The 120,323-nt window shown below is 46.3% G+C and overlaps 4 protein-coding genes and 1 non-coding gene across 6 annotated transcripts; 1 reads left to right on the top strand and 4 right to left on the bottom strand.

Moving 5' to 3' along the window:
• Window positions 1-777: 777 nt before the first annotated feature.
• Window positions 778-15,144, bottom strand: LOC132418140 (apoptotic chromatin condensation inducer in the nucleus-like). The gene is made up of 6 exons (XM_069540329.1): window positions 14,972-15,144; window positions 13,518-13,583; window positions 11,447-11,558; window positions 10,901-11,024; window positions 1,602-1,830; window positions 778-798 (listed from the first exon to the last, which is right to left on the bottom strand). The coding sequence occupies exons 1-6, from the start codon at window positions 15,107-15,109 to the stop codon at window positions 778-780; spliced, it is 690 nt and encodes a 229-aa protein (XP_069396430.1). The 5' UTR covers window positions 15,110-15,144.
• Window positions 15,145-18,366: 3,222 nt separating this feature from the next.
• On the bottom strand, window positions 18,367-23,697 carry CIROP (ciliated left-right organizer metallopeptidase). The gene is given in 18 exon segments (XM_060002015.1): window positions 18,367-18,577; window positions 19,205-19,403; window positions 19,579-19,670; window positions 19,672-19,775; window positions 20,169-20,272; window positions 20,275-20,440; window positions 20,546-20,642; window positions 20,711-20,780; window positions 20,957-21,262; window positions 21,265-21,333; window positions 21,476-21,560; window positions 21,768-21,890; window positions 22,566-22,733; window positions 22,936-22,987; window positions 23,079-23,172; window positions 23,297-23,449; window positions 23,452-23,526; window positions 23,529-23,697. Coding segments are annotated over 18 exon segments (2,337 nt in total).
• A 9,197-nt stretch (window positions 23,698-32,894) lies between these two features.
• On the bottom strand, window positions 32,895-34,329 carry CEBPE (CCAAT enhancer binding protein epsilon). Its single transcript, XM_060004845.1, has 2 exons — window positions 33,820-34,329; window positions 32,895-33,230 (listed from the first exon to the last, which is right to left on the bottom strand). Exons 1-2 carry the CDS (start codon window positions 34,327-34,329, stop codon window positions 32,895-32,897), a joined length of 846 nt encoding a protein of 281 aa, XP_059860828.1.
• Window positions 34,330-39,451: 5,122 nt separating this feature from the next.
• Window positions 39,452-95,106, bottom strand: SLC7A8 (solute carrier family 7 member 8). 2 transcript variants are annotated; one of them, XM_060003489.1, is made up of 13 exons: window positions 94,679-95,106; window positions 94,234-94,423; window positions 75,494-75,698; window positions 74,288-74,439; window positions 54,209-54,334; window positions 52,556-52,709; window positions 51,812-51,935; window positions 49,364-49,467; window positions 45,700-45,796; window positions 43,845-43,994; window positions 42,146-42,323; window positions 41,031-41,640; window positions 39,452-40,197 (listed from the first exon to the last, which is right to left on the bottom strand). In XM_060003489.1, the coding sequence occupies exons 2-12, from the start codon at window positions 94,379-94,381 to the stop codon at window positions 41,495-41,497; spliced, it is 1,584 nt and encodes a 527-aa protein (XP_059859472.1). In that variant the 5' UTR covers window positions 94,382-94,423; window positions 94,679-95,106; the 3' UTR covers window positions 39,452-40,197; window positions 41,031-41,494. The 2 variants fall into 2 exon arrangements, with proteins under 2 accessions (XP_059859472.1, XP_059859473.1); XM_060003490.1 differs by lacking the exon at window positions 94,679-95,106 and having other exon boundaries at window positions 94,234-94,505.
• LOC132421503 (U6 spliceosomal RNA) lies at window positions 59,096-59,202 on the top strand. Its single transcript, XR_009518747.1, has one exon. It is a non-coding gene; the product is annotated as a U6 spliceosomal RNA (small nuclear RNA).
• Window positions 95,107-120,323: the final 25,217 nt, after the last annotated feature.

The raw sequence follows: 120,323 nt of genomic DNA, 5'->3' as shown, positions 1-120,323 counted from the left end.
AAGCTGTGGCAATGGTGGAGTTGCAACCTCCTGACCAGAAGAGGGATCTTTGGTTTCAGTGTAGCTGGTGCTGCTGTCCCTGGAGACTCCAGGGCTCAGAGACTAAAGAAATGAAACACATTAGGCAAATTATTTTATATGCCATATATTCAGTAGATCACTGAGTTTTCCAACTTAATACTTTAGATCTTTTTATTCAAAGATTTTATTTACATCTTTCCCTAGGTTTATTCCTGTTTCATTTAGTGACCTCCCTGACTTCCTAGATTACTCAACAAATTGTTTATCAACTCCCAACTAGGTGCTGGGTACTGGGATACACACATAAAAAGGCATGTCCATATCCTCAAGAAGTTTATAGTCTAGCAGAGGAAATGGGTATGGATTCAGCTTTCTTTGCAATCAAAGGGAATCAAATTGAAAAAAGGACCCAACTTAGGAATCAATGAGTTGAAAGTGAGACTCCGAAATGAGAAGAAAGTAATCACTGTACTGGGGACTTAAAGGAAGCTTTTCTGCTGGAAATGATGATAGATTCTCCAGGGGTTGAAAAACACTGCAGTACAGACAGAACATCAACGCACCCAGGATTCTCCCACACTTACTTTTCTGCTGTTGCTTGACGCTGAACGTGAACGTGAACGGGAACGGGACCTGGATTCTGATGTTGACCTGGAGCCCATCTTGGGTCTACCACGAGGGTTGGAATGAGTACCTGCCTGAGATACATCTCTCTGCTTGGATCTTGGAGGTGAATGAGACTGAGAGCCTGAGCTGTCAGGAGAGCGAGATCTTGATCTAGAACTGGAGGATGACGATGAGGAGGATCGGCTAGAGGATGAGTCAGCTGACCGTTTCAATCTGTGGCTTGGGACAAGAGTATGAGAAGCCCTTCTGTCTTCCTTCTGTTCCAAAGATTCCTCCGTGATCCCTTTGGCCAGTGTGAATTCCTCGATTTTTAGAGGGAGTGGTTGAGCTGATTTTTCTGATTCAGTTTCAAGACCCTTCTGGGTTGAGGATTCAGCTTGTGTGCTTTTCTGAACTAGAGGCAGGACACTCTCCTCTGGCACTTTCTCTACTGGAGATTCTACTTTGGTGTCTGCAGGGCTTGACAAAGGAGACAGACCTCCCACCAACTGCACAGTATGCTGAGACAGTAAGAGCTCCCTGGCCTCAGCATCTGTATTAGGAGGAGACAACTGAATAAGGACAGGAGGGGCTGGGCCTTCCATGGGTTCTATTTCTTCTTCACTCTGGAGTTGTGTATTAGGTGGTGGAGAAGATGCTTCCTTGGTAAGTAAAGGTGGGGGAGTCTCCTCCTCACTAGCAGTTTGCTCTGGTTGTAGCACAACAGGGGCCTTCTCCAGATCTTCAGTCAATCGAGGAGGGGAAGGGGACTTGGATTTTTCCTCCAAGCTTTTTGAAGGTTTTATTTCTCTTTCTTCTTCCTCAAGGGGAGAAGCTGTTTTCATCTCTTTCTCCTGCTGATGTCTGGCCAGATGACTTCTTCTGGCCTCTTCCTGGGACCTTGTAACTCTCCCTCCTCTCTCTAACCCCTCCTGTTCCTGGGATCTTATAGTTTGGGATCTCTCATCCATTACCTCCTCAACTTTTACACTGGGCTTCTCTTCCCCCTCTTCTTCCTTAAACTGCTTCAGGACTGGTGCATCCCTAGATTTTTGTCCCTCATCATCGTCTTCCTCCTCTTCCTCCTCTTCTTCCTCTTCCTCGTCCTCTTCTTCTTCCTCTTCAGTTTTCAAATTTCGATCTGCTCTGAGCCTCAGATTTCTGGAAGGTGTTTCTTGATCCTCTTCCTCCTCAGCAGCCTGGCTACACTCAGAGAGTTTAGCTGCTCTTGCCTGAAAGAAAAAATATTCAATGGTTCCAAGTATATTTGCTCACTATCAACAGAGGAGAAAAAGTATCTCACAAGACACACACATGACGAAGAAACTCAATGATATATGCTTTCAGCAACACAGAAAACAAATGCGACAAGAGACACACGTGACTAGTATGGGCTCTTACAGGAATCAAAATAGAGTGACCAAAAAGAATAAAATAATGAAACTGCTAGTACTTCATTTGTTAGCGTCAAGCTTTAAAAATAAATATAGGGCTTCCCTGATGGCGCAGTGGTTGAAAGTCCGCCTGCTGATGCAGGGGACACGAGTTCGTGCCCCGGTCCGGGAAGATCCCACATGCCGCGGAGCAGCTGGGCCCATGAGCCATGGCCGCTGAGCCTGCGCGTCCGGAGCCTGTGCTCCGCAACAGGAGAGGCCACAGAGGTGAGAGGCCCGCATACCAAAAGAAAGAAAAAAAATATATATATATATATATATAAACTGAACATCTAGAAAGGGGGTGGGGGCGGGACTGACCTATTATCAATAAATGCGATTATTTTGATCATCTTTGGGGTATATTTAATTTTTTCCCATTGTTTCTTTTCCACAGTTGTAATTACACTATACATATGCTTTTGTATACTGTTTACTTAACACTGTATCATACAGCTTTAAGGTTTTAATTGAATAATGAATTATATCTTTTCTAATAATATGCTACCTTAGGAATACAGACCAGCCTACTAACTTTCACAGTTATTTTTTTATTTGTTTTGTTTTTTTTGAGGTACACGGGCCTCTCACTGTTGTGGCCTCTCCTGTTGCGGAGCACAGGCTCCGGACGTGCAGGCCCAGCGGCCATGGCTCATGGGCCCAGCTGCTCCGCGGCATGTGGGATCTTCCCGGACCGGGGCACGAATCCGTGTCCCCTGCATCGGCAGGCGGACTCTCAACCACTGCGCCACCAGGGAAGTCCCACAGTTACTTTTTTATATATTCTTTTAGAAATTCGAAGGCCAGGGACTTCCCTGGCAGTCCAGGGGTTAAGACACCACGCTTCCAAATGCAGGGGATGTGGGTGCGATCCCTTGTCAGGGAACTAAGATCCCACATGCTCACAGCATGGCTAAAAAAGAAATCCAAAGGCCAGAGCAGATATAAATTAGAAAACAAAAAACAAGAAAAATGATTATGAAGAGAAAGGAGATGACTATACAGAAAGCTAGAGAGATACCAACTCTGAAATAGTTTGAGGAAAAAGAGGAGGAGGAGGAGATATCCAAGGCATTACCCAAAGAGGTGAAGGATGCTTTCAGAGGTAACTGAGTTACCTGTCTGACTCTGGATGATCGTCTTTCTCCTTTCCTTGGTTTCTCATCATCAGATTCACCTTTCTCTTCGGAAATAGAGGCGCTTTTTCCTATCAAATGAAAAAAAACCAAGTCAGACTCATAACATGAACATTCATTCAAGACTGCTTTCTAAAATTCAATCGATCAAAGCATATGAGCGGCTCAATACATATCTGTATTAATCTCTCTGACTTCTATGTGGAAGAAAAGACTATATAAAGCCCTAAGGGTCAGGGTCATGTTGATAATTCCTGCTATGCACATCTGGAATGTTTTTAATGTCACAAAGCCAATTCACATATTATAAATAATTCAAATAAATGTAAAATAACTACCAAGGGCTTCAAATTGTCTAGCACAAAGTACATTTATTTCTGTAAAATGTTTTGTCACTGAATCAAAGCCCAAGACTTCACTGTGTTCAGTGTCCATTTTTTTGGACTGCCTATTGCCACCACTAGTTTTGACCAAAACATCATGATTAATATACCAGTTTGTAAAACAATTATCTCATGATACAAGTACTTAAGAGAAATGATTTTCAGGGCTCAGGGCTTCAGAAATGGCCCCTCTCAATTATGTTTTATATATGGAGCTCAAGGTGAGATTATCTTAAAGAAAAATAAGCTCTACTATTAAAAGAAAGCTTGTGGACTTCCCTGGCAGTTCAGTGGTTAAGACTCCATGCTTACACTGCAGGGGGCACAGGTTGGTCGTTCCAAATAACAACTCCATGTAAAACTGGAAAAAAATTTCACTTACGTTCCATGAAGGAAGGTAACTGTGGGTAAATCACTTAAATAATTTGGGTCTCAGTGTCTTGACTGAGAAAATGGAGGGGATGGACCGGAAGACCTCTACGTTTCCTACCAGTGTTAAAATATTACAGAGTAGCAATGCAAATATTGATGTGAACCAGTTTAGAAAACAGCCTAAATATAATTATATTTCAGATACGTACGATACAGTACAAAAGGTTTAAATGATCCATAAAAACCTGTGCTACCCGAACAGTATTTAAACTAGTGCAAATAAAGCAGATGGTGTGAGCTCTCATCCAAGGTCTTCTCTCTTATTTTATTCCAGCAATCTAAACTAAACTAGTCTCTGCTTCTGTAACTAAAAGAAGAAAAGAAACTTACAGAATGAACTAGAAGACTGCACATATTTCATAAAACTTTACTCCATGATCACTTGATTAACAGGATCTTTGAATATATACCATTTCATATCTGGGTTAGAGAATAAAGACTTGCATTACAGGTGTGTGTACAGGAACTAGGGTTAGGATATTCAGTGACAGGTCAGATTCTTCAGCAAAGATTTAAAGAGTAATCTGTAAGATATTAATAAATAATGTGGTGCCTATAATAATCAATAATTTCATAATTAAATGACCTGGAATAGGTTAAATTACAAAATGAGGAAAAGCAAAAGAAAACCTTTTCCATGAATTTCAGGAAAAGCTCCTTGGCATGTATCAAAATAAGGGAAAGAAGCTGACTTATTGTAGTTTAACAAAAAAGAAAAAAAAAGACAGAGGGTGGAGAGAGGGATGAACAGGCAGAGCAAAGAGGAGTTTTAGGGCAGTGAAAATACCCTGGTATGATACTCTAATGATGGATACATGTCATTATACATTTGTCCAAACCCACAGAATGTACAACATCAAGAATGAACCCTAAGGTAAACTATAGACTTTGGGTGATTATGATGTGTCAGTGTATGTTCACCCATTGTAAAAAATGTACCACTCTGGTGCGGGATGTTGATATTAAGAGAGGCTATGCATACGTGGGGGCAGAGGGTGTATGAGAAATCTCTGTACCTTTACGATTTTGCTGTGAACCTAAAACTGCTCTAAAAAAAATAATGTCTTAAAAAAAAAATCACTATCCAGATGCTCAAGAATTAAAAAAAAAAAAAAAAAAAAAGAAGAGGCTTCCCTGGTGGTGCAGTGGTTAAGAATCCATCTGCCAGGGCTTCCCTGGTGGTGCAGTGGTTGAGTCCGCCTGTCGATGCAGGGGACATGGGTTTGTGCCCCGGTCCGGGAAGATCCCATGTGCCGCGGAGCAGCTGGGCCTGTGAGCCATGGCCGCTGAGCCTGCGTGTCTGGAGCCTGTGCTCCGCAATGGGAGAGGCCACAACAGTGAGAGGCCTGCGTACTGCAAAAAAAAAAAAAAAAGAAAAAAAGAAAAAGAATCCACCTGCCAATGCAGGGAACACGGATTCATGCCCTGGTTGGGGAAGATCCCACATGCCGCGGAGCAACTAAGCCCGTGCGCCAAAACTACTGAGCCTGCACTCTAGAGCCTGCAAGCTACAACTACTGAGCCCGTTTGCCTGGAGCCCGTGCTCCGCAACAAGAGAAGCCACCGCAATGAGGAGCACGCGCACCACAACGATGAGTAGCCCCCGCTCGCCGCAACTAGAGAAAGCTCGTGCGCCACAACTAGAGAAAGCCCGCATGCAGCAACAAAGACCCAACGCAGCCAAAAATAAATAAAATAAATTAAAAGATAAAAATAAAAAGAAGAAGAAAAAGTTACCCAGGTTGGAGGGAAGGTAAAGATTTGAAAATTGCAGATATCTTAAGCTTATAAATAGGCAAAGAAAAGACTGGAAAATTATATAGCAAACTATCAACTGTGGTTATTTTTGTTTGTGGGACTTCTGATGACTTAAAAACCTGTTTAAAGGGCCTATATGGGAAAAGAATCTAAAAAAGAGTGGATATATATGTATAAGTGATTCACTTTACAGTATACCTGAAACTAACGCAACATTGTAAATCAACTATATGCCAATAAAATTTTTTAAAAATTAGGGAATTCCTTTGTGGTCTATTGGTAAGGACTCGGTGCTTTCACTGCCGGGGCCCAGGTTCGATCCCTGGTAGGGGAACTAAGATCCCACGAGCTGCACAGCGCAGCCAAATAAAACAAACGAAAACCTGTTTTTTCCTGTTTTTCCAAAAATTTTCTAATGAATACACACTACTTTTTGTAATAAGAAAACAAACATTTTTAAAACAATAAAATCCTATACCCTGGAGGGAAAACCTACAGGAGAGATTCTCTGATACGCCTCAAATACTACGAACAGTTAAAATTCACAGGCCTAGCCAACCCAAGTACTTGCTTTTACCACTGCAAGTTCTATATAAGAAACATTCTCTTTGTTGTTTATTTTCAACTTAAAAGCAAGTGTTACAAGCACATATACCAAAGATGCTTTGCAGTGAATAACAAAGCACATATATGCTCTGAATAAATAAATGTGATTTTAAGGGGGGAAAAAAGGCATGTACAAAGTTTACCAGAGATAAATGTGCTAAACAGATCAAATAAGAGTTCTGGAGCTGTGATTTTAAAATTAGGTATGCACAAGCAAATAGCCTTTATCTCCATCAATTATAAACTGTATGCTATTCTATTAGATCATAATGTTATTTTGATACTATAAAACTGCAATGACAGGATTCTAGATGATCCCTCCTCTAGAAGCACTTGCCTAATAAGTCATCAAAGAGATGTGGGAAAAATGGGAAGGGCTGGTCAGAAAGTTCTGGACATCACTGTTTTGCAAAGAAAATGACAGCTGGAGGGGAACCTCAGACATGAAAACAAGAGCCTAGTAAGCAATACAAAATATAAGAAAGAGATGAGGAATTTCTTCCAGCTCCTTGTAAGGAGCTGATGTGATGCAGACAAGGTTCTGGGAAAGGTGCCATCTTCTATTATGTGAACATGGCCACATGAGTGTCTTCAGCCAGATGTTAATAATGTGTGCAGAAACTGAGCACCTTTAGCAAAGAGTGGTACGAATACTGGTAACAGGTTAATAAATGTATTTCAGGAGTTAAAAAGCAAGCCAGGGTGAATGTAAGATTTCTAAGATTCCAAAGCCAGAAGCCTTCAGGAGAGCAAAGGCAGTGTAGAATGTATTAAAGTGAAGAATGGGGCCTTCCCTGGTGGTCCAGTGGTTAAGACTCTGTGCTCCCCCAACGTAGGGAGCACAGGTTCGATCCCTGATCAGAGGATCCCGGATGCCGCACAGCTTGGCAAAAAACCCCACAAAAAACCAAACAAAAAAAACAGACTGAAGAATGTTTAAGGGTCATATAGGAAGGTAGTTTCTTCATCTTGGAAAACAAATCCCTGGGCAGGATTTGCAGGATCCAGGTTAGGTAGCTACAGAGATCAGAGCAAAGCCTGTGGCCAGAGGGTATCCTTGGGTATGAAAAAGCAGCAGAAATTAAGAGAATGGAGACCTGGCAATGATGCCAACCCTAAATATGACTCATGTTAGCTGTATAAGTAACTTACCTAACATTTCTTTATAATCTCAGCATCCAGATTTAACACAAGAACAGGAATGAGGGCTAAATGCTCTGTAAGCCAAAGGCTGGCTAAGATCCCCTGGGGCTATACCTTTGTTAATCAATCTGTATTCTGAATATCCATTTTTAAATGTTTTTGTATTTTTCCTCCTAATTTTCCTAGAGTGGGCTCTTTTTGGAAAAATTAACTGAAGATAATAAGGACTGTTGTATACCCAGTCACGATCTAGGAGGCAACTTCTGACTATGGAGGGTGAATACTGACTCCCAACATCTTAGAAAAATCTGAAGAAAGTGATGGAAAGATATGAAGTCAAGAAGGAGAGCCAGGCAGGATTTTATAAACCAATTTTTCCTTCCTATTTGGGATTGTGACTACAGCACATTAATGCGAGATTGCTGGCATATAATAAGCCAAGGATCTTGATTAACTATAATGCTGAAAAACTATTCTTTCATTTAGTCATTCATAAACTGAGCTGATCAACAGAACTACCAGGGGACTTTTTAAAAATATAAGGTCTCAGGACTTACATTCTTTGAGATTCTTGGGGCAGGGCCCAGGAATTCATATTCTTAAAAAAAATAATATCCAGGGGCTTCCCTGGTGGCGCAGTGGGTAAGAATCCACCTGCCAATGCAGGGGACACGGGTTCGAGCCCTGGTCTGGGAAGATCCCACATGCCGCAGAGCAACTAAGCCCACGCGCCACAACTACTGAGCCTGTGCTCTAGAGCCCGCAAGACACAACTATTGAAGCCCACGCGCCTAGAGCCCGTGCTCCACAAGAGAAGTCACCGCAACGAGAAGCCTGCGCACTGCAACGGAGAGTAGCCCCCGCTCGCTGCAATTAGAGAAAGCCTGCGCACTGCAACGGAGAGTAGCCCCTGCTCGCTGCAACTAGAGAAAGCCTGCGCGCAGCGAGGACCCAATGCAGCCAAAATAAATAAATAAATTTATTTAAAAAAAAAAATCCTCAGGTACCACTACTGATTACCAAAATATGTTACTAGGAACCTTAATCAAAATCTTACTAAATAAGGAACCCCAAACATCCAAAGCTAACAAATAAGCTGGAAGCCTAATAGTTTACGAGCCTACGGCAGACTGACGCTGTACACCTGAAAAAAATCTAATTTCTGGGCTTCCCTGGTGGCGCAGTGGTTGAGAGTCCGCCTGCCGATGCAAGGGACATGGGTTCGTGCCCCGGTCCGGGAAGATCTCACGTGCCGCGGAGCGGCTGGGCCCGTGAGCCATGGCCGCTGAGCCTGCGCGTCCGGAGCCTGTGCTCCGCAACAGGAGAGGCCACAACAGTGAGAGGCCCGCGTACAACTAAAAAAAAAAAAAAAAAAAAAAAAAAAAAAATCTAATTTCTGGGTAAACTCCAGGCATTACTACCGATCCAACCAAGCACTGCTGGAACTCCAAACTACCACTCCATTTAGGACCTTGACCAAATTTTACGCCACATCTGTTATGAAATTCACATTCTAACCAAGATCAGAGGTAGGAAAGTTTATGGATAGAGTATACCGAAGAGGACACACAGCAATTGTTTGTTGTATTCTACAATTTACTACATTCATTTCTTACTTTTTTTTCACCTCTTTCCTTTCACCTGTTTTTTTTCCCCTCCTCCAACAATTACAGCCATAGGCATAGTCCTGCTGAAGACACAAAGCACTTAAGAGACTACTGGCCACCTTCCTCACTCTAAATCTTTACTTGCTTTTGAAACCTTATATCTATTTCAGGACATTCCTCATTTTCACTTCAAGTTACATTTAGAACAGAAAGAGGCTCTCTCTTTTTCAAGAGTTCCTTATCAAATCATATTGCTATCAAGAATTTTCAATGGTTCCCCCATTACCTTTAAAATTAAATATCACCTTCCTTCCTACCTCTGTGCCTTTGTTCCTTCCTAAAAATACCCTCTTGTCTTCTCTGTGCCAACTCAAATCCTACATATTTCTAAGGCTCACTCAAATCCTACACCTCCTTCATGAGGCTCTCTCTAATCTCTCTAATCCTCAGAGAATTTTTTACTCTTTGGAATTCCAGTGGTACGTGTGTCCGTACTACTTGTATGTCACCTAAAACATACCATCTTCCATTGTTAGTTTTATGTGCAGTTGTCTTCTCTCTCCCTAATAGATTTTACAATGTGCTGACTCCCCACACACTCTAGCATAGAGACACGTACACAGCAGGAATTCTATACGTAATTTTTTGGCTTATTTTTATTTAAGAAGCAATGCTGACAACTAATTTATAAAAAGAGTTTTCCCCTTCCACATGGCTTTACAATCAGGGAAAAAAAGAGTGCTAAGAGCAAAATGAATCAATTGGTGGTTTGCTGTTTTTATTTTGAAGAGAAAAGAGATCTCTAAAAGAAATTATTTCTCTCCCATCATTAAGTATCTCCTAAAAATCTGCTTTCCGGAAAGAGTTCCATATTAACCAGAAGAGCTAGCAACTTCTATACATTCTAGAAGTATTAAATATGGAATGATCACCTTCTCCATGACCACTAACATTAACAATCATTCAAAATACTTGTTAATTTACACACTGGTTTACTTTATCTACCTACTGTTCACATGTCTTATACGCATGTTCCCCTAAAGGCACACTGTTTTGACAGGTAGTTCCTAGAAGACAAAGGCTGCATTTACAGACTTTTGCTTGAGATACTATACAAAAGTGGGTGCTTAACATTTTTTTAAATGTGAAAAAATTAATCTTACCTGAACCAATTCCACACACTGGGTTTGAGCTCCCCGTAATATGCTCAAATAATACTCTGCACTGCCTCTCATAGTACACAGCATAACTCCAGTTAATTATGTAATAATTTGTTTAATGTCCATCTTCTCACTAGACTGTATGTTTCATTATGACAGAGACTTGTCTTTTTCTCTACTATATTCCTGGTGCCTAGCACAAGCCTGGCATACAACAGGCAAGTTTTTACTTGTAAAAACTTGTTGAATGAATTAATAAACTGCAGATGCCCATTTGGGGGGATGACTGGATGTGTAACACACAATATATACAATTGGTGAAGAGATGAAAAAGAGTTTTGACTGTTGCTAAATTCAGAGGCAGAGGAAGTTAGAGAGGTATACAGATGAGAAGAAAAATCAGACTGCCTCATAAAATACTGAGAGGTCAACACAACATAGAGGTGAACGCAGACTTCAAAAAGGACATAATTTCCATGAAAAACAGATGTCAAATAACACTGTCACAGAATTGCCCTGGGACTTTAATGGAGGCTTAGCATGAAAGGAGGTGTAACTACCTCCCCCCACCAACTACGCAGGATTGACAAAACAGCGCAGTGGGGAGGGAGATACGTACTGGGTGAATGTCTGCTGAGCTCCAGCTCTGGTCTCTCCAGGCTGCTCTGAAAGTCAGGAGGCAGCAGGGAAGCCACTCCCTCGGGATGGATCATCTCGTCCTCCGACTCAGCTGAAGCTTCTGCAAAGTACAGATTGGGTCGGGGCAGGGAGGGAGTGAAGGGCTCAGCATGTGGGAATATGTAGAGGAGTGAAGGAGGTCAGGCAAAGTCACGGATACAGAGTATATACTAAAAAGAGCACTGTCCATAGAGAAAAACTCCCTAAGATAAGGCTCTTGTTCATCTAAAGGGTAGCTTAATTTACTTATAACTCTTCCTGTTGGCAGGAATGCTCTTCTAGTCAAGACAGTCAAATTAAGTGTCTTCTTCCCTGACAAAAGGTAAATAGTAACTCACTTGGCTCCATAAACTACCAAAGCAAATAACTGGCAGTCTCAGCCTGACTTATATTCCTGAAACTGCCTAGTGAAACAGGCCCATCTACTCAGTGAAAGGAATAAGCAGGAAGAACTCCTTGTAAGAAGTGACAGTCTGGGCTTACCTTCAAGTTCTGCAGCTTCTCGAGCTTCACGTTCCAGACGCTGCCTAAGCAGCTCCTGCTGCTTTTCCAGATACTGCTTTATGAAACTGTTCTGGCTCATTTCCTCGCCAATCTGTGTAGAAGACATGGAAAAAGATAGTCTAGGAAAACAAACCAGGAAAACGCAAGGTACAAAATTCCATGGAAAGATACGGAAAATGTTGGAGGGCCCTTTTCTAAGCTACTCCTAAGTTGAGGACCAAAATATATAGCCCTACGATTCACAGAAGATGGCAAAGAGGAACTGCACACATAATTTTTTATTTTAAATATTCAGTTCCCAGCCAAAGAATGATACACAAATAATTCAAAAAAATAAAAATTCCTATAAAATTATGCCTTTTAGTCTAAATTTTTAGATAATCTAAATTATATAAAGATAATCTAAATTTTCCTTTTAATAATATCAAAAACTGAAGGAAAAAAATACTAGTTCATACTAATTCATCTTTTGTTCACACAAAAGATCAACCTCCACCTATCCAGGAAACATTTTGTTAAACATCTCCAAAATTCAACTACTAGACTTAAAAGCCTGAAAGCAAGAGACTAAGAAAAGGGATTCAGCATTTAGACAGAGTTCTAACTCCATTTTCTTTGGGTGAGAAGAAATCTTTGGTAACAATTTTTAAAATCCAGGAGCTTAATCCCTTTTCCCATTTTTTTCTGCAACACAGACTCCCATGTCACTATTCTGCCCTTCAGCTTTCTCTTCACAAGTCCTCTTCCCGAGAAGCTTCTTGCTTAGCAAGTCCTATTAGAACTCCAGAAAAAGGAAAAAAATCTGAATAAATACTTTCTATGTCATTAGTCATCTTTCCTAAGCGTGGTAAATGTTTTTTTTCCCCCCTAAAATAGAGATGAGTCTCTTGGTAGTCAGTGGACACTGATGAAGCGTGGGTTGCAAGTATTAGAGAACGTATGTATTTGTTGCAAAAAACCTATGTTAATAAAAGCAAAACTTCAAAGTTGCAAATGTAATCGGCAAAAGGAATAGAATGGTAAAGTGATTAACTTATGCAGTTTCTTATGCTTGTTAAAATACTTAACCTCTGTAAGCTAGTTAGATTATACTTTCAGCTTCATGAGCTAATAACAAGGGAGTAGGAAAGCTCTCTTGTTTTTCCACTGTATCTTGGGACTTCATCTAGTATTGGAGCTGCACACCACTGCACTAACAAAGACCTGGATTTTTCCTTTAAGTGCATGACACAATATAATGAGGGGATGTTAAAAGCTGAAAAGAATCTTAGGAGACCACACAGCCTAAGACTTTTTTTTTTGAAACTGGGAATGATTTCTTCCAAAGAAATCTTATGCAGAAACTCAATATTCAAAGCAGACAGAAGTAGATCTAATCTAGTTTAAGAGAGGAATGTGAACCCCTGCTCATTTGGGAAGAAATTTTCTCTAGGAAGTCTCCAAAAGCAGCTCCACAAGATCCCAACAGAGTAGTTATAAAACTATGGATCTAGTCCAACTCTTTCTCATCTTACACACAGGGAAACTGAGGAAGCCAAGGCCTCCAAAGGTTAAGTTTCTTGCCCAAAGTAACAGCAATTAATGACGTTTAGGAGTAACTGCACGGTTAATATTAAAACTAGCAATGGTGGATGATTTCCAAAGGACTGAATTCTTGGAAAATCTATGTCAACACAAGAATTCTTCTTGATCAGCAAGTATTTTCCTATACTGCCCTGTTGATTGTCTACGCATATCTACATTCAAAGACATCAACTACTTTTTCCAAATTGATGTCAAACAAATGCCTTCAGATCCTTGTACTCCACTTAATCAACTAGAGCCACATCTTTCTGAACACACCGTTTCAAGAATCAGAAATTAACTAACAGCTCTTCTGATTCGTGAATTCTTTATTAGAATTCAACTGTCCTAGTATGAAAACATTTTCAACCCAGGGAACTGAGGAAAATACTGGTGAGAAATCAAGCATCAAATATACTACATCATGTCCTTCCATGTCTCCGTGCATCCAAAGAGCCCCCCCCTTCTAGTGAACCTTCTTTCTTACCTGGGAATTTGGCTGGAATGCAGCATGGGGTGTTGAGTGTTTCTGTAAATTTTCTAGCATTAGAGCCTGGTATAGAGAAGGGCAAAAGTCAGAAACCAGGAGGAAAAAAACCCTCCCCCAATCTCTTCATCAAAGGCAATGACTAACCGTACACACTTAAACTGTACTCCTCTTCCAGGGACCTAAAAGCCCTTTACTAATTCCGTCCTCATTCGTCTTCAGAAGACCCTTAAAGGTAGCCATGGTTACTGCTCCCAAATGTACAGATGTAAAATGCAGGCATATTGGGAAAATGTGGCTATGCAATAAAATCAGTGACAGTGACAGAACCAGTACTACAATCCCTATTATCTTCTGCACTTCTGAGTAGTGTCCCTTCTAAATCTGGCCCTTCACTTCAAATATTCAAACCAGGTTCAAATACATGAAACCAACATGGTTTTGGCCTGACTGAATTCCTTGGTCAGTTACCCAGGACTAGATCTACTTGAGTGAACTTGTATCGTTTCCAAAAGAGTGGCACCTAGATTTACCAAATTTATAAAAATTTCAGAGGAGGCTACAGAACAAAATGACCACAGACTCTATAAACTGTGTCCTGATCCAATCCCTCCACACACGGAACTGTCAGCTTCAATGTAAGCAACGGTTTGCCAACTTAACCCTTGAGCCAACCCAGCCCGAATCTGTTACTCTTCACGTATCCTAACTTACCCTAATTAAAACCAAGAAATCCACACCTTCCCTCCGCTTACACCAAACCTATACACACCAATCCATCCATCTACCTCTTGACAATCCCACCCTAATCTACTCAAACCGATTCAAAACCCCAACACATACCAGCCCGCCTCACCTCTCTCATCAATAATCACCAAACTCTTATCCACCCGAATTGCTTCTGGACGCCCTATAAATTATACAGCCCTCCCTAACCAAGTCCCTTCAGATCAAGGTTTCTCTTCATCTCACCTCCTAATCTAATCAAGCAGACATTTTTGCCCTACCCCAATTCTATTCTTTGCGATACCGATACCAACCCCTCATCCCCTCTGCCCAACTAAACACCTAACTCCGACCTAGCCCATCTCGCCCCCCTCAGGCCAGCAACGCCGGTGGTTGTAGTGGGATTTAACTCCTTCTGCAGCGCATGCGCCGAAACCACAGACACAAACAAGGAGGGGGTGGGGGAGGAGGAAGGAGCTTAAGACACTCCGGGAGAGTAGCGCGCACCCTCCCATTTTGGGATCGCGCCGCTACCGTTAAGGCGGGAACCAGCGCTATCTCCACTCCAGCGCGAGCCTCCCCAACCACCGTGCGCGCGGATCCGGAGGCTGGCGCTGGCGGCCTGAGCGAGCTCGCGCCGAGCTCGGACACTGCGCCTGCGCCGCGGCAGAGACTCGGCTCTACCGGGTCAGCTCCCCTCCGACACCCCGGCAACGCCGTCTACTCACCCCTTTGAGCCGCTTGACCAGGGCACTCTTCTGCCCGCTCTTGGCTAGGCCTCGCTGCTCCAGTGCGGCCTTCAGGTCGGTCACCCGCAGCGCCTGAAGAGGCTTCCCGTCCAGAGTCACCTCCTCCAGCTCCGCCATCTTGCGTGAGGTACTCGGGTCCGTCCCGACGGCTTCGGGCATCTTCGGTAATTTCCGCCAACGCCCTTCGAACGTACCGAGTTGGCCCCGCCCACTTCCATAGTCAACCCCTCGATTACCACTCAGAACTCCCCGGGCTCCTCCGGAAATTCTCGGGTGTTTCCGTCTCCACATCGGCACCAATTGGTTCTTTCCATCCTCCTAGTCGCTCCCCCTCCCTCATCCTGCTTTCAGAGCTCGGTTCTCTTCGTCTTACCGAGGCTTTGAATCGAATCTGTTCGGAAGCTCTCGACTCTGGCATAACCATAATCGGAATTATTCGGCTATCTCCGGACCTAAGGCTGAGACGCTGTGGCGCTTGGGTGTTTGGGGCTGGTCCGGGACCGGAAGTGCGTGGGCTTCCCGGCTGGCCCTCCTTAGGGTTTTTAGGAAACCTGGAAGCGGCGGCGATAGTTGAAGTCTAAACACTCTTGTGACGGTCTCCGGGTGCCCTGTGAGAGGAAAGGGGAGGTAAGCGGGGTAGAAGTACCTCCCTGGGCCGGGTCAGACTCGGTGTTTACGGGCTGCCCTTAGTAGGGCAAGCCTCCCGCTCCCCTACGGAAACAGCTGCCGCCTCCCATCCTCCGAATCCCCGCCACTCCCATCTAAGGCTACGTTGCTCTTTGGGACCACGGAATGCCAGGCTCCGTGGCCTCCAAAGTGGCAAGCGGCAGCACCGTGTCTTTCGACCCAGCCTGTGAACTAATTCGTGATAATTGAACTTGAGCTTGCCGTGGAAGCCATGTCGCAAGACTCGGGAAAAGTTAGCCCTTTCTTCGAGTAAGAGAATAAAATTCCTTTAGGAGGAATTGCTTCTTGTAGGGCCACTGTGAAAAGGCAACCTCGGCTGGACCGTTTTGGTACAGAACTGATGTTAATTGCTTCGGGGTTCCTTTGTCACTACAAACACTCCAACTTAGAGCAGAAGAAACACAAACAGTAAAATAGGTCGTAAACAAGTAGTTTGTTTTCCTTGTTAGAGATTCAAACTGTGGGATTTGAAAACTATTCAAGTTGGCTGACCTTCCAGTTGCATTAGTGATGCGAATCAATGGCAAGTCATCAATAGGTATTATATTAAACATGAAGGAAAATTGTTCAGACATGAATTGTCACACAGCTACAACAGTATAACAGTTGTTAGATCCCTAAGCCAACAAACCAATTAGACTGTTTTTTCAGTACTGAATAAACACTTGGCTTCTTCTGTTTTTCTTACTTTGTTATCTTATTTTGGACAAGGCGCCTTCACTAACTCTGCTCTTTAATTTTTCCTGGTGCTTTACAGGAAATATAAGAAAATAATGGAGTTATGAAGTTCTTGGCATATTTCAGAGGCTACATGCACATTGCGGAGAAGGCTCTTTCGTCATATATGATGTTTTCCCTTTCTTTTTTTTCCTTCTGTTGATAGCTCTGGAATGATTAGCATCTAGGCCCTGACCAGCTGCTTGGTAAATTAAAAAATGTGTACCTTTTTTTCATTTTAGGGAAGATGTGTTGGACCAATATTAATCGTTGGTTTTTTTTCTTTACTGAATCTGGAACATAGAATTAGGTGGTAAAGAATGAACAAGGAATACTTTGGTTATTTTTGGATTGTTTATAAGAATGATGGAGGGAGGCAGTGGTTGGGAAGGGTAATGGGTTTGAAAACGAGAGAGGAAGGTTGGCAAATAATGAAATTAGGTTATTCTTGAGTACCTTGTCTAAGTTGGATAATAACCTAAATAAAGGACCCTGTTGTTTTTCTGTAAACCAAATTGGTGAAAAGTAATTTTCTTTGTAGACGTTGATGGAGTGTGATAAGATTCTGTGTTGTTGGGAAGCTGTATTTTGGTTGCTCTATCCAGAGAGTATATAACAGTGCTCTTATGTTTCAGGATGCCACTGGGATCATCTTCCTCTTCGATGCCGCTACCCTTCCCTTCTCCCTTACCCTCGGTACCAGACAATATTTCTAACTCTTCCCCTCCCCCAATGTCTTACATCACTTCCCAGGAGATGAAGTGTATTCTTCACTGGTTTGCCAGCTGGTCAGGTCCTCAGCGTGAACGTTTCCTACAGGACCTGGTAGCTAAGGCAGTACCGGGAAAATTGCAGCCACTGCTGGAAAGTCTGGAGCAGCTTAGCGTGTCTGGAGCAAACCGACCACCTTGTATCTTTGAGTGCCAGCTACGTCTTTGGGATCAGTGGTTTCGAGGTTGGGCTGAGCAGGAGCGCAATGAATTTGTCAGGCAGCTGGAGATCAGTGAGCCAGACTTCGTGGCAAAGTTTTACCAAGCAGTGGCTGCTACCGCTGGTAAAGACTGATAGGCATTAAAATCAAAGAAGATAACCAGAGCTAATGGAGCCGAGGCCACAACTTTACCATGAGAACTTCAAATGTATCACTTAAAGGCCTGGGGATGGTGTCCCGATCAGCTGACTGAACTTGCTGACCAATACAAGCCTGGTGATTTCAACAGCCGATCAACTGGATTCCTAGTGTAAATGTTTTCCATCTAAGCAAATCCAGATCAGCAATCTGTCTCCTAGCTTACTTCCTTCCAAGAGATGTCAAACCCTCAAGAATTTAAAGGCTTCTTTTACAACTATAACCGAAAGGAATCTACACATTATAACTCAAGCCTACTGCCGGCCCATAGGGGTATAAAATAGAGCCCTTCTACTCCAGAAACAAGAGAGAAGGACAATAAAAGGTCATGTTCTTATAATTTAGCTGGATTCAGATGGCTGCTTTCACCACTGTTACCAAATTCTGGCATAATTATGTGATATCCCAACTACTAGCTTTCCTAGTGATGATTTAGTAAACTTATGGAAAAATCAGGAGGTGGAGATAATTAGCTACTCCTTCCTCCACACTGATGTTGGTATGAATCCAAGTAGCAATGATTTTTTTCTAAAGTATATATGACATCCTTGGAGCTGGTAGCAGATGTTCCTATTCTATAAGTTTGCTTTACAACAATATGAAAACAAGTGACATTCTTTACAGGTTGAAGGGTTTATTTTTTGTATCAAAATAAAGAACAGATTTTCAGAACCGTAAGTCTTTACCTTTTTTTCATTGCAAGGCTAGTGTAATGTTGATATACACAGAAGGAGGCATTCTGAGAAAAGTAGAACTTAAGTATAGACAATAGATCGACTTTCCATCCAGTTTCTCCTAAGAAATCATCTCTGCCCTAACCTGTGTCATGCTCTGGGTAACATCACACCTCACTCATTCCTCCAACTGGGCCCCCTGTTGCGCCTTGGGGCTCTAGTGAATGGTAAGGGGCAGAAGGTCCCACCTGAAGAGTAGCTCGTTTCTGATAGGCCATGGTTCCCAGTGCAACCACCAGGATAAGCGACATTAGGTAGAGTCCCATGGACAGACCGAGGTGGGTCATGGAAGGATTATGGTCTGAGGTAACTAGAAACCTAGGGATGTAGGGGTAATATTTGGCCTGGAATAATGCCTAGGCCTAGGAGGTGAAGTGCCCTACCTTTATTTTAACACCTAGAACTCATTCTTCATCCAAACAGTAAGCTGAACGGGAAATCAATAAGGGGATATAGAACCTGAAAGGAAGAAGACCAAGATCCAAGACTGCCAGCAACTTAAATTGTTGGAAGGAGGAAATGGCTTAGGGGAAGAGTTAAGACTATAGTGTTCAGGCAAGTTGCCTGGGTAGTGCTTAAGAAAAGAAAGGGGGAATTCCCTGGCCGTCCAATGGTTAGGATTCTGCGCTTCCACTACAGGGGGCCCAGGTTAGATCCACGGTCAGGGAACTAAGATCTCACAGGCTGCATGGTGTGGCCAAAAAAGAAAAAAAAATTCATTAAAAAGAAAAGAAGGGGACTAGGAGCCCTATGTCCTAGAGATAGGTGAACTCTATTACTGCTGGGGAGAGAGGTGTCCCATGGTGATAGGCACCATGTTAGGGATCCTTGTTTTCTGAAATATTAACTGTATAGGACAGTGTATGTATGAATGAGTGCTTAATATAGTTTCAAATATCTGGATTCCAGGAATTTGAAAGAAAACTCCTTGGAATGTTATCTTACTTGCTGTATTCTATGGTAAAGGTGGCTCCTCCATAATATACTTCTAGAGGTTTCTTCCAGAGAGTCAGGGTCAGGGCCCTGTGCAGCATACCAGCTGAAGGCCCTTGGCAGCCAGGGGATTTCCACATATGCACAGTGAAGACCAGACTGGTGGTAATCAAGAGACTGTGGAAATAGCGCCAAATGGACGTTTGGATCTCTTAATGGAAGTATAGTCCCTGGAAGAGTATATCTCATGAAACAGGTGCAGGCTTGGGACTGGGATGAACGGAAGGTCTTTAGAGGAGGGTTATCAAGTAAAGGACTTGAACATTCTCCTTGGCCCACTGTATAAACCCTTAGCCTGAACCATTGATTTACCCACCAGTGCTCACCAGAGCCTTGTAGGACTGCTTCAGTTAGCTCTTCGCCCTCTTCCTTCCCCAGGGAGTGGCCTGGGGGGGCCCAGCTAAATAATAGGTCAGGTTGAAAGACTTATAGCTGGGTAAGTAATATTGATAGCATCGGTACCTTCATTTGTGTAACAGAGCCAACCCCAGGGACAGAAGAGATGGCCATTGTTCCCAGGTATCTACAAATAAATATGTAGCAGGGTATAGTTATAGCCTCAGTCACCTGCTCAAGCCCTCCTTCTAAGGAAAATGTACATTCTAAATCAGATTCATGGACTCAGTAGGGTACTTAGTAAAAAATAAATGAACATCAATAAAGAAGCTACAGGGATATATCGTATAGCACAAGGTATAGAGCCCATATTTTATAATAACTTTAAATGGAGTATAATCTATAAAAATATTGAATCACTATGTTGTACATCTGAAACTAATATAATATTGTAAATCAACCATACTCCAATAATAATAAAAAATTTAATGAACATCAAAGCACATTGGATGGTACTACCATAAGAGCACTTCCAAACTTTTTGCCAGTGTGCTACAGCTATTCCACTTCTGATACCCACCTGAATAGCCTTTCCTGGAAGGCATGGGACCCAGGGTGATCCTTCCACCTGCACCTTGTACACTCCCCTCTCCGTGCACTGATGTAAGTAGCAGTGGCCAGGGGGTTTGCTTCCTTGAGGTGTGGGATCTGAGAGGGATGCCTGATCTTGTCCCCAGGAAGCATCTGTGAAGTGAGGTTGGCAAGGAAGCAACAACTATGGGGATGGTAGATCTCCCCATGGGGATTCTCCGCCGCAGGTGGGAATCCATTTTCCTTCCTCCAGCATTCACTCTGAAGGGCAGGGCAGAAGGTAGAATACTGTTTGTCCAGATGCCTTAGAAGGAGACTCCTCTCCAGCCCCACTCGGTTTCATTCCCCATTCTCTAGTCTACCCACCCCATTGGCCAAGAGCTGATACCTGCATCAGCCTTCCAGCATGAGGTCTGAGGAGCAGCTTCCCTTGTCCAGGTGCAGGTAGTGGCAGCCCAGTCTGCTGTGTGTAGGGGACGGTAGAGTGACACTAGAATCACTGACAGCTGTGCAGCCCCTCAGCACACGCACTTGCCAGTACAGAAGAAGTCTGAGGTGCCATTTCCACAGGTGGTCACCAGGCCAAATTCCAGGCCAGACCCTGCTTGAGAGATAGAAGAGCCCTCAGAAGAAATGAAGCCCCCAGACCCGTCAGGGCCAGCCATGCTCACAGCTTCAATTACACTTTAGCAGCAGATAATCCCTTCCAACCTCTCTCACTCCCCCCAAGCTGACTCGGGTCATGAGTGCCCTCTGCAATTCTCCCTTATTTCTGACCCCAGCCCCACAACAGCTCCTCTGCTGTGCTGTGGTTGACCTGGTACCAGCCTGAGTCTTTGAAGGCAGCGAGAGTGATTGGGTCAAGCCGAGTGTGCTGGGCGCCATCGTAGGTAGCAGTCATTATACAGTTCTGGAGTAGTCAGGCCTCCCAGTGTGAAGACAAAGGGCCCCTTGGGAGGAGATAGCTGGTGCCACCTGACCGTTCCCTCTTCCTTCCATCACCCCAAAGTGTTCTCATCCTCACCTCTTCTTCCAAGGGAGTGCCCAGTGAAACCCCTAGCAGTCCCAAGTGTTGGGCCAGGCTGTGCTGAGAAGCAGCTGTCCCCACTCATCTCGCCTTGTCACTTGTTGACTTGTAGAACAGTTCTCGCTGAGTATAGAAAGGGAAGAAGGCATCTGAGGAGAGGGAGACCTCAGAAGGGTCAGGAAGAGTTGAAAGGAAGGAGTTGGTGAGAGAACAGTGGTTCTCTCTGGTTGATGTTGTGAGGAGACATTGTCCTCATTCCTCTCATTTACCTCTGGGTCCTGAAGGGCAATCCCTCCATTTCTCGAAGAGCTGTCCAGAGAAACCCAGGGCATGGAGCAGTTCATGGAGTGTGGCCTGAGGACAAATGACTGCAGAGTGAAGGGGACCGCAGTAGGACGGACTGCACTCTCTCGCCCCTCTGCACAATCAGCTCTTCTTAGAGCTGGAGGTACCTTCTATTGCACCCTGAGGAGGTCCTTCCACTTCATGGGAAGCTGAGTGACCTGTGCTCGCTCCCTCCCCAACCTGTTTGCTTCTTCCTATTCATCATGCAGCAGTCACCATGACCATGTCACTGTGGCTGAGGCTGGGGCTGGTGAGATGGGCACAGAAGACAATCGTACCAGCAAGGGGCCTGTCTTCTGAGTCCAGCTGGCAGCAGGCAGCACAGGTTACGATAGAGGGCTGTGGATGGGCCAGGACAAGGTGAGGGCGGAAAGGAGGGGACTGGGGTAACGCAGAAGTCTTCCTGAAAATGGAGGCCCAGGAAACTTGGCAGGGGTGGTACCAAGGGATGGCTTGGAGGTTTTTCAGCCCCCAACCAAACTTCATCAGCATGCCCCAAGTTACCCCAAATAAGCACAATTTTTTTTGGGGGGGCTGTGCCACGCGACTTGTGGAATTTTATTTATTTTTAAATCTTCTATTTATTTAACTTTATTTTTGGCTGCGTTGGGTCTTCGTTGCTGTGCAAGCTTTCTCTAGTTGCAGTGAGCGGGGGCTACTCTTCGTCCCAGCGCGCGGGCTTCTCATTGCGGTGGCTTCTCTTGCTGCAGAGCACGGGCTCTAGGCACGCGGGCTTCAGTAGTTGTGGCTCATGGGCTCAGTAGTTGTGGCTCGTGGGCTCTAGAGAGCAGGTTCAGTAGTTGTGGCACACGGGCTGAGTTGCTCTGCGGCACGTGGGATCTTCCCGGACCAGGGATCAAACCTGTGTCCCCTGCGTTGGCAGGTGGTTTCTTAACCACTGCGCCACCAGGGAAGTCCAATTTAATAAAAACTGCTTGTATGCTCCCTACCCTTTCCCATGACATTTAAGATTGAGAAGCAGAGCCGGGCAAAGGAATTTGATTTGAACCTCACCTCTTGGTGGCACTTGGAAGTGTGGGCAACCCACACATACAGAAGAAAATCAGTGTTTTGGACCCCAGACCCACCTGGCTGGATTAGCTGTGAGGGTTCCTGCTCTGGCCACAAGGCATAACCACGGAGATGGGCATCAGGGATGTGACAGCGAGTGAAATGTCACATCTGGCTTAGTGGACGGTTAGAATAGGGAGTCTTCTCCCCTGCTCTCCTCCAGTCTCTGATTTAATAAATTGTCAGGGGGAGAGGGGGCTCAGGGATCTGCACTGTTAAGAAGCACCTTAAGTAATTCTGATGCTGGTGGTCTTGTAGAGATCTAGGCAAGCTAGAGATCTTCAGATCCCCAAATCTGCTAAGTCATTCTCACCTTGGCCCCCAAGCAACTCTGTCCTTGGTATCCTGGTTTCAGGAGGCTGCACCTGGCAAGAATGAATACCTGTAGGTGAGCTGGAGACATTTCTGGGTATCCCTGAAGAGGTGTTGTATACACTCTCAATGACATGAACTCACCTGTGGTAGTTTGGGGTGTCTGGGTCTCCTCAGACAGCATGGCAGTACTGTGCAGGGTCTCGACGCAGAAGCAGGGGTCCTTGCCTTGGAGGGGCTTAACAAGACGATAGATCAGTTTCACCTCAACATCCTAGACGTCAGTTTCTTTTCTGTGTGGCCTTGCTGCACTAGCCCTCTCTGCCCCTCAGTCCTCCGGAGCCCTCTGCTCTCCCACTCACCTGCTAGGACACCCTGGAGCCGCTGAGCAGCCTCTCGCCCTGCCGCCAGGGCTTGGGATCCCCCTCTCACCCTGCCTCCCTCAGGACCCCAAGCTCCCTCTGATATAGGATCTCCCATATGGCAGGTTTGGATTCGGAGAGGTTGAGGATCCTGGAGCCAGGGAGGGTGAGGGAGGGAGAACGGAAATTTGGGGGAAGTCGGGAGAAACAGGGCCTGAGAAAGCTCAAACGTGTGTCTTGTCATGTAGACACCTCCCCAGGGGGAGCAGCTGCAGCAGCAACGTCTTGCAAACATGTTTCCATAGGCTGCCCTGGATCCAGCCTTCTACTCCCTTTTTCCCCGCCTTACTTATTTCTGGCTTTCCTCTTTTGACCATCTCTTTCCAAAGCTCCTCCACCATGCTTGCATTATTTTGTCAATATTTGAGTGTTGTTGAGTAAATCTATAGCTCCTGCCAAGAGGTCCGATGTGAACTACTACAAGGGCCAAAGCTGCAGCCCCCCACCTCTCCTCCCTGGGGTGCCAGAAGTAGAGAGCTGGAGGGGGGCAGTATTCATTCCTGAGGCCTCAACTGACCTTTCCAAAGAGAAGCCTGCCTCATCCATGAAGGAACTCTCCTATCCCTCTTCCGTCTCAGCCTGATTCTTCTGCCATTCTGAGTGGACAACCTTGGAACCTTCTTAGAACTAAAAACCTGGGGTTAACATAATGGTGTGTGTGTGTGTGTGGGGGCATTCTTTGCTTCACAGATGCCTGCCTATCTCATTGGAGGTGGACAAACAAGGCTTTTGCACTCCACTAGCCCGCATGTCATAACTGGGTGAACTCCAAACTGCAAGGCTTTTAGGCATCTCTTCCACCTGTGTAGGGCACTTAGGCGCTCACCATTTAAACACGTGTGGGTTGGCTACCACCTCCTGTGAGAGGCCCTTGTGTTAGCACATTCTGTGAGGCTTTGCAGAAGCTGCTTATTGGCACGTCAGGAGGAGAAGTAAACTCTGAAAATTGGCATTAATAGATGTTCAAAGATGTTCTGACCGAGCTCTTAGCACACCCTTTGCTTTCTCTGCTCATGCTGTGCTTTCGCATCCTCTTTCCCCTGCCTGGATACCCTCCTTCCCCGCCTGTCTGGCTAATTCCTACCTTCCCTGTAATTACTCTGGGAAGCCTTTCTTAACACCTCCTGCCCAAATTCCACACTGGCCAGAGGCGGGAGGGGCCTCTCCCCTGCCTCCTAGCTTGTCATCCTCTGCTGTAACTGTAGCTCCGAGGCTCCCCCTCCACATCCCACAGTCCCTCAAGCCTGTTTCCCACCCATCTTGGTATCCACGGCACTCAGCACAGCCCAGAGGGTCTACTCACCAGTTTGTGGGTGAAGGAACAGAGCTTAACCCCATGATTTAGCTTTTGAAGATGCCGGTCAGGGGTGAAGTGACATAAGGGAACAGAGCTCGTTAGTGATGGACAAGGACTAGAGTTTAGAGGACTGCTGACTTCCAGGGGGCGGGGGCGTTGGGAGGGCTGGGTTTTATGCTTTTACACACTAGGGCTGTGGCTGGAGCTACCCCTTGCAAGGGAGGCCCCCAAACTCTGGAGCCAAACCAACTCTGCTACTTTGTATCAGTGTAACTTGGGCCCAATGCCTCAGGGTTCCCACTTGCAAAAGGGGGGTGACTGTACTTCACTTGATAGGGCTGTTATGAGAAAGTGAAGATTTGTAAAGTGCCAAGAACAGTGTCTAGACCATGGTAAATACTAAGTCAAGAGGATGTATTCCAGAGACACTTTCAACTCAGTGAGGAATTATTCTGCTCTTACCAACATGTGTTAGAGGACATACTAAGAGGACTTTTATTCTTTTTCTAAGACAAACCCAGTCTTTTTCTCCAAGTGTCAGAGTCTTTTTTTTTTTTTTTTTTTTTCCTGGCTGGGCCGGCCCAGTCTGGGGAAAACCCTCCCAGTCAGGGCTTGCCCAAGGGATTGGAGGTCTGTGAGGCTCTCTTGAGGTTTTCTGGGCCCCATCCTCCACCTCTCTTAATGCTTCGCTGCCCTCTTGTGGCCTTACTGGGATAGGTCGTGCCCCTGCCGGGGTAGGGGTTCATCCTAACTTCACACCAGCTTGCAGAACTTCAGACCTTCTAGCAGAAGCAGCACTAGAAACACCTCGTGTTCCTTTGGCTGGAATACCTCTTTCCTGCCTTTGCCAGGCAAATCCTTCCTCATCTTTCGAGATACAGCTGAGAGGTTTATCTGCCTGTTGAGACTTTTCTTTACTCCCCCCAGGCAGAGTTTGCATATCCTCTGATCTCCGAGAGCATTTCTTTCACATCTTTGAAGTAGCACTTATTACATTCTCCTGACATTTTTTTAAAATAAATTGACTTATTTGATTTTTGGTTGTGTTGGGTCTTCGTTGCTGCGAGCGGGCTTTCTCTAGTTGAGGCGAGTGGGGGCTACTCTTCCTTGCGGTGCGTGGGCTTCTCATTGCTGTGGCTTCTCTTGTTGCAGAGCACAGGCTCTAGGCACGCAGACTGCAGTAGTTGCTGCACGTGGGCTCAGTAGTTGTGGCTCACAGGCTCTAGAGCGCAGGCTCAGTAGTTGTGGCGCATGGGCTTAGTTGCTCTGCGGCATGTGGGATCTTCCTGGACCAGGACTCGAACCCGTGTCCCCTGCATTGGGAGGTGGATTCTTAACCACTGCGCCACCAGGGAAGTCCCTGACATTTATTTTTGTGCTTGTTTCCCTACCAGACCATGGGCAGGGGCTGAGTCTGATTCATCTCTGCCTCTCAGAAGAAATATGAAGTAGGTACAGAGGGATAATGGAGGTGAGAAGATGGAGAAGGGTGCAATGAGGCAAGGAGAGGGGGAGGATAACAATGATGGTATCGAGCCCAGACATTGTTCCAAGCACTTTAGACTCAGGTAATTCTTTTGACAACCTTATGTGGTAGGTGTTATTATTACCCCATTTTTACAAGCGAGGCAACGTGGGCAGGCAGTATACGTGGGATTTGAGCCCACGTCGATAGGCTCCTGGGCACAGGCTTTAACCCACCATGCAATAGTGCTTTTCAAGTGCCCAGTGTGGAGGAGAAATAAAGTGCTGAGAGGAACAGGATGAGAAAGATGAGGATGAAGAGTGAGAATGGGGTAAGGAGAGGATGAAGGTGTTAAGAGACGCTGGGGTTTGAGAGGATGAGGATGGAGATGAGAAAGAGGATGTGGAGGTAGGAAACTAGGGATTAGGGAAGAGGATGTTAATGGGGGGTGGAGTGAATGAGAGGATGTGGGATGTGGGACGGGGGTTGTGGAAAGAGGATGGGGCTGAGCAAGGCAGTCGTCCAAGTGATGTCATCATCCTTATGGATACTCCATCCAGCGTGGCCACTTCTCAGTTCCTTCACCCTCTCATCTCTTACATGCTTCTCATCCACCTTAGCAGGCCACCCCCAGGGTCAGACCCAGGCCTTATCATCACCAGAAACTGCAGTAACTATGAAATAACTGAATCAAACATCCCACTCTCTGATATGATCTCCTTTCCTTATGGTTTGTTTGCTCAAGCCGGCTCACTGCTGCTGTTCTACAAGCTCATTGAAGAACCACTGGCCCTTCCTGTCTCTTCACCTCTCCTTATCCGCCCTAAGTTCCAGGTTCACCACGAAATCCCTCCCCTTCCCTGTCTGTCCTGTCCATCCTGCCTCCCTGGGTGAGCCCCACGCCCAGATGAACCCAACATCTGTCTTGTCCATACTAGCTCCCGAGAAGCTAAGGACCACTGAAGGAAGTCCCTCCAGAGGACAGACTGTTGTCGCCTAAAATTGTCATCTTAGACTTCGACTGGCCGCTTCGAAGCCAGAAATCTCAGCTCCCGATTCCACTCTCAGAAGCTGGGATTTTACACCTTTAAGCCTTTCTCAGAGCTTCCTGCTCAGTCACTTGCAGTCACCTCTTCTTTCATGGTAAAAATAGAAGCCATGAGACGGGAACAACCTCAGCGGGCTACAGACCTGTTTGTATCTGCGCCTGCTGCATCTCTTCTCTTTCACCTTAGGAGAGAGGAAATGTCTTCTTCCTTTGGAAGGTGTTTCCTCCCTTTGATGCTCTGCATCCCCTTGAGTGAGATCTGGCCTCAGCCCCTCTCTGACCTCACCTCTCCCCCTCAGTCTAGTCTGCCCTCAACCCCAGCCTCTGTCAATGGCCGGGAAGGACCTGCTTGGGGCCTAGGCAGAGCTGCTGTCTCTGTTGGGAAGCCCCACTTTCTGCCAGACTGACTCCTACTCACCTTTGAGACATCTGCTTACATGTTACTTCCTCAAAGAGCCTTTCCTGACCCTCACATTTAAATCAGGTTCCCTTATTAATATCTGTCACAGTCACTCTTTACTTCTGCCCCGTAGCACTGCCTGCAATTTAGAATGATCTATTTATTTGTGGTGGTATGTTTGTCTGTCCCCCTCATGAATTTATAAGCCCCGCAAGGGCAGGGACTGTCCTCCTTGCTTATCCTGTAGCTCCTATAACAAGCAAGGTGCCTGGAGCAGGGGTTATTAAGTATTTTTATAGCAAATGAATGAATAAATGAGTGTGATGAGAAGGCAGGATGGAGGTGAGGGAGGAGGGAGGGTGAGGACGGAAGATGGAATCGAGAAGCGTAGATGGAGAGTGAGGGGAAAGGATGGTGCTGAGGGCAGTGTGCAAAGGTGAGGCTGGGGATGAAGGGGAGGAGGTGAGAGAGGACCAGGAAGAAGGGGTCCTCACCCTGAGTCTGGCTAAGGCTTCCAGACCCTGAGTGGGCTGCCCTGGAGCTCTGTCTCTTGGCCATGCTGCTTGCAAGGTTTGAAGGCAGGGCTGGTGGGCGGGGCTAGACTTTATCTTGGGGCGCAGCCCTAACCTCAGATGGTGACAGAGCTGGCGCCAGCAGGGGTTTTGCAAACCGTCCCGATTGCAGCAGGGCCAGCAGTCTCACTCAGGACGGCGGATGGGGCCTGGGCTTATCTCCCGAGTGCAGTCCTAACCTCAGACGGTGACAAAGCGGGAGCTACAGGCGTTTTGCAAACCGTCCCGATTGCAGCAGGGTTGGATGGTCTGGGCAGGGGTGACAGTGCAAGGTGTGGGGAGCAATAGGGTTTTGGACAGTTTGGGGCTTTGGGGTGAAGCTTGGCTTGTGGGGTGGGGGGATCCATGCTACGTATGGCTTGCCTCTACCTAGCTCAGATCCATGTTTCTAAAAGAGAAGGGGAGGTTACAGCGCTGCAGGGGGGGTGTCTCCCTAGTCGGAAGCCTTCCTTCTCCCAAGTCCTAGGACGCTTCTGCTGCTCCCTGAAGTCAGAATTGATGGCCAGGGGCAGCCATTTTCCTCTGAAAACACCCATCATTTCCCCATGGGGTAGTCTCAGGGGACTTCTGATGGGCCTTCTCAATGAGCTGCTCATGGAAGCTTTTCTGGGGCCAAGCCAGATCTGCTTATAGCAGCAGCTGATAGAGGCAGCCTGGAGTCCCGTGCAGGTCCGACCCTTTCCACTGCGGTGCAGCCCCGCTGAGTCCTGAGAGGAAAGGTCTGCCTGCTGGGGGTGATAGGAAGCGACTGGCCTGGAGGAGGTGCACAGGCCCTTGGCCAGCCTTGGCTATTGTTGCCTCAGCATCTCCTGTACAGCCCCCTCCATCCCATAGTCCCCTCATGGCTTGGGGCAGGGTAGGGAGTGGAGGTGAAGAGGCCCCTTTCCACCCTCACAGCCCCAACCGGGATCTTGCAACACTGGGATGGGGGCCCTGGGGGCCCAGGCATGTGGCAACCCGTGGGGGTGGGGTGGGGAGGTGCGCACCGAGTAGGGGGAGCGACTTTCACAAGGCCAAGCTGCCAGCGTGGACTGACCTTGGCGGGCTCACCTTGGACAGCTTCCTCCCTCTTGGCGGTATCTCCAACATCCTACCTTCTCCTCTTCTGCTTTCCTGGGGCCTGAGATCCTGTCAGCTCAGGACTCTCATGCTAGTCCCCTGTTTTGCCCAGGAAGGAAAAGTGGGCCCGAGCTGTGGATCGTAAAGCCAAGGGAACGCACGTGTGTGCTGTTTGGACCTTGATTTGCTGGTTTTCCAAAGTTCTCGTGACCCCACCTTGGGCCTCGAACCTTCCCCAGGCAGGGGTGAGGCTGCCCGCCCTTCCTGTGGGTGCCTTCTTTCTGCAACCTCCGGACCCCGCGGACCCTGTGGACCCTGTGGCATCTCCGCCCGGCGTGGCATGGGGAGCCTGCTCCTTAGGGACGGTCCTCCTCCCGGCAGAGGGAATGAAGACGGTCCTGGCGGGAGGGAGGCGGTGTTCTTGCGTACCCTTCCTCCTGCTTTCCATTTCTCCAGCCTCACCCGGTTTCCTTTATTTTTTTGGACCAGGACACCTCGGGGCCTTGGCATTTGCTCACCCCTCTGCTCTCCTTTCCCCCAGTTTGGCACATCTGCCTCCTCCTGGACATTTTTAAGGTTTCGACTTCAATGTCATCTCCTCCGAGAAGCCTTCCTTGACCACCCCAGCTAAAACAACCTCTCTGGGCTTCCCTGGTGGCACAGTGGTTAAGAATCCACCTACCAGTGCAGGGGACATGGGTTTGAGCCCTGGTCCGGGAGGATCCCACATGCCACGGAACAAGTAAGCCTGTGCGCCACAGCTACTGAAGCCCGCGTACCACAACTACGAAGCCCGCGTGCCTAGAGCCCGTGCTCCGCAACAAGAAAGCCACCGCAATGAGAAGCCCGTGCACCGCAAGGAAGAGTAGCCCCCACTCGCCGCAACCAGAGAAAGCCCGTGTGTAGCAGTGAAGACACAACGCAGCCAAAAATAAACAAATATAACAAAACAAAGCAAACAAAAAGCCACCTCCCTTTCTGCTGGTTTAGTAGGTTTCCCCAAGAGGCATATTCAGAGGGGGTAATTCATGAATGTATAGAGGTGTGAATGGTCAGGCTTAAGGGAGAGCTGCAGAAGTGGTAAGCTCCAGCAGTAGCAGAGAGCCATCACCACCCCCAGGCCGTGAGGGCAGCTGCAGAGACTACCTGTCCTGTCCCTAGGAGTTGGGGGCTAAGCACCTGACTTCCTTCTCCTGCCACCCACAATCTCCTGCCCTGCCTGAACACGACAGGTGGAGGGGTCCTTCAGCCGAGAGTTTGGTCACCACAGTGTTCTCAGCACCTTGCAAGGGCTTGACACAGGAAAGATGCTCAGCAAATACTTGTTGAATAAGTTACCTTGGCCCAAACCAGTTGAGGTCAGGTTAAAACCTCAGGGTTAAAAGTGTGACTTCCGGCTACCTGTCATTTCCCTGGGATATGATCTGCCACAGAGGATCGAGGTGTGCCTGCCGCTCGGCGTCAGGCAGGGACCAGGTGTTCTCTTCTCTCAGCTGGGGCTGTGGATCTTCTCCAGACCTGGTGCCAGACACCTGCCCTGAGGAGCCCCTGGGTGCTGTGGGCTGGGAGGAGACACGATTCAGAACTGTGGGAGAGAAGCTTGGGGCTGATGCTGAAGCAACCCAGGTCCCATCACCCAGAACCTTGAAAATAAGTCCAGGGGCAGTGGTCTTGAGCTGCGAGGAGGAAATCCGGAGGTTGAGTCACTTACCGTGCTCTGTACAAACCCCCTTTATGCAACGCATTCCCCTGGGCTGAAAGGAAGGTGTGGGATTCTCCCAGGCATCCACAGAGACAGGTGCCTCTTTCTTCCCAACTCAGGTAGAATAAACCATCTAGTGAGGTTCAGATCTGTCTGCCCAGACCAGACCTGGGGCAGGGGTATCTAGAGCACAGATGTAGGGGAGATGGTGCCTGAGAGACACAGGGGCAAAGGCAGGAAAGAGACTGAGTCCTGGGTGAGGCAGGCGTGGTACCCCCGGATGTCCCCAATGTGGGAAGGCTCTGACACTGGGGAGGTGGAGGTGCGGGGAGAGAGAGCGGACCGGGAGGATCCAGACCCAGTCTCTCTCCCTCTCAGAAGGTTATTCCTTGGTGTCTAACACTCTTTCTCAGCAGTGGCCTATAAGTCATTGGTGGCCTAGGAGAGACTCTAACCAGCCCATCTTGTGTCTCGTGTCCCTGACTCTGGCCCCACACTGTTCCATATGCCTCCGAGGGGAGGGTGTGAGGGCGAAGTAGAGACAGGTGTGCGTGTGGAGACAGCAAAGCTCACCTGGGTGAGCTTCCGGAGAACGTCTCTTATTCCCTCGGCTCTCAACTGCTTTATCTATTAAATGTGGCCTATACTATCTTGTTGTCTGAGGGCAAAGCCTACCAGATGATCTCTTGAGGTCTCTTCCAGCCCCTCTTGAGATCTGCGATTTTACAGAGCTAATTTTGGTTCTGCCTCTAACCCATTGCAAGACTCTGGGTAAGTCCCTTCCCTGTCTGAGACCTCAGTTTCCTCACCTGCAAAATGAGAAGTTTAGATGAGATCTCTGAGGTCCTTTCAGTTCTAGCAAAAGGGAGTGATAACAAGTATTTGTGCTCACCGTAGGCCAGGCCTTGTTTATCTATGAACGTACAGCATTACTACTGCTCCCATTTTGCAGATGAGGAAACTGAGGCACAGAGAGAAGTAACTGGCACGAGGTCACACAGCTAGAAAGTAACAGAGGGAAATTCAAACTGAGGCTGTCAAGCACTGCCCTCTTATGGCTCCCAGGCTAGAGTTCTATGAAAAAAACTGTTTTCCACATGGGGTTTCACTGCACAGGTGCGTTGTCATCCTCCTCATTACCGATTTTCTCGTATACGAACAGGTCTCAAGGCCTTTCCCAACGAATTTGTCCCCCAAGCACTCAGATTCTTTAGGGAACCGAAGGCCCAGGGAACGAGGGACAAGGGTGGGAGCGAGTGGGTTGGAGGCATGGGGGTCTGTCAGTCTGGCAGACTGAAGTTTGGGAACTGTGGAGAAGGGATTGAGTCCCGGATCAAGAGCTAAGGGACCATAAATACATCAGAGCCATCTGGAATTTTCCCTTGATCTCCTGGGGCAGGAACTCCCAGACCTATACCTCAAGGTGAGATAGAACAGGGCTGGGGTCAGCAGGCCCAGGCAGGAGGGACTGGAGGTGCTGTGATCTCCCTGTGAGCCACAGAGCTCTGCTAGGGGAGTGTCCAGAGGCTGCTCCAGGTCCTGTGGGGTGGGCTGGGTGGAGGGAGAGAAGAGCAGAGGGAGAGATACGGGGCCTGGCTGTGCGGTGCACTGTGGGAGAGCTGCGGGTAGCTTGTCTGCTGAATTTCCCGAATGTTTATTTGGGCCTGGAATCAAGAGGTATGCAGGCCTAGCCTCGTGCATTCCCTACCTTTGGAGTCCCCCATCTCTCTCTCACTCACACACACACACACACACACACACACACACACACACACACACACACGCCCACTGTACAGCCCCAGCACTGTGCCATAGTGCAGTTTTATTCAGCCACAGAATCATTATGCTGGGGCCCGCCCTCCTCCTTGTCTTGCCCCCCCGCTGCCATTTGTCCATGGTCTTTGTCTCTGACTCGGCCTGTGGGGCCTCTAGGGTGAGGGTCCCCAGGGTCAGGCTGAGCCCCGGGGGCTGGTGCCCACAGTCTGCCAGGCGGGCTCAGCTGCAGCCCCCGACACCCTTGATGAGGTTGGCGGCCTCAGGGATCTGGCGGAAGAGGTTGCGAAGGGTGTCCAGCTCCTGGGTCAGCTGCTCCACGCGGCTGCGCAGACGCTCATTCTCGGCCATGTACTCTAGCACCTTCTGCTGCGTCTCCAGAATGCGCCTCTTGGCCTTGTCGCGGCTCTTGCGCACCGCGATGTTGTTCCGTTCCCGCCGCAGCCGGTACTCCAGGCTGTCTTTGTTCACGGCCTTCTTGCCCTTGTGCGAGGCGCCGGCCGGTGAGGGTGCCTTGAGGAGGGGGCTGCAGGGGGGCGCGGCAGCCGCCAAAGGGGCCTGGAGGGGAAGGTACAGAGGGACAAGAGTGAGGGCTGTGGGGAAGTAGAGCAAAGGTGGGGCAGGAATCCCAGTGGTCAGAGCACACTTGGAGCGTCAGAGGGATGTGGGATTCAGAGCCAGCTCCTGGCCCCCGGTAGAACAGCCCTGCCCTGCCAGACGTACAGTGTCCTCTGCTCTGACCCAAACTCCCTTTCATGTCCCCACACTCTCTGAGGACAATTTCCTTCCATCTATCTTGAGTCTCCAGTTCTATCATCAGCAGGCATTTCCTCTTCTAGAAGCAGGAGGTGACACAGAAACGAGAGGAGGGAGCTGGTGGGCAGTGGAGAAGCTGGGAAGGGGGCGTGCTGAGATCAGAGCAGGTCAGCTGGTCACAGGGACTGCAGGACACATTGGTTCCGGTCACACAGTGGGGATCGGCGGGGGAGTGAATTCGCAGAGAAGCCAAGAGGGGTTACGACTGGGTGGCGAACACAGAGGGCTTGTGGTGGGTCGATTTCACAGAGCAGCACCACACACAGACCCCATCCACACGGGCCTCCCTCCAGACCCTGGGTGGCGGGGAGGAGAATTGAGCCACTCTTACCTTGAGGACGCGCAAGGGCTGGCTGGGTGCTGCCAGGGCCGGGGGCAGGTGCATGGCCGTCTGCCCACAGTGCGCCACTTGGTACTGCAGAGGGTTGTAGCCGCTGCGGCTGGCCCCCCGGCTGCCCTCGGGCCCCCGAGGCTCTTCCTTCACAGCCACAGCCCTGGGGTCGTAGCTCCCTGGGGTGCTGTAGATGCCAGGCCCCAAGGCCTTCCTGTCGGGGCCGAAGGTATGTGGAGGGTAGGCAAAGGGCCGCGGGTCAGGCGGCAGGTAGTGGGGGAAGGCAGGGGTTCCAGGGCCCTTAAGGCCTCGGGCCTCAGGTGCCGGCTTCACAGCAAAGAGGTCAGAGAGGAGCTGTTCCTCCCCAGACTCGATGTAGGCAGACAGATCGATGGACGCCTCATGCTCACACATGTCCCCCAGCTCCCCAGGCCCCACTCGGGCCCCTGAGAACTCAAGTGGCTGCTGGCCAGCCCGGGGCTCGCACTCGTAGTAGGTCCCGTGGGACATGGCCGGCCCGCCCCCTCGGCTCCCCGCCCCTGGCTGCCTTGCTCTTGGGGCACCCTTTGGGATGCTCGGCTTGCTGTCTCCCCCTGCCCTAGATCTGCCCTCTCCGATCTCCGCTGTCACCCACTCCTGTGTGGCTTCTCTCCTCCCTCCTCTGCTGTTTCCTTTTCCTTCCTCTGTAGTCAATGCCTCTTTTCTCTTCCCTTTTTTCCCCCAGCTCTCCCTGGGGTGACTCAGGGAGGGGCAGGGCGCACCGCAGAGGGAGGGATGCAGGCTTTAAAGAAATGGGGCCCCTGGCCTATTTAAGCAGTTGGGGGTACTCTGGTTAGGCTCCAAGCCAGGGTTCTGAGGTGCCCAGGAGCTGATTCTTCTGGGAATGCCTCCCCCTCCCTGTCAAATCCAGGGGATTCCAGAATCCTCCTTGAGGGCAACACCTTACTCTGAGTATCCTCCTCCCTCCAACTTCCAAAAAGTCCTGTGCAGAATGAATGCCCAGTCAGAAGGAACAGAGAAAACCCTCTTCCAGTGCTGACCCCCAGCCTGATCTGAGCTCCTCCCTGGACACGCCTCCCTCCCTCACAGTCCCCCCCTACAGTGCTGGTCTCCACCTACCCCCAGGGCCACTCAGTTCTTTTTGTAGCCCCACCTCTCCGAGCCACTCTCCTGGGTGCAAGCCACGGGGTGTTGTTTGAGGGGTTTAGGAAGTAGTGATGTCTGGGACCAAGTCATACACTAGGGCTTGTCTCATGGTGCAGAGCAGCCTCTTTTTGCTAGGTTTTTGCACAGGGTCTGTGTAACAGCCCAAGCCCTCACGAGTTTCCAGCCCGGGCTAGCTCTAGCAGCCTGGCACCATCCCTGACTGCCCAGGCTCAGCTGAGGCACCTGGTCAGGGCTTGGGCCCTGTGCCCCAGACCCTGGCAGCCCCAGGAACTGACAGCTGCACTCCTCCGGTGGCTCCGGCCCCTGGCCTGCACTGCCAGAGCCTCGGGCTGGCGCTCTGCCCCAGCCGGGTCCTGAGGGCTCTGCCCGTTTCCTGTGCCGCAGGGCTCAGGCGCTCGCAGCGGTTCAGTTTGCTCTCTTTCCTTCTGCGTGGCCGTTCTCTGACCTCTCTTGGGTCCACTTCCTCTTGTGAGGCTTGAGAAGCCTTCTCTTTTGTCATCACCTCTTCCTGGGGCTCTGTTTCAGGGTCTCCAGGCGAAACCCATGGCTTGCTCTCTGTGCTTTTAGTTTCAGATGGGGGCCCCCTCTCCCTTCCCTTTTCTCTTTCCTCTGGGAACTACCCACTCCCTCCTGTCAGAGGTACCGCTGTGGCCCTGCTTTTACCTGTTGCATTTCATCTGCAAAAGGGACTATAGGTACAGTGAGAAGGAAAGGACACATAGAAATGTGTCACTGGCTCTTTTGTCACCAGCAAAAGCTGTGAGCGCCCTGTGGAGGCCAGAAGTTTTGTAAGTCGGGCACAACAAGGGCCAGGCCTCAGTGGTGCAAATGCCGAGGGGCTGTGTACAGCATTGGATGCTAAAATAAAGTATGCAGACAGAGACAGGGCGGCCTGCAAATCAGGCAATTACACCTCTATTTAGCATTCCTCCCTCCTCCCTCCCCACCCCCCCCCACTCTCTGTGCATAGCTTGAGGTATTTTCTCTGAAAGCCCTGACCTGGCCTGAGGAAGTCCGCTTGCACCCGGGAGACAGATCTCAGGTCCCAGACAGGGAGATTTCTGCCTTCTCTCCATTTCAGAGGACGCTGTGGCAAACAGGTACCAAAGTTGAGCTGCACCAGTTTGGCAGCAGTGCCTCAGTTAAACACCAGGTGGTAATATTGGCCCAAAATTCAGGACTCGAGGGGCCACTGCGGTCAGGAATCAGGTGAACCGGCAGAGGGCAGCCTCCCACAGCCCTGGCAAGGGCAAGACGCCTGGAAGGAGGAAGAGGAAACATGGTCGAGATGGGGGTCTTGCAGTGCAGTTACAGGGAGAGTGGGCAGGCGGAGAGGACCAGGGTCAAGCCCTTGTCTCAGTGAGGAGGAATTCTGTTCACTCCCTGACGATGAACTAGTGATGATAGTTAAGGCCTTGCATTTTCCGGTGTTATGCTTTTTCAGTCATTGAAACGTACCCTTTTCCTTGCAGACCATTTCCCTGTGAATCAGATAGGAAAGTAAGCAAGGTAGACGGTGTACTTATCCTTGCTTTATAAAGGAGGAAAACGAGGCTGAGAGACGGCCACCCAAGGTCAGGCAAGGCTGTGGCGCTGACGTGGGGGGGGAAGGGCAGGGGTCTAGTTCTTAAAACCCCCCGGGGAAGAAGGGCTAGGGAAAGGGGGAGCTGTGTGACTCAGAGAGCTTTCTTTGCCCTCAGTCCGGCACCCTGTGGGAGGGGGAGACTGCGTCAGGAGCGGGCGAGCCGGGGCTGGAGGAAGCCGGGAGGTGTGCAGATAGGCCGGCAGGAAATGAGAACGCTCGGAGCTCCGCCGTGGAGGAGATAAGTGATCTCGGCCCCTCACCTCTCTGGCTGACGTTGCCGCGTTTCCCAGTAACCGGGGCGCTCTGGACGTCTGGTTAGGGAAGGAGGGGGCGCTGGAGGGGAAGGGGGTAGGGAGGGCAGTGCTAGTCAAGGGTTGGGGGATTCTTGGGTTGTGCGGGGTTGCTCCGGAGCGGATGGAAGCCCCCCCGCGGTCCCCTGGTCAGCAGGATCATTTTCTCCCTGCAGCCGCTGCTGCTACCTGTGTGCATTAACTGAAACAAAGCCTCTGTCGTATCTTTTTTTTTTTTTTTTTTTTTGCGGTACGCGGGCCTCTCACTGTTGTGGCCTCTCCCGTTGCGGAGCACAGGCTCAGCGGCCATGGATCACGGGCCCAGCCGCTCCGCGGCATGTGGGATCTTCCCGGACCGGGGTATGAACCCGTGTCCCCTGCACCGGCAGGCGGACTCTCAACCACTGTGCCACCAGGGAAGCCCAGCCCCTGTAGTATCTTAATGACTTTGTCACAGGCCTCAGTTCAAACACCACCTCCTTCACCAAGTCCTTCCAACAGGGAGGCAGCGAGCATGTCATATAGAACCTGGCTCAGATCTCCCTGTCACCTACCACTCGGTGACCTTGGGCCAGTTACTTAATCTCACTTGTAAAAGGGCAGTAGTAATGCCTACTTTGTCGGTTGTTTAATTAAACTTTGAATAAGATAATGTATGGAAAGCAAGTGGTCTCAGCCACGTCAGTCTCCTTCCGGCCCTCTGACCGCCCCCCTGCGGGTGTATCTGTGTCTCCTGAGTGACACGCTACCTGCAGCTTTGTCTGAAGCTTCAGTTGGACAGGCATTTTTGCACGTAGGTCCCAGGCACTGCGCAGGGCGGGTCCAGCCCTGCCTGCAGACGCGCGCAGCCCAGCAGAGTGGGCAGTGATCTGTGATGTGCACACGTACGTGCCATGTGCATTCTTATCTTCTTTCCCCCAAGACTATTTGCTCCTTAAAGGTAGGTCAGATACTTTTTCAGCTAGGGTGACCACATTGCCTGAACTAAAATTAAGGACAGGTGTGTTGACATATATGAGTGTTCTTACGGAGACAGTGACACAAGATATTTGAAGTCTGTGCTGACTTGGAAAATTCAAGAGTAAGTTTGCTATTCCCACAGCATATAGCAAAATCCTGGATACAATGGTTAGAGAAATATTTATTGTTCGACTACATTAATAAATGAATGCATAAGCAGCTGTGATTTCAGTGACCTCCAAAGGCTCCCAAATTCCCCCAGATCAGAGCGTCTGAAATTCCTCACATTAAAGTGACTGACAGGGTTAAGACAGCTTAAAGGCCCAGGTTAAAAATAAATGCATGTTGCCTAGGAAGAGACCCACATTTGCCCTTTTGAGCAGGTTGAAAAGATCAGCAAGTGTCACCTTACAAAAGAGAGGGCGCCCCCAGGGACAGGTGTCTCCAGGGACTGAGAAAGGTTGGGGAGGGCTGGACTTGCTGGAATGGGGTGACGTGAGGAAGCCTCTGGGAGCCTGGGGAAAGGAAAAGTGTGTGTTGGGGAACTGGGGGAATCCCCAAGGGGGATGTGAATCTTGGAGAAGGGCCTCTTGCACAAGACTGGCCTCGGCCCAGTTTGCTCTCACTCTTTTGGGACAGCCATGGGCTGGGAGATTCAGGAACCCTTTGAGATTAGATTCAGTCTTCTTTTTTCATCCCTCTAAAAGTGCTAAATAGGTTAACTGACTTGCCCAAGGACACACAGCTGTTTGGTGGCTGGGCTGGGTCTCAGAGCCAAGAGTCTGTGCCCCTGTGAATGGCAAGCCTCCAGCCTCAGTCTAGAACGCCAGCCACAAAACAGGCGTGTTGGGGCCAGGCTGGGACTGGGAGTGGAGGCATCTTGCCTGCCAGTGTCCTCACAGTGTTCCAGATGGTGAAGGGTGATGTCTTAACACACCCCTCACCCCCCCCCCCCGCCCCCCGGCCCTGCCTCCTCCGCATGTCTGTCAGCAGTGCTGGCTCTGGAATGATGCTGTCTCAGGACAGGCAGCCGGGAGGGCTGCCCACAAAGGAGGGACTCCAAGCAAGGACTAATCCTGTCAACTTCCTCCAGCGATTAACCCAGAGCGCCAGGAGGTACTTGTCCTTACCTCAACTGCTTCCTCCTCTTCCCTGATCCCTCAGCCCTCCTAGTCTTTCACTCAGACAGCTGAGTGGACCCCACCTCACCTCCCAGTCCCTCCCATCAAGCCCCTGGCATCCAGCTGGGTGCTCTCCTAACTGCCTAACCCCCCCCACCCTCACTGGGGTCTCTCCACAGGCTCAGCCTGTCCCTTCCTGATGCCTTCGCCTCTCTCCACTCAGCTTGGTGCTGTCTCTCTGTCGCCCATGTTCCCACCCTGGGTAGGGATGAGTTTCTTCTTCCCAGATAGTTTGCAGGCTCTCAGCACAATACATAGGCAGGATCTTAACACTCGTGACTTCACAGAAGCAATGAGAAAGTTTTCGGTTCAAAACGAGAGGGAGCTGTTAAAACGCGCTGGCACTGGGCCCTGGGACAGCTCGAAGCTATGGAGCGCAAGGACTTTCAGGAATGCCATCCTGGAAGGAACCTGGCAACCAAAGACCTCCCTCCTGACAGAGACAGGAAGTGCCTGGAGACTCTGTCTTGGAAGGTCATTGAATTATTAACACCACCAACTTCATTTCCATTTAAAATTTTATTACATCAACAGAAAAAAAAAAAAAACCCTCACAAAACAAAACACACAACTAAAACCTAAACCAACTCAAAGACAGAAGATTATTATCCAGCTATAACTAAAACCCTCCCCCCAAAAAAAAAGAACAAAACCTTAAAAATCCAAAAGAAATATAAATGCCAGCTTCAAAAATATTTATCCAAAAAGTAAGGCATCCACTTTACAAAAAAAACAATAATTGAAGGTTGGAGGAATGAGAAGAGGGAACAAGAGGATGGTCCCCTGACCCTCCAGGGGCCAGCCCCAGTCTGCCTGGAGTCCACTCTGAAGGGACCACAACTCAGACCAAACCCGCATCTTACCAATGCAGGCTCAAGCAGGCTGGGTGGGAAGCTGGGAGACCCAAGTAGGCCAGGAGGACTCCCCAGGTTTTCCAGTTTCAGCAGACAGGATAGGGAGTTGGGGGAAGGGGGGGACTCCTGCTTGGGATAGAAGAATCCCAGTCCTTAGCACAACAGGTGTGGCTAGGAGGCTGCAAGGGCCCAGGGCAAACACCAGCACCTTCTTTGGAGCACAGGGAATGGCAGCTTCAGGACAGGATGGCCACAAGTCTGCAAACCATAGAGAACGGGCTTTTCCGAGAGCCTCCAAAGTGGGTACCTTCTGCCACTGTCCTCTCATCCTGTCCTGGAGGCTGTCCAGACAGGAGAGTGGTGTGAGCAGAAAGGAGGGAGGGGTGATCTGAGTTGGGGGAGGAAATGGCCTTCAGAATACACTTTCTCCCCAAACAGTCTCCGAGGTGATGGGATGGATACCTCTGGGGAGATGGGAAATAGCCCTCCCTCCCTGGAAGGCTTTTCATGCCAGGTCTGACCAGAGGGCTGGAAATAAGGGGGTATTTTTAGGTCCAGTTCTTGGATGGGAGGTGACTTAAGGCTGATTTGGCTCGACTTTCAGGCATGAAGGGCTTGGGGAGCCTTCACACCCCAGGAGCAAAAGTCCAGAGAGGAGGAGAAGGGCAAGATGGGGCTGCCAGCAGAGCTGGCTGCCTGGGGCTGTGCTGGAGCATCACTGCGGGGGTAACAGGGTGGCGGGCTCCTTCCCATGGGGGTGGGAGGGAGGAGGAGAGGAGCTGCTTTGTCATTAGGAGAGAAATGTCTGCTACATTGGAAATAAGCAGCTTTCTGGCTTCAGGAAGCTTTGGCACTGAGTTGGGGGGAGGAGGCAGGGGCAAGGCTGGGTTTCTACAATCTGAGCCTTTCCCAATCTGTTCCACAGGCCCGGCCGGGGTTAGGGGAGGGGGCAGTCCTCCTGCACATTGGTCCTTAGGTCAGTGGGGAGATGCTGTCCTGACAGGAACCTCACTCTGCACAGAAGGCCCAGGCTGTGGTGGGGGAGGAGGGGAGGGGGGAGGGGGGAGGAGGGGTAGGGGGGAGGAGGGGGAGGGGGAGGAGGGGTAGGGGGGAGGAGGGGGAGGGGGAGGAGGGGGAGGGGGAGGAGGGGGAGGGGGGCAGAGGGAAGCATCACCTCTGATGTCTTCGGTCACTGGTGAAGGGAGGGGGATTTGGGTCTCTTCAGCTGACCTTTAATGATGACAGATTTGCTCGAGTCTGTCCCCAGGTGACTCACTGTTGCTGCCACTTCTGTTGGAGCTGAGGCCTCCCTCGGGCTCAGGAATGGGGAGGGAAGGCAGCCCTGAACTCAGGTTCCTGAGGAAGTGACTAAGGGTGTGGGCCCAGGAGGGAGGGCCATGTAGGGCACCCCGGAAGCTCCACTGCTTTAGACACAGGCCTTGGGGGTGAGAGGAGGCTGGATCTTTGGGTACAAATGTCAGTATCTTTGTTTATAGTTTCTCACCACCCACACCCAGGTCCTGACCCCGGAATGACAGAGGCAGAGGGGTGTGTGTGTGTTTGGGGGACCCAGGCAGGGCAGGAGGGCAGAGAGGGGGATGAAGGAGGAGGGAAGCAGCTGAGAGGGGAGGGTGGTCCTCAGGGCTCCTCTGCATCCTTGTCCTTGGGGGCAGTGGGCTGCTGCTGCTCCTGCATGTCTTCCTGTAGCTCCTCTGTCCCTGCGTCCTCCTCCACCTTGGGGTACACAACCATACACATCTTCTGGCTCCCCAGGGTCAGCAGCTCTGCAGGAGGAGGCCACACAGAAAGCAGATCAGCGCTGAGCGTCCAACCAACCTGGCCAGCCAGACCAGGGCCCTTCCCAGCTCTCCTGCCGCAGCATTTGGCCTCAGCTGAGCCGCCAGCGCCGTGAGGGAACTCCCTCTCCAGGAGACGGTCACCTCACCTACCTCCTCCGTCTCTGGTCAGCCTTTTTGCTGGCCGCTCCTACTCCTCAAGGCTCCATGCCCACCGCCCGCCAATTCTAGGGTGTCCCCTGGTCTCCACGCAGCCCAGGGCAGCTGCTATAGGATGGCCACTCTGGCAGGCCTAAGGTCTGTGCGGAAATATCCGCTGTTCTCCTCTCCTCAGAGGTCTCTGGGGAGGCACCTGCCCTCTCCCGTCCCGACCCTTTCTCCAGTGCTCTACGGCCCCGCCTCCCGATCCTGGTGGGGTTCCCCAGCCAGACTGCTGACCACTCTCTTCCAGACCAGGGGGCCCTCTAGCCACTCAGAATCTTCAACAACTTACCAATGAACTTATTGAAACACCTGGGCTTGTGTTGCCAGTAAACACCCAAGAAATAGACAGGCACCCCTGTCAGCATGATGGCCAGGCCGGTGCCACACACCACGGGCTCCGACCACAGGCTGAAGACCAGCAGGAAGGCCCAGAACAGCAGGTAGACGACGGGGAACAGCAGGCTGACCTGTGGATCAGAGGCACCGTTACCTGCATGGATGCTACGGCCCCCGGCATCCGGGCACCTTCCCCCTTCCTCACCCACAGGGAAGCGCTTGGAGGGCAAAGCTGGGTTTCACTCAGCTCTGTGGCTCCCACACCCCGAGCCCTGATGGGGCAAGTGCTGTGTCAGCAGACGCTGGCGAACGTCAGCAGACGCTGGCGAACGTCAGCAGTGGGACAGTTAGGGGGGTGGGGGGGCCTAGGGAGGGGACAATTCTCGTTGTCCTCCGAGGTGGGATCAAACAAGGCCTCATCATCCAGCTGTGCGCCTGTAACGGCCAGAGAAGCCCGTGTAGGTGGAGGAGCTTGCTGGTATATTGATATATGTTTGCCGAGGTCCTCGGGAGAAGGAGAGCAGGAGAAATGAGTGAGGGGCAAGAAGGAGAGGACCTGTCAGTCAGGCTCCCCTCCCCCGGCTGGCAGGATGTGGCAAATGTCCCTCCCTCTCACCAGGGACAGTCCCAATTTGTTTCAAGGAGTTTCTGCCAAGACGAGAGAAATCAGGAAACCTAGTGTGGCATAAGGCAGCCCGGGGCCTTATTTACTTCAGGAAGAAGCAAACTCTGTGGGCTCCACCCGCTCTTGTGACCACAGGTGGGAGGCCCCTGTGGAGTCTTCAAGACGCTACTCATCTGCCTTTCTCCTCTTGTCCTCTCCTCTTAGAGGGTATGCGTATGGTAGGGAGATGGGGTTATTCTACTTCCTCTTCTCTCTAGCAGGCTTTCTAAGAGTGGTAGGAAAGTGGCAGAGAGATTTCGAGAGCCCTCGACTCCTCAGCTGGCAGAATCTTCTAGAAGCATCTAGTCTGTGTTTCCAGAATAGGATTGTTCAAATAGCTCAGGGATATACCCTAGTCTTCTAATTTGCAGGAGAACCCATAGCACTCTGGCATATGTTGTTCTGAGCACTCCCATCTGTTCCTATCACAAATTTATTCCTGGTACAAACGAGAGTTTCACCAGGCACCCTACTACGTGCAGGGCCATAGTAGTTTAAAAAGGGAGGATCACGGAAGGCTGGAGTGGACTGGGAAGCTTCAAGGAAGAGAGGTCCTTGAGTGTGGAAAATGGTTAAAATTTGGAGAGGCAGATGGGAGAAGGAAACTCATTCCGGGATGAGACGGAGAGATTGCATGAGTGAACCCAGCTACCTGGAGGGACGAGTAGGAGACTGGTCAGGTTAGAAGGTCGAGGGAAAATCAGCTGACTTTTTAAAGACTTAGAGCCATAGGAAACAAAGGAATGACAGGATGGAAGTATCACTTCATCTAACCTATTCCTCCAGCTGCAGTTTGCTCTGGTCCTGTCCCCAGTGGAGAATGGAAATGGCTGCCCCATTCACACATGGCCTTTGCTTCCCAGAGGGTCTCCCACACTCATGGAGATGATGAGCTGCGGTCAGCAGCGAGAACAAGGTGATGTAAAAATCTGAGCTTAGTTAGAACCAGTGGAGGAGGGGGAGGGGCCCCAAAGGGAGGTTCTCGCACCTTGATGGGGCGGGGGATGTCTGGCTTCTTCCACCGAAGAACTATCTGTCCAGCAATTGTGACGCCGTAGAAGAAGTAGTTGATGAAGCCCACATAGTTGATGAGTGTGTACATGTCGCTGGTGACAAGCATCAGCAGGGTGGAGATGCACTGGGGGGAGTGGGAGAAGCTCATCGGTGATCAGAAAGGCATTAGGAGACTGGAGGAGCTGTTTACTGGTCGGGGCTGTTCCCCTGCCTCTAGGCAGACGATGCCATTTTATAGCGGATCTCTCAAAATGGAGACTTTGCAACCTCTCCTAGAAACCCAGGTCATTGCTAACACTTTCAACACCAGGAAGTTCTTTCTCACCACATGGGTGATAATCAAAACATTTAACCACAGATACAGCAGGTACAGCATGGGCACTAACCAATCAGAACAGATACTGGCTGTAAACAACTGGACTGGCCACACTGGTGGCAGCCGGCCCTGTGCCACCCTGGTCTCATTTATACTTCTTCCTTGGTTGAAGCTCAAGCTAATTTTGTTTTTTTTAATCCCTTAGGGAAGGTTGTTAACTGCAGATTAAGGCTTTATTCTTGCCCTCATCCTCTTTTCCTGGTTGAGTCATCTAATTTATTTTTCTTCCTTCCTTTTCTTTTTTTTAAAAAAAATCATAAACAGTTATATAGCACTTCTTAAGTGTCAGGTTCTTTCTTTAGCATTCTACAAATATTAACTCATGTAACCCTCATAACGTCCCTGTGACGTTTTCTTGATAGAATTCACTTTCTAACTTCAAAATCATCTCAGTGGCTCTCTCGGAACCATGTTCTTTCCCTCTGCTAATTTGTTTCAGGCCAACAGAAGGCTCGGTTCTCCTGTAAGATCTGATGGTGGAAATAATCGGGAAGATTTTAAGAGATGAAAAAGCCAGATTCTTACTGTACTTGCCTTGCAGTCATAGGCCTGCACCATTGGCTTAAACTGAAAAAGGTTTGTGGCTCACTGGGAGCATTGAGTCTTCTCCAGTTGCCTTTCACCACTAACCAACCAGGATGACCTTCTTCCTGTATCTGAACATTCTGAAATTCCCCCTCGTGTTGTACAGCGAATGCCCTTCACTCCTGAGAGCTCTACTACCCTGGTCTAACTGCTTCTCTGGTGAACCAAAGTCATTTTTGATATTTTAGTCAGGATCCAGAAAGAAAAAAAAATAACCCCAAAGACTCATCAGGAACAAGTCTTTGCTCCTTCTGTTTGCTCTCTCTAAATGCTTCTACTCCGGGGTAATTCCACCTCCATTTACCACCATTTCCCATTTACCCCTCCCATCCCTAGTTTCCTTTTCTCCATTTTCGGTTTACCAGTTTACCAGTCTTCCTTTATGATTTTTCTTATTTGGTGTACCCTGAGACCAAATTTGTTTCAGTGATGTTTCCCAAGAGCCTGGCAGAGCCTCCTTGAGCAGGAAGGTTGATGGGGAGGGCTGGGAGTGTGCAGTGATCAGCCAGGAGCAGAGGCCCAAAGCTACTACCCTGTGGGTAACAGGTGCAGGGGGAGCCAAGAAAGAAGTTTCTTTGTGAGGTTGTAAAATCTTGAAGCAGCCACTTCAGTCTGACCCAAAAGTACGGGAGAATGCAATGAGCCAGCCTGGGAACCTTAAGGTATTTCAGGACCCAGGGTCTCTCCTTGCTATATCTCTTGATGTTAATCAGGCCCATGTATATACCATTTGCCAGATTATTTAAGGCCCAGAGAAACCTAGGAGCACAAGGGTGACAGGGGCGTGTGTGGGAACTGTGAACTCCCAGCTCAAAGCAGCACAAAGAGGGAGGGTGTGTGTAGGGCTGGCAGAGGGAGGGAACCTTACTGTGAAAAGCAAGGCTGGGATTGGGGTGCAGCGCTTCACGTGGATCATGGCCAACACACTGGGAAGGTGGCCCTCCCTGGCTCCAGCAAAGAACAGCCTGGCAGAGAGAAAAGCAGGTCAGCCTGCGATGGCCCATGGACCATCCCAGGATGCTTCCTCCCTAGTCCGGCTCCCTCATCCATGCCCACCTCTGCTCACACAGGAGCATCCCCCCTCCAGCCAGGTACCTGCCTTCTCGTGCACACCTTCCAGCCCACTAGTCAAATGACCCACGTTCACAAGGCAGGTGCAGGCAAACCAGAGGCAGTCAGTGGATATAAGTGGATGGATTCTGGAGTGTGGAGACCCTGAGTGTGGTCTGGGTGGCTTGGGGTTACTGATGACTGTGTTGTCACTCTGCGGGTCTCTCACAAAACCTGGAGTGCTGTAGGAGTAGCCTCTCTCCTTTGCCTAAAGCTTTAATCCCTTTAAAAATGTGCCTCCTTCCTCCTCAAGGGATATAGGTTCTTTGAGACATGGGGACTAAACTGTACATGAAAAGCCTTAAAAACATGCCTATCCTACTCAGGAAGTAGCTGCCTTTGTGGGGTAGGGAATGGGTGGTAGACCAGGAAGGGACACGTGAGAACTTGGGGGATATGTGGAAATGTTCTATATCTTGTTTTGAGTGGTAGTTACGTGGTTGTCTACAATCGTCAAAACTCATCAACCTGAACACTTACGATCTGTGTATTGTATTGTATGTAAATTATACCTGAACATTTATATCCTTAAGCTACTTATTCTATTCTCCCCCAAAATCCTGAAGAAATGAATAGAGTTAGTGAAAGGTGTACATACAAAAATATTGTGATGATAAAAAAGATTGGAAATACCCTAAATGCCATAAAGTAGATGATTACATAAACTATGGTATATCTATAAAATGGAATATTATGCATACCTAATGCTTTTGAAAAAAAAACTGATTGTGTGAGAATATGCTCACAATATAACATTAAATGAAAAAAGCAAGATAGAAAACTGTACGATTCCATGCAGTATGATTCCTATTAACTAAGATATTATTTACAGGCATGTAAAAACATTAAAATATCAACCAATTACCTCTGGGTGGTAGAATTATGAGTAAATTAAATTTTCTTTCTTAGATTTTATAAATTAAAATTTTTTTTAAATAGACAGGAAACTTATAATTAGAATAAACTTTTTTTGTTTGTTTCTTTGTTTTTTGGCTGCACCGCGTGGCGGCTTGTAGGATCTTAGTTCCCCAACCAGGGATCGAACCCGGGCCCTCAGCAGTGAAAGCACGGAGTCCTAACCCCTGGACTGCCAGGGAATTCCCCAAAAATTATTTTTTAAGTTAAAAAAATTAAAATTTTATTTTGAGATAATCATAGATTCACATGCAGTGGTAAGAAATAATGCAGAGCGACCCTGTGTATCCTTCACCCAGTTCTCCCATTGGTAACATATTGCAAAACTATACTACTATATCACGACCAGGATATTGATGTTTACAAATTCTTTTTAAAAAGAGAAATTTTAACATAAAGAGCAGCCTTCTTCTTCTTTCCTCTCCTAAGAAAAAGAGAGAATACTGTAAGCTGTTATTAGGAAATTAGGCCACTTTTCATTGGAAATTAGGCCACTTTTCCTTTTTTCTAGGACTTTGTAGGGAAAGGAGCACCTAAGCATTGAGAGGAAGGGGATGGTGTGATGGGGACAGAAAGGAACAGAATCAGCACACTGGGGGGTCTGAAGAGAACTGTCACTTTGTGATTTGTGTATGGGGGAGAGTGGAGCGGCTCCTCAGAAGCATGGGAGTCGATTATGGTCCCAAGTACCCGTATGTACACCACCAGTTGCCATCATCAACTACCTCGTCCTGTGTCACTAGTTTCATGCAGCCACATGACATCGCCCCTCTGCAGTGCAGCCTCATGCACCCAGTGGAGCCCCAGGTGCTCTGTGGGCCTCACCATGCACATAACCAGGGTCCCAAGTTCACATCCCTCCTCCACATGCAGCCAGGACCAAGTGGAGCTGGCAGGTCCAACAGCATTGGCAAGTCAAGTTCACAAGAGACAATCCTTGCCCAGCTAGCCGACCACAGAGGAGACATGACATTAAGCGTGACACACACGCACACACGCTCCTACTCCTCAGGAAGGATCATCCTCTCCATATCCCAAACAGAAGAGTAAGAGAGAGAAGGAGGGAAGGAGGCAGGAAGGCAGGAAGGGAGGAAGGGAGGAAGAGAGGAGGGGAAGAGGGAGGGATGGAGCAAGGAAGAAAAGGAGGGAGGGAGGGAGGGAGGGAGGGAGGAAGAAAGAAGGATGGAAGGAACTGGAAAGATGAGTTGAGGAGGCCTGCCGGGTGAGCTGTGCCTCTGAATCCGAGGCCGAGCGCACCGGGCCGCCGCCTCCCGCATGCACACATAGCTGGACCACATGCACGCAGACCGCTGCTCGGCCTACCCGAGGGACAAACCCCACTCTAAAGCGACTGGAGCCAGTCACTCTCCTTCAATAGATCCCAGAGAGCCTCATGGGTCACTGCTCTTCCACCGCTTGCCCTCGGCTGGGGCCTCCAGGTGGTCACTGCTCCTGTGTAACACGCACACGAGGTTGCCGTGGGTGAGTGTCGGAGGGTCCTGGGGTACGGGGGATGCCCACACTCCCTCTTTCTTGCCCTGGGTCCTGAAAACATGACACTCCCTTGTCATTTCACAGGAACTCCTCCCCAATGTGACGTTGGCTTTGGAAGCAGCTGAATTCGGGGGCTCACTGCTTTTGCTGTATCTTTTGAGTAGGACTGTGCCCTTGGAGGAGGGGGCTTTCTAAGAACCCCGGGAGGACCCTTTGGACCACATCAATGGAAATCATCCAGCATCTGCCAGCCTCAACCGCCCATCTGGAGACAGCAAAAAGGGACATTAAGAAGGGGGCAGACGTCCGGATGTGTGCAGGCGGGGGCTGGGGACTCCTGGGCCCATTCATGCTTCGGGCTTTCCAGAGTGTTTGGGGTAGGGCACGTGGCTTTGGACAAATGCTTTCCTTCCGTTCTTCCCCACCCATCTCATTTCACACCCCTACCCGGTCTCATGGGTGGCCACACAAGGGCCTCCTACAGCCACCTGTCAGTTTAACAGGGAGGAGCCTGCACCCGCAGGGAACTCAGAGATGAGCCCATTCGATCTGTAATCTGGGCCCAGAACTTTCATGAGGCCAGCCAGAGGCCCCAGGCATGGGTCCCTCCCTGGTCCCTTTCAGAGTGGGGTTCCTTTCCAGCCAGCACAGCCTGCTTCCAGGCGAGTGGGAAAGGGGCTCTGAGGCTGCAGGCAAGGCACTGTTCTGTTGCCAAGCACACAGCCTGGGGACTCCTCAGCCCTCTGCTCCTCTGGACATGAGGTGGGATGGCGCTTCTTGCCACCGCAGCTAAAGCCACACACGTCGTGCGTCACCACACGAGCAGCACAGGCTCCTCCGTGTCCACACAGACACACGCACACGCCCTCGTGTGAGCAATCACCCCCTGCAAGGTCACCACCCAGATGCCCATACAGAACCCCGCTGACGGAGACAAGCCCCCCCACATATACACAGAGCAATATGCACAGCAGAGTGGCCTCTGGCCCAGGAAGGGCCTGGACGGCACTCACCGGGAGGAGGTGAAGAGGGACCCATTGACTCCTCCAAATGTGGACAGGGCGACGGAAATGGGCATGATCCAGGCCATGACCCCTAGGAGCTTCTCTCCAAAAGTCTGGGAGAGAAAACAAGGGGGTGAGCATAAAAGGAGAGGTCACAGCCTCCCACCTGCGTGTCACTGCTGGGAATGTTCCCTCCCAAACCCACCCCTGCTGAAGTCCTTGAGAGGAGGGACCACAGCTTCCCTGCCCCAGCCCCTCCTGCACCCCTACTTCCCTTGGTGATGACTATACCGTGGGGATTCAGTAATGTTTGGGACTGACTAACTAATGAACGAGACTGTGTATGGTGGTGATAATACAATAAACAACTAACATTTGCTATCCTTGTTTGGATAATGAAATTGAGGCACAAAGCAATTAAACAGTTTGCCTAAGATCACACACCCAGGAAGTGGAGGGCCAGGACCAGAAACCAGCTGTGTGAGTCCAGGCCTCGCGTACATTATACTAGAGCGACTTGGGCAGGCTGGGTTTCAAATCTTAGCCCAACATTTAGGAGCTGTGAGACCCTGAGCAAAGTTCTTAATCTTTGAGCCTCAGTTTTCCCATCTGTAAAACAGAGATAAATCCTAATTCATAGAAACAGAAGATATTGTGTGTGGGGGAAGTGATAAGAAAAAACCACTACGTAGGCCAAGAAATAAAAGGTGGTGAAGCTATAGACTAGTCTTCATGTATTGAAAGGATATAGGGACTTCCCTGGTGGCGCAGTGATTAGGAATCCGCCTGCCAATGCAGGGGACACAGGTCCGATCCCTGGTCCAGGAAGATCCCACGTGCCGCGGAGCAACTAAGCCCGTGCGCCACAACTACTGAGCTTGCGCTCTAGAACCCACGAGCCACAACTACTGAAGCCCGTGCGCCTAGAGGCCATGCTCCGCAACAAGAGAAGCCCGCGCACCACAGTGAGGAGTAGACCCCGCTCGCCGCAACTAGAGAAAAGCCCGCATGCAGCAACAAAGACCCAACGCGGCCAAAAATAAATAAATAAATTTATTTATTTATTTTTTAAAAAAGAAAGGATATAAAATGTTGGGGAATCAGCTTTTTCAACATTCTCTGAGCCAAGTACATACTTGATTTATAGCACATTTGTATTTATATATAATTTATAGCACATTATGAGGAAGGGGTTGTTTAGAAGCGCTGTCCTGCTGGGGAGGGTTAGTGGTCATGTGAACAGGCTGCCACGGGACAGTGGAGGGCCTCTTTTTTTATGGTCTTCAGAGATGAGACACATGATGACAGTGGCAGGGTGGGGCTGTGGCCCAGGTGAAGCCACATGAGGGAACTGCATGGCTCCCAGGTCTTTCCCAGATATCAAGGACCCCAATGCCTTGGACCTGTAAGATCTCTTTCCCCAAACAGCACAAACTGCATATGCTTTTCCCTAATGAGGGAAGGAGTCAAGTTGTCCAGGTGAGGATACGGAGGCAGAGAGAAACTGCGAGTCTTGTGCAAGATTATGTCTTGCTAAGGAGGAGCGCATCTCCTTTATACAATCATCATATTTAAAGTTTAAAGTGCCCTAAGGACTTCCCTGTGGCAAGTGGTTCAGAATCCACCTGCCAATGCAGGGGACATGGGTTCGAGCTCTGGTCTGGGAAGATCCCACATGCCGTGGAGCAACTAAGCCCGCGAGCCACGACTACTGAGCCCATGCGCCGCAACTACTGAAGCCCACATGCGTAGAGCCTGTGCTCCGCAACAAGAGAAGCCACCGCAATGAGAAGCCCGCGCACCACAACGAGGAGTAGCCCCTGCTCGCCGCAACTAGAGGAAGCCCATGCACAGCAGCAAAGACCCAACGCAGCCTAAATAAATAAATAAATAAAAGTTTAAAGTGCCCTAGATCAGGAGTTTTGTAGAGTCAGATAGTAAATATTTCCGTTTTGTAGGCCATACAGTCTGTGACAATGACTCAGTTCTGCAGCTGTAGCTGCCCATCACAACCTGGCCATCCTATTGCTCCTGGGCACCTGAAGACGTGGCTTCTGCCCTGAGGACCTGAGAAGACTTCCAGTCCCACAAAGCCATGGATCAGGGGAAAGTGAGGGGGGCTAAGCCCGCAAGTCTATATCATCATTCCCGGTTTGAGGGCATGGGAGTTTGATTTCTTTCTTTCCTTTTTTAAAATTGAAGTATAGTTGATTTACAGTGTTTCAGATGTACAGCAAAGTGATTCAGCTATATATATATTTATATATAATCTCTCTATATAAAGATATAAATATCTTCTATTTCAGATTCTTTTCCATTATAGGTTATTAAAAGATATTAAGTATAGTTCCCTGTGCTATACAGTAGGTCCTTATTGTTTATCTACTTTATATATAGTAGTGCATATCTGTTAATCCCATACTCCTAATTTATCCCTCCCCGAGTTTGATTTCTTACCACAGCGACTGCGTTTGATGCCAGCAGCTCCTGGGGGGACATTGCAGTGACATAAGCGACATTGGCAAAGACATACACAAATGTGACCAGTGGGATGGAGATGAAGATGGCTCTGGGAAGATTCCTGTAGAGGGAGAGGAGGTGAGAGGGGGAAGGCCTGGCACCTGGGACCACCTGCCTCGTCATGGGGTCCAGGGAGTGCCTTCTGTCTTTCTGCACGAAGTTGTCCTTGCAGCCTTCTGCGATGCTCCCTCTCCCTGGGGGGTGGATTTTGTCTCCATATGGGCAGGATAATTGAAAGGAAATGAAACAGCTTAGGTTGGGAATATGCTCCATACCTGTTGACTTCTTCCTGACCAGAATCTCCACCCTGCATTCCCCCCTCTCCCCGAACACACACCTCAAGATACAAAGACCTGCCTGTCATGAGACAGATGAGTAAGAGGCCTGGAATCCTCTCAGGGCACATTTCATTCTCTAAGGCAGTGGTGTTATCTCAGCACCATTTTTTTCAGCTTTTCACCTGCTCTGGCATAGTCACTGGATCATTTTTCTCCTGGTAGGGTGGGTGACAAATGGTCTAAGTTCCTGGGAAATGAACTGGCTCTTCAGGATAGACCAGGTCATGGTCAGAAGGGGACTGAGGGGAGAAGTAGGCACTGGACCTGTGTGGCTCCCTCTTTCCAGTGGCAGGTGTCATGGAGTTTGAAGGGGGAGAGGGAGAGCTGGGCTACTGCAACTCACTTGTAGGGATCGACAAGCTCCTCCGTCACGTAATTTAGAAAGTTCCAGCCCCCATAGGCAAAGGAGCCCTGAAGGAAAGCCAGCGCGATGAGGCCGATGTCAGGTTCTTGGAAATTCTCAAATGCGTTCTTTGGCTCCAGCCAGAAGTACTGTCCTGTGGGCACAGGGACAGGAGGCTGCTCAGAGAGACACGTCAGAACTCGGCAGCCCCCGGTCTCCAGTGAAGGCCACATATTGGAGAAGCGGGGCCGAAAGGAGCAGAGAAGTAGAGGTCTAGGACCCCCCAGGACATGGTAATGATGAGTCCAAATGGCGGCTCAGGTTCAAAGCACAGTTCTGAATGTTCCTTTTTTAAAAGGCAGAGTTCCTTGGAAAGAAAGGCCAGGGGAGGTTACTGGGCAGGGCAGGGTAAATTGGAACTGGCTTGCCGGGATTCGGAGATGCAGGATGGGAGTCACTGGCAATCTCCTGATCACCTTCCCTCATATCTAAGTTGGTACATTTTCATGGAGAAAGCACCAAGAACAACAAACACTCAAACATAAGCTTCCGTGATGCTATTATTAGCTCAAGCCTGTTCGGCTTTCTTTGTCAATATCCTCCTGTCTCTTCCTAAGGTGTGTGTTTGGTCTCCCCTTTCATGGAACAGATCTCCTGAAGACAGGGATTCTTCAGCGAGGAGCTTTTCAATGGCCTTCCCAGCCCTCAGCACCACATCCTGCACACAGTGGGTCCTCAAGAAAGGCTGCTGATTAAAGTTGTAGTAAGATACTGAGCAGCTGACCGCACTTTACATCTTCATCCATAATCAAGGATTTGGACAGGAAATAACGAGATGAGAGTGATCAGGAGAAAGCACTGGGACCAGATTAGGAGGTCCCAATAAAGACTGGGCCGTCTTTTATCTTCGAAAAGACAACCCAGTGATTTCTTTGAGTCTAAGTTCCTGAAAACAATACAACCTGCTAATGAATTTAATCCAACGGATGAAAATAATTAGGCACGTTATACAGCAGAAGCTTAATTATGTTTCCTGGAGTCAAAATCCAGGCACCCCCACACCGCCTCCAGAGCCTGTGGGTGGGTGGGAGTTCTCCCTGTTTGTCATCTGACTTTCTCCAGGAGCCAGTGACACTGGGCAGAGTCTAGTGCTGCCACAGGTCCCATGGAAACCAAATACAGGCTCGGGCTTGGAAAGGGCCAAATCCAATGGGGAATGTTGGCAGGGGCCCCAGGAATGTTAGCGCTCTCTCCTGTAGAGATTATGAGTAATTTTGAAACGTATAAAAAGCTCCTCTGTCTCCCATTTTAAGATATGGACAAGATAAAATATAAGATACAAAGAGCTTCCCTGGAGCTGGGACAAAAGGGCGATAGTATTCCAGAAATCTGGAATCTTTATCTACCTGTGCTGGAGCCATGAGATCAGCATGGGAGGACTGAGCTCTGCACACCAGGGGGCGTGCCCAGCTCCCAGCCAGGCCACCCAGTCAGGCCACCGTGGAGAAAATGGTTTCTCATCCCCTTTGTCAAGCAAGCGAAGAAGAAAAGTCATTCAAGGAGAGAACTGGGACATCTCAGGGTGTGTACACATCCAAAGACAGTGTGAGGTGTGTGTACACACAAGGGGTGGCAAGTTCTGATGACACCCACCTTTGCAGATCTGTACAACTCCCATGACGATGATCAGGCCCAGGGCCAGGAGCTTCCCAGCTGTGAAAACGTCTTGAACTCGGGTAGCCCACCGCACACTGGCGCAGTTGACCCATGTGAGGAGCACTGAAATGACAGACCCCCAAACATACCCTCAGGGCCATAAGGAGGCTACATGACCCCTCTGCACAGAAGTAGAAACGCTCCTTGCTCCTGATGATAAGACTGTAACGGGTAAGCCAAAAATGCCGCAAGCTCAGCCCCAGTGTCCAGAAACTTTGGCCAGGATAGTAGGTTGGGTTACAAATGGGGATTACGTGCCACAAATTAGAGCTTCGTCAGAACATGCCTTGCCCAGGGCTGGAAGCCAGAAGTGAGCATGGAAGTGCAGGCACTGGCTTTGGGGAAAAATCAAGACTCTCATCAGGGCATGAGTGTGGGCTCTGCTTTCAAGATACTGTATGTTCAAGAGGAGCCCTGAGCAGCTGCTAGGGTCCTGGATGTCATCTTCCTGAACCTGATTTTAGGTTTAGGGGAATCCTTTGTTACTTAGGTTTATCACGTTATAATGTACATTTAGTAAAATTCATTTTTCTAAGTGTATAGTTTGATGAGATTTGACAAATGTATTGTTTAATCACTACCACACTCTCTATATAGAACATTTCCAACACCCCAGAAAGTTCTCTTGTATATTGTACTCCTTTGAGGTCAGTCCCTTTCCCTTACCTCTGGAAACCACCAATTTGCTTTCTGTCCCTTTTCCAGAATGTCACATAAATGGAATCACACAGTATGTAGCCTTTTGTGTCTGGCTTATTTCACTTAACATGGTACTTCTGAGATCCATTCATGTTGCTATGTATATTAATAGTTCCTTTTTATTGTCAAGTAGTACTCCATTATATGAACGTATTATTAGTTTTCTATTCACCTGCTGATAGACATTTGGGTGGCTCCCAGTTTGGAGCTATTATAAATAAAGCTGCTATAAACACTTGCATAGAAGTCTTTGAGTGGATCATAGAGGTCTTTGAGGGGAGTTTTCATTTCTTTTGAGTAAATACCCAAGGAATGGGATCCTAGGTCATATGGTGAACGTGTTTGACTTTATAGGAAATTGCCAGACTGTTTTCCAAAGTGGTTATGTCATTTTGCATTCCCACCAGCAACGCACAGTCCTGTTGCTCTGCATCCTTGCCAGCATTTGGTATTATCAGCTTCAAAAGTCTGAGCATTCTAGGGACTTGTTTGGTGGTCCAGTAGGTAAGACTCCACGCTCCCAATGCAGGGGACCCAGGTTCAACCCCTGGTCGGGGAACTAGATCCCGCATGCATGCTGCAACTAAGAAGCCCACATGCCGCAACTAAGACCCAGTACAGACAAAATAAAATAAATAAATAAAAGATGTGATACATATATAAAATGGAATATTAAACAAAAAAAAAGCTTGACCATTCTAAAGGATGTGTAGTGGTATTTCACTGAGGTTTTGGTTTGCATTTCCCTAGAGACTAATGCTGTTGAGCATGTTTTCATGGGCTTATTTGCCACCATCCCTATATCTTCTTTGGTGGCATGGAGGGCTTGGAGTCACAGGGCTCCCACGGAGACGCCAACAACATGGAACCTCCAAGGGCTGGCGGAGAGCTCAGAGGCTGAGCTGTAGGACAGTTGTACTGCCACACTCCTTAAGCAACTTATGGGAGACCGGGGGCTGTGGGAACCCAGCTTCCTGGTGGTTATGAAGTACTTGAGAATGTGGGAAAAAAATTAAAATCCTCTTGCTTCCCTTTCCCCTGAAACAGTGACCAGGACGCCCCCTAGTCCTCCAAGGGTACAAGCCATACGTGTAAATGCACGAGACTCTCTCTCTTCTCGAGCCTCTAATCAGGCCTCTGATTTCACTGGAACAGCTGATCAAGTTATATCATTACCTTATCCTGAAACTGTGCTTTTTCTTTTCAAGTACTTTCCAACCTTACTTGATTCTGAGAACATTTCTGCAGGGTAAGGACCTGACATTATTATCCATCTGTAACCTTCCTCCCTGAGCTGTTTCTACCTGGCAAGCTCCTCAGCTTTCCAGATCCAGCTCAAATGTCACCTGATCCGTGAGTCTTTATTATTTTATTTATTCCTGACAAGGTGCCTGCCAGGTAAGATGTATCAGCCGCATTTTGTAGGCAAGGAACAAAGTTCGCCCCTCCTTTCTACTCCCAGACCACCTTGTTAATAAGGTTGGCACTTATTTCTTTGTATTACAATTATCTGTTTCTTTTTCTCTGTCTCCTTGTAGACTAGGAGGGTGGGACTGTGACTTTTTCATATTTTTAACCCCAGGGCATATCACGGTAGTGCCTGCAAATACTAGGTGCTCAACAAATACTTAATACTTGAAAAAGAAAATGCCACAATTCATCAGTCCTCCAATCTCATCTCAGTCTACACATTCTAAGACGCATACCAATCTCCCCAGCTCCCCAGGAAACTCCTCAGTTGGTTTCACAGAGTCAAAAGAGCAGCAGGAAGCATAACTTCAAGGGTAGGGACTCTTGACTCCTAGTGGAGGAGCTTTTATCCAAGACGGTGTCATAGAAGGAGAACCAAAACATGTTGTCAGAGGAAGGATTTCATATGCCTGAACGGGGAGAACATTTTGTAAATGTTCTGTATGGACCGAGATGTCCTGATAAATACACACTGGGTTTATCTTGCTCAATTCAATAAGGATTTCAGGATCACATGCCTGGTAACAATTCAACCTAAATCACTCCAAGCAACTGGGCCTGTAATCTCAATTTCTCTCTAGGGCCTCTGGGTACAAGGCCAGGCCCCTGGGACCCAGAAGTTCAAACAGATACAAACAATAATGACTAAAGGATACAGGAGACTGATCTATGAAAGGAAGATTAGGAAACAACACCCTTGTGGCTCGAGGATAGGTAAGGATTACAGAATAAGGACCCAGATCACGATCTCATCATGGAGAGAAGAAAACCATCCTCACCAAGGGGAGGAGAGGGCAAGGGCGGGGAGGAGGAATGTGGTCGCCTTCCCATGTGCTGGCATAGAAAACACAATGGGACCTTATCCAGGCAGCCAGAGAGACTTCTCCACAGTGTTCCTGGGGGGATCGAGATGTTTGAGGAAGGGACAATTTGTCAAATTAACTTACTGTGGGTGTCTTCTGTCCTGCCCGAGCCTATATACACACAAGAACCCAGCCTTTGACTAATCTTTGACCTTTAGCCTTTTCGGGGATCTTTCAGACATAAAAGAGATATCCTGAGACTAGGGCGGAGGAGACAGGCTGCCTGTGACACTTATCACCTTGGACAACGGCTGCAGGCCCCGTCTGACCCTTTGCCCTGCAGTTGGGCGATCACAGCATGTGACGAGGGGTAAGAGGGTACTTTCAGTCTCCTGGTACCACAGGATAGCGTCCCTCACAGCAGGCTGAAACCCGAGCCTCCATCCGGAGAGGAAAGGTCAGTGAGTGAAGGCAACACTTGCCAAGCCCCTGCCCTGCTCAGGCGTCCTGCCTCTGTCTGTCTGTACCCAGCGCCCCTTCTGTTGCTGAGGGCTATGTCCCCACCCTCTTCCCAGCCAGATCTTGAGTTCTGCATGCTTGGGATACAGTGACCTCAGGGAAGCCACATGTAGATGGGGATCAGTGGCCACTGCAGTTTGAGATGTGAGGGTTTTCATCCAACCATCCATCCATCCAACCACCATCTATGAAGAGCCTACAAGTGCTAGACACTCTGGTGCGGGGAGTTATAAATAAGACACAAGTCCCTTCCTGTTCTCAGGAAGCTGACGTTGTAAGAGGGGAGATGGATGAGCTAAAACATGATCACAAAGCAATTTGGTGACAGTACAGCTCTTCACAGAAGCTGGCAGGCATCTGTGAGGAGCCCCTAGCCCAGCCCAGGGAAATCAGAGATGCTTCTTGTAGGTGGGGAAGACCCTAGCAATACAGAGGATTTTATAATTTGGGGCTAGCTGGACAAAATAAACAAGAAGGCATAAGACTCTGGTTCTTGTCCATTGTAATCTGGCCATGGGGGTGGTACAGCCCCATGGAATACCAGCCTTCTGTGTATTTCTTGGGCGTTTTCTCCTCTCTTTTTCCTTTTTTCTTTCTGTTTCCTGGTTTTAAAAAAAAGCTGGCGGGGGTGGTGGTGAAAAGTCTCATCTTCTCATCAAGAAGATGAGACTTCAAGAAGATGCTGAAGTCAGGGGTTGGTTACTTAAATCTGCCCAGTTTGAAAAGCTTATTGTCAACGTAAATGGGAGGGAGACAAAAAAATGAGGCAGGCAGGAGTGGGGGACTCAGAACTCAGAAATCTCGTACCCTGCCCAGAGCCCAGGGCCTAGCAACCTCCAAGTAGGAGAGGTGGGCTCAACGCTCTCTGCCCTGGAAAGGCTGCAGAACTGGCAGAGATGCAGAGTCCTTGTCTGAGCCATGACAGTGCAGATCCTGTGGCTGACCTGGAACGTGTCCACGGTGGAGAGGGTGGGGAAGCTCCCGCTCTCTAAGAGAGGGCACCCTTCACCCCAGGTCAGCTCTGATCCCTGGGGAGTCATGAAGCCTCTCCTTCACTTCTCCCTCTGACAATGACACCAGAACTCATGGGACCTGTGGTAGGCAGAATAATCGCCACCCCAAAGATGTCAACATCCTAATCCTGTGAATGTTACCTCACAAAAGGAAGTTCACAAATGTGATTAAGGATCTTCAGGTGGGGAGGTTATCCTGGATTATCTGAGCGGGCCCAGTGTCATCACAAGAATCCTTATAACAGGGAGACAGGAAGGTCAGAGTTACACAGGAAATGTGATGATGGAAAACAGAAGTCAGAAAAGAGAGAAAGATTTGAGCGCTCGCTTCAGCAGCGCATATACTAAAATTGGAATGATACAGAGAAGATTAACATGGCCCCTGCGCAAGGATGACACGCAAACTCGTGAAGCGTTCCATAAGTTTACAGAAAACAAATTTATGGTTACCACAGGGGAAGGGGAGGAAGACGGATAAATTAGGAGTTTGGGATTAACATATACACACTACTATATATAAAATAAACAATAAGGTCCTACTGTATAGCACAGGGAACTGTATTCAATACCTTTTTTACAATATCTTGTAATAAACTATAATGGAAAAGAATCAGAAAAAGTATCCACATAACTGAATCACTTTGCTATACACCAGAAACTAACACAACATTGTAAATGAACTATACTTCAATTAAAAAAGAGAGAGAGAGAGAGGGAGAGATTTGAAGATGCTATGCTGCTGGCTCTGAAGATGGAAACAGGGGCCATGAGCCTAAGAATACAGAGGGCCTCTAGAAGCTGGGAAATGCAAGGATACAAGCAAAGGAGAGCCTCCAGAAGGGACACAGCCTTGTTGACACCTTGAGTTTAGGACTTCTGACCTCCAGAACTGTAAGGTGATAAATCTGTGTAGTTTTTTTGTTTTTTAAAAATAAATTTATCCATTTATTTATTTATTTTTGGCTGCATTGGGTCTTCGTTGTTGAGCGTGGGCTTTCTCTAGTTGTGGCGAGCTGGGGCTACTCTTTGATGCAGCGGTGCACGGGCTTCTCATTGTGGTGGCTTCTCTTGTTGCAGACCACAGGCTCTAGGCACGCGGGCTTCAGTAGTTGTGGCACGCGGTCTCAGTAGTTGTGGCTCATGGGCTCTAGAGCGCAGGCTCAGTAGTTGTGGCTCACAGGCTTAGTTGTTCCATGGCATGTGGGATCTTCCCAGACCAGGGATCGAACCCGTGTCTCCTGCATTGGCAGGCAGATTCTTAACCACTGCGCCACCGGGGAAGTCCCAATTTGTGAGGTTTTAAGCCATTACGTTTATGGTAATTTGTTACAGCAGCAATAGGAAACAAATACAGGGCCAGACACCACACAGAAAGACCAGAAAGCAGGGGGCATACCCTTCAAGAGGAAAGTTTTTTAAAAGCAACCAGGCAGGGACTTCCCTGGTGGCGCAGTGACTGAGAATCTGCCTGCCAATGCAGGGTACATGGGTGCGAGCCCTGGTCCAGGAAGATCCCACATGCCGCAAAGCAACTAAGCCCGTGTGCCACAACTACTGAGTCCACGTGCCACAACTACTGAAGCCCGCACGCCTAGAGCCTGTGCTCCGCAACAAGAGAAGCCACCGCAATGAGAAGCCTGCACACCACAACGAAGAGTAGCCCCCGCTCGCTGCAACTAGAGAAAGCCCACGCGCAGCAACGAAGACCTAATGCAGCCAAAAATAAGTAAATAAATAAAATAAATTTATTTTAAAAAAAAATGGCAACCAGGGAGCACACACCGGGACCCCAAAGGAGTGTGTGTCACAGGCCTTGCAGGACACCAAGTGGAGGGAAGGAGGGAGGAGCTCTAAGAGCGGGCAGCGAAAGTGAGGTCACCAATGTGCTGACCTGGTTGGCGAATTTCCACATCACATGCACCACATGACAGCATCCCAGCTCTTCCACACACCCAGATCCTATGGCTAGAGAGTCAGTGCCTCCTATTCCTCCCCTCGGTAACTCAATACAGTAGTAAACAGGCATGCCCTAGGGTAACTGTAGCTGTGCCTTTCCTCTCAGAAAAATTCAGGGCAAAAGACTCCCCATACCCCTCCTTCAACTAATCCCAGCTTCTCCTCCTGTCTCCTCCATAGTCCATACAACTTCAGGCCCACGTATGCAACCCAGATGCACAGACACCCAGAGGCCCAAGAGTTACAAACCTCTTGCGAGGCAGGTGGAGTGCCGCAATGTTCACAGACACGAGTCCTTTGTTCTCTGCCCCCAGAGTTTTGTTGGTCTCCTAACTTTACAGACCAGAGGCTACAATCAAAGGTCATAAAAAGATATGATGATGGAAAGCCAAGAGATGAACAAACTCAGGAGTCCAGAGTCTGAGTTCATTCCTCCCAGCAGAGGGTAAAGAGTGGCCCCACTGTGTGCAATCTTGTCGTGGATGACGCCCAGCGCTCTGCGGCTTCCCCAGGTGGAGTTCACCCCACGGAGTGGGAGAGGTGAGGCACACGAGCTCCAAGGATTACGAATATTGGAAGGGAAGAGTAGGAACAACATTTGGGGGGAAATTTTACCTTAAATTAATACATTAAAGACTATCGGTAGAAGAGGCAATTGAAAATCAGTCTCTAGTCCATTTTGAAACAGAACATCAGTGAGTCATTAGCATAAATAAATAAATCTTCCTTCAGAAAATTTTAAGGATGGATTAGGGGATTGTGGGGTTGGTCTTAAGTCCCTACAACCTTCACAGAACCAGGGCTGTGACTTTATCACTCTTTCCCTCACCTCTACCCAGCAACACCTGGCGGGTGGAGGACCACGTGGGTTTCTGGTGCCTTTTTCAAGTGCACAGCAAGCAAGTAGAGCTCAGAGCAGCTTGTATACGGAGTGAAGTGGTAACGGTGCAGGTGGGGTTGAGCAAATCGGAAGGATGGAAGCAGAGATGGCTCCCTCGGAGGGACCTGGCAGCCTGGGCGGACTAAGAATCAGACAACTTAGAACCTGAAGAACCCAATGGCCATGATGCCCTTCCCGGCATGGTCACTTACTCTCTGGACAAGCCAGTAAAACTCTTTGAACCTCCCCTCCCTCTCTGTAAAATGGAAGTGTGGTCCATTTTAATCCCACGAGGATGCTCTGTAACCTGTGTACCGCTGTATAGAATGTTAAGTGGTTATTTTTATTGTTCATATGCTAAGAAACTATAACTCGAAAAGAGGCCACGACTTGCTCAGGATAATGCTGACGACTGGCAGCAAAGCAGAGTGGATGGTAAAGGGGGCGATTTGGAGGGTCTCAGAGACGCCGTATCACACATCAGGACCTATCTTGCACTGTTGCATTGCTTCTCCCTTCTTGCTTCCTCCTCTATCCCTGACCCTTTGCTTCAATTTCTTACCTGTTTCAGCCTTTTTCTTGGGAGGGTACTCATCCACAAATTACCTGCTCTGGGGTCCTTCAACCCAAACTGTCTGAAAGTGTGGGCACAAAGGTGGATCAGGGGACTATGGGGCTGGTAAGCATAAGCCCGAGCCACTGAACCAGGAGCCCTGATGTTCAAGCTTGTCCCTGTGCCTTGGTCTCCACAAGAAAGTTGTACCACCCATTCTGCAGGATGGAATGCCCTACAGAAAGCAAGGAATGCTGTTGTTGCTGCGCCTGCTCTACCCATCAGGCCCAGAGAAGAATGAAACTTCCCTATTCTTCTGCAGCCAATAGTGCACACAGCCATTAACAACACTCTGCTGGCCAGGGTGATCTTGAGGTCCTGTATCTGCCTGGCACACAGTAGGTGCTAACGCTTACTGAATAGAGGATGGATAGATGAACAAATCTAGTCAGAAAATACCAAGTGTGCACAGGAGCCATTGTTCTTCCCTAGCGAGTAAATATCAGGGTTTTTACATCGTGGGACAGCCCCATGAAGTGGGGAGGGCAAGTACCGGTGATGCTAGACAGAGTTGGGGGCAGGGTACATATCATGGCTTCTTCTCCTTCCCCCGAGAGAGCTCACAAAGCACAGGCTATCCCTCAGTGACCACTGGATGACCGTCTTCAGGTCCTCCCTTGCTTCTGGACACAAGACTTTGGCTGAGTTGGGCTGGCAAAGGGTCGTTTTGTGTCTTCATCAGAGGGCCAATGAACACTTTCCCACGTGGGTCCCCAAACCAAACTCTCTCTTTTTGCCAAGCCAGCTTCTGCTCCATGAACCACACTGGTCTGGTCTGATGGGTGAAAGTCAGGAAGGGGCCATTTGGATAGGGGGCTGGATTGTTATTTATTTATTTTTGGTTGTGTTGGGTCTTTGTTGCTGGGCACGGGCTTTCTCTAGTTGCAGTGAGCAGGGGCTACTCTTTGTTGCAGTGCGCGGGCTTCTCATTGTGGTGGCTTCTCGTTGCGGAGCATGGGCTCTAGGAGCAGGGGCTTCAGTAGTTGTGGCATGCAGGCTCAGACGTTGTGGCTCACAGGCTCTAGAGCGCAGGCTCAGTAGTTGTAGTGCACGGGCTTAGTTGCTCTGCAGCATGTGGGATCTTCCCGGACCAGGGCTCAAACCCATTGGCAGGCGGATTTTTAACCACTGCACCACCAGGGAAGCCCAGGGGGCTGGACTGATTATTATAAGAACAATCAGTTATAAGAACTGATTGTTATAAGTGCTGATTAGAATGACCTGGTTGGGGCTCATTTGCAGACAGCTCTTGGTACTGGAGGGAGAGGTCTGCACCCTACTACCCAGAGGCACATTTCCAGCCTCATGGGCAGTCAGAGAGACCCAGAATCTCATCTTATATGTGAGTGAAGTAAGACCCCTGCTATTAGTGTCAAAGACAGGACTGCCCCCCTTGGGCCCCCTGCCCGCCCCCCCACCACCAATTCCCAGTTGCTTATTCTGCCACTACACCAGCCTTTCTTGTATCATATGCACATCACCCTTCTTTCCCTTCTCTCATTCCCACATCCTCTCTCTCCCTTGCTCCTGTCAGTGGTACCTATGGTCACTGCTGACAGTGCCACTAGGGGCTCTGAGTCTGTCACCTGAAGATGCTGGCCAGATTGCTTTCTGGGCAGCAGGAAGTAAGATGCCAGTGTGAAAAAGGGGAAGACTAGGATGGCTGCCCCTCAGGATCCAGGAGCGTTTTGCCCATCGCCCCCAGGGTTTTGGAAAATTATTTCCCACAAACAGACTTGCTTTTCTGCCTTGTGTCCCCTCCTCTGGTCCCTTAACAATGTCACCATCAGATTTCCCTCCAACTCCAGGAACTCCATTTGGATTTCTTGGTTGGTATTGCTGGCTCATTCCTAGAAGTAAACTGGAGGCAGATTGGAAAGGCTTGTTTTCCTTTAGCGTTTCCAGAACCAGGGCTTTCTTTGTCTTTTCCGATAAGAGAAAACAGGCGTCAAAATGCCCAGACTTGCCAAAGTCCATAAAGACAGATGGTGAAGAGGAGAGGAAAAGAGTGAGCATGAGAGACAACACGGGGGAGGAAGGAAAAGGAGGAATAATACACACCATTACGAGTGAGAGAGAGCGAGCTTGAGAGGAGCATAATAGAGAGAGAAGGCCAGGACAGAAAAAAGAAAGATGGAATGTATTAAAGCAGATAGCTGCTGAAAGGGAAGCTAGTGATGCCACTTGGTAGAAATCAGAACACCCTGTTCCCCTCCAGAGCTTCAAAATAAGCACCTTTCCGGGATGGAGTTTTCCCCAGCCCTCTGAAGCAGCCATAAATTTCACAAGGGTCACGGGCCAGCCAGAAGCGCTGGTTTATTAGTCTCCCCTTTTGCTGGGGCATGCACTTCTCCGCCCTCTGCCTTGCTCTGGCCAGCTCCTCCTGACTCCCTCCCTCTAGACCTGGAGCAAAAGGGGCGAGGTGATGCCCCTCCGACCAGTCCTCACCCAGCAGCGGGTGAGCTGGCTGCCTGCCTCGGCGGGTGTGGCAGCACTTGGCTCTGTGATAGGCTGGAGCCGGCTCCTTAGAAGGAACTGGGCACGTGTTTCTAATTGTGGAAAAGCTGCTTCCCTTAGCCTGCCTAACCTCAGCCGGTTCCAGATCTAGGAGGTAACCATTGCCGGCTGCCAGAAGGCACTGATAGGCAAAGAAAACACCGGAGCCCCATCTGAGTTCTAAGGCACACAATCCTGAGACTTGGATAAGGTTCCAGTTCTGCCCACACAGGCCAGCCTGAGCTATCTTTCCTCCTCATAGACCTCTGAGAGCCTGGGAGACATTTTTCACGTGGGACCAGGAGCCGAGTTATAAAGTCTCAAGTCTCTGCCTACCCACAACAAAGGCTGATATTATTGCATGAGTAAATAACTTGACTGGTGAAAGACAAGAAAATCAAAACAAAGCAACAGCAAAGTCAAAGCAGCTCTTCCCTATAAACTAAGCCCTGATTCCAGCTCCTGTATGGTACACAGTGGGGCTTTGAAACAGATCTTACCTACCACACTACAGCAAGTTTTCCCTCCTCCAGCCCTTTTCATCTTGAAGCACTGGCAATATTTTAGAAATCTAAGAAGCGCCTCTAAGGAGAGATGTGCTGAACCTTTGGAAGGGCCTCTCTCCTCCAAGGACAAACAAGCAGCGGAGGAGGGGTGCACAGATGCTCTGCAGCTTCTGGACATCCTGATTCATACAGCTCGACCTGGACACTTCCAGCTAAGCGCCTGCCCATGCTGCTCCACCCCCTTCCCTTCCTGGCTCCCTCTTACCCTTCCTTCTTATCCTGATCCCTCCCTGCCAGTTGTTGGACCTGAAGTTTCTGCTGAATCACCATCCAGTACTTAGTTCAGCCAAGAAGCCCGAGCACCCAGCTCAGCAATTTCCAAGAGCTGAGTAATTCTTCAGCATTAGCTAAACATGGCTCCTGAGCTGGGGTGGGGGAGAAGAGAAAAACGGAAGACACAGGGAAAGCAGGGGAGACAGGACACAGCATGCTGTGCTACCTGGGGGAGTCCCCTTTAGTTCCTACTCATTACTTTTCAAGCCCAGGCCGAAAAAATTCCAGCTATCTCATGCCCCAATTCTCAGGGCCAAGAACAGTAACGAGCACATCATGGCCCTTGATAAATGTTTGCTGCATGAACAAAGTGCTGTGATTCTCATTTATATAAGGCTTCCCCGGGGTCCCAATCCCCTTCGGTTCCAGAACAGGCTTTTGAACAGCATCCTGGGGTAACCACCCTGAGGAAGACTTCCAACCAAAGACCTGCTCAGCATCTCAGGGATTTGGAGAGGACGTGGAAGGCAGAAATAGAGAGAAAACATTGTTAACTGCTCACTACAAATGCTGGAGACAGTTAAGTAGAAACGTATTTCATTTGAAACTTAGTTAATTTTGATTTGTAGATCAGCTAGATTTCTCTCTCCTAGTAGTCAATCAGTCGACATGGCCGGCTGATTCTACTTCTAATCCTTTCTTGTTTTTGTCACCTTGTAACTTCGTTTTTATTTTGGGCCACCACCTCTTTGGCCTGGAAAAATGCTTAGCCTGCTGACTCGTCTCCCTGCTTCAAGTGTCACGGTCTTCTTCACTCAAATGTGAACCTAATCATGTTACTCCTCTGCACAAACTCCTTTGGTGGTTCCTTGGATGAAGTCTGCTCTTCTCTGCATGATATGCAGACTCCTTTACGATCTGGCTCCTACTCACCTCTTTTGCCTTATCTCCTGTCTCTCTCCTAGGCCTCACCCACACAAAAGTACTTGCTTTTCTCCAACGAGTCATTTCTTTCTTGACTCCAAGTCTTGCCTATGCTCTTCCCTCTACCTGGCTGTTCTACTGTATGCCCACCTGGAGACTGCCTACTTACCTTTCCAGACTCAGCTCAATCTGGGAACCTTCCCTAGCACTCCTGTCCCAACTCTGAAGCACCTTTCTCTGTGTGGTACATTCTTTTGTCATCACATTATATTGTGATTATTTGTTTGTACACCCATCTTTTCACTAGCCTTTAATCTCTTTCGAAACTCTATAAATAATGCCTCACCTTCACTCAATGTAGGAGCTCAGTATGGTAATTAACTGATGGATTTGCAGTTTCTTTTTTCCTTGGATATCCATTTAAACAGGTGACCCTGATTTGGTCCATCTGCCAGAAACCCAATTGAGTGGATTTTGTATAACTGTACCCAATTCATGGCTGAAATTTTGAAATGGGACTATGGGGTCGCTGTGCCTGTTTGCGTGTTTGTATATGTCTATATACATGTGTTATAGATGTGTGGTATTTTCTACCTCCAAGCGGTATTGCCAAAATTAACTTGTAAAAGAGCTCCATTTAGTTGGCTTAAAGAAAATTAAGCAGAGGGACTTCTCTGGTGGCGCGGTGGTTAAGAATCCGCCTGCCAATGCAGGGGACATGGGTTTGATCCCTCATCTGGGAAGATCCCACATGCTGTGGAGCAACTAAGCCCATGCGCCACAACTACTAAGCCTGTGCTCTAGAGCCCACGAGCCATAACTACGGAAGCCTGTGCGCCCTAGAGCCTGTGCGCCACAACTACTGAGCCCACATGCCACAACTACTGAAGCCCATGCACTCTAGGGCCTGCGTGCCACAACTACTGAGCCCACGTGCTGCAACTACTGAAGCCCGCACGCCTAGGAGCTGAGCTCCGCAACAAGGGAAGCCACCACAATGAGAAGCCCGCACACCGCAACAAAGAGTAGCCCCCGCTTGCCACAACTAGAGAAAGCCCACACGCAGCAACGAACACCCAACGCAGCCAAAAATAAATAAATTAATTAATTAAAAAAAAGAAAAGAAAAATAGCTTGGTATGATGGTTGACTTTGTCTAATGTCTCAGGAAGTTTTCATGGGTAATCTAAACATTAATTGTTGGAAACAAGTAAATTAAATAAATGTAAATGGGATAACAGTTTTTAGGTGAACTCTTTAATAATTATTATGTTTTATGGTATGTCCACTTAAAAATGGTTTCTCAAAATCTTTTAGTAATTTAAAACTTTGGAGTTTTGCTAAGTTAAATGATGGGGATTCACTGAATGTCTAGATCACTTCCAAATAAGATAAAATACTGAAACCTTAACTGCTAAAGAAGTCTAAGTTTACCTACTTCTGTCTTATTACAGAAAAACTAAAGACGTTTATATGTATTAAAAACATGTCATGTACCACACTGGAAAAAAAGCATTATGTTATGAGGAAATGTATGGTTTAGAAATTATGATATGCATTCATAAGTTTGCCAATCAAAAAAATACTGGTATGACAGTTTACAACTGCTTAACAAAGACAAAACAATTATCTTTTTTCTCCCTACCTGATGTCTCTAAAATTTGGAAACTCAGTGAGTATTCTTATTTTCATGGCAATATAGTTATTTGTATAAGTTCAGTACGAATCTGTTCTCCTTATAACATGATACAATTAGAAATATTGGTTATGGGACTTCCCTGGTAGTCCAGTGTGTAAGACCCCGAGCTCCCAACACAGGGGGACTGCATTCGATTCCTGGTTGGGGAACTAGACCCCACATGCATGCCGCAACTAAGAGTCCACATGCTGCAACTAAGGAGTCCACATGCTGTAACTAAGAAGTCCGCATGCCGCAACAAAGATCCCACGTGCTGCAACTAAGACCCAGCACAGCCAAAATAAATAAATATTTTTTTAAAAAAGAAATATTGATTATATTACCAGGGCTTTGACTGGATTGTCATATTTGAGAGAGACATACATAGAATTAGATGTGACCAGACAGCTTTAAAGAACTAAGGTTGACTTCATGGAGCCATAAAGCCCCTTGGAAAAACAACCTGGTACCTTGCCTTCAGGGTTCCCACCAGCTTTACCAGGTGAGTAAGGAAAGTTCCTTCCTTGCAGGCACAAGAACCTCAAGATAATTTTGGAAACCTCAAGGAGAGAAAAATTCACCCAAATTCATAGGTATTACAGGTGAATCTAATGTCATGTCCTCGGTGTGGCTTCCTGGCCTCGAGAGGCAATTAAAAGTTCAATCTGGGGCTTCCCTGGTGGCGCAGTGGTTGAGAGTCCGCCTGCCGATGCAGGGGACATGGATTCGTGCCCCGGTCCGGGAGGATCCCACATGCCGCGGAGCGGCTGGGCCCGTGAGCCATGGCCGCTGAGCCTGCGTCTCCGGAGCCTGTGCTCCGCAATGGGAGAGGCCACAACAGTGAGAGGCCCGCGTACAGCAAAAAAAAAAAAAAAAAAAAAAAAAAAAAAGTTCAATCTGGCAATTCCTTATGAACAGTTCCAGCAAAGCATATTTTAAAAGGCCTGGACTTATGTAAATAATCAGGCCAAGTTTAATACAATTAAATTTATTTTACAAACAAATGAGTCTTAATTTGGCCATCTTTGGTAAAGATAAAGGTGATTTTAGAGAGAGAAAAAAAATTATGTTTCAATAGAAACTATAATACACGCTTATGGATATTAGATTCTAATTCTGTTAATCATCTTTGAGGTTTTGTTTTTCTACCTGTAAACTGGACTGGACCCTGAATTCTTCTATTTTCCTCAAATATTTGGCTACAGCTCTCCAAGCCTACATTTTCAATTTTTCTCTCACTTTTGACTTGAAATTATTGAGAACTAAAGCTGTCCTTTTCTTGAAGTCCTACAAACTGTAACTGAACAACCTGATATAAACTTAAGCAAGATCAGCACAATAACCCACGTTTAGACAATCTTTGTGCCTATTGCTTTGTAAGCCACTCAGGAAGTTTACCTGAACACCAGATGACATCACAAGAGATTTCAAACCACAAAAGATGCTTTGAGCCTAACATCTAGAAATCTCAGCTGGCAACTCTCAGGACTCAGACACTGGGTTTATAATTTGCTTCACCCATTAACCTCTATTTTTCTTTGTCTCCACAGAAATGCCTCTTATTAAATACCTGGTTGCTTATACCCTGTGGGCCTAACTTTGAGTGCCCACCTGCATCACCACCTCCTGAAATGAGTAACTGAAGTGACCTATTGTCAGGACGAAGACACTCGTTCGATGAGATATAAAGCAATCTATCAACTCAACTTTTTGACTGTGACAATGCTAGAAGAAGTTTCGAAGGCAAGACTGGAGGGGACCAAGATGTGCCTCCCCAAAATGTCTCTGGCATGCAGATTAGTTCAAGTTGAAAACAATCGAGGCCCAAAAGACTCAGGAAGAAATTTTGCCCCTCCCCTCAGCTGCCTAAAAAGAATTTAGATAGAGGACCTGTTGCTGGAGTAGTGCTATCACCAGAGATATCGGCAAAATGTGGGCTGGGTGGTGGGGAGATTAAAGATTAGAGTCCACTCTCTGTCCCATTGTCTCCACAGGGCTCAGCAAACAGTTTTTACCAAACATTTGCTTTTCATTTGCAAGTCAATTACCTTCCTCCCTCCGAAGTCCCAACATTCTCTTTTGTCTTTAGCTGAAGGTGGTATTTAAGGTGAGGGTTTTGACTATTTTGGCGAGTTACTCAGTTTTTCTGGGTCTCTTCTAGGTATAGTTGTTATTAAACTTTTGTTTGATTTTTTCTTGTTAATCTGTCTCACGTCAATTTAATTCTTAGACCAGCCAGAAGAACCTAGAAGGGTAGAGAAAAATTTCTTCCTTCTCAACAATACGTACGAGGCTGATGAGACACGCACAGCACTCTTTGGGGACCAGGGGAGGGCAAGAAGACAACACTGTCCAGGTACCTGTGGTGATAGGCTTAGTGCATGGGAATGAGATGTTTGGGCCTCGAGAATATGAAACCTCAAAGGAAAATGAACTGAGAGTAAGGGATTTAGAAGTTAGGAAGGACTGCTGAACTCTCTGATGTCAAGGGATTAATTTGTAAGAGATCTGCAAAACAACACACACAGGTATCTACCAAATCATCATGCATCATACACCTGGAAATTTCCTGAAGAGGAACTGCAAAGCAATTCAGGGTTAAAAGCAATACCTACAGTGAAATCCTTAACCTTCCAAATCACTCAAGGAAGGAGGAGAAATCTGAAGCCCTGGAAAACTAGCCTCTTCAGAATCATAGCAGAGAGATAGAAAACAAGATAAGAAGCATTTTTTTTTTTTTTTTTTTTTTTTTTTGCTTGTGAAATGCATGCAGGGTACTCCTTTCTCCTCAGGGCAAGAAAGGAGAAGGAGCTTCTTTTGTACAAGGCATTCTGGAAGAGGGGGACTTGAATGAGAAGAAAAGATTCTAATTCAGATGCTGGATGTGACCCCAGCCCCCAAAGAGAGGAAGGAGGTCGGGAGCTGCCCGAGTGAAAGGTGGCCCAGTCCCCAAGAGAGGGGGGACAAACAGAAGGAAAACCCATAGTTAGGGAGCAGGATATACAAATGGGGGACCCCAGAACACCTGGCACTCCTTCTGTGTCACTGGGACCACTTTGTTTATAACTAGAAACTCAGGTAGTAGCCACAAGATGTGGCTAAAGGATAAAAGTGCAAGCTGCAGAAATAACTTGTCAAAATGTACGTCTAAATACCCAGATGTGTGCGCTGAGAGATGCATTTTACTTAGAATTATTAGGATACCTATCCACTGTTACAAGGGCTCCTGGGCAGGGGAGAGGGGTAAAGATAAGAGGAAGCTTTCCTGGTCAACTGTCTTTATATATTACTTGACTCTTACTTAGAGAATATAGTCACTTACTTATGAAATAAGAAAGGAAGGAAGGAAAGAAGGAAGGAAGGGAGGGAGGGAGGGAGAGAGGAAGGGAGGGGGAGGGGAGAGAGAGAGAGAGAGAGAGAGAGAAAGAAAAGAGAAATACCCAAGCAAATCACAAAAGGAAGGTACCAAAACCAAGTTCTAATCCCTCTCATTCCCCTGCTTCCTAACTCCCTCCTCCCACTAACATACTTGCTCTGGAGAAGGGAGAAAGGCTTTTCATTTAATTAAAATATAAAAGACTTTCTTTTTTTACCGCCTGGTGGCTAGGGATATTTTGCTGACTCAGCAGTGAATAATCAGCTTTGACCTAAATAATAGAATAACTCAAAGTGGCAGCTGCAGTTGCATAAGCTGGAGCCAAATCTGCAGTTCCTTCTCTCTCGCTCTCCTCCCTGCTTCACTCCCTTCAGGCTATGAGAAGGCAAGCCAGTTACAGCAGGTTCTTTCTGCCTCTCCACCCGCATCCGGACATTCCCACCATCACTTCTCATCTGATCTTTTCCAAAACTCTAGAGGGTCTTTGCGCAAGGAGTCACCTACCTAGGCTTGGCGGGTTTGGGGAATGCAAAGGAAGCCGTGGGGTCTTGCCCGGGGAACTCTCCCCTGTGGCCTGGTTTCTCTCCTAGGGGAGGACTGAACAGCCTCAGGGTTCTTGATTTATAGCTGGAGGGTGAGGGTGGCCTGTCGTCTGAGATACTTTAGCAGCATCAGCAGGAAAAAGGAAACTGTGTCTGTGGGCATGAGATGCTGAAACAGCAGTGGCCTGCACTCTGTGGTCCCCCTTCCCACCCCCATTAACCTATCTGATGGCAGAAACAGCCACTCCTCCTGCATTCCCATGCCCCCTTCCCCCTCCTCTCACCTCCTGCAGCTCCAGATCCAGCCAGCAAGCAAGGACCAAGTGACTATCCTCGTGACTACCCTCGGTGACTACACGACAGGATCACGAGGTGCCCAATGCTGTGCTAAGAATACTCTCGTCTTGGGCAATCCTTGCCACGGCACGTACAGCACACGCGAGATCTCAGCCTCATCTCACGAGAGGTGGGCCGGTGACCTGGCCAAGCACTGGCTGCACTTAGAAAGTGGTGCAGAGATGCAGGCTCGGGAAGCCCGGTTCTGGAGCCCACATCCCTCTGCCTCCAGATCCACGAGCAGGCCCAACCGGCACAAGGAGTACGCTCCGAACAAGTATATTGGTTCCACAGTGCCACTTGCCTAGATGATGGGGTCTTATCCGGGGCTGCACACCACTGCCAATGAGGGCACACACCCCTCAGGTCCCACCCCAGCTCCTGGGTGGGCGAGTGACCCCTCCCTCCCCTTCCCACCAGCAGAACAGAAGGAAGTGTCAAGACCTGGGACAGAGTGTGACCAGGATGGTCACTGCCCTCAGCTAGGTGGATGTGTGTTGGAAGGTGTGGGAAGGCAGGGACTGAGCTGACTCTAGAAGTGGAGCCTCTGAAAAAGTCCAAATATTTACTTTAGAAATTAGTTTTTGGCTAAAAGGTACAACATACCCCAATCCATTGAGATCCCTGATTATCAGAGATTAAGTGTTGAGACTTCCTAGAAATACAGGTTGCCAAACTTCTCCATAAAGCCTCTCTAACCTATTCCAGCTCACAGATCTCTTCCCCTTTTCGGAATTTTTACTGCAATTGAATCCTAACCATGAAATCTGTCTATATGGCTTTTCTGCCTAGTTAGACAGAAAACTCATCAAGGGCGGGGACCATGGACATGCTGCTATTTGTGTTCTCCCAACTCACATCTTTACACTCTCCTCCCAGAGAGTTTTGTTTTTGTTTTTTTCTGTTTTTTTTTTTTGCGGTACGCGGGCCTCTCACTGTTGTGGCCTCTCCCGTTGCAGAGCACAGGCTCCCGACGCGCAGGCTCAGCAGCCATGGCTCACGGGTCCAGCCGCTCCGTGGCATGTGGGATCTTCCCGGACCGGGGCACGAACCCGTGTCCCCTGCATCGGCAGGCAGACTCTCAACCACTGCGCCACCAGGGAAGCCCTCCCAGAGAGTTTTAAGATGTGAGCTGGCAGGTTGAGAGGCCAGAAAAGTCTTCCCACGAGAGGTAGGGAGTCTCCAGCGTGGTGTGTGCACTGGAAAGAGAAGGAATCACCTTGGCTAATTCACTTTCCTGGCTCCGTTTCCTTTTCTGCTCTAGGAAAATTGTAAGACTGGCCCAGCTTGCCTTATGGATTTGTTGTGAGGCTCGGGTCAGATGATACAAGTGAAACTACTTTATATGATGTAAAGAACCCTCCCAGTGAAAATTACTGTGCCTGTGAACAGCTATCGATACTTAAGTTTCGGGGCTTCCCTGGTGGCACAGTGGTTGAGAATCTGCCTGCTAATGCAGGGACACAGGTTCGAGCCCTGGTCCGGGAAGACTCCACATGCTGCGGAGCAACTGGGCCCGTGAGCCACAATTACTGAGCCTGCGCGTCTGGAGCCTGTGCTCCGCAACAGGAGAGGCCGCAACAGTGAGAGGCCCGCGCACCGTGATGAAGAGTGGTCCCTGCTCGCCGCAACTAGAGAAAGCCCTCACACAGAAACGAAGACCCAACACAGCAAAAATAAATAAGTAAATTAATAAACTCCTACCCCCAACATCTTCTTAAAAAAAAAACACTTAAGTTTCTTCTTTTTTTTTTTTAAACACCGGATAATTATTATGTCGAATCCATTTGTCCACAGCATGCAAATTGGAAACTGAAAAGTAACAAGGAAGAAAAAAAAGGTGGGGAGGAAAGAAAGAGGGAGAGGAAGGAGAACCAGAGATGAGGAAGGCTAGAAGACGCCATCCCGGGAGCAAGGCCCAGGTGTCACTTACATAAGCAGATGGCAGCCAGGAGGCGAAGGCCAGACTCTGGGGGGAAGCAGGTGGGGAAGAGCGGCTGCAGCACATAGTTGGAGAAGGTGAGGGCGATGACAGCCTGGTTGGTGGGGTAGATCACCAGCACAGCAATCCATAGCCTCAGGAACCTGGTGGGGGAATGGGACAGCACTTGAGCCAAGACATCAAAAAAGACCCCCGCTCCCATCGCCTGGCAGGGCAGGGATTCAGAAGCCATCAGGGAAGCCCGGGCAAGTCACCGGGCAGTGTTAGGAGAGGCAGGTGGGCTAAAGGGGTGCGGTTCCTTTTTGTTTTCAGGGATGCTAAGGAACCCAGCCACTGCTCAAAGGAGACACCTAGCCCTCTGCAAGGACGGTAAATTGGTTTAACGATGAGCTGTTTCAACTAGTACTGACTGGTCTTGGTGTTCTTTCTCTCTCCCTGCTCCTTTCATCATTTCATCATCTCTTCTCTACCACTCTAGCCCCCAGCATCCACTGGTGGAAAAGAAAATTTGCAACCCCGGAATCTTCACAGTCAGGGCATGCTAAAGGCGTGGCCACTTAAGCAAATGCCAAGGGGAGGCATCGCTGGGGGTTTGTCCTCCACGCCCTTGGGCCCCTTGGTGAGGTTTGAGCTCTTCAGTAACAGGGCTGCAAGGGCTGAGGATATTCAAGATCAGGGTCTGGAATCAGGGATACCGTTATCCTTGGTAACGTGAAAAGTACCCCGTACCTTAGTGGTCACTCTCATTTGTCAGGATAAAAGGGCTTTGTTTTTGTGATGCACTTTCCCCGCGCATCTCCAGTCAGAGTTGTCACTTAGTTCTACTTGTTCTCACTCATAGAATCTTGCCCACTAAGGTCAACAGAGATTAAGGGAATTCCCTGGCAGTCCAGTGTTAGGACTCCACGCTTTCACTGCCAAGGGCCCAGGTTCGATCCCTGGTCTGGGAACTAAGATCCCACAAGCTTCATGGCGCAGCAAAAAAAAAGAAAAACAGAAAACAAAAAACCCTAAACAGAGATTAAAACGACAGCCTGGTTCCTCTGCCACTCTCAGGGGCATCAAGGGGACACAGGCTGAACTGGCAACCATGACTTAGAGGCAAAAGAGGAATCCCAAGCTCTAGCGCTCTTCAGCATGCTGGAAAGCCCTGGCCTTGGCTTCTGGGACCGCTCGGTCCCCTGCACATCCTCTTACCCAGCCAGTCCTCCGAAGATGTCCTTGACGTAGGAGTAGTCACCTCCAGATTTGGGGATGGTGACCCCGAGCTCAGCATAGCACAGGGCTCCCACAGCTGTGATGAGGCCTGTTATGATCCACACGATGAGAGCGAGGCCCACGGAGCCGGCATTCTCCAGCACACCTTTGGGTGAGACGAAGATTCCGGAGCCAATGATGTTCCCTGCAAGAGGCACCAAGGGTACCAGGGGAGATGGCACAGTCAGTACAGTTGGCAGGACCAGCACCTGCAGGGGTGCTCTCACCTTTGATCTGATGCAGTGCCTTGGGGATGCGCTAATCCCCTCCAGGCAGGTGTGTCTAGCAATAATTCTCCTTAGAAGGAGGGGAAAGAGGAGCAGACACTGGACATGTAGAGACCAGGAACTTGGTCGGGTACTTTACATGCATCATTTAATCCTCAGGACAAGCCTATAGAGTCAGATACCACCTCTCCCATTTTACAGAGGAGGAAACTCAGTCTCAGAGATACCAAGTGCGTCGCCGAAGGCCACACAGTATTAAGTGGTGGTGCAGATTGAACTGACTGGGCTGAACGTAGTCCAGCCAAGGTGGTGACAAAGGCCTTACTTAAGGCTGGCTGGAAATGGAAGGGCTGGAAAAAATGGGCTGTTCTGAGACCTGCTGCCAGTAAGAAAACTTTAAAAATGAGCTGAAGGGTAATGCCTTTGGACAGATTGTGGTCACACCCTGTGTCTGGGGTCTTCAAGACCCATGAGTATGGACAGCACTCCTGGAGGCTGGCCTCTACCCCAGACACACGGCCCCATCCTTGGTGCGGAGCATGAAATAGCCCTATCAGAACAGCCCTGGTAGTTTGGAAGTGGTTTGTCGGGGTGCAATATGTGCAAAGCCTCAGCACCATATTCTTCCAAAGGTCTCTCCCCTCCATTGTCCCATGTGCCCCTCACAACCACCTCATGGAATCAGGAGGAGGAGGAAGTACAGGCATTTCTCTCTATTTTACAAACACAGAGACTAAGACACAGAGGGGTTAAGTGGCTTTCTCCAAATTCCACAGCTACTGGTAGGTAAAACTGGATCTAGAAGTTGGTCTCCTGTTGCTTAATCCAAGGGCTCTTTCCACTAATCCACTTCTGTTCTGTGTGCAAGGGGATGGTCTGCTCCTGAGAGGTGACGCTGGCCCCAGGGACTGAATGTTGGCTACTAGGATGTGTGTGTCGGGCGGGGGAGGAGCAGAAGTGTGGAGGCAGCTCCTGACATGTTCCTTCCTAAGCTTTCCTTTGTTCACTTCTTATGAGTCCAGGGATAGGTGTTTTGAAAGCTTCCTCTTCGTGCCCCACCCTGCCAAACTAATGAGGGCCTGGGGGAAGAAGCAGAGACTAAATAGATCCAGGTGGAAATACAGAGCTGGGGGCCAACTGAGGCCAGTTGGATTTGACAGTGTTCTGAGAACACCTCAAACTCCCACCATCTCTCTTTAGTGGTTTGGGGACCTCCCTGGCAGTCCAGTGGTTAGGACTCTGAGCTTCCACTGCAGGGGGCTCGGGTTCGATCCCTGGTCAGGGAACTAAGATCCTGCATGCTGCACGGCATGGCCAAAAAAAAAGAATGCCCTCTCTCCAGTGGTTTGGAACAAGTTCTGGGCTGAGTAAGATGCAGAGTATACGATTTTATGCTCGAATTTCAAAAACTGACTTTCGGATCTCAACTACAACTCAACCTCAATCCAGTCCTGAAACTTTCACTTCTAAACCAAAATTCAGTCAAAGGGGAAGAGAAGAGAATATTCACATCCTAAAAGCAGTAATATTTCATTCTTTCGGGACGTAGAATATGCTGCCCCTTTTCAAACTAAAAAATTGCTGCGTGAGATGAGTAATGAGAGAGGGAAGGGCCCAGGAGGATCAAAAGAACAGCCAAGCGGTGAGACTGAAGTACAAAATCGGAGGGCCTGGGGCTACAGCTAGATTCCGATGGGAAGGAGGCACATTTATGTCTCCAACAGGCCTTCTTTCCCCTAGTGCTAACTCTATCCCAATAGAACAGGGCTGCATATAGAAGTGAAGCTAAAAGAAACAATCCCTCACGTTCAAGTCTGTGATCTAAACATCAGGCAAAGAGAGACAGAAAAATGAGATCCCAGGTGCTACCAGTTCTTAAAGGCTTTTCCTTTTTTTGGTATTTTTATTTAAAGTCCTAGGCTTGGAATGAGAGGACACCTTTCAGCCCTCCTCTGTCCTCAACCTGTCCCCATGTGTGCTGTGCATGGATGTTGGGTCAGTGGGGACTAAAAGGGCCTCCTGGTAGCATCCCAGGACTCAGGACACAGTCACCCTGTCAACGGACCCTTCATCTGCCACACTAAATGTGAGATGGGATTGCTGATAGTGCTGAAAGGTAATAGTAAACTCCTTGCCTGGCAGGAATTTATCAGAAGAGTCATCTGTAGGGCATTTTAAAGCCAGACGAGAAGGGGGCAATAGAAGCTTATAAAACTAGCTCAAGGGGTTAGAAAAACAATCAATATGGGAGAAAAACAAGGTTTTGGCTTTGGTCTTTAAGGTGCCGAAAGGGTGGTGGGGAGATAGCTAGGCAGTTCTCAGAACCAGGAATGGCTGCTGCCACAGGGAAAAGGGCGGTGAATGTACTGAAAAGATTCCATCTTCTCAGGAATGAGGAGTGTCAAAGTTCCACTAAGGTTCTTAAGAAAACACCGCAGTGGAGACGAGTGAGCACTTCAGTTCTCCTGCTTTCGTTCTGACATTTCCACAGTATGTGCCCCTCCCCATCACCGCAGGTGGAGGGTGGGAGGTGCAAGACCAACAGCCCTTTTCGAGGGTCTGACTACTTCCTGTCTCCACTGATTCTTGGATAATGTGTCCTTCCATGGAGCTGCCGTAGTAGATGGTGAGGGCTGGCACTGGGACAAGAGTTCTCGTTTTATAAAACTTGAGCTCTCCCCAACAACAATCTTCATTTTGACCAATTAAAATGACGAAGATAAAAGTGGAAAAAAAAATTGAATTATGCTAACCAAAACTGAGCACTACGGGATGGGAAGGAGAGGAATGCCTTGCCCTGATTCTAGGAAGCCGCTACCTAGAAAACCAGAATCAGATGTCTCCTCCCCCTTAGCAGCCTCTAGAATTTCTACAGGGGGAGGAATGTCACTCAGAGCACAGCTATGTACTGGAGCCCAAAGAATATTCACATTACATTTACTTAAAAGTGATGCTGGGACTTCCCTGGTGGCGCAGTGGTTAAGAACCCTCCTGCCAATGCAGGGAACACGGGATCGAGCCCTGGTCTGGGAAGATCCCACATGCTGCGGAGCAACTAAGCTTGTGTACCACAACTACTGAGCCCCCATGCCACAACTACTGAAGCCCATGCACCTAGAGCCCATTCTCCGCAATAAGAGAAGCTACTGCAGTGAGAAGCCCGCGCACCACAACAAAGAGTAGCCCTTGCTCACCTCAACTAGAGAAAGCCCGTGTGCAGCAACAAAGAGCCAACACAGCCAAAAATAAATAAATAAACAAACAAATAAATAAATAAATTAGACTACAATTCTGCAGCCTGTGGAAGGAAAACCACATTCACAGAAAGACAGACAAAATGAAAAGGCAGAGGACTTTGTACCAGATGAAGGAACAAGATAAAACCCCAGAAAAACAACTAAATGAAGTAGAGATAGGCAACCTTCCAGAAAAAGAATTCAGAATAATGATAGTGAAGATGATCCAGGACCTCGGAAAAAGAACAGAGGCAAAGATCGAGAAGACGCAAGATATGCTTAACAAAGACCTGGAAAAATTAAAGAACAAACACCTAGAAGAATTAAATAACAAACAGACATGAACAATACAATAACTGAAATGAAAAATACACTAGAAGGAATCAATAGCAGAATAACTGAGGCAGAAGAACGGATAAGTGACCTGGAAGACAGAATGGTGGAATTCACTGCCATGGAACAGAATAAAGAAAAAAGAATGAAAAGAAATGAAGATAGCCTAAGAGACCTCTGGGACAATATTAAACATAACAACATTCACCTTATAGGGGTCCCAGAAGGAGAAGAGAGAGAGAAAGGACCCAAGGAAATATTTGAAGAGATTATAGTTGAAAACTTCCCTAACATGGGAAGGGAAATAGCCACCCAAGTCCAGGAAGTGCAGAGAATCCCAGGCAGGATAAACCCAAGGAGAAACATGCTGAGACACATAGTAATCAAACTGACAAAGATTAAAGACAAAGAAAAATTACTGAAAGCAACAAGGGAAAAATGACAAATAACATACAAGGGAACTCCCATAAGGTTAACAGCTGATTTCTCAGCAGAAACTCTATAAGAAAGAAGGGAGTGGCACAATATATTTAAAGTGATGAAAGGGAAAAACCTACAACCAAGATTACTCTACCCGGCAAGGATCTCTTTCAGATTCGATGGAGAAATCAAAAGCTTTACAGACAAGCAAAAGCCAGAGAATTCAGCACTGCCAGACCAGCTCTATAACAAATGCTAAAGGAACTTCTCTAAGTGGGAAACACAAGAGAAGAAAAGGACCTACAGAAACAAACCCATAACAATAAAGAAAATGGTAATAGGAACATACATATCGATAATTACCTAAAACATGAATGGATTAAATGCTCCAACCAAAAGACACAGGCTTGCTGAATGGATACAGAAACAAGACCCATATATATGCTGTCTACAAGAGACCCACTTCAGACCTAGGGACACATACAGACTGAAAGTGAGGGGATGGAAAAAGATATTCCATGCAAATGGAAGTCAAAAGAAAGCTGGAGTAGCAATACTCATATCAGATAAAATAGACTTTAAAATAAAGAATGTTACAAGAGACAAGGAAGGACACTACTTAATGATCAAGGGATCAATCCAAGAAGAATATATAACAATGAAAAATATATACGTACCCAACATAGGAGCACCTCAATACATAAGGCAAATGCTAACAGCTATAAAAGAGGAAATCGAGAGTAACACAATAATAGTGGAGGACTTTAACACCTCACTTACACCAATGGACAGATCATCCAGACAGAAAATTAATAAGGAAACACAAGCTTTAAATGACACAATAGACCAGATAGATTTAATTGATATTTATAGGACATTCCATCCAAAAACAGCAGATTATACTTTCTTCTCAAGTGCACACGGAACATTCTCCAGGATAGATCACATCTTGGGTCACAAATCAAGCCTCGGTAAATTTAAGAAAACTGAAATCATATCGAGCATCTTTCCTGACCACAACGCTATGAGATTAGAAATCAATTACAGGGAAAAAAACGTAAAAAACACAAACACATGGAGGCTAAATAATACATTACTAAATAACCAAGAGATCACTGAAGAAATCAAAGAGGAAATCAAAAAATACCTAGAGACAAATGACAATGAAAATACGATGATCCAAAACCTATGGGATGCAGCAAAAGCAGTTCTAAGAGGGAAGTTTATAGCAATACAAGCCTACCTCAAGAAACAAGAAAAATCTCAGATAAACAATCTAAACTTACACCTAAAAGAAGTAGAGATAGAAGAACAAACAAAGCCCAAAGTTAGTAGAAGGAAAGAAATCATACAGATCAGAGAAGAAATAAATGAAACAAAGAAAACAATAGCAAAGATCAATAAAACTAAAAGCTGGTTCTTTGAGAAGATAAATAAAATTGATAAACCTTTAGCCAGACTCATCAAGAAAAAGGGGGAGAGGACACAAATCAATAAAATTAGAAATGAAAAAGGAGAAGTTATAACAGACATTTCAGGAATACAAAGCATCCTAAGAGACTACTACAAGCAACGCTATGCCAATAAAATGGACAACCTGGAAGAAATGGACAAATTCTTAGAAAGGTATAACCTTCCAAGACTGAACTAGGAAGAAATAGAAAATATGAACAGACTAATCACAAGTAATGAAATTAAAACTGTGATTAAAAATCTTCCAACAAACAAAAGTCCAGGAACAGATGGCTTCACAGGGGAATTTTCTCAAACATTTAGAGAAGAGCTAACACCCATCCTTCTCAAACTCTTCCAAAAAATTGCAGAGGAGACTTCCCTGGTGGCACAGTGGTTAAAAATCTGCCTGCCAATGCAGGGGACATGGGTTCGAGCCTTGGTCCGGGAAGATCCCACATGCCATGGAGCAACTAAGCCCGTGTGCCACAACTGCCGAGCCTGTGCTCTAGAGCCCGCGAGCCACAAGTACTGAAGCCCATGTGCCTAGAGCCCATGCACTGCAACAAGAGAAGCCACCGCAACGAGAAGCCCACTCACCACAACGAAGAATAGCCCCTGCTCACCGCACTAGAGAAAGCGTGCACGCAGCAATGAAGACCCAATGCAGCCAAATCAAAAAAAAAAAAAAAATTGCAGAGGAAGGAACACTCCCAAACTCATTCTATGAGGCCACCATCACCCTCATACAAAAACCAGACAAAGACAGTACAAAAAAAGAAAATTACAGACCCATATCACTGATGAACATAGATGCAAAAATCCTCAAAAAAATACTAGCAAACAGAATCCAACAACAAATTAAAGGATCATACACCATGATCAAGTGGGATTTATCCCAGGGATGCAAGGATTCTTCAATATATGCAAATCAATCAATGTGATACACCATATTAATAAATTGAAGAATAAAAACCATATGATCATCTCAATAGATGCAGAAAAAGTGTTTGACAAAATTCAACACCCATTTATGACAAAAACTCTCCAGAAAGTGGGCATAGAGGGAACCTACCTCAACATAATAAAGGCCACATACGACAAACCCACAGCAAACATTGTTCTTAATGGTGAAAAACTGAAACCATTTCCTCTAACATCAGGAACACGACAAGGATGTCCACTCTTGCCAGTATTATTCAACACAGTTTTGGAAGTCCTAGCCATGGCAATCAGAGAAGAAACAGAGGAATACAAATTGGAAAAGAAGAAGTAAAACTGTCACTGTTTGCAGATGACATGACACTACACATAGAGAATCCTAAAGATGCCACCAGAAAACTACCAGAGCTCATCAATGAATTCGGTAAAGTTGCAGGATACAAAATTAATGCACAGAAATCTCTTGCATTCCTACAAACTAACAACAAAAGATCAGAAAGAGAAATTAATGAAACAATCCCATTCACCATTGCAACAAAAAGAATAAAATACCTAGGAATAAACCTACCTAAGGAGGTCAAAGACCTGTACTCAGAAAACTATAAGACACTGATGAAAGAAATCAAAGATGACACAAACAGATGGAGAGATATACCATGTTCTTGGATTGGAAGAATCAATATTGTGAAAATGACTATACTACCCAAAGCAATCTACAGATTCAATGCAATCCCTATCAAATTACCACTGGCATTTTTTACAGAACTAGAACAAAAAATCTTAAAATTTGTATGGAGACACAAAAGATCCCGAATAGCCAAAGCAATCTTGAGAGAAAAAAAACAGAGCTGGAGGAACCAGACTCCCTGACTTCGGACTATACTACCAAGCTACAGTAATCAAGACAATATGGTACTGGCACAAAAACAGAAATATAGATCAATGAAACAGGATAGAAAGCCCACAGATAAACCCACGCAAACATGGTCACCTTATCTTTGATAAAGGAGGCAGGAGTGTACAGTGGAGAAAGGACAGCCTCTTCAATAAGTGGTGCTGGGAAAACCGGACAGGTACATGTAAAAGTATGAGATTAGATCACTCCCTAACACCATACACAAAAATAAGCTCAAAATGGATTAAAGACCTAAATGTAAGGCCAGAAACTATCAAACTCTTAGAGGAAAACATAGGAAGAACACTCTTTGACATAAATCACAGCAAGATTTTTTTGATTCACCTTCTAGAGTAATGGAAATAAAAACAAAAATAAACAAATGGGACCTAATGAAACTTAAAAGCTTTTGCAAAGCAAAGGAAACTACAAACAAGACAAAAGGACAACCCTCAGAATCGGAGAAAATATTTGCAAATGAATCAATGGACAAAGGATTAATCTCCAAAATATATAAACAGCTCATGCAGCTCAATATCAAAAAAACAAACCCAATCCAAAATGGGCAGAAGACCTAAATAGACATTTCTCCAAAGAAGATGTACAGATGAACAAGAAGCACATGAAAAACTGCTCAACATCACTAATTATTAGAGAAATGCAAATCAAAACTACAATGAGGTATCACCTCACACCAGTTAGAATGGGCATCATCAGAAAATCTACAAACAACAAATGCTGATGAGGGTGTGGAGAAAAGGGAACCCTCTTGCACTGTTGGTGGGAATGTAAATTGATACAGCCACTATGGAGAACAGTATGGAGGTTCATTAAAAAACTAAAATTAGAATTACCATATGACCCAGCAATCCCACTACTGGGCATATACCCAGAGAAAACCATAATTCAAAAAGACACATGTGTCATGAATAACCTAGGGGTAAGACGGGAATAAAGACACAGACCTATTAGAGAATGGATTTGAGGATATGGGGAGGGGGAAGGGTAAGCTGTGACAAAGCGAGAGACAGGCATCGACATATATGCACTACCAAACGTAAAATAGATAGCTAGTGGGAAGCAGCCGCATAGCACAGGGAGATCAGCTCGGTGGTTTGTGACCACCTAGAGGGGTGGGATAGGGAGGGTGGGAGGGAGGGAGACGCAAGAGGGAAGAGCTATGGGAACATATGTATATGTATATGTATAACTGATTCACTTTCTTATAAAGCAGAAACTAACACACCATTGTAAAGCAATTATACTCCAATAAAGATGTTAAAAATATATATATTATTTGACCAAATTGCAGGCAAATGCAAAAAAAAAAAAAAAGACACATGCACCCCAATGTTCATTGCAGCACTATTTACCATAGCCAGGTCATGGAAGCAACCTAAATGCCCATCGACAGACAAATGGATAAAGAAGATGTGGTATATATATATACAATGGAATATTAGCCATAGAAAGGAACAAAATTGGGTCATTTGGGGGCTTCCCTGGTGGCGCAGTGGTTGAGAATCTGCCTGCTAATGCAGGGGACACGGGTTCGAGCCCTGGTCTGGGAAGATCCCACATGCCGCGGAGCAACTAGGCCCATGAGCCACAACTACTGAGCCTGCGTGTCTGGAGCCTGTGCCCCACAACAAGAGAGGCCGTGATAGTGACAGGCCCGCGCACCGCGATGAAGAGTGGCCCCCGCTTGCCACAACTAGAGAAAGCCCTTGCACAGAAACGAAGACCCAACACAGCAAAAATAAATTAATTAATTGATAAACTCCTACCCCCAACATCTTAAAAAAAAAAAAAAAATTGGGTCATTTGTAGAGACGTGGATGGATCTAGAGACTGTCATACAGAGTGAAGTAAGTCAGAAAGAGAAAAACAAATATCGTATATTAACGCATATATGTGGAACTTAGAAAAATGGTACAGATGAACCGGTTTGCAGGGCAGAAATAGAGACACAGATGTAGAGAACAAACGTATGGACACCAAGTGGGGAAAATGGGGGGGGGGGGGTGGGTGGAGTGGTGGGATGAATTGGGAGATTGGGGTTGACATATATACACTAATATGTATAAAATAGATAACTAATAAGAACCTGCTGTATAAAAAATAAATAAAATTAAATTAATAAAAAAATAAATAAAAATAAATTTTTAAAAAGTGGTGCCTATTATATACAATCTTTAGTGTAATTATTTGATTAATATATATCTACCCCACTAAGACTGCAAGCTCTGTGAAAGCAGAAACTGTATTGCTTACCTGTGAAATGTCACATAGTAAACACTCTATAAATATTTACCAAATAAATGATGTCTGATGTCAATCTAGAACTGATCTCCACAGAGCAATTTAATATACCTGTTTATCTGGAGCCTCCAAAAGCTTTGAAATATGTCAAGTGTCTACTGTAGGCAAATGAGTAAAGCAACCTACTCATTTCACTGCTGAGTAGACTGGCTACTATTACCATCTCTAATTTATGGGGAAAGAAAGTGGGGCAACTATTATTCTCATTTTTCCAAATGGAGAAAATGAGGGAGATATTATTATTCCTATTTTACAGATGAAGAAACTGAGACCCAGAGAGGTTAGTTATTTGCCTAAATCACAGGGTAAGTTAGTAGTAACTGGATTAGAACCTAAATCTTCTGTCACAGCCTTAAGCTTTTCCCTGAAAATTGTCTATTTTACATGCTCCACCCTATAGTCAATGAGAATGGTTCACAGAAGATGCTTATTAAAGAACTGGAACACAGATCTGATTCTTTCCTTCTATTGCAATACCACGTTCAATGATAATTTACAAAATGTTCATGTCCATTACCTTACGTGATTCTCACAGCTACTTTCTTGGGTGCACAGGTCAGGCACTATCATCCCTATTTACCTTTGCAAAGACTGAGCTTCAGCGAGGCGAAGAGCCTTGATCAAAGTCACATACTGCATAGGTAGCAAGGCCTGGACGAGAGGCATGACCTTGGACTCCTGGTCCAAGGGTTCCTCCTACTCCAAGCTGCCTCTCCTCTAGAAATTACACAACACACACCTTAACTGCAGGGCTTTTAAACTTTACACTGTCCAAATGAGGGTTATCTGGAGTGGCTTTGAAAGAGGAAAACTGGGGGCTTCCCTGGTGGTGCAGTGGTTAAGAATCCACCTGCCAATGCAGAGGACACAGGTTTGAGCCCTGGTCTGGGAAGCTCCCACGTGCTGCGGAGGCCGCGCACCCCAACTACTGAAGCCCGCTAACGTAGAGCCCATGCTCTGCAACAAGAGAAGCCACCGCAATGGGAAGCACACGCACCGCAAAGAAGAGTAGCCCCCGCTCACCACAACTAGAGAAAGCCCACGTGCAGCAACGAAGACCCAACAGAGCCAGAAATAAATAAATTAATTAAATAAATTTATAAAAAAGAAAAAAAGAAAAAGGAGAACTGGGAAAGGGCTTTTCTACCTTGGCTATGAACCTTTCTTGATGAGAGGTTGGAAGAAAGTTGATTATGGCAGGGATTTTTTTTTCTCCATTGTTTTCCTCTTAGGCTCATCATCTACAAAGCCATTCAAGAATGAGATGCCCAACTGTCTGGTAGAGCCAAGGTACTGGAGGTCAGTACCTCTCTTTCATCCACTCCAATTGGGAAAATAACCATCTCATCACATAGATCTTCTTTAGTGAAAAATCAGTCCTAGAATGCCTGGACGATGAGGTCCAGCTTGGCTTGTTCTGGCAAAGAAAAGCCAAGTGAACCACTCCATTAAAAAGGGGCCAAGGGGCTTCCCTGGTGGCACAGTGGTTGAGAATCTGCCTGCTAATGCAGGGGACACGGGTTCGAGCCCTGGTCTGGGAAGATTCCCACATGCCGCGGAGCAACTAGGCCCGTGAGCCAAAACTACTGGGCCTGCGCGTCTGGAGTCTGTGCTCCGCAACAAGAGAGGCCGCAATAGTGAGAGGCCCGCGCACCGCGATGAAGAGTGGCCCCCGCTTGCCACAACTAGAGAAAGCCCTCGCACAGAAACGAAGACCCAACACAGCAAAAATAAATTAATTAATTAATAAACTCCTACCCCCAACAAAAAAAAAAAAAAGAAAAAAAAGGGGGCCAAGTTGTATCAGTGGGCAAGTTGTCACTAGAAAAACTGCTGGAATTGAGAAAATCCACATTTGCCATGAATAACTGCTGACTTCACCTGTGGGCAAATACCCATGTGATTCATATTAAGGCCTTACTCACTTCCAGGCCTGTCCATGCTAGAATGCTGTAGCCATCAAAGAATTTCCTAGGGCATGGAATTACAGACTTCTAATGCCCAAGAGACTCTCAAATCCAAAAGGCTTTGGCCTTTCCTACAGACTCATGCTCCTCTTGGAATCTAGCCAGAGCTTCTCCTGGCCCTTGGAGGTTCTGTCCTTTTCTATGATGTCCAGAGAAAGCCAAGGTGAACCTTCTTTGTGCTTCTCCCACAAAGTGGCTGGGAGGGTCTCAGGATTTTCAGGACTAGGGGAACAGCATGGAAGTAGGGTCAGCATATCGAGGCCAGGCTTTGATCCTCATGGCAGGCCTGGAATCTCACCATGCCTCTCACCCTGTGTCCATTTCCCATCAGGACTGTACAAACAGCTACCTCAGGGTGACGGCTGGTCAAGACTCCGACACACATCCTGTGGTGTTGCCATCTCCTGCCCAACAGAGATGTGGAAGGCGCTCTAGGACTCTGCTGGTTCGGATTCCATGCTGAAGAGTGAAATGGGTGCTAGACTTAGAGTCGGAGGAGCCATTGAGTTCTTGCTTTGCCACTCATAAGCCGTGTGACCTGAATTTTTCTGAGAGTCCCTACTTCATCTGTTAAATGGGAATACTTGCTCCCGCCTTGCCTACCTCACAGAGTTGTTGTGGGGATGAAATGCGATCACACATGCGTGGAAACATTTTATAATCTGTTTAATGCCAGCAAATATAAGAAGCTACTAGGATTTAGAGCCGTAGGAATAGAAATAATCCCTAGAAGACACCAATAATGGTCTTGCTTTGGAAGTTTGGTTCTGAAATAGCACTGCAGAGCCAGGACCATGAAGCATTGTCTGTGTACAATTTTTAGATGCCACAGGTAGGTGGCCAACAGGTAATTACATCTCAAGAAGTATTTATTGAGCACCCACTCTGTACATGCTTGCTTCGAAAGGTAATTGGGAAGCACTTATTCACACATGGACTTTTAACATAGATGGAGCCAACCACCATCCACTAGCCATTTAACATAGATGGAGCCAACCACCATCCACTAGCCATTAAAAGACAGGCATCCTGGCCTGAGGGGCTAAGAGTGCTGAGCCCTCAAAAATGACCATTAAGGATTCACATCGGGCTTCCAGCATCTCCCTGTCTGGTTGGGAAACCAGGCACCAGCAGTGAGAGGCTTTGTCTACATCAGTGGTTCTCATCCAGTGGCAATTCTGCACCATCTCCCCACCCTCAGGGGACAACTGGTAGTGTCTGGAGACATTTTTGGCTGTCACAACTGGGGAGGCGGTGCTACTGGCATCTAGTGGGTAGAGGCCAGGGATGCTGCATGGGACAGCCCCCCAAAACAACAAAGTATCTGGCCCAAAAGGTAATAGTGCCAAGGTTGAGATAAGCCTGTCATCATCTGGTTAATTCCTAAAGTCCTTTTCAAATTTGAACTTAAATGAGATTTGGGTGCTTGGTGTTTTGTTTGCTTTTTGCTAAGTGCAAAAATTTATTGTTCATGGGAATAACTCATTTTTAAGCTAAAAAATTTTGTTTTCAACACACAACATTAAATTTACCACCTTAACCATTTTTAAGTGTACAGTATTGTTAAGCATATTCAGGGACTTCCCTGGCTGTCCATTGTTTAAGAGTTCACGCTTCCACTGTAGAGGGTGCACGTTCGGTCCCTGGTCAGGGAATTAAGATCCCGAATGCAGCCAAAAAAATAAAGCATATTCACATTGCTGGCAGACAGGTCTCTAATGTATGATCTGGCTTAGACTGACTGTTATTTTTCAACAAATACTTTCTAAGCACTTATCCTGTGCCAGGCTGAATACATGGGGATGTGAAAATGAGAAAGACTCAGTCCCTGCCCTCAGGGAATCGTGCAGAGAAGTGAACATGATGCATATGGACACAGAATTGACACCACCAGGGACAGCAGAAGTTGCATGAGCGCAATTGTGACTCATGACAAGATGTTAGGGATGGAAAAGGTCACCGATGGAGGCTATTCAAAAAAAGCTTCCTGGAACAGGGGAAGCACAAGAAGCTGATTGAGTAAGTAGACTCAAGTCAACAGAGAGAAAAGGAAAAGCATTGGCTCCTTGATAAACGGGTCAGACTTGGGCTGAATTGGCCAGTTCTTCCCATCACCCAATGAACCTAATCTAATCTACGTTTCTAAACCAGAATTAATGAGTGTGGAGGTGGGGTGAGAGCGGGGATTGGGGGAAGAGGGGGTGGTGGACAATGAGCTTAAAGGAGAGAACGAAACTAATATTTACTGAACATATGCCATAGGATACCAGCCTTATTTTATTTTATTTATTTATTTTGCGGTACGTGGGCCTCTCACTGTTGTGGCCTCTCCCACTGTGGAGCACAGGCACTGTGGAGCACAGGATACCATCTCAGTAGTCAGTTGTGTGATCCCAGACAAATTACTTCCCAGCTCTGTGACTCAATTTCCCCATGTTTAAAATAGAGTTATAGAGACTTCCCTGGTGGCACTGTGGTTAAGAATCCACCTGCCGATGCAGGGGACACGGGTTCAAGCCCTGGTCCGGGAGGATCCCACGTGCTGCGGAGCAACTAAGCCCGTGCGCCACAACTACTGAGCCTGCACTCTAGAGCCCGCGTGCCAGAACTAGTGAAGCCCGCGCGCCTAGAGCCCGTGCTCCGCAACAAGAGAAGCCACCGCAATGAGAAGCCCACACACCGCAACGAAGAGTAGCCCCCTCTTGCTGCAACTACAGAAAGCCCGCGTGCAGCAACGAAGACTCAATGCAGCCAAAAATAAATAAATAAATAAAATAAAATAGAGTTATAATACCTATTTCCATAGGACTGTAGTCAGGATTAAATAAGGTAATATATGTAAAGAGTTTATAGCACAGGAACTGGCATTTAGTAAGAGCTCAATAAATACTATTTTTTAAACATCTTGTTAGCTGAAAGAGAGCGGTCTAATAGCTAGACCTGCATCCAATATTGCTCTGCAGCAAATATACCAAGGTACCCCATAAACATACATTGTGCTAAAAACAAAATGGTCTAACAAATCATGAATCTTTTCTGTAGGCTCTGTAGCTGAACTAGTGCCTTCAGACCTAGATTCTGGGTGCATACCTAAATATATAACTGATATAAAGTGACCTAAACAGCCAGGAACTCTGTGGGCACCTCTACCATGGCTGCAAAGAATGCTGGTCCAGAGAGGAAAGGTGTGCATGTGGGAGAGTTAATGGGAACGTGGTCTGTGCTGATCACATCCTGCAGTAGCTGAGCCAGCGCACCTCAGTCTCCCCCACAAGTGTTCCTGCAGCTGTACCAGAACGGTACCTTCTTCCACTCCCAGCCGATTGCTCAGTTCTCATTTATACTGGGACACTTCCTCACCTGGAATGCAACACTAACTGCTCCATCTATAAAAACAAATAAGGACCTCTGCCCAGGATCTAAATGAAAACACCTCTTTTAGGACATGAAAATTAAGAGTAGAGAACAATGCTTACAAGCTTGATTCAGGATTCAGACAAGCTCTAGGTTTGAGTCTTCAATACTTTTCAGCTGTGTGACCTTCAACACGTTGCTTGTCCCTCTGAGCCTCTATTTTCTTATCTGGATGAAGGGTGAGGAAGTGCTTACCACACGGGATTATTGTGAGGGATAAATAAGACAATGTATGTTTGGTAACTGGACAGTGTCTGGCACATAATAAGTCTTTCATAATGACAGCTATTAACAGTAGCTTTGATAGCATCAATTAATAAATTTTGCTGCTCCTTCATACTCTCCTTAGATTTGGGGGAGACTCCACATTCATGGAGAAATCTAAGTTCACCTGTTGCCAACAGGTTTCCTTGGCCAAGTATGTGGAGAGCAATAGCCTGGTTAGATTAGGGCAGAGGTGATGTTAAAAAATTAAAAACAGGTCAACCTCATTTCTAAGTTGATGAAATTATTCCTGGCTTAAAGATTTTCAAGCCAGGTTCCCAAGAGCCCTTCAGATAAATACTTTTTATTACTACGCTCTTCAGAGTTTTGTCCAAGGCTCAATTAAATTCAACAATCATTTGAGTAACTGTTTCATGTCAGGGACACTGCTGAGCACTAAAGATTCAGAGACGTATACGACACATTTTTTTGCTCGAGGAAATCACAGTTTAGTCATTTTCCGTCTACCTACCAAATCTCCCAGAATTACCTTCTCTACTCCATCTTTCTCCATGTCCTTCAAGATGCTTCTTAATCTAGTTCTGGGTGAGAACTTCTCTCTCTTTGTGCTTCTCACCATTCACCTAACTTTGTCCTCCTTACACAGCTCAACCGTATCATAAATTTTCTATGTTCTCTGTCTAATGTATATAAATCTCATCTCCCCAGTCAGATTATAAATAATTCTAGGGCATGAGTCTTCTATTAGTTCATTTTATATTCTTGTAACACCTGCCATTTTGTTATTCCTACTTTAAATCATCAATGACGATTGTGAGTGAAATTTTATGAGGTTTTATGAAACATAGTTTAACTTATCCCTCTAAGTCAATTGGATATGAGATAGATTTGGGGCAGTTGCTACTTTCCCATACCTCATGACCTTAGGAAATTTCCTTTCTCTTTTTGCCTTCAAATTCTCTTCCTTCCACAGTGTTGACAGTGCACACCAGATCACTGAATTCCATGTGAAAAATGCCATTTCTATTTTTGCATTTGGTCTTGAAAAAACGTGAATCACTGTCATCCACTCGGAAACCCCTCTAGAGGACAGGGCAGCTACTCAGCACATTTGTAAATCAACAGCCACACAGGAGGGGAAATGGAAAGGATTTCATCTCCACATCACCCTAAAGGGGAAATGTGTATCTCAGCTTAAATGGAGATACAATCGTGACTATTAACGGTACAAGGACTCTTGCACTTTGGAAAAATATCCTGATTTCTCTGAAATCACATATTTGGGATCTCTTTTCACCATAGACTACCAGAGTTATTATTCTGGTTGTTATAATACCAATGGGAGCATTGGGACTATTCTTACTGTGAAGTGCTATCCATGAGGCTGTGGACAAATCAGTAGTAGCATTCACCCAACTAAAACTATATCTCTTATACCTGGACACTCCCATTTCTTCATAGTCTTAGACAAACGATAAAGGAAGAGACAAAAACAAGCTCAGTATATAGGAGAATATTCTCTACCTTTGAATACCTGCACATATGTAGGGGTGGGTGAACAAGGCTGAGGCAGGAAGGAGGTCTGACTGTGCTTGTGTGTATGTGGGTGTGCACTCTGTGGATAAAACAGAACCTTCCCAAAGGGGGGAAAATTCTTAATCCTCTCAGTCAAACGGGTGAAAGAGGTAACAGGCTCTGGGCTATTTACAGACCTTAAATTGGCATGTGCTATACATATTGAGTACTTTGCTGATCTCATTTTTTAGAGCAATTGAAATAAGGGAGAGACAGAAAAGGTCATGAGAGATTCAAATCATGACTATAATTGTTTAAAATAACATTACCTTTCTTAAAACTGTAGATGCAAAAAAAAAAAAAAAAAAAAAAAAACTGTAGATGCCTGGAAAACCTCCCAGAGTCAGAGAATTAGATAAAGTGGGATTCCACTTTGAAAGCAGAGTGGAGATAATGTGATGTATGAAGGCTGGGTGTAGAGGTGAAGAGGACTATCTGAATATTGTACTGATTTGATTTGATTTAAAGGGTGTTCTCCAGTGCCACCATTGCTCAGGTGCCAAAATGCCTCTGTGCTACCATGAGGACCGTTGGGTTATCCAAGTGCTGTGGGCACCAGGACACTACATGCCTTCAAAAGGAAGTCTGCACAGAAACCTATCTGTCCTGACTGTCCCATGCCCCTTTCTCTGGGGAAAAGGTAAAGCCCTCTACCAAAGACAGCAGAAGAAACTCTCACCCTCTGGAGTGAGGACAGTAATGACCCATTGGCCATCGATCTCTAGGGCCTCTCTGGAAAGAGGAATATGTGTTGTCTCGAGATGGAGCCATGTTTGGGACCCCCTGCCCGGTAGAGTACAGTTAGGGGGTTGGAGTGGCCTGCACTGGCACTCTTGGGGACACTCAGGCTCCCCCAGTTTCAAAGCCTCCCAGCCGGACTCCCCATTCTAGTTATTCCCATTTCCCTTTGAGAACCTCACAGGGTCTTGCGTGGATGTTAAGAGACGTGGATGCTACATGGACTCCATCAAGCAACAAGAGCAACTGCCAACTGCACATTTACAGAAAAGCAAAATCTGTCTCTTCTTTTCTTCCATAAGTTATTTCCTCATCTGTGAAATGGGAATAACAGCCCTATCACATGTGCTTTGCCAAGAGAAAGTGCTGTATAAGGTGTAAAAGCTATAGAAAGGCAAAGCATTCTTATACTGCTGTTTGTAGCTATTTTTATTGTGACACACCCCCTAGGCCCATAGTCTCATATAATGTAAACAATGAAACAGTGACTAAGTATGTCTCAAAAGCCAGTCCACAGCCTGCTAAGGAGATGGCTGCAGGAAAGCCTGTTAAAAATCTAGGTTTCCCAGCCCTACCTTAAGTCAGCTGAATCAGAACCCTCAAGTGTGGAGCCCGGAGACCTATATTTTCAACAAGCTCCCAGGCAACAATGACCATCAGCCAGATGTGTGCCCCTATTTGCTCCATTCCGTGAACGCTGGACAGAACTTCTCAGCCGGGTTTGGAGGAAGAGATGTATGACATACAGCACTTCCTATACCTCAAACTTGACCAGTGGGAATAGGTTACAGCACAGGTGAATGACAACTCTTTTCTAAGGGAGCAGGAAGTAGAAATAGTGCTTTACGGGGGTTGGGGGAATGAGGGGTTAAGGTTCTACAAGAGGACCTCCAGACGGGGAGGAGTGGTCGGTGGGGAAAGGAATTGGACTCACCTACAATGATACCACAAGCACTGACCAATCCAATCTCTTTCTTCAGGGCCACTCCGCCCCCTGCAGAACTCTCGGGGCTGGCCTCCGACTCGTTCCCACCTGGGTGGTTCTTTCCAGTGTTGTTTCGGTGCCTGGCTCCTTTTTCCATGTTTCTCAGTAGGATTTCAACCTCCGAAAGGTATCTCTCTTTCTAATGCATATGGATGTAAATATATTTAGAGAGAAAGCCTTTCAAATGGAGACGTCCTTTTTCGTGATGTGATAAGGACCACTCCTACCCTCTTTTAAAAAAAAAAAAAAGACCCAGGCAGATAAAAGAGAAAAATGAAAATATTCCTACTCTGCCGTGACACTTTCTTGTCACTCGTGCTTACAAACAAGGAAAGTGTTGTTGGGGGCGGCAAGGGGGAGGCATAGATATTTAAATATAAAAATAGAACTGTACCAGCTACTCCGGCTGGAATTCTCCTGAAAAAGGATGTAGCTCTTCAGAAACCAGGACCTTTCAGCAATGTGTACCAGGCAGTGGCTTATTTCAGATGCTTCAAAGAGGTAGTCTGGATTTCCCTCAGCTCTTCCCCTAAGAAAACAGATTGTCTTTACCTCCCCTTACCCTTTTCTTTTATGATGAGGATAAAAGTAGTTTTCATTAACTGACAGGAAAAAAGGCAATCCTCCCGTACTCTCTTCTCTCCCAGAAACAACGAGGACCCGACCGGTTTGCTCTAGGTCCTGTTTCCACCTGGCGTGGGTTTCTTTCCCCTCCCCGTCTCCTGCCTTCCGCTTTCTCCAGATGTCCTCTTCGGTCTCGCTTGTTTTCTTGTCCCTGTTTTCCTTCTTCCGATCTCCGTCCTCACGGCACAGACTGCCCCATCTCCCGTGGTTACAGGAGAGTGGCTCTGGCACAAACGAACGTGTTCCCCTTTTAGCGAGGGGTTTTATGTGCTGAGCTAGCTCCGCCCCCCACCTCCTCCGTTCCTATCCATCCTCTGTCTCCTCCTTTCTGTTCAATGTAAATAGCAGCACACAGCCGCCAAAGATCACCGAGAAGATGGATTAACAGATTTCCTTTTGTAATCGATAGGCTCTCTTTTCTCCATCTTTCTCTTTGTAGGTAGTGGAAGTATTAAAAATCCTCCTATGTCGACCGTTCCGGGAGAGTTTCATGAGCTGGTATAGCATTACAGGTCTTTCAGCAGATGTGGGCTTTATAAATAAGGCACCGGTTGTGCAGACACTTTAGTACCATCAGAAATACACTGGCGAATGTATTAAAATATTTATGTCTGGAAGATTTGAGGATACAGGAGAGAAGGCTGTAGGGACATTATCTTCAAGTATCTGAAAATAGGAGGAAACTCAGGGTGGGAGAGGGGAATGGAAAGAATTAAGAATAATGGTAAAGAGGTTCATTTAGTATAATTGTGAGCAGCTGTGAAGAGTAGCGTGGAAACAAAATTACCCGGAAGAGGTGGCAGCCTCAGCGTTCGCAGCTCTTATTTAGTGTTATCTGAAACGGGGCGGGGGATGGGGGGGAAAGACCCCCACTCTGGTCCCAGGAAAGAATGACACAAAATCTGGTGGGATGGGGCCTTTTACAGCTTCTAATATTTTTGCATCTATAAATTATTAGAAAGGCAGACTGGAGTGGGAGTGGGGAGTTATAAGCACCTCTCTGATCATGAAGCAGATTGTTTATGTTAAGAGATGACTTATTTCCATACTGATACTGTATCTTGGCTTCTGTGAAGAATTTTACCCAGAAACTACTGCCTTATGTGAGAGCAATGACATCTATTTATAATTGCAAAGTACTCTGAAAAAAACAGCAAGAAGCAATATAGCAGACAACACTGTAAGTCTAAAATGAAATTATTTTGAATCTGTATTACATACATTATGCAAAAGCACTTGATTTTAAAGTGGGTCTAAAAAATAAAGTTCCCCAAGCTGACCACTAAGTACAGAAATTGGCCTCACTTTTTACAGAATGTTCCAAAAGATTTTGGATTTTAAGGGAAGTAAATAATTCCTTAAAATGGGGATTGCTGAGCTATTGTAGGAAGGGCTTTTCCACATGGGGTAAAGTCCAATCAGCAATCTTTTCTACTTCGCCCCCTTGAACACTCAGCAAGTATTAAGAGGTTTCAAAGTTTAGGAGTTCAACAGCTTCTCCTTCTGCAGTTCAAGATATAGCAAATTGAAAGCCTCAGCAAAAAAAAAAAAAAAAAAAAAAAAAAAAGTGGGGGTGGTGATGTAAAAAGGATTTTTAACAAAAAGAACAGACAAAGCAGGGAATATATAGCACAGAACTCCATGGGAGGGGATGAGTCATGGGAAATGAAAAAATTTTGAATTGCTTTTGGCCTTTCCTGACAATATCAGAAAGCATCAACCATCTGGTTTGAAGACTTCTGCTCAAATTTCAATGTCAAGTTATAAAACAAATAATCTTTCTGCTCTCAAACATGAATTCCTTCAGTAATGTTTCAATTCAAATGGTGTAGATATAATACGAGATAAAACATGAATGTGATGAATTTGAGGTCTCTTGCCAAAACTGGTGCTAGCTGATCACAATATGGTAAGCTTTAGCCATCTCAACGTATGAACTAAGAAGCTAAAGGGGGAGTGGGATCAAATACAACTTTGGGATGCAATGGTATTAAGCACACCCAGTTGGAAAGAAAGTGTTTTTGAAATTTAATATTTCTGTTTCTTTTGCACTTGGAGTTTATAAGTGGCTTATGATTGTCTATTAATGGTACAATGGAAAAGGTAGAAAAGGAATCTCCCCACCCCACCCCCTAAATAAACAGGACCATTTATTCATATTATAAGGCTTCCTTCAGGTTTGGATCTTTTTGTGGAATAAATCCTAAGTGTGTCAAAATTCCACATGGTTAACATTGAGCGCAGGAGAGAAAGAAAAGTCTTCGCAAGATATGTTGAGAAAAATCTATAGAAATAATTAACTGAAGGTTATTAAATTTTTAGTGCTGAATTCTTTTTTATTCATAACTCGATTCTACATTTGCCTTTATAATTTTAGATCTGTTGTCTACATTTAAATAGTAAATTATCTACAAACTGTTTTCTGCACAATATCTTGATTTTTTTTTTTCCCCTCATTAAATACTTCGGGGAGACAAGGCTGTAATTTTTCCCTATTATAAAGATTAGGAAGCTGAAGCTCAGAGAATGTCTTACCTGAAGACAAAGATAAGACACCTTTGGACAAGTGGGATATCAATGGTTTACACTGAGATCTTCCCAGGACATTACAGCTACTTGCTGATGCCTCAGTTTCTTCTGAGGGAAACAGAAGACCTTTGATCAGGGCCATGTCCACGCTTCTTGAATTGGTGTCATAACTGTGCTTTTAGAGACCCACCTTGATGCCACACCTAACATCAGTGAGATCCACAGGTCTTAATCTGCCCCCACTCCTCCATTTGTCACCCCTTCCCATAGTCCTCGGTTTGGTTAGTTTCCAAGTACTTTAGTACAACTCTGTTTCCAATATCTGAGTCACTGTTTACTGTTGTTTTTCATGCTGAAGATGGGAAGAAATTGATCTTTTTACCCAGGGAAAGGGTGGGTAAGAGGGTCGTTTTCTTAGGAATCTGTACTTAGGAAGAGAAAGGCTGTGTGAGGCTGACATCTACTGCACAAAGAGGGATATGGCATGGGGGCATGCTGCTTGTATGGTAGCTGAACAAAAACGCTGTCATGTTTCAATATTCCCTTTTTGAAACAACAGGTAAGAAGTATCTGTTAATGCAAAGGGGTAGAATTAATGCACAAAGCACATTCACTCCATTCCTCACTTTTTTTTTTTCCTGCCGTGCCGCACGGCTTGCAGGATCTTAGTTCCAGGGTTCGAACCCAGGCCCCTGCAATGAACGCGCCGAGTCCTAACCACCGGACCGCCAGGGAATTCCCTTGACGTTTTTTTTTCTGGACCCAATAGACAAGCACTTTATTCTTGTTCTTTGTAGCAGAGCTATAAGGTCTGAGGTCACTAAGAGAATTCCCAAATCTCTTCCGGGAGGGAACTCACAGTCCATGCTCCCACTCTACTCTTCTTCTTGCACCTACCTGCCCAGAGTCAGAAGGAAACCCTGATTTCAATTAAAGCCAGCTTTCTTCTTAGAATTCCAGCGACCACTGCCTATAGTCAAACAGTGGCTTCCTGAGCTAGTGGTTCTAAGAGACTTTATTTAATTAAAAATGGAAAGCAGGGCTTCCCTGGTGGCGCAGTGGTTTAAAGTCCACCTGCCAATGCAGGGGACACGGGTTCGTGCCCCGGTCCGGGAAGATCCCACATGCCGTGGAGCGGCTGGGCCCGTGAGCCATGGCCGCTGAGCCTGCGCGTCTGGAGCCTGTGCTCCGCAACGGGAGAGGCCACAACAGTGAGAGGCCCGCGTACTGCAAAAAAAAAAAAAAGGAAAGCAGATGAAAATTAGTGAGCAAAGAAGAAGGACAAAACAGGTAAGAAAAAAAGGAAGATGAAATGAGGAGATGCCCTCAGTTAATAAGCCCTTTTTAGGGTATGCTCTGTTTGCCTTTCGGACATATTCCTAAATTCAAAGGAAGTTGTATCTTGTAAGGTCTATGTAGTCCTGAGAATTTGGATGGAGCAGACCCTGTTCCGTTATGATGGTCCATTAGTTCATGCTCTTCTGGGATAACGATGAATTCTTGCTCTGACACTAGAGACAAAAATTCCAGCAGATTACTGTTCTGTCTGCTGCACTTGGCCAGATTCCATGGAGCCAGCCCAGCACCAGTGGGAAGGAAGTAAAGATGCATTCCCTGAGGCAGGCTGCATGTCCTTCACTGGGCCCATCTGTCATGGCGACTTGGTATTCTTTTTAAGGATTTAGGTGACTTCAGTTCTGAGTACTTAAATATGGAAACTTCCACCTCCTCATTGGTTTTCACTGAAGATTTGTGTTTACCAAAGATGAGAGCCCCTGTCTTTTTTTAAAAAAATAAATTTATTTATTTATTTATAGCTGCGTTGGATCTTCATTGCTGCGTGCAGGCTTTCTCTAGTTGCAGGGAACAGGGGCTACTCTTCGTTGCATTGCGTGGGCTTCTTATTGCGGTGGCTTCTCTTGTTGCAGGGCACGGGCTCTAGGTGGGTGGGCTTCAGTAGTTGTGGCACACGGGCTTAGTAGTTGTGGCACACGGGCTCAGTAGTTGTGGCTTGCAGGCTCTAGAGCACAGGCTCAGTAGTTGTGGCACATGGGCTTAGTTGCTCCACGGCATGTGGGATCTTCCCGGACCAGGGCTGGAACCTGTGTCCCATGCATCGGCAGGCGGATTCTTAACCACTGCGCCACCAGGGAAGTCCTGAGAGTTCCTGTCTTTTAAGATGTGGAAGAGAAGTTCCCTGAGGTCAGAGATTTGTTTTGTTCATTGCTGTAACCCCAGTACCTAAAATAGTGCCTGGCACTCAATCAATATAATCGAATGGGGCTTCCCTGGTGGCACAGTGGTTAAGAATCCACCTGCCAGTGCAGGAGACACAGGTTCAAGCCCTGGTCCGGGAAGATTCCACATGCCATGGAGCAGTTAAGCCCGTGTCCCCCAACTACTGAGCCTGTGCTCTCAAGCCCGTGAGCCACAACTACTGAGCCTGCGTGCCACAACTACTGAAGGCCGCGTGCCTAGATCCTGTGCTCCACAATGAAGAGTAGCCCCCGCTCCTCACAACCAGAGAAGAGCCTGCGCACAGCAACAATGACCCAATGCAACCAAAAATAAAATAAATAATAAAATAAATAAATTTAAAAAAATATATAATTTAATGAATGAATGGTGATGTGCATTAATGCATAATAAATGCATAAATCACATAATAAATGCATAAATCACATAATAACTGATGGACTGATGTGCCGACTAATTGTAGCAAGATGTAGTTCTCAGTGCCTGGAGAGGGACTGGATTGTGGAAAGAGGGGAAAAACACCATCCAGGGTTTGACTTAAAGATCATTTCTTACAGAGCACAGATCTCAAGCAGGCCCTCAACCCTGCACAGCGATCCTACCACAGTCCTGTAGTCATTGCCTCTTCCACTTATCTCCTCCTCTCTGCAAAGCAACACCATCCCCCAAATCCTCACTTTCAGTTGACATTCTTGCCTATTGTTTCATGGTGAGAAAATAGAAATAAGTGGAAGAAAACATCCACATCCTCCTACCACTAAATCTGTACATCTTTCCCCACATACTCGACCTCCCCTCCCATAGAAACAGATGTGGTGTCCATGCTCCTGTGTATCTATCTCCCTGACTTGTGCACTCGATTCCCTGTTCTTTCTTACCTACTCATGAACTTTGCTCCTGCAATTACTCCTTTCTTTCCTGCATTATCAGTTTTTTACTCTCTCCTGGATTATTCCTATCAGCATGCAAATATGCTGTAACAGCTTCTGTTTAAAAAAACAAAACTAACAGAACCTCCCTTGACTTTACTCCCCTATTCAGCTGCCACCCAACTTCTCTGCTCCCCTGTTTTCACTTCTTCACCTCCATTCATGCTTGAATCCACTAGTCTTAAGCTTTTGTCCCTATCCCCATGATGAAGCCATTCCTGTCAAGGTCACCAGTAGCCACCGCAGGGCCCAATCTAGCAAGCGTTTCTCAGTCTTCGGCTTACTGATCTCACAGCAGCCTTGGCTCCTGGGATCCACTCTTCTGGCTTTCCCCTACCTCACTGGCCTCTTAGGTTCCTCAGCTGGATCCTTTTCTCTTCCCAACCTCTCCTCTATCCTCCCTCACTACCTGGGTGATCTCATCCAGCCCTATGACTTTCAGTGGCATCTACACACTGATATTTCCCAAATTTATAAATCCAGCCCTCATCTCTCCCAGAAATTCTAGAATTAGCTATCTGTCTACATGATGTCTCTGTTGGATGTTTAATAGGTATCTGAAACTTAAAAAGCCCAGTGCCTGCATGCCCCTTCAAACCTGCTCTTCCTCCAGTATTCCCCACTTTAGTAAATGGCACTCCTTGGTCAGGCCAAATATCTTGGAGTTAACCTTGACTTACCTTTTTCTCTTATCTTTTATTCAGCATTTGGTTTATCAGCCAATCCTGTTAGCTGTTAATTTAAACTCATTTAGAAATGACTCACTTCTTACCATCTTCACTGCTACTACCCTGGTTTATTACCACCTCCTCACCAGCTCTCACCTGGACTATTCCACTGGGCTCCCTGTTTCGACACCTGTTGTCCTAAAACGTCCTCCTATACATCATTCTCAACAGAGCAACCAGAATAATCCTTTAAAATCATAAGTCAAGGACTTCCCTGGTGGCGCAGTGAAAGAGACTCCGAGCTCCCATTGCAGAGGGCCTGGGTTCGATCCTTGGTCAGGGAACTAGATCCCACATGCCTGCCATAACTAAGGAGCCCGCCTGCCACAACTAAGGAGCCGGCGAGCCACAGCTAAGACCCAGTGAAACCAAATAAATAAATAAATATTTTTTAAAAATCGTAAATCAGGTCATATCTCTCCATTGCTCAAAATCCTCCAGCGGCTACTCATCACACCTAATTAGAATCAAATCTGAAGTCATCTTTCTCATGGCCTCTGGTGACCACTCCAAAATCATATCCGTATAATCTTCCTTCCACTTAGTCCTTCCAGACTCCTTCCTATTCTTGTGAACACCGAGCTCTGCTTCAGGCCTTTACACTAGCTGGAGCTTCTGTGAGGAACACTCTTCCTCTAGACAGTCACATGCTCTGTTCCCTCGTGTTAGGCTTATCTCTCATCAAATGTCACCTTGCAGAGGATTCCTCTGATCACCCAATAGAAAATCAATCTTTATTCCATCACCTGGACCTATTTTTTGTCATTATTACCTAACATTATTCATTTGCTTGTTTGTTCCTTGTTTCCTCTGTTAAAATGTAAGTAGGGAAATGATATTATAGTTATAAGTAAAGAATCTTTATCTTTTTTTTTTTAGGGTGTCTTCTTTTATTTATTTATTTTTGGATGCATTGGGTCTCCGTTGCTGCACATGGGCTTTCTCTAGTTGTGGCGAGCGGGGGCTACTCTTCGTTGCAGTCTTCTCATTGAGGTGGCTTGTCTTGTTGTGGAGCACGGGCTCTAGGCATGTGGGCTCCAGTAGTTGTGGCATGAGGGCTCAGTAGTTGTGGCTCACAGGCTGTAGAGCGCAGGCTCGATAGTTGTGGAGCACGGGCTTAGTTAATCCGTGACATGTGGGATCCTCCCAGACCAGGGATGGAACCCGTGTCCCCTGCGTTAGCAGGAGGATTCCTAACCACTGCGCCACCAGGGAAGTCCCTATCTTTTAGTTATATATGCCAATATATTTATGGATGAAATAATTTGATGTCTTGGATTTGCTTCAAAATAATATAAGGGGGGGCTTTCCTGGTGGCGCAGTGGTTGAGAGTCCACCTGCCGATGCAGGTGACACGGGTTCGTGCCCCGGTCCGGGAAGATCCCACGTGCCACGGAGCGGCTGGGCCAGTGAGCCATGGCCGCTGAGCCTGCGCGTCCGGAGCCTGCGCTCCGCAACGGGAGAGGCCACAACAGTGAGAGGCCCGCGTACCGCAAAAAAAATAAAAATTAAAAAAAAAAAAAAATAATATAAGGGGAAGTGATAGAGCGGTAGTTTATCAATGAAAGAAGGCTGTGAGTTGATATTGTTTAAGCTGGGTGATGGGTAGGTAGGAGTCCATTATACTGTCTTCTCTAGCTTTGTATATGTTTACATTTTCCTATAAAAACAAACACAATCTTTGCTCGTTTCTTTATCATCATCTCCCTAATGTCCAGAGCAGTACTTGACATATAGAAGGAATTCAATAAATACATATTTATTTAATAGTTATTGCACTTTGAATCAGGAGAGTAAAGGTATATTTTCAAGATAAAAGTTAATCATTTACTGCCAATTGTTGAAATCTAAGTTCCAAAGGAGATTTTATAAAGAGTATTCCCTTCCAGGCTTCACATCCAAGAATGTCTTAATTGTGGGAATGCCAAAACTAAACTTAAGAGCAATTTTTAAAAATATAGCTTAACTGGGAGATCAGCTCGGTGCTTTGTGACCGCCTGGAGGGGTGGGATAGGGAGAGTGGGAGGAAGGGAGATGCAAGAGGGGAGAAGATATGGGGTCATATGTGTATGTATAACTAATTCACTTTGTTATAAAGCAGAAAATAACACACCATTGTAAAGCAATTATACTCCAATAAAGATCTTTACTATATATATATGGCTTAATTTCTCACCTCTTTCTCACCAAATCATGATAATTAACCGTCATCTCCTATACTACTAAAATTGTGAAGCAAAGTTGGGAAGAAAATACAAAAATCTAAAAGGCTATAGTGGACTTCCCTGGCGGTACAGTGGTTAAGAATCTGCCTGCCAATGCAGGGGACACGGGTGCGAGCCCTGTTCCAGGAAGATCCCACATGCTGCGGAGCAACTAGAGCCCGTGAAGCACAACTACTGAAGCCTGCTCTCCTAGAGTCCGTGCTCCGCAACAAGAGAACCCACCGCAATGAGAAACCCGCGCACCGCAACAAAGAGTAGCCCCCGCTAGCCACAGCTAGAGAAAAGCCCGCATGCAGCAATGAAGACCCAACGCAGCCAAAAGAAAAAATAAAAGGCTACAGTGTGGAGCTCACTGATGTAGAACGTACAATCTATAGTAAGAGAATGTGGTCTTTTAGGAAATCTTCAATACTACACAATTAATCAGATTAATAGAGAAATAAATTCTAATAGAAATTTTATTACATATACAGGGATGTGCTCAATTAATTTCACTTGCATATTCAGCCAATACTGATCAACTGTTTACTGTGCTATAGATACAGGGAATATAATGGCGGACAAACACCATCTGCCTTCAAGAACCTCAAGGACTGTGATGATTGATTCTAGGTGTCAACTTGACTAGCCACAGGGTACCCAGAGTTCGCATTATTTCTGGGTGTGTCTGTAAGAGTGTTTCTGGATAAGATTAGCATTTGAATTGACGGGTCCATTAAAGTAAATTGCCCTTCCTCACGTGAGTGAGCATCATCAAATCTGTTGAGGGCCTGAATAGGAGAAAAAGCAAAGGACGGAGGAATTCACCCCTTGTTGCTTCCTATCTGCCTGCTGGAGTTGGGACATCTCATCTCACCTTCTCTACCCCTCAGATTGGGATTTAAACCATTGACTTCCCTGATTCTCTGGCCTTTGGACACAGACTGACTTACACCAACATCTTTCCTGAGCCTCTGGCCTGCAGACAGAAGATCATGGGACTTCCCAGCTTCCATATTGAGTAAACCAATTTGTTATAAATAAATCTCTCTCTCTCCCTACCCCCATATATATACACACATATATCTCCTACTGATTCTGTTTCTTTGGGGAACCCTGACTAAGACAAGGACCTTAGATGCCAACACTTTAGATCTTTCTCTTTCCTCCTAAAGTCCAGGTGCAGCTTAGTTTCCTATGAGACAGGAGGGAAGAGGGCAGGACACAACCTTTAAAAGAATGACATAGCCCTTGAGGATACGACGAAAACTGGTTAGAACCTACTAGGCCCAAGATGGCGGAAAATTCAACTTCCAATAGACCTTGAGCCTCATTGTATGCTCATTGTAATATATTAGCATGCTAAATGACAGCCACCCACTGGCACCATGACGACAGAGGCTGACCATTTTAGGCCAAAAAGTGGGCGGTGGCCCAATTCCTGAAAACTGCTTCCCCTTCTCCAAAACAGTTAGAATATTCCTCCCACTTAGCATAGGCAATTACCCAGCCCATAAAAACTAACCACCCCTGCAGCCCAGGGCCACTCTCGCCTTCTGAGGTGGACAGCATTCTGCCTATGGAATAGTGTATTCCTCTCTAAATAAACCTGCTTTCACTTTACTGTGGCTCACTCTTGAATTTTTGCTCTGAAAAGCCAGGACCCTCACTTGGTGGCCCATTCCGGGGACTCACCTGAGACCTGGGACCTGACCAGCCTATCATGCCCTATTTTCCTGCAACATCTTGACTCCCCAACAAAGGATCACTGGACATTTGAGGAAAGCTCCAGCATGACAATAACAAACATAGGTGATGCAAGAAGCAGAAGAAGGGCTTCCCTGGTGGCGCAGTGGTTGAGAGTCTGCCTGCCAATGCAGGAGTCACGGGTTCGGGCCCTGGTCTGGGAGGATCCCACATGCCACGGAGTAACTAGGCCCGTGAGCCACAACTACTGAGCCTGCGCATCTGGAGCCTGTGCTCCGCAGCGGGAGAGGCCGTGATAGTGAGAGGCCCGTGCACTGCGATGAAGAGTGGCCCCCACTTGCTGCAGCTGGAGAAAGCCCACACACAGAGGCGAAGACCCAACACAGCCATGAATAAAGAAAGAAAGAAAGAAAGAAAGAAAGAAAGAAAGAAAGAAAGAAAGAAAGAAAGAAAGAAAGAAAGAAAGAAGCAGAAGAAAACTTCCAAAAAATTACAATTACTATACTCAGAAAGGGGAATTAGAGTGAGAAGATAGGACCCAGTTCTGAGGCCAGGTAATAGCCTCATTAGGTCATACCAGTTACTGGGTTCAAAACCAAACTCCTCTCAGTTCCCCAGACAAAACCAAATTCCTGTGTTCCTCATTTTGTCATGGCCATAGTATCACGTTATCATAGCATCATGATCTCAATCACCCAGGCCTGAGGCCTTCATCTTTTTCCCTCCCTCTCCCTTTTTAACCCCATATCCAATTGGTCACCAAGTCCTGTTGGTTCTGCCTCTGAAATTGTCTCACAGCTGTCTTACTATCCCATAGCTGCTGCCCTACTCCAGAACTATTCATCCAGTCCCATTGCAATAGCCTACCACTTAATCCCCCATCTGCAACCTTCCATCCCTTCATTCTGTCCCCAGAGTTATGTTTCATAAAACACGGGGTTGATCATGTTTCTATCCTGCTTAAAAGCCTCTGATGGTTCTCTATTGTATAAAGCAGTGGTCCCTAAGGCTGGCTGAGTGAGCATCAAAATCACCCAAGGAGCTTTTAAAATTAAAAAATATACTGGCCACAGGGAAGTGCTCAGGTAGACCTTCTCCTATGGTACCCTCTGGTGGCAACTCCATGCAATGGCTGACTTTCATTTTACCCACAAAATTCCCTCTGAGATTCTAATTAAGATGGATCTGCCTAATGGTTGGGGGAACCACTAGCTTAACAAATAAAGTCTAAACTCTTGGATGGAGGCATCAATCCATCTCTCTAGCTTCTTCCCCATAATATCTTCTTATCCTCATCATCCTTTTGGTGTCCCATTCACTCTTCCCTTTAGCCACACTGGACCAGACTGTACTTTCCCATACTAATGTGTTTACTGATGCTTTTCCCCTGATTGGAATGCCCCTCCTCTCCACCTGCAGGATAAAACTTTCCCATTTTTTAAGGCTCATTCAAATGCCTGTTCCTCTAGGAAACCTGCCCAAATTGACCTTATCTCTCTTTTTTTCTGTGTTCTCATAGCATTCCCTACTTCCTCAGGGAAGCCTTCCCGGACTGTATGCTCCCATAGTAACTGGTGCTTTGTCTTATATGACAGTACTTAAAGTACTTAATAGTTATATACCTATTATTGAGATTAAAGAAAATGTCTTCCTCTCCTACTATACTGGAAGTGACTTGGAGGCAAGAGCCATATCTATTACCATGTACAGAGGGTACACAATATAGATGCTCAATAACATTTGTTGACTGGGTTAATTAATGGTTTTGAAATGATCATATATTCTGTTTTGTAGTGTGTGTAATTATATCTGTATATATTTGGATTCCTTATTCAGCCATAGGCTTTTTGAAGAGACAGATAAAATTTCTTATGTCTTTGTACCACACCCCTATCCCCACCTAGATCTGTGCCTGGGATAGAGTGGAAACTTAGATAAAATTGCCCCATGAATATCCCAGGAGAATGCAGATTCCAAGAGAGCCATGACTTTGTCTTCTCCCTTGCCATATCCCCAGGGGCTAGAATAGTGCTTGGTCCCTGGCATTTGCTTAGTAAATATTTGTTGGCTGAATGATTATAATTACCACATAGATCCTTCTCCCATAGTTCCTGGTGGTATTAACCACTAATCTTCATTTTATTCCTAAATTTCTCTTCTCCCATTGAGATGTATTCCTGTTTGAGTGTGCTAAAGTGTGTCTTGAAGCAAGGTAAAATTCTCCCTGATAATTTCCTTTCCTATTCCATTGTTTATCAAATATTTACTGAGCACCTACCACATGTCAGACACTGTGGAAGGACTGGTAAGCCCAAAGTAAAAATATAGACCCAGTCTGGTTAAAGACGGAAGTGAACACAATGGGACAAGGGTCATGATAGTGACATGCAAAGGCTGCTCTGGGAGCACCCCTCAGTGGGCAGGCCAGAATAGGCATCTGGAGAAAGTGATCTCTGAGCTGAGTCTGGAAGGACGAGTAGAAGTTAACCTGGAGAATATGCCAAACAAAGGAAACAGCTTGCCCAAAAGGCACACCAGCAGGAGAGTGTGATTTAAATGCAGTGTGACTAGGACTTCCCTGGTGGTGCAGTGGTTAAGAATCCACCTACCAATGCAGGGGACACGGGTTCAAGCCCTGGTCTGGGAAGATCCCACATGCCACGGAGCAACTAAGCCCATGCACCACAACTACTGAGCCTGTGCTCTACAGCCCGCGAGCCACAACTACTGAGCCCACCATGCCACAACTACTGAAGCCCGTGCGCCTAGAGCACGTGCTCCTCAACAAGAGAAGCCACCTCAATGAGAAGGCTGCGCACCTCAACAAAGAGTAGCCCCTGCTCGCCGCAACTAGAGAAAGCCCGCGTGCAGCAACGAAGACCCAACGCAGCCAAAAATAAAAATAAATTAATTAATTAAAATAAATAAATAAATTCATTGTGACTGAAGTGCACCGTCCTCTTGATCAAACATTGAGAGATGCAAAAAAAAAAATGCAGATCATGAAGAGCTTTAGTGCCATACTCAGTAAATTGTCTTGAAAGTGTTGGGCAGTTTTAAGCAGAACAGTGATTGGATCTGGCAGCTTGGTAGGATGGAATTGATTGGGCAAATCTATAGGCAGAGAACAGTTAAGAGGTGATTAGAGTAATCAAAATAAGGAATAAAGAGAAACAAAGCAAGAGTGATGAAAATAGAAAGATGATGGATTCAAGGTATATTTATAAAATATATACTCAATGAACACTTGTATGTCTAGAAAATTACTTACAGAAATAATTGCATGGTGCTTAAAGATAAATGAATGTAAAGATGTTTATTACATCATGTTTTAGCAATAATTAAAAATTGGAAACACTGTATGTCCATCAATATGAGATTAATTAAATTATTACTAATCAAAGCATGCAAACTTTAGAAAGAATGATGTAGAAACTGGGTCATTTGTAGAGATGTGGCTGGACCTAGAGTCTGTCATACAAAGTGAAGTAAGCCAGAAAGAGAAAAAACAATTATTGTATATTAATGCATATATGTGGAATCTAGAAAAATGGTACAGATGAACCTATTTGCAGGGTAGGACTAGAGACACAGAGGTAGAGAATGGATGTGTGGACATGGGAGGAGGAGGAGGGTGGGATGAAATGGGAGATTAGGATTGACATATATATACTACCATGCGTAAAATAGATAGCTATCGTGAACATGCTATAAAGCACAGGAAGCTCAGCTCCATGTTCTGTGACGACCTAGATGAGTGGGATGGGGGGTGGGAGGAGAGTCCAAGAGGGAGGGGATATAGGTATACATATAGCTGATTCACTTCATTGTACAGAAGAAACTAACACAACATTGTAAAGCACTTACACTCCAATAAAAACAATAAAAAGAATGATGTATAAAAATAAAAATATTAACTGAAAACAAATTGTAAATTGATCTTATGTGTATAATATCACATTTTTGTTTAAATGCGTATAACATATGTGTATTGTGTGGTGGTATATGCATTGAAAGAAATTCTGGAAGGATTTACATAAAGACTGTCAACCATGTTTGTCTTTGGGGAATAGGGTCGGGGTGATGGGTTTTCATTTTCCAATTTATAAACTTGTGTTTTCATTTTTTTCAAAACTAAATGCAACATGTGAGCCTGGATAGAAAAAAACATTTCTTCTCTTTCTATAAAGGACATTTGTGGAAGAATTGGTGAAATTTGAATAAGGTTTCTAGATTAGATAATAGTACCATATCAATGTTAATTCTTTGATTTTGATAATGGTACTGACTTTATGGGAGAGAATGTCCTTGTTTATGGGAAATTCACAGTGAAATATTTAGGAGTAATGGGGCCTTATGTCTGCAACGGATTCTCAAACGGAACAGAAAAAATAATAGATGTGGTAAAATGTTAACATTTGGGGAATCTGGATTAAAGTAAACAGGGATTCTTCTATATTTTCACTTTTTTGTAAGTCTGAAATTATATATATGTATATATTTAATTTTTGGCTGCACGCGGGCTTTCTCTGGTTGCGACGAGTGGGGGCTACTCTTCTTTGCGGTGTGCGGGCTTCTCATTGCACTGGCTTCTCTTGTTGTGGAGACGGCTCTAGGTGTGCTGGCTTTAGTAGTTGTGGCGCACTTGCTCCGCGGCATGTGGGATCTTCCCTGACCAGGGATGGGACCCATGTCCCCGGCGTTGGCAGGTGGATTCTTATTTATTTATTTATTTATTTATTTTTTGCGGTACACGGGCCTCTCACTGTTGTGGCCTCTCCCGTTGCGGAGCGCAGGCTCCGGACGCGCAGGCTCAGCAGCCATGGCTCATGGGCCCAGCCGCTCTGCGGCATGTGGGATCTTCCCGGACTGGGGCACGAACCCGTGTCACCTGCATCGGCAGGCGGACTCGCAACCACTGTGCCACCAGGGAAGTCCTATCACTTTTTTATTTTTGGCTGCGCTCGTGGCTTGAAGGATCTTAGTTCCCTGACTAGGGGTGGAACTCAGGCAGTGAAAGCGCATCCTAGCCACTGGACCGCCAGGCAATTCCCTTGCAGCATATTTTAAAGAAAATTCCAGACATTCTATCCAACATATCTCAACAAGCATCTCTTAAAAATACAGACATTTTCTTATATAACTACAAGGTCATTATCACACCTAAAAATTAAGGATAATTCTTTGATATCAATTTTTTTAAAAAACTGCTTTACATGTATACTGGGGTTGATCAAATAAGTAAATGTATAATGGGTGCTGGGAGCTAGGGTTCTCACTGTCAGAAAGAGAAGACGGGGAGAAAGCAAGAAGGGAAGACTGGAATGAACCCTGTGGTACTGGAAATAGATTTGGAGACATCAGCATGAACTCATGTTTAGCTTAATATATGTAGAAATAAACAGACAGAAACAATGAGAAAAAGTGTGTATCCACAAGTTAGTATACGTACATATATTACCTAGCTCTGTCCACTGAAAGGGCCTAGAAACAATGACATCTCCATAGCGATGAGAACACCTTATGTCCAAATTTTGGTTTCAAAATACCATTCTCCAATAAAGGTAACCAAAGATCCTTGGAGAAATGTCTAATTTTAGAGCTGGGGCAAGGAAAATACAAAATAATTCTGGAGCATCTTGTAGTACCAAAAAGGAAATGTTTAAAATTTTAAAAGGATGTAGGAGTCCACCTGAAAGATTTTCCCAATGGCCAAATGGAATAATTTGAGCAACAAAATAAATAATGTACTATTAGATTATAATCCAAAGTATAAAATAAATGTACATGAGTCCATACTGAGACACATAAATGACTGAATACATAACTAACTGGTGGAGTAGAAGCAAACCTTTACAGAAGAATTCCAAGTAATGTATGGAGATACTCTTCCTTATAAGAGGTGGTACTTAAACACTTCTTTCTAGTTTTGAGGCTGCGCTGGACTTGCAGTCTTGCTTCCAAAGAATACAGAAAGGGAAAACATTAACTTTAAAGTGGGGAAACCTGGGAAACACTACCTTAACCAAGTAGTATTCATTTTTAAATTATATCATCACAACGTTGTACAACCATCACCTCTAGTTCCATAATTTTTCATCACCTCAAACAGAAATTCTGTACCTATTAAGCAACAACTCCCATTCTCTCCTTCTCTCAGCCTCTGTTAACCTCTAATCTATTTTCTGTCTCTATGAATTTGACTATTCCAGATATTTCACATAAATGGAATCATACAATATTTGTCCTTTTGTGTCTGGCTTATTTCATTTACCATTGTTTCCAAGGTTCATTAATGGTGTGGTGTGTATCAGAACTTCATTCTTTTTTATTGCTGAAAAATATCCCATTGTATGTATATACCACATTGTTTATCCATTTATCTATTGTTGGACAATTGGGTTGTTCCCTTCTTTTGGCTATCATAAATAATGCTGCATCAATATTGTGAACGTTGATGTACAAGTGCCTGTTTAAATCCATGTTCTCAATACTTTGGGGTATATACCTAGGCATGGAATTGCTAGGTCATATGGTAGGGTAGTTCTATGTTTAACTTTTTGAGGAACCACCAAACTGTCTTCCACAGCATAGGCACCATTGTACATTCCCACCAGCAATATACAAGGGTTCCAATTTCTCTGCATCCTCCCCAACACTATGGCTTTCTTTAAAAAAAAGTATAACCATCCTTATAGGTGTGAAATGGTAACTCACTGTGGTTTTGATTTGCATTTCCTTCATGAGTAATGATATTGAGCATCCTTTCATGTGTCTATTGGCCATCTGTCTAATCAAGAAATGTCTAATCAAGTCCTTTGCCCATTTTTTAACTGAGTTGTTTGTGTCTTTGTTGTTACGTTGTAGGAGATATATGATTTGCAAATATTTTCTCTCATTCTGTGTGCTGTCATTTTGCTCTCTTGATAGTGTCTTTTGATACACAAAAGTTTTTAATATTAATGAAGTCCAATTTGTCCACTTTTTCTTTTATTGTCTGTGCTTTTGTCATAGTTAGGAACCGTGGCCAAATTCAAGGTCATTAAGACTTGTCCCTAAATTTTCTTCTAAGAATTTTATGTTTTTTGCTGTTACATTTAGATATTTGATCCATTTTTAGTTAATTTTTGTATATAGTGTAAGGTAAGGTTCCAACCTTATTCTTTTTCACGTGGATATCCAGTTTTCCCTGCACAGTTTGTTGAAGGGATTATTTTTCCCCCCATTGAAGGGTCTTGGCATCCTTGTTGAATATCAATTGACCATAGATGTGAGAGTTTATTTCTGGATTCTTAATTCTACTCCATTGGTCTATATGTCTATCCTTATGCCAGCACTGCACTGTTTTGATAATGGTAACTTTGTATAGTAAGTTTTAAATTTGGGAATTGTAACTCCTCCAACTTTATTCTTCTTTTTCAAGATTGTTTTGGCTATTCTGGATCCCTTGGAATTCCATATGAATTTTAGGATGAGTTTTTCAATTTCTGCAAAAAACACCATTGGGATTTTGATAGGGATTGCATTGAATCTGTATATCACTTTGGGTAATATTATCAGCAATATTAAGTAGTTTTCTATGTACAAGTCTTGCATCTCCTTGGTTAAATTTATTTCTAAGTATTTTATTCTTTTTTGATACTTTTGTAAATGGAATTGTTTTCTCATAGACGACTGACTTTTGACAAAGGCAATTTAGTTTAAAAAAGATCTTTTCAACTAATGGTCCTTGAACAATTGGATATCTATATGAAGAAAACAAAAACAAAAGACACACACACACACACACAAGGACTTTAATCCATACCTCAAATCATATAGAAAAATTAACTCAAAATGAATCATATTCCTAATGTGAATACAAAACTGTAAGTCTAGATTTCTAGCATTTTAGAAGAAAATATGGGAGGAAATCCTTGTGACCTTGAGTTTGGCAAAGACTTCTTAGATATGACACCAAAAGCATGCTTCATTAAAGGACAAATTGATAAGGAAGATGGCGGAAGAGTAAGACGCGGAGATCACCTTCCTTCACACAGATACACCAGAAATACATCTACACGCGGAACAACTCCTAAAGAACACCTACTGAACGCTGGCAGAAGACCTCAGACCTCCCAAAAGGCAAGAAAACCCCCACGTACCTGGGTAGGGCAAAAGAAAAAAGAATAAACAGAGACCAAAGAATAGGGACGGGACCTGCACCAGTGGGAGGGAGCTGTGAAGGAGGAAAGGTTTCCACACACTAGGAAGCCCCTTCGCGGGCGGAGACTGCGGGTGGCGGAGGGGGAACGCTTCGGAGCCGCGGAGGAGAGCGCAGCAACAGGGGTTCGGAGGGGAAAGCGGAGAGATTCCTGCACAGAGGATCAGGGCCAACCGGCACTCACCAGGCCGAGAGGCTTGTCTGCTCACCCGCCGGCACGGGCGGCGCTGGGAGTTGAGGCTCGGGCTTCGGTCGGAGCGCCGGGAGAGGACGGGGGTTGGCGGCGTGAACACAGCCTTCAGGGGGTTAGTGCGCCACGGCTAGCCGGGAGGGAGTTCGGGGAAAAGTCTGGACCTGCCGAAGAGGCAAGAGACTTTTTCTTACCTCTTTGTTTCCTGGTGCGCGAGGAGAGGGAATTAAAAGCGCTGCTTAAAGGAGCCCCAGAGACGGGCGCGAGCCGCGGCTAAAAGCACGGACCCCAGAGACGGGCAGGAGACGCTAAGGCTGCTGCTGCTGCCGCCACCAAGACGCCTGTGTGCGAGCACAGGTCACTCTCCACACCTCCCTTCCGGGGGGACTGTGCAGCCCGCCACTGCCGGGGTCCCGGGATCCAGGGTCAACTCCTCTGGGAGAACGGACGGCGCGCCTCAGGCTGGTGCAACGTCACGGCGGCCTCTGCCGCCACAGGCTCGCCCCGCACTCCGTGCCCCTCCCTCCCCCCCGGCCTGAGTGAGCCAGAGCCCCCGAATCAGCGGCTCCTTTAACCCCGTCCTGTCTGAGCGAAGAACAGACGCCCTCCAGCGACCCACACGCAGAGGCGGGGCCAAATCCAAAGCTGAGCCCCTGGGAGCTGTGAGAACAAAGAAGAGAAAGGGAAATCTCTCCCAGCAGCCTCAGAAGCAGCGGATTAAAGCTCCACAATCAACTTGATGTACCTTGCATCTGTGGAATACATGAATAGACAACGAATCATCCCAAATTAAGGAGGTGGACTTTGAGAGCAAGATTTATGATATTTTCCCCCTTTTCCTCTTTTTGAGAGTGTGTATGTGTATGCTTCTGTGTGCGATTTTGTCTGTATAGCTTTGCTTCCACCATTTGTCCTAGGGTTCTATCCGTCCGTTTAAAATTTTTTTTTTCTTTTCTTTTTCTCTTAATAATTATTTTTTATTTTAACAACTTTATTATATTTTATCTTTATTTTATTTTACTTTATCTCCTTTCTTTTTTCCTTCCTTCCCTCCTTCCTTCCTTCCTTCCTCCCTCCCTCCCTCCTTTCTTTCTCTCTTTCTACTTCTACTAATTCTTTCTTTCTACTTTTTCTCCCTTTTATTCTGAGCCGTGTGGATGAAAGGCTCTTGGTGCAGCAGCCAGGAGTCAGTGCTGTGCCTCTGAGGAGGGAGAGCCAACTTCAGGACACTGGTCCACAAGAGACCTCCCAGCTCCACGTAATATCAAATGGTGAAATTCTCCCAGAGATCTCCATCTCAACATCAGCACCCAGCTTCACTCAACGACCAGCAAGCTACAGTGCTGGACATCCTATGCCAAACAACTAGCAAGACAGGAACACAACCCCACCCATTAGCAGAGAGGCTGCCTAAAATCGTAATAAGTCCACAGACACCCCAAAACACACCACCAGACATGGACCTGCCCACCAGAAAGACAAGATCCAGCCTCAACCACCAGAACATAGGCACTAGTCCCCTCCACCAGGAAGCCTACACAACCCACTGAACCAACCTTAGCCACTGGGAACAGACACCAAAAACAACGGGAACTACAAACCTGCAGCCTGCAAAAATGAGACCCCAAACACAGTAAGATAAGCAAAATGAGAAGACAGAGAAACACACAGCAGATGAAGGAGCAAGATAAAAACCCACCAGACCTAGCAAATGAAGAGGAAATAGACAGTCTACCTGAAAAAGAATTCAGAATAATGATAGTAAAGATGATCCAAAATCTTGGAAATAGAATAGACAAAATGCAAGAAACATTTCACAAGGACCTAGAAGAACTAAAGATGAAACAAACAACGATGAACAGCACAATAAATGAAATTAAAAATACTCTAGATGGGATCAATAGCGGAATAACTGAGGCAGAAGAACGGATAAGTGACCTGGAAGATAAAATAGTGGAAATAACTACTGCAGAGCAGAATAAAGAAAAAGGAATGAAAAGAACTGAGGAGAGTCTCAGAGACCTGTGGGACAACATCAAATGCACCAACATTCGAATTATAGGGGTTCCAGAAGAAGAAGAGAAAAAGAAAGGGACTGAGAAAATATTTGAAGAGATTATAGTTGAAAAATTCCCTAATATGGGAAAGGAAATAGTTAATCAAGTCCAGGAAGCACAGAAAGTCCCATACAGGATAAATCCAAGGAGAAATATGCCAAGACACATATTAATCAAACTGTCAAAAATTAAATACAAAGAAAACATATTAAAAGCAGCAAGGGAAAAACAACAAATAACACACAAGGGAATCCCCATAAGGTTAACAGCTGATCGTTCAGCAGAAACTCTGCAAGCCAGAAGGGACTGGCAGGATATATTTAAAGTGTTGAAGGAGAAAAACCTGCAACCAAGATTACTTTACCCAGCAAGGATCTCATTCAGATTTGATGGAGAAATTAAAAGCTTTACAGACAAGCAAAAGCTGAGAGAGTTCAGCACCACCAAACCAGCTTTACAACAACTGTTAAAGGAAATACTCTAGGCAAGAAACACAAGAGAAGGAAAAGACATACAATAACGAACCCAAAACAATTAAGAAAATGAGAATAGGAACATACATATCGATTATTACCTTAAATGTAAATGGACTAAATGCTCCCACCAAAAGACACAGATTGGCTGAATGGATACAAAAACAAGACCCATATATTTGCTGCCTACAGGAGACCCACTTCAGACCTAGAGACATATACAGACTGAAAGTGAGGGGATGGAAAAAGATATTTCATGCAAATGGAAACCAAAAGCAAGCTGGAGTAGCAATTCTCATATCAAACAAAATAGACTTTAAAATAAAGACTATTAGAAGAGACAAAGAAGGACACTACATAATGATCAAGGGATCAATCCAAGAAGAAGATATAACAATTGTAAATATTCACCCAACATAGGAGCACCTCAATACATAAGGCAAATACTAACAGCCATAAAAGGGGAAATCAACAGTAACACATTCATAGTAGGGGACTTTAACACCCCACTTTCACCAATGCACAGGTCACCCAATAAGGAAAATAAAATAAATAAGGAAACACAAGCTGTAAATGATACATTAAAGAAGATGGACTTAATTGATATTTATAGGACATTCCATCCAAAAACAACAGAATACACATTTTTCTCAAGTGCTCATGGAACATTCTCCAGGATAGATCATATCTTGGGTCACAAATCAAGCCTTGGTAAATTAAAAAAAATTCAAATTGTATCAAGTATCTCTTCCGACCACAATGCTGTGAGACTAGATATCAATTACAGGAAAAGATCTGTAAAAAATACAAACACGTGGAGGCTAAACAATACACTACTTAATAAAGAAGTGATCACTGATGAAATCACAGAGGAAATTAAAAAATACCTAGAAACAAATGACAATGGAGACACGACGACGCAAAATCTATGGGGTGCAGCAAAAGCAGTTCTAAGAGGGAAGTTTATAGCAACACAATCCTACCTTACGAAACAGGAAACATCTCAAATTAACAACCTAACCTTGCACCTAAAGCAATTAGAGAAAGAAGAACGAAAAAACCCCCAAAGTTAGCAGAAGGAAAGAAATCATAAAAATCAGATCAGAAACAAATGAAAAAGAAATGAAGAAAATGATAGCAAAGATCAATAAAACTAAAAGCTGGTTCTTTGAGAAGATAAACAAAATTGATAAACCATTAGCCAGACTCATCAAGAAAAAGAGGGAGAAGACTCAAATCAATAGAATTTGAAATGAAAAAGGAGAAGTAACAACTGACACTGCAGATATACAAAAGATCTTGAGAGATTACTACAAGCAACTATATGCCAATAAAATGGACAACCTGGAAGAAATGGACAAATTCTTAGAAATGCACAACCTGCCAAGACTGAATCAAGAAGAAATAGAAAATATGAACAGACCAATCACAAGCACTGAAATTGAAACTGTGATTAAAAATCTTCCAACAAACAAAAGCCCAGGACCAGATGGCTTCACAGGCGAATTCTATCAAACATTTACAGAAGAGCTAACACCTATCCTTCTCAAACTCTTCCAAAATATAGCAGAGGGAGGAACACTCCCAAACTCATTCTATGAGGCCACCATCACCCTGATACCAAAACCAGACAAGGATGTCACAAAGAAAGAAAACTGCAGGCCAATATCACTGATGAACATAGATGCAAAAATCCTCAACAAAATACTAGCAAACAGAATCCAACAGCACATTAAACGGATCATACACCATGATCAAGTGGGGTTTATTCCAGGAATGCAAGGATTCTTCATTATATGCAAATCAATCAACGTGATACACCATATTAACAAATTGAAGGAGAAAACCCATATGGTCATCTCAATAGATGCAGAGAAAGCTTTCAACAAAATTCAACAGCAATTTATGATAAAAACCCTGCAGAAAGTAGGCACAGAGGGAACTTTCCTCAACATAATAAGGCCATATATGACAAACCCACAGCCAACATCGTCCTCAATGGTGAAAAACTGAAAGCATTTCCACTAAGATCAGGAAGAAGACAAGGTTGCCCACTCTCACCACTCTTATTCAACATAGTTTTGGAAGTTTTAGTCACAGCAATCAGAGAAGAAAAGGAAATAAAAGAAATCCAAATCGGAAAAGAAGAAGTAAAGCTGTCACTGTTTGCAGATGACATGATACTATACATGGAGAATCCTAAAGATGCTACCAGAAAACTCCTAGAGCTAATCAATGAATTTGGTAAAGTAGCAGGATACAAAATTAATGCACAGAAATCTCTGGCATTCCTATACACTAATGATGAAAAATCTGAAAGTGAACTCAAGAAAACACTCCCATTTACCATTGCAACAAAAAGAATAAAATATCTAGGAATAAACCTACCTAAGGAGACAAAAGACCTGTATGCAGAAAATTATAAGACACTGATGAAAGAAATTAAAGATGATACAAGTAGATGGAGAGATATACCATGTTCTTGGATTGGAAGAATCAACATTGTGAAAATGACTCTACTACCCAAAGCAATCTACAGATTCAATGCAATCCCTATCAAACTACCACTGGCATTTTTCACAGAACTAGAACAAAAACTTTCACAATTTGTATGGAAACACAAAAGACCCCGAATAGCCAAAGCAATCTTGAGAACGAAAAATGGAGCTGGAGGAATCAGGCTCCCTGACTTCAGACTATACTACAAAGGTACAGTAATCAAGACAGTATGGTACTGGCACAAAAACAGAAATATAGATCAATGGAACAGGATAGAAAGCCCACAGATAAACCCACGCAAACATGGTCACCTTATCTTTGATAAAGGAGGCAGGAGTGTACAGTGGAGAAAGGACAGCCTCTTCAATTAGTGGTGCTGGGAAAACCAGACAGGTACATGTAAAAGTATGAGATTAGATCACTCCCTAACACCATACACAAAAATAAGCTCAAAATGGATTAAAGACCTAAATGTAAGGCCAGAAACTATCAAACTCTTAGAGGAAAACATAGGCAGAACACTCTATGACATAAATCACAGCAAGATCCTTTTTGACCCACCTCCTAGAGAAATGGAAATAAAAACAAAAATAAACAAATGGGACCTAATGAAACTTAAAAGCTTTTGCACAGCAAAGGAAACCGTAAACAAGACCAAAAGACAACCCTCAGAATGGGAGAAAATATTTGCAAATGAAGCAACTGACAAAGGATTAATCTCCAAAATATATAAGCAGCTCATGCAGCTCAATAACAAAAAACCAAACAACCCAATCCAAAAATGGGCAGAAGACCTAAATAGACATTTCTCCAAAGAAGATATACAGACCGCCAACAAACACATGAAAGAATGCTCAACATCATTAATAATTAGAGAAATGCAAATCAAAACTACAATGAGATATCATCTCACACCAGTCAGAATGGCCATCATCAAAAAATCTAGAAACAATAAATGCTGGAGAAGGTGTGGAGAAAAGGGAACCTTCTTGCACTGCTGGTGGGAATGTAAATTGATACAGCCACTGTGGAGAACAGTATGGAGGTTCCTTAAAAAACTGCAAATAGAACTACCATATGACCCAGCAATCCCACTACTGGGCATATACCCTGAGAAAACCATAATTCAAAAAGAGTCATGTACCAAAATGTTCGTTGCAGCTCTATTTACAATAGCCAGGAGATGGAAACAACCTACGTGTCCATCATTGGATGAATGGATAAAGAAGATGTGGCACATATATACAATGGAATATTACTCAGCCATAAAAAGAAACGAAATTGAGCTATTTGTAATGAGGTGGATAGACCTAGAGTCTGTCATACAAACTGAAGTAAGTCAGAAAGAGAAAGACAAATACCGTATGCTAACACATATATATGGAATTTAAGAAAAAAAATGTCATGAAGAACCTAGGGGTAAGACGGGAATAAAGACACAGACCTACTAGAGAATGGACTTGAGGATATGGGGAGGGGGAAGGGTAAGGTGTGACAAAGCGAGAGAGAGGCATGGACATATATACACTACCAAACGTAAGGTAGATAGCTAGTGGGAAGCAGCCGCATAGCACAGGGAGATCAGCTCCGTGCTTTGTGACCACCTAGAGGGGTGGGATAGGGAGGGTGGGAGAGAGGGA

Source organism: Delphinus delphis, chromosome 2, assembly GCF_949987515.2.
Source record: "Delphinus delphis chromosome 2, mDelDel1.2, whole genome shotgun sequence".
In the NCBI taxonomy this organism is placed as follows: domain Eukaryota; kingdom Metazoa; phylum Chordata; class Mammalia; order Artiodactyla; family Delphinidae; genus Delphinus; species Delphinus delphis.
The sequence above is the reverse complement of the archived record's forward strand: the minus strand, read 5'-3'. Positions and strand labels throughout refer to the sequence as shown.

Coding starts and splice junctions, on each gene's coding strand:
- CEBPE (XM_060004845.1), bottom strand. CDS start 34,329: ATGTCCCACGGGACCTACTACGAGTGCGAGCCCCGGGCTGGCCAGCAG. Junction 33,231..33,819: donor AGCCCTTGCGCGTCCTCAAG/GTAAGAGTGGCT, acceptor CTTCCCCTCCAG/GCCCCTTTGGCGGCTGCCGC.
- LOC132418140 (XM_069540329.1), bottom strand. CDS start 15,109: ATGGCGGAGCTGGAGGAGGTGACTCTGGACGGGAAGCCTCTTCAGGCG. Junction 11,025..11,446: donor AGAAGCTGCAGAACTTGAAG/GTAAGCCCAGAC, acceptor TGTACTTTGCAG/AAGCTTCAGCTGAGTCGGAG. Junction 799..1,601: donor CCAGTGTAAAAGTTGAGGAG/GTAATGGATGAG, acceptor CTCCAGTTCTAG/ATCAAGATCTCGCTCTCCTG.
- SLC7A8 (XM_060003489.1), bottom strand. CDS start 94,381: ATGGAAAAAGGAGCCAGGCACCGAAACAACACTGGAAAGAACCACCCA. Junction 74,440..75,493: donor ATCTTCGGAGGACTGGCTGG/GTAAGAGGATGT, acceptor TTCCCCCACCAG/GTTCCTGAGGCTATGGATTG. Junction 42,324..43,844: donor ACATCCCCCGCCCCATCAAG/GTGCGAGAACCT, acceptor TCTGATCCACAG/GTCAGCCTGCTGTTCCCCGT.